Genomic DNA, 144,179 nt, shown 5'->3' with positions numbered 1-144,179 from the left:
TACACTACACAACTGATAAGAGTGTGACAACACTGTGCTTTGTGAAACTAAGCAATCCTGTACTTGTCATATCTAAAATATCTTTCTCTAACTAGATAAATCAATTTTTAAGGATATTCAAGAAAATGTTTATTTCTTGGTGATCACTTTGCCAGCAAGCCTAAAATAGAACTCTGAAATGGCTCATAATCCAACTTGTCTAAATTTAAAATGCAGATGTTATCATATTGAATTATTTTCTGCAGCTTGCTTTTGTCATTCAATATTTTGTTGTTGTTTTTTAATTTCCTCTGCTTGTCTCTAACATTCCTTGTTACATTCAAAGACTGTTGGAGAGTACACATGTGACATTTTTTGAATCATAGAAAAATAAATTCAAACTTCCATTCTGTTGTTGATCATTTTGGTTTGTTCTTATAAACAATGCTGAAATTAATATTGTTGTGTACTCTTACCTGAGTTTATGTAGAGTACACCCCAGAATGACAAATGGTGAGTTGTTAGTGTAACTTCTTCAAGTTTTCTAAATAGTAAGTTGTTGTGTTGAGTATACCAAATCATGGTATAATATAATCAGATTATATGTATTTCATGTTCCCCATGTCCTAGTCAATCTTCAATTTTTTACATTTTTTGTTTGTGCCAAAATAATGGGTATAGAATGAGTATTCATTATTTTAACTTACATTTTCTAATTATTACTGAATTTGAACTTATTATTCTGTTTTGTTTGGCTTTCACTTTTCCAATTGTGCAACTTTTTTATGCTTTTCTTTTGAGATGTTTCTCTTTCTTTCACCCATTTTTACATTTATATACTGATAGCCCAAACTGTGGCAACTTTCACAAATTCTATATAAAATTTTCTTTTAATTATAGATCAAATGCTGACATCCATTACACTTTTAATTTATTATAACATTACAAATAGATTAAGCATTCTCAATTACAGTTGTTTAACTCCCATAATTATTCTAAACCCATGTTTTGAATTGGCTATTTAGTCTTTTCTACATGTTCATAGAAAATATACATTAGATATTACTATTATTGACTATTAGATAAACTTCAACCTTACCTTTCTTTTGTTTTCCATATGTTTATTGATGCATTATATTTATACATAATAGTGGGATTGGTTATTATAAAAGTGCAGGGGCTCTCTCTTGTCCAATGAAGAGTTCCACAGTACAGGGTAGAGGAGAGTGTGGCTGTGGAGTCACTAATCAAGACCTCTGGAGACCAAGCAGGAAGCAGGTCTGATTTTATTGCACAGTTACCATGTATATATACTCAGGCAGTAGCTAGGCAGATTACAGGCAGCCACCAATGCAATTTCTGCTAACTGTCCTTGTAGTGACCAATTGAGGAGTGGGCCATGGAACAAGCACCGGGACTGCAACACATGACCTCATGCCCAGGGCTGTGTCTATGGGGTAAGGGGTCTGCCACACACACGCCTAGCATGAGGGGAGTGGCCTGCCATTCAGATGCCCTTAATGTATGCCATGTACGCAGTACTCCATGCACTTGTCCCCACATATAAGCACATATACAACAATTTGGTCAATGTTTTCCACAGTGTTTTAGTCAACTTTTTCACCACTGTGACCAAAAGACCTGACAAAAAAAAAATTTAGAGGAAGAAAAGCATATTATACACTCACAGGTTCAGCAGTCTCAGTCCATAGACAGTCGACTCCATTGCCTTGAGCCTGAGGTGAGGAATAACATCGTTGCAGAAGGGTGAGGATGATGAAAGCAGCTCAGACATGGCAACCAGGAAGTAGACAAGGCTCTCCTCACCAGGGACAAAATATATATAAAGTCACACCTGCCAATTACCTATTTCTTACAGCCATTCCCTACCTACCTATACATGCCCAGATAATCCACATCAGTTAAGGCTCTCATAACCCAATCATCTCACATCTAAACTTTCTTGCATTTTCTTACACATGAGCTTTTGGGGGAACACCTCATATCTAAACCTTAACACCCAGCATTTTCCATTTCCATCCCCTTTTTCCTCCCCTGGTTTCTTTTCTCTACTCGTGTCCCTTCCATTTTCATGAGTTTTTTTTTTCTCTTCCATTTTCATGAGCTTTTTTTTCTCTAGGTTCCACATATGAGAGAAACATATGACCCTTGACTTTCTGCATTTGGCTTATTTTGCTTAAAATAAAACTCATATTTCATCCATTTTCATCCATTTTCCTGACATATTCTTATTTATGCCTGAATAAAACTCCATTGTGTATACATAGCACATTTTCATTATCACTTCATCTGTTTTTTAAATTGGTGCTTTTTTAATATATATAATTTTTAGTTTCAGGTTAACACAATACCTTTATTTTGTTTATTTATTTTTATGTGGTACTGAGGATCGAACCCAGTGTCTCACACATGCAAAGCAAGTGCTCTACCACTGACCTACAGCCCCAGCCCTCACTTTATCTGTTGATGGACATCTAGGTTGGTTCCACAATTTGGCTATTGTGAACTGTGCTACTGTAAACATGAGTATTTGTGTTGCTTTAGGATAAATATCAAGAAATGGTCATATGGTGGTTCCATTCCTAGTCTTTTACTAGTTTTACAATCCCACCAACATTATAAAAGTTTTTCTTTTCCTCACACTGTATACAGCATTTACTGCTGTTTGGATAATTCATGGCTGCCATTCTACCTGTAATGAGATGAAATCTGAATGCAGTTTCAATTTGCATCTCTCTGATGGCTAAAGATATTGAACATTTTTGCATATATTTGTTGTATATTTGTATTTCTTCCTTTGAGAAGTATCTGTTTACTTCATTTGCCCATTTATTCACTGGGTTTTTTTTTTTTTTTGTCTTTTGGGGTTTTCTGGGGTACCAGGGATTGAACCCAGGATGATTTAACCAATGACCCACATCCACAGGCCTTTTTTGTTTTAATAGAGATAGGTCTCACTGAGTTCCTTAGGGCCTCACTAAGTTGCTGAGGCTGGCTTTGAACTCATGATCCTCCTGCCTTAGCCTCCCAAGTCACTGGGACTGCAGGCAGGTACCATCATGCCCAGCTCCAGTTGGATGTTTTTTTTTTCATTTATTTTCAATTATTGTTCTAATTAGTTATACATGATAACAGAATGCACTTCTATACATAGTACACAAATGAAGCACAATTTTTCATTTCTCTGGTTGTACACAAAGTACAACATTCACACAATCATACCTGTACATAGGGTAAATATGCCCATCTCATTCAAACAACTTTCCTACACGCATGCCCCTCCCTCCCCTTTGTCCAATCCAAAATTCCTTCATTCATCCCATGCTCCCCACCATCCCCATTATGGGTCAGTATCCACTGACCCATAATGAGGATGGTGGTTTTGGGGGATTGGTTTTTGGGGATTGGCTTACTTTGCTTAGTATGATATTCTCCATCCAATCCCATTCATTTACCTGCAAATGCTATTATTTTATTCTGTTATAGTGCAGAGTAATATTCTATTGTGTATATATACTACAGTTTATGCATTATCTATTGAAGGGCATCTAAATTAGTTCCACAGTTTAGCTATTGTGAATTGTCCTGCTATAAACATTGATGTGGCTGCATCACTGTAGTATGCTATTTTTAAGCCCTTTGGGGATAGAACTAGGAGTAGGAAAGCTGGGTCCAATGGTGGATCCATTCCAAGTTTTCTAAGAAATCTCCATAAAGATTTCCAGATTGGTTGCATGAATTTGCAATTCTACCAGAAGTGTAAGAGTGTACTTTCTCCCCCAAATGCTCTTCAACACTTACTATTGCTTGTATTCTTGATAATTGCCATTCTACTGGAGTGAGATGAAATCTTAGAGTAGTTTTTTTTTTTAATATTTAGTTTTTAGTTTTAGGTGAATACATATCTTTATTTTATTTTTATGTGGTGCTGAGGATCAAACCCAGTGCCTCACAGGTGCTAAGCGAGCACTCTACCACTTGAGCCACAACTCCAGTCCCCTTAGAGTAGTTTTGATTGGCATTTCTCTAATGACTACAGATGTTCAGCATTTTTCATATGTTTATTGATTGATTGTATATCTTCTTCAGAGAAGTGTCTGTTCAGTTCCTTAGCCCATGTATTGATTGGGCTATTTGGTTTTTGGTGTTAAGTTTTTTGAGTTATTTATATATCCTGGAGATTAGCGCTCTAGCTGATGGGCATGTGGTAAAAAATTTGCCCCCATTCTGTAGGCTCTCTCTCTCTTTTTTTAATATTTATTTTTTAGTTGTAGTTGATTCAGTTGGGGTAAAACATATTATTCTAGAAATTTGTTGAAGTCTTCAATATTTTCTATATTATTAGAGTACAAATTTTCAAAATAGTTTCTAATTATTTTCTGTATTTCTGTAGTGTCTGTCATGATATTTCCTTTTTCATCATGGGTTTTAGTAATTTTAGTTTTCTCTCTTCTTCTCTTCATTATCATGGCTAAGACTTTATCAATTATAATTTTTTTCAAAGAACCAACTTTTTGTTAATTTTTTCAATTGTTTCTTTTGTTTCAATATCATTATTTTTGACTCTGATTTTAATTATTTCTTGTCTCTACTTTGGGTATTATTTTGTTCTTCTTTTTCTAAGGTTTGGAGTTGTAACATTAGGTCATTTATTTGTTGAGTTTTTCTTCTTATACAAAATGAACTCTGTACAATGAACTTTCCTCTTAGTACTGCCTTCATAGTGTCCCAGAGATTTTGATATGTTGTATCAGTGTTCTCATTTACCTCTAAGAATTTTTTAATCTCCTCTCTAATGTCTTCTACTGCATTGATCATTCAATAGTATGTTATTTGGTCTACAGGTATTAAAGTAGCTTCTATTTTTTTATTTTAATCATTGATTTCTAATTTTATTCCATTATGATCTGATAGAATATAAGGTAGTATCTTTACTTTTTTGTATTTTCTTTGTGGAATAATATATGATCTATTTTAGAGAAAGATCCATGTGCTGCTGAGAAGAAAGTATATTCACTCATTGATAGATGAAATATTCTATATATGTCTGTTAAGTCTAGATTATTGATTATATTATTGAGTACTATAGTTTCTTTGTTTAGCTCTTCTTTGTAAGATCCATCCAGTGTTGAAAGAGGTGTCTTAAATTCACCCACTATTATTATGTTTTTTGTCTATTTGATTCTTGAAATTGAGCAGGGTTTGTTTGATAAACATAGAGGCTCCATTGTTTAGGGCATATGTATTTATAATTGTTATGTCTTGTTAACCCTTAAACAGTATGAAATATCCTTCTTTATCCCTTCTGACTTACTTTGGCCTGAAGTCTACTTTTTATGATATAAGGATGAAAACCCCTGCTTATTTATGCAGTCCATGTGAATTATGCTTTTTCCCAACAATTCACCTGCAGTCTGTGTATGTATATTCCTATGAGTCTCTTGAAGGAAGCATATTATTGTCTTTTTCTGAATCCAATCTGCCAGTCTATGTCTTTTGATTGATGAGTTTAGGCCATTAATATTGAAGGTTGTTTTTGAGACATGGTTTGTATTCCTGGTCATTTTGGTTAACTTTTGGTTTTTAACTGATCTTGGTTTCTCCTTTTATTGGCTTTTCCTTTAATGTAGTTCTGCCCTTTGTTGACTTTCATTGTTGTTTTTCATTTCCTGCTCATGGAATATTTTGCTAAATATGTTCTCTAATGCAGGCCTTCTACTTCTAAATTCTTTTAACTTTTGTTCATCATGGAAGGTTTTTATTTCATGATCAAATCTAAAGCTTAATGTTTCTGGATATAAGATTCTTGGTTGGCGTCCATTTTCTTTCAGAGCTTGGTCTGTTTTTCCAGGACCGCCTAGCTTTGCGGGCCTGGGTTGAGATATCTACAGAGATCCTAATTGGTTGCCCCCTATATGTAATCTGATTTCTTTCTCTTGTGGATTTTAAAATTCTCTCCTTATTCTGTATGTTAGGTATTTTCATTATAATATGCCTTGGTGTGGATCTGTTGTGATTTTGTACATTTGGAGTCCTGTAAGCCTCTTGCATTTGATGTTCCAATTCATTCTTCAGGTTTGGAAATTTTTCTGATATTATTTCATTGATTAGATTGTTCATTCCTTTGGTTTGTAGCTCTACACCTTTCTCTATCCCAATAATTCTTAAATTTGGTTTTTCCATGTTATCCCATAGTTCTTGGATGTTCTGTTCATGGCTTTTTGCCATCTTCACTGTGTGGTCAAGTTTATTTTCAAGATTGTACATTTTGATTCTTGTTCGTTTGCATTTCTTTCTATGTGAATTGCCTATTTAGACACTTTTCCCATTTTCTATTCATATTTTAAAAATTAATTGAAAAGATGTCCCTGTGTATTTTGTATAAATCAAACTATTAAATGTAATTATGTTGTAAATAAAATTGTGGTTTTATAAAGTTTTCTGCTATAAAGATATTTTAAGTTTTTAATTGAATAGATGATCATTTTTTTCTTTATGGTTCCTGGGTTTAGGATTATGATGAGAAGCACCATTCTATTAAAAGATTATTAAAAAGTTAAAAAAAAAAGATTGCATATTTTGTCCTCATTGTCTGATGTTCTGTCTTCCAACTGATCTAGTCTGTTGGTGATGCTCTCTATTGAGTTTTTAATTTGGTGTATTGTTTCCTTCATTTCAAGTTTTCTGGGCTGGGAATATAGCTCAGTTTGTAGAGTGCTTGCCTCACTTGCACAAGGCCCTGGGTTAAATCCCCAGCATCAAAAAAAAAAAGTAAGTTTTCTGTTTGTTTGTTTGTTTGTTTTTTCAGAATCTCCATTTTTTTATTTAGTAAATTTTAGCTTCCTGTATTTGCTTCTGTAGCGCTGTATCAAAGTGATCTTTGTTGCCTGTGTTTGCTCTCTTATATCATGCTTTACTTCACAGAACATTTTATGAACCTTCTGAACTCCTTCTCTGATATTTCTTCTGCTGTGCTGGTCATGGGTTCTAATAATGTAGTATCTTGGTTTGCTTGGGGCACTTTCTTTTCTTGTTTTTTCATGTTATTCATGTGTCTTCCCCTCTAGCATTGTGGATATGAGGTATTACAATTTTTACCCTATGGACTTATAGTGTCCCTGCAGGGTTTCAATACCTCTCTTTTAAGGGGGAGTTCAATATCAACAGATCCCAATGCAAACCATATACAGTTTTAAACCAAATAGCTTCTATTAAGACAGATACAGTTTTGTGGTAATAGAAATTGTGTGTTTGATTATTATCTACAACATAAACGGTAGGTTTGCAAATGTGTCTACAGTTTCTAATGGTGGACAAAGAGAGAATGGAGGGGGGTGTAGGATGAGATGTTAATGTGGTAGGAGGTAAGGATATAGATTTATTAGATCCTAGAAAGTGTGAAAGAGGAATTAAAAGAAGTTGGCTGGTAGCAGGAGAAGAAAGAAAGTGACTGGCAAAACAGGTAAGTGGGAAGAAAATAGAGAGGGAATACAAAAAAAACCGACAAAAAATTATTAAGAAAAAGGAAAAATGGGCTGGGGATGTGGCTCAAGTGGTAGCACGCTCGCCTGGCATGCGTGTGGCCCGGGTTCGATCCTCAGCACCACATACCAACAAAGATGTTGTGTCCGCCGAGAACTAAAAAATAAATATTAAAAATTTAAAAAAAAAAAGAAAAAGGAAAAATGTAAAAATAAAGGATAAAACAATATACAACAAAACTGTAATATACTATTCAGACATCCCATTCCTCGGTAGCCTAATAAGCATGAAAAGTACTTGGTTTCACAAATGTTGGGGATGTCAGTGTGGGAAAAGAAAGAGAAAGATGAAAATAATTCTCAAAGGAAAATTGAAGGATTTTTTCTGTTGTGGTTCAATATCTTTCCTGTTTTCCCTCTCATCTGATAAGGGGGTTTGTCTGGTGTTTGCTGGTATTTCCACCCTCAGGATGGTGAAGGTTACTAAGGTGAGAGGGTTGGTCTTGGAGGCACAACTCCTAGAAGTGAGGTATAGCACTTGCCAGTCCCCATTGGAAGACTGCACCCCAAGGATCTCCTTTGAGGCCTGCCCATGTGTTGTGGGTATCTGGTCTTAGCCCCTTATATCACCTATAGACCCTACAATTCCTGGTCTATAATTTAGTCTCTAAACTGTAGCTCCCTCACCCCTTCCCTTTCTACTTTCCAGTCAGGAACCTCTTTCTCTCTCTCTGGAGGTCCTGTGTGCTGAGTTCTAGGGGCTGTGCAATTTTCGCAGAGGGCTCTTTTGTATCAGGCAGATCAGGACCAGGCTTTGAGAACCATGGACTGACCATAGCTGCAAGCACTGTTCCTGGTTAGTGAAAGTGTGGAGGGTGGGGAGGGGGGACTAGGGGATAGGTAACTTGATATTGCTTCTAGGCCCCAGCCAGTATCACAAGATGGGAGTGCCTCAACTAAAGATGGCCATGGCAGTAGTAAGCATAATCCAAGTTGTCTATGAAGGTGTCCCAAGATGGAGTTTACCACATTCAAAGATGGGGCACCAGAAGATCGGGCCTGGCACTGGCATTGGGTGGCATGTTTGGAGATGCAGCTCTGTGGCTTGTGGTGCTGTGGTGGGTGGCTGTCTTCAGAATTGTATGGTGTCCCTAGGTGAAGTCTACCACATGGAGAGGACTATGGCAGCAGTTGCAATGTCCCAAGATGGAGGCTATGGGGGAGCCCAATGTTGGTAGATGAGAGTGCATGTAGGCACGACAGTCAGGGGTCCTTTAATTGCTCACAGATAAACAATATTCCCACTGCTTAAATTCCTGGTCATGTGCCTACAAGAAATGCAGTTTCCCTCTAGCCAGCCATCTTGAATCTCCCCTGCAATTGGGTTTTTTAATTTTTGTTGATATTGGTTTTTATATATTCTAGATATTAATTTTCTGCCAGAAAAGTAGCTAGCAAAGATTTTCTCCTATTGTATAGATTCTCTTTTTACATCTTAATCATTTCCTTGTGCAAAATTTTTTTTTAAATTTGAAGCTATTCCATTTACCAATTCTTGGTAGTATTTCCTGAATTTTAGGAGTTCTATGGAGGAACATTTTGTCTGAGATTTTAATTTCTGAGATCAGATGAGATCGGGCATGTTCAGGGTGGTATGGCCATAGAAGCTTGTGATTTTATGTTAGAGCATTTATCCTACATTTTCTATAAAAAGTTCCAAAGTTTCTACTTTAATTCCTAGGTCTTTGATTTTCTTTGACTCCTGTGCGGGGTTAGAGATATGAATATAGTCTCATTTTTTATATATGGATAACCAATTTTATTCGCATCATTTATTAAAAGGGTTATTTTTCATCCAACATATATTTGTCAAGAATCAGATAGTATTTGTCAACAACATTTGTCAAGAATCTACATGGCTTCATCTCTGTATCTTCTATTCTATCCATCTATGTGTCTGTTCTTATGCTAGTACCATGCAGTTTTGTTTCTATAACTATGAAATGTAGTTTGAGGAGTATTATTGTGATGTATCCAGCATTGCTTTTTTTAGCTTAAAATTGTTTTGATTGTTCTGGGTTTTATTTAATCTCTTGTGAACATTAGGACTATTTTTTCTAGTTGTATGAAGAATATAACACAACTAGAAAAAATAGTTGAAAAACAAGAATATCATACAACTTCAATTTTTTTCTTTCAGTGTTCTATCATTTTCATTGTAGAGGTTTTTCACTTTCTTGGTTATATTTGTTCCTAGGTATATGTATTTTTTGAGATTAGTGTGAATATGATTGTTTTCCTGGTTTCTTTCTCAGCAGACACATTATTGACATGGGAAAACAATTGATTTTTGTATGTTGATTTCATATCCTGCTACTTTGGTGAATTTGTTTATGAATGCTAGCTTCTGGTAGAGTTTTGGGGTCTTCTAACTATAGGACCATATCATTTGCAAACAATGATAATTTGACTTATTTCTTTTCTGTTTGTGTTCATTTCAATTCCTTCTCTTGCCTAATTGCTCTGGCAACAATTTCTAATGCTATACTATAAATGAATAGTGGATAATCAACATTCTTATCTTATTCACATTTTAGAGAAAATGCTTTCAAATTTTAAGCATTCACTGTGATGTTGGCTTTGCATTTGTTATACGTAGTCTTTATGATGTGAGGAAAGTTCCTTGTATATCTAGTTTGTTCCGTGTTTTATCATGAATGGTTGCTGAATTTTTCCAAAGGCTTTTTTTCTTAGTTCTGTTTATGGTGAATTACATTTATGGTTTGCATATGTTAAATCACCCTTGCATCCCTGGAATGAAACTGATTTGGCCATGATGAACAATCTTCTTAATATGTTGTTGAATATGATTTATTAATATTTTATTAAGAGTTTATGCATGTAAGTTCATCAGGGATATTGGTCTGTAGTTTTGTTTTCTTAATGTGTCCTTATCTGCTTTTGAGATGTGTATGATACTATCTTCATAGAACAAATTTGGAAATGTTCTACCTCTTTCTATTTTGCATAATAATTTGAGGAACATTGGTGCTAGTTCTTCTTTAAAGGTCTAGTAGAATTCTGCTAAGAATCCATCTGGTCCATGGCTTTTCTTTGTTGGAAGGTTTTTTATTACTGTGTCACTATATAAGTTTTCAAAATAGTCCCAAATGATCCTCTGAATTTCAGAATTGTCTATTGTAAATCTCCATTATCATCCCTAATTTTGTTGACTTGGGTTTTCTATATCTTTTTGTTGGTCTGGCTAAAGGTCTATCAGTCTTGTTCATCACTTCAAAGAACCAACTCTTCATTTCAATGATCCTTTGCATAATTTTTTAAATCAGTTTCATTAATTTTGGCTGTATTCATAATTATTTTTTTCTTCTACTGATTTTGGAATTAGTTTGTTCTTTCTTGTACAGGGGCCTTAAGATGCATCATTAGAAGCCAGAGTTAGACAGGCAGTCAATATAGATAGGTAAATCAAGTCAGGTCGGATGAAGGAGGCCAATTTTGAGTGAGTCCCGGAAGTTGGAGACTGTCCCCTAAGAGATTGAAATGTTAATTCCTTTTTTTTAATTAGTTGTTCAAAACATTACATAGCTCTTGACATATCTGAAATGTTAATTCCTTCTGAGCCCCTCCTCCACTCTTATCAAGAACTGTCCCTGCTTCAACCTGTTGCCAAGGTAACCTGTCCCAGGAATTGCCCCTCCCTACAGGGAGCTATAAGGTTGTTAATGTGTCCTTGGCTACTCCATCCTGCCCTTCCCCCTTCAGCCCACCTGTTTCCCACCTTTGGGCCATCCCTCCAAGCATTCCTGGGCCTAATCACATATGCAGAAAGGAGAAAGATGGGGGGTGGGGGAGGCAGGAGAACAAAGGAAGCCTAGGATATAAAAAGGGCAGAAGACCTCACTTATTGGGATACCAGCTATGGCCCACTTCTCCCTCCCGGGAGAAGTGTATATTACCCCTTTTTAAATAAACACTGCTTTACATATATATATTTTTAAAAAGATGCATCATTATGTTGTGTACTTGAAATCTTTTGATTTGCTTATGTAGGCACTCACAGCTATAAATTGTCCTCTTAGAATGACCCTTATACTGCCCTAGAGATTCTGATATGTTGTATCTCTATTCTTAAATTATTCTAAGAATTTTTTTATCATCTCACCTAATTTCTTCTATCACACATTCATCATTCAAAAGTTTTCAATCTCCATGTGTTTTATAGCCTCTATATTTTTTATTGGTGTTGATTTCTTGATGTGGCTGCATCGTTGTAGTATGCTGATTTTTAGTCTTTGGGGTATATGCTGAGCAGTGGGATAACTGGCTCAAATGGCAGTTCTATTCCAAGTTTTCTGAGGAATCTCCATATTGCTTTCCAGAGTGGTTGCACCAATTTTCAGTCCCACCAATAATGAATGAGTGTACCTTTTTCTTCACACCCTCACCAACATTTATTTTACTTGTATTCTTGGGGGAATGGGGTACAAGGGATTAAATTCAGGGGTACTCGACAACTGAGCCATATCCCCAGCTCTACTTTGTATTTTATTTAGAGACAAAGTCTCACTGAGTTGCTTAGCACCTTGTTTTTGCTGAGGCTGACTTTGAACTTGTGATCCTCCTGCCTCAACCTCCCAAGCCTCTGGGATTACAGGCATGTATTCTTTTTTTTAAAGAGAGAGAGGGGAGAGGGAGAGGGAGAGGGAGAGGGAGAGGAAGAGAGAGAGAGTATTTTTTAATATTTATTTTTCAGTTTTCGGTGGACACAGCATCTTTATTTTTTTTTATGTGGTGCTGAGGATCAAACCCAGCACCCTGTGCATGCCAGGCAAGTGTGTTACCACTTGAGCCACATCCCCAGCCCAACTGGTATTCTTGATAATTGCTATTCAGAGTGTAATGGAATCTCAGTGTAGTTTTAATTTGCATTTTTCTAATTGCTGGAGATGATGAACATTTTTTCATATATTTTGTGACCATTCATATTTCTTCTGTAAATTGTCTGTTTGGTTTCTTATCACATTTATTGATTGGGTTGTTTGTTTTTTAGGTGTTAAGTTTTGTGAGTTCTTTATATATTCTGGGGATTAATGCTCTATCTGAGGTACAGGTGGTAAAGGTTTTCTCCCATTCTGTAGGCTTTCTCTTCACATTCTTGATTGTTTCATTTGCTGTGAAGATTTTCAGTTTGATACCATTCCATTTATTGATTGTTGATTTTACTTCTTGTGCTTTGGGAGTCTTATTGAGTAATTTGATTCCTAAGCCAACATGATGAAGAGTTGGGCTTCCTTTTTCTTCTAGTAGATGCAGGGTCCCTGGTCTAATGCTTACGTCCTTGATCCACTTTGAGTTGTGTTTTATACAGGGTGAGAGATAAGGGTCTAATTTCATTTTGTTACATATGAATAATGGCACTTTTCAAACACAAGTTCACTGTGAAACTTCTGTACCAGCTAAGTTTAAACTGTCTTCTGCCTTTTACAGGGGTTTGTCGGCTAACTTTGTCTTCTGTTTCTCTCTTTTTTCCTTAATGCTGACAATACCTTTGAAGTGACACAGCATGGCTGCCTAAGTGACCTCATTGCCAGCACTACATTGGCTCCAATAGATTCCTTTCCCCTCTTTCCAACACCAGATTTACTGAGTCTCTGTGAGTCTTGAACTGTTTAGTATTCATTTATACTGAATTTCCTCAGACACAAGCCTCCTTAAAAAGAAGTATTCCTGGGTTGGCGTTGTAGCTTAGTGGTACAGCACTTGCCTGACACATGTGAGGCACTAGATTCAATCCTCAGCACCAAATAAAAGTAATAATAATAATAAAGGTATTGTGTCCATCTATACCTAAAAATGAAAAAAGAAGCAGTATTCCTGATTGCTTCAATTCTAAACAGCACAGCAGCTGGGAATTGCCGCCTTCATCTACTTTGCCAATTTTCCTCCTCAAATTAATATTTGTTATTCTTCGTGATTGCCATTCTAACTGGAGAAAAATGAAATCTGAATGCACTTTTGATTTACTTCTCTGATTGCTAAAGATTTTGAGCTTTTAAAATATTTATTAGCCATTTTTATTTCTTTTTTGAGAAATGTCTGTTTAGTACATTGGCCCATTTATTGACTGAGTTATGTTTACTTTTGTTAATTTTTTAATTATTTATATATTCTGCAAATTAGTCCTCTGTCAGAAGAGTAGTTGGCGAAGATTTTTTTCTCATTTATAGGCTCTCTCTTCATGCCATTAGTTATTTCTTTTGTTGTGCAGAAGCTTTTGAATTTGATGCCATCCCATTTATTAATTGTTGGTTTTGTTTTACCTCCTGAGACTTAGTGGGCATATAGAGGAAGTCAATGCCTACACTTATATGAGGAGGTTTTGACTCTGCTTTCTTCTAGCATTTGCAAATTTTCTGGTCTAATTTCTAGTTCTTTAATTCACTATGAATTGACCTCTGCACAGATTAAGAGATGTAGATGTAATTTTATTAATCTACATATGAATATCTAGTTTTCCCAGTACAATTTGTTTAAAAAGCTGAATTTTTCCCCAATAGCTTTTGTTGTCACCTTTATCAAGGATTAGATGCCTGTATTTGTGTTGTTTAGTCTCTGTGTGTTCTATGCTATTGCATTGGTCTACCTGAGTGTTTTTATGACATTATCATGCTGTTTTGTCATTATATTTCTGTAGCATAATTTGAATTAGGAATTTTGATGCCTCCAGCATTGCTCTTATTGTTCAAAATTGCTTTGGTTCTTCTGGATATTTTACTATTTCATATGAATTTTAGGACACTAGAACTGTTTTTTATAGTTCTAGGAAGAATTTCATTGATATTTTAATGGGAATTACATTAAATCTGTATATCACTTTTGGTAATATGACCATTTTGACTAACATTTTATGTAGAGAAAATCTTATGTATACAATATTTCATACATGTTTTTTACATAGAAAATATTCAAGAATCAATTAAAAGAACTTATAAGCAAAGAAGCAGGGTACAAAATCAACATTGATATTTTTCACATACACCAATAATAAATTTGATGAGAAAGTAATTAGGGATGTCATTCAATCCCACAAATACACACACACACACACACACACACACACACACACACACACACATAATTGGTGGCAAACACAACCAAGATGGTGAAAGACCTCTATAATGCAAATTGCAAAATAATAAAGAAAGAATGTGGGGCTGGGGATGTGGCTCAAGCGGGTAGCGCACTCACCTGGCATGTGTGCGGCCCAGGTTCGATCCGCAGCACCACATACAAACAAAGATGTTATGTCTGCCGAAAACTAAAAAATAAATATTAAAATTCTCTCTCTCTCTCTCTCTCTCTCTCTCTCTCTCTCTCTCTCTCTCTCTTTAAAAAAAAGAAAAAATGTGAAAAAAAAACACTAGAAGATGGGAGAATTCCCTTGGTCATGGATTCGGATATAGTTGTTAAGATGATTAAGATATTAAGATGTTGAGATATTGTTAAGATGAACATGCTACTAAAAGTAATTTACAGATTCAATGCAATCCCCACAAAAATGCCAATGACATTCCAACAGAACTGGAAAAATTCTAAAATTCACATGTAAGAACAGAAGACCTTGAGTTTCTAAAGCAATCCTAAGCAAAAAGGGGCAGTACTTCAGGTTTTGCAGAAACCCTTACATACTATTAGTGTAATGGAAATTAGTACAACCACTATAGATAACAGTATAGAGTTTTCTCAAAATATTAAAAATACAATTACTTTATGATCCAGCTATTACCACACCTGAATATTTCTCTGAAGGAAATGAAGTTAGTTTACAAAAAATAAAAACCCTGCATATCCATGTTTATTGTGTCACTATTTACAATAGCCAAGATATGATATGGAATCAGACCAATTGCCCATCAACAGATGCATGGGTAAATAAAATACGGTATGTATATACAAGAGAGCATTATTCATTCATAAATAAAAATAAAATTATGTCATTTCAAGAAAATGGATAGAACTAGAAAGCTTATTTTTAAGCACAGAAAGACAAATATTGCCATATTTCTCTCATATATTAAAACTGAAAAGGAAAAAAGATGAATTAAAGTGGAAGAGCCTATTGGAGAAGGAGGAGAGAACTGGTGGGCCAGTGTTGAAGATATGAGAGCAAGAGAGAGTAGAAGCGAGGTTAGACATGATCAAAGCATGACACATGGAAGTATGGTGATGCTGCAGTGAAACCCATTAATTGGAAAATTATTTTGTGTTGATAATTATGATAATAAAAATAAAATAAATGTGGTGAAATATCTATTTTAAGTTGTTTTGTATTTCTCATGGTTAATGATATTGAGCATTTTCATATGTTTGTATTTCTTTTGAAAAATGTCTATTCAGATTATCAGCCCATTTTGAAATTGGGTTATTTTTCTGTTATTGAGAATTTTGGTTTTGGGTGGATTTTTTGTTGTTGTTTTGCTTTGTTTTCTTTGTTTGTTTTTTACTTCCTTATATGTTCTGGATACTAATCTTCTGTTAAATGAATTATTTTTGAATATTTTTATTCTGCATGTTGTCATTTCACTTTCTTGATTTGTTGTTGTTGTTGTTGTACAATAGCTTTCTAGTTTGATACAATAATATTTTCTTTTTTGACATTGACACACTGATTTTTATTTCCATAATAAATCTATTTTAAACTAGTTATTTGTTAAATTCCCTATTTCTAACATAACAAAAATCTTCCCTAAGTTTTCATCTTGCCATTATCTTTTACATGAAATGTTGTTAATAGACATCTCTGTGATATTTTTCATGGTGATATATAGTTTAGGATGTTCATTCTGCCTTTGTGTTCTGGGTGTTTGAAACAAGAGGCAAGACTTGTATAGTTAGACCAATACAAATAAACAGAGTGATATTCAAGCCAATGTTTGAAAACTTATATTAAATTATATAAGCTCTTAAAACTGTACTGAGCACACACGTTAAATGCCCAATAAATACTAATTACTATTAAATATATTGTTTTGTGACTTCTGAGTTCCCATATTGTTAACCTATGAGATCAGAATTATCATTTTTATAACCCCAATTCACAGCATAAATCTTAACTATTATTGCTAATTGAATAAAGTAGTTGGAAGATGATGTTGCTACTTTTATTCACTCTTTTAAATTTAGATATAATAGTACTTTCTATTTGAGCTTTTGTTGCCTATGTGTTTGGGGTTTTCTGAATAGGAAAACCATTGCTACCCTGATATCTTGAAGTGTTTCCTCTAAGTGTTCCTCTAATATTTTTATGTTGTCAGGTCTTACATTGAAGTCTTTGATACATTTTGAGTTGAATTTTTATGGGGTGAAAGATGGGGTCAAGTTTTAATTTTCTGCATACGGACAATTGTTTTCACATAATTATTTATTGAATAGGCTGAACTTTCTTCAATGTATATTTTGATATTTGTTGAAAAGTAAGTTACAGTAGATGTATGGATTATATTATGAGACTCACAATTTGGTTTCATTGGTCCATGTGTCTGGGTCTGTTTTCATACCAGTACTGTGAGGTTTGAGTTATTAGAGCTGAGTGGAATGCCTTGAATCAGGTATTGTAATGCTTCCAGCTTTGGTGTTTTTCTATAAGGTTTCCTTGGCTATTGGTGATAATTTATGATTGCATATGAATTTTAGAATTGTTTTCCTAGGTTTGTGAAGAATGTCACTGCTATTTTTTTGTTGATTTTATTATTTTTTTAAATACACGACAACAGTGGAATGCATTACAATTCTTATTACACATATAGAGCACAATTTTTTGTACCTCTGTATATAAAGTATGTTCACACCAATTTATGCCATTATACATGTACTTTGTTGGGGTTTTTTTTTTTGCATTACAATTCTTTTTTTTATTATTGGTTGTTCAAAACATTACATAGTTCTTGATATATCATATTTCACATTTTGATTCGAGTGGGTTATGAACTCCCATTTTTACCCCGTATACAGATTGCAGAATCACATCAGTTACACTTCCACTGATTTACATATTGACATACTCATGTCTGTTGTATTCTGCTGCCTTTCCTATCCTCTACTATCCCCCCTCCCCTCCCCTCCCCTCCCCTCTTCTCTCTCTACTCCCTCTACTGTAATTCATTTCTCCCCCTTGTATTATTTTTCCCTTTCCCCTCACTTCCTCTTGTATGTAATTTTTGCATTAAAATTCTTAATACACATATATACCACAATTTTTCATATAATCGCATTACATCTGTAAATGGTCCCTATCGATATGGGAAGCCATTGCATGTTTTGTATCTTCTTGGGTTTCTTCCATCAGTGTTGTTTTAGCCAGCTTTTTTGCCACTGTAACAAAAAGACATGACAAAGACAATTTTAGAAGAGGAAAAGTTTATTTTAGCTCACAGTTCCAGAGGTCTCAGTCCACAGATGGCTGACTCCATTGTTCTGTGTCTGAGATGAGGCAGAACATCATGGCAGAAGGGCATGGAGGAGGAAAGCCATGGCAATCAAGATATAGCAATCAGGAAGCAGAGAGAGAATTTAAGCTCTCTCACCAGAGACAAAAATACATGCCCCAAAGGCACATCCCCTTCAATGACCCACCTCCTCCAGCCACAGCTTACCTGCCTAAAGTTACCACTCAGTTAATCCCTACCAGGGAATTAGTGCATTGATTAAAACTATCATAATCCAACCCTTTCACCTCTAAATATTCTTGCATTGTGTCACCCATGCGTTTTTGGTCGACACCTAATATCTAAACCATAACATTTACTTTTTAATTTTATTATTTCATTAATACAATATAATTAAACACAATAGTGGGATTCATTATGCCATATTCATACTTGCACATAACATAATTTGACCAACCTCATTCCTCACTACCTTCCCCTTTCCTTCCTCCTCTCTCCCCTGATCCACTTGCTCTACTCCAATATACTCTCTTCTATTGTTGTTGCTGTTATTGTCATTATCATTGTTTTAATTAGTACATTATAATTACGTATATAATTGAGATTCATCGTGGTATATTAATATATAAACAAAGCATGATTTGGTAGATTTTATTCCCCCAGTATTTCCCCACTCCGTACCTTTTCTCTTTTTCTCTCTATCCTCTTCCTCTACTCTATTGGTCTCCCTCATATTTTCATGAGACCTTTTGATTATTCCTTTTCTTTTTTACTTTCTAGATTCTACATATGAAAGAAAACATTAGACCTTTCATTTTCTGGGTCTGGTTATTTCACATATTATGATGTTCTCTAGTTGCATCCATTTAGCAGAAAATGACATAATTTTATTCTTCTGTATATCTGATATACCATATTTTCTTTATCCATTCATTCTTTGATGAGCATGTAGGCTGGTTCTATAACTTGCTTGTAGTGAATTGCACTGCTATAAATACTGGCATGCATTTATCACTGTAGTATGCTGAATTTTAGTCCTTTGGGATACATACTGAGGGGTCAGATATCTGGGTCATATGGTGGTTTCATTTCTAATCTTTGAACAATCTCCATACTGTTCTCCAAAGTGCTTTTACTAATTAACAGTCCCAATAACAACATATAAATGTACTTTTTCTCATATCCTCTTATTACTATTAGTATTCTTGATGGTTGCCATTCTGCCTTGAGTGAGGTTGTTGAACAATTTTGAATATATTTGTTAACCATTTGTACATTTCTTCTTTTGAGAAATATCTATTTAGATCTTCTCTCCATTTCTTGATTGGATTATTTCCTTTTTGATGTTAAATTTCTTTAGTTCTGTATATACTCTGGATATGAATCCTCTGTCAGAAGCATAGATCACCAAAATTTTCTCCCATTCTGTAGACTCTCCTGTCACACAGTTAATTGTTTCCTTTGCTGCATAGAAGCATTTTAACTTTTGGTCATCCTACTTATTGATTCTTGGTTTTATTTCTTGAGTTTTAGGAGTCTTATTAAGAAGGTTAGTTCATGTGCCAATATGTAGAAGTGGTTTTTTGTGTGATTCCTAGACCTTTGATTCAGTTTGAACTTATTTTGTGTGGGGTGAGAGATGTAGTTTCCTTATTCTATATGTAAATATTCAATTTTTCTAACAATATTTGTTGAAATTTTCTTCATTGTAGTTTTTGGCATCTTTATCAAAGATCAGATGGTTGTATCTATTTGGATATGTCTCTGTTTCCTATTCCATTGGCCTTCAAGTCTGTTTTATGCCAATCCTTGCTGTTTTTGTTAATATAGCTCTGTAGAAAAATTAAGATGAGGTTTTGTGATGCCTCCAGCATTACTTATATTGCTCAGGATTGTTTTGGATACCCTTGGTCTTATATTCTTCCAAATGAATTTTAGGACATTCTTTTATAATTCTGTAAAAAATGTCATTGATATTTTGATGGGGATTGCATTAAATCTGTAGATTGGTTTTGATAATATGGTCATTTTAGTATAATTAATTTTGTCTATCAAAGAACATGAGAGATATTTCTATTGTCTAGTGTCTCCTTCAAATTATTTATTCAGTAGCTTTAATTTTCATTTTAGGGGTCTTTTACCTCTTTGGTAATGTTTGGTGCAAAGTATTTTTTAGGATATTATTAATACAAATTGTTTTTCTAATTGCTTTCTCGCAGATTCATTACTGATGTATAGGAAAGCTATTGATTTATGAATGTAGACTTTGTATCCTCTTACTTTGCTGAATTTGGTTTATCAGCTCTAGAAGTCTTTTGATGGAGTGTTTTGGACTTTCTGGGTATAGAATCATGTTATACGCAAACAGACACAGTTTGACTTATTTTTTTTTTCATTTTTATCCCTTTAATTTTCTGTTCATGCCTGACTCTTCTGGCTAGAGTTCCAAGTACTATATTGCACAGGAATGGTAACAGTAGATATCCTTTGTTTGTTCTTGATTTTAGAGGACATGATTTGGGATTTTCTCCTTTCAGTGTAATGTTAGTTTGTGATATATATATATATATATATATATATATATATATATATATATATATATACACACACACACACACACACACACACACACACACACATATGTATACATTTATGATGTTGAGAAAACTTCCATTAATCCCTAGTTTTCTCCAGTGTTTTAACATAAATTGGTGCTAACTTTTAAAAATATTTTTAGTTATAAATGGACACAATACCTTTATTTTATTTGTTTAGTTTTTTATGTTGTGCTGAGGATTAAATCCAGTGCCTCAAATGTGCTAGGCAAGTGCTCTACCACTGAGCCACAGCCCCAGTCCAAGGGTGCTAAATTTTATCGAATGCTTTTTCTCCATCAATTAAAATACTCATGTGATTCTTGTCCTTAATTCTATTTATGTGATGAATTAACACCTATTGATTTGCATATGTTGAACCCACCTTGCATTCCTTGAATGAAACCAACTTGATCATGATGTAAAATCTTCTTAGTGTGTTTTTAAATGTAGATTCCTAATATTTTATTCAGAAGTTTTGCATTTAGGTTCGTTGAGAATATTGTTCTATAGTTTTCTTATCTTGATGTAATAAATGGTTTTGGTACCTGGATGAGATAGCATGATAGAATGCATTTCACAGAGATTTGGGTCATTGCCCTTTTTTATTTTTTATTTTGAGACAGGGTCTTGCTAAATTGTTTAGGGCCTCACTAGGTTTCTGAGGCTTGCCTCAAACTTGTGATTCTCCTGCCTCCTGCATTGCTGGGATTGCTGGGATTGCAGGTGTGTACCACTGTGCCTGCCCATTTCTCTCTCTTCTTGGTTGGTTTTTCTAAGAGTTTATCAATCTTAGAAATCAAACTACTCCTCATCATTTTATTGATTTTCTGTATTTTTTATTCTCTGTTTCATTAATTTTGGCTCTGATCTTAATTATTCACCATCTTCTTGTAATTTGGGCATTAGTTTGTCCCTGCTTTACTAGACTGTGAGATGTAATAGTAGATTGTTTATTTATGATCTTTCTACTTTCTTTTTTTAATATTTATTTATTTTTTTTAATTTTCGGCAGACACAACATCTTTGTATGTGGTGCTGAGGATCCAACCGGGGCCGCGTGCATGCCAGGGGAGCCAGGCGAGCGCGCTACCGCTTGAGCCACATCCCCAGCCCCGATCTTTCTACTTTCTTTTTTAAAATTTTTATTCTAATTTGTTATATATGACAGCAAAATGCATTATAATTCATATTACATATATATAGCACAATGTTTCATATCTCTGCTTGTATACAAAGTATATTTACATCATTCGTATCTTCTTCATACATGTACTTAGAGTAGTGATGTCCATCTCATTCCACCATCTTTTTTTGCTCCCTTCCCTCCCCTTCTTTGTGCCCTATTTAGAGTTTCTCTAATCTTCCCATGCTCCCCATTCCAACCCCATTATGAATCAGCCTCCTTATATCAGAGAAAACATTAGGCATTTGTTTTGGGGGGATTGGCTAACTTCACTTATTCCTACTTTCTTAGTGTGGGCATTTAAGATTATAAATTTTCTTCTTAGAAGAGCATTTGTAGTGTCTCAGAGATTTTGGTATATTATATCACTATTCTCATTTGATTCTAGGAAATATATATATATATATATATATATATATATATATATATATATATACACACACAACTAATATACATATATTAGTTGTAGATAGACAAAATACCTTTATTTTATTTTTTTATTTTTATGTGGTACTGAGGATCAAACCTGGTGCCTCACACACACTAGGCAAGTGCTCTACCACTGAGCCACAATCCCAGCCCCTAGGAATTCTTTTTATTTCTTCTCTCATTTCCTCCATGATCCATTCCCCATTCAAAAGAATATCTTTCAATCTTCATATATTTATGTATTTTCTTTAATATTTTCTGCCATTTATTTCTTTTTTAATTTGCTTTATTTGTTCTTTGTAGATACCATGACAATGGGATGTATTTTGATATATATACATACCTTATTCTAATTAGGATCCCATTCTTGTGGTTGACATGATGTGGAGTAACACTGGTCATTTATTAATATATGAACATAGGAAAGTTATGTCTGCTTCATTCTACTGTCTTTCTTATTCCTATCTCTTCTCCCTTCCCTTCATTCCCCTTTGTCTAATCCACTGATGTCAGTTCTTTCTTAAGTGTTTGATAGAATTCTTGAGTGAAAACATTCAATCCTAAGCTTTTCTTTCCACAAAGATATTCTACTATTATTTCATCATGTCATTTTTTTTAATGGTTTTCTCAGGTTTATATAGCTTTCCGGTTTAACTTGATAGGATATATGTGTCCACAAACACATCCATATCATCTAGGTTTTCCAGTTTGTTAGTATATGGTTGTTCCTTTGTTTCTCTCTGGTATCTGTAATAATATATTCTTTTTCATCTTTTATTTATTTTTGTCTTCTCACATCTTTCTTTTTTTGTGGGGGGGGGGGGGAGTGCCAGGGATTGAACCCACGGGCACTTGGCCACTGAGCCACATCTCCAGCCTTATTTTGTATTTTGGTGACAGGGTCCCACTGAGTTGCTTAGTGCCTTGCTGTTGCTGAGTCTGGCTTTGAACACACAATCCTCCTGCCTCAGCCTCATGAGTTCCTGGGATTACAGGCGTGTTCCATCACACCCAGCTTACTTCTTTCTTGACTCATTTAAATGTTGGTCAATTTTGTCTATCTTTCAGAAATAAAACAACTCACATCATTGATGTTTGTGGGTTTTTTGTCTCTATTCTTGTGTCTTTTCCCTCTGTGTTCTTTATTTCTTTTCTCCTAGTAATTCTGGTTGATTTTTTTCTTCTTTTTCAAGGTTCTTGAGATGCTTAAATTTTTTGTTTGATATATTTCTATTATTTTATGTAGATCTTTATTGCCACAAATTTTCATCTTATAGCTACTTTTACTACATACTGTAAATTTGAATATGTTATGTTTTCATCTTAATTTTTAATGAATTTCCTAATTTTCCTTTTAGTTGCTTTAGTGACTGTTCAATAACTTGTTGTTTATTCTTTATATAATTCCTAAAGTTTTATCTGTTGTTGATTATTAGTTTTACTCCATTTGTGGTTTTAAAAAATAATAAATTTTTATTGTTTTTTTATTTTATTGGTTCCTCTTTTATTAGTTATACATGATAGTAGAATCCATTTTGATATGATTATACAAGCATGGGTATATCATATTCTAATTAGGACTGCATTCTTCTGGGTGGGCATGATAGTGAGATTCATTTAGGTATTTTCATATGTGTACATAAGAAAATTATGTGAGATTTATTTCTTTGAAATTTGTTTTGTGACCCAATATATGATCTACTTTAGAGAATGTTTCATTTCCTGATGAGAAGAATATATAATATGTAGCTATTTGATGAAATCTTCTGTAGTATTTTTAGGTTCATTTGGTCTGTAATATAGTTTAACTCTTATATCTCTTTGTTGATATTTTCTCTGGATGATCTTCCCATTGATGAAAGTGGGAAACTGAGGCTTCCCACTATTGTTTTAGAATTTATCTCTGTTACAAATGTAATAATGTTTGTTTTAAAAAATTGTGTGTTTAAGCTTTATGTGTTGTGTTAGTCACTTTCTTTCTGACACTGTGACAAATACCTGAGATAATCAACTTAAAGGAGAAAAATTTTTGTTGCTCACAGTTTTGCAGGTTTCAATCAATGTTTGGTTGTCTTGTTGCTTTGGAGTTTTTGACAAAGCAGAATATCATGGCAGGAGCTTGTGATGAGGCAGTTTCTCACTTCAAGGCAATCAAAAAGTGAAAGAGAGAGAGGAGGGGGGCTTGAGCCAAATATTCCCTTTTAAGGAATATGAAACCAATGATCAAACTTCTTTTCACTAAACTACATATCCTAAAGATTCCACCACCTCCCCATTTGCCACAAATTGTTAACCAGACCTTTAATAAATGGGCATTCTCTGGGGCTGGGTTGTGGCTCAGTGGTAGAGCACTTGCCTAGCATGTGTGAGGCACTGGGTCTGACTCTCAGCACCACATATAAATAAATAAACAGAGGCCCATTGACAACTAAAATATTTAAAAGAAATGGGCATTCTGGGGACAGTTCCACATCATAATCAGTGTTTATATATTTATATTCATTATAACTTCTTGTCAATCAATACATAGTAGAGTTCTTTGTCTTTTTACATTTCTCTTTAGGTATAGTTTACTTGATACAGTTACAGCTATTTTCACTTTTGATTTCTGTTTTTGGTTTCAGAATGCAGAAAAGAAAAAATTATAAAGATTTTAAGAATTACAGATGGGCTGGGGATGTGGCTCAAGCAGTAGCACGCTCGCCTGGCGTGTGTGCGGCCCGGGTTCGATCCTCAGCACCACATACAAACAAAGATGTTGTGTCTGCCGATAAAATAAATAAATATTAAAATTCTCTCTCTCTCCTCTCTCTCTCCCTCTCTCACTCTCTCTTTAAAAAAAAAGTTTAAAAAAAAAAAAAAGAATTACAGACTCCGGGCTGGGGTTGGGGCTCGGTGGTAAAGAGCTCGCCTCACATGTGCAGGGCCCTGGGTTCAGTCACCAGCACCACATAAAAATAAATAAATAAAATAAAGGTATTGTGTCCAACTACAACTAAAAAGATATTTTTAAAAAAAAGGAATTACAGACTCCAACATTGAGTAGATAGGAAGTTTGAGCAGAGGTTTAAATACAACATAATGAACAGCATGACTCAAGATAGGACCTGCACTTCCCGCCAGAGCTGGTGATTGCTGGGAAGGAGAACCATCTTAAAACCATTATCCAGGCTTTCTGAATGGAGGATCAAAACTCTTTGCATCTGCATCTAATTAAGCTGACTGGGTTCCTTTACTTGTGGTGGCCCAGTGTGCAATGGCTGCAAACAGCAATCTCCTTGGTAGTGTATGCAGCCTGTTGCACATATGGGGACCTTGGAGACAGCACTTTGAGTATATGTTCATATTTCTGATCTCATGATGTCCCCCATGTAGGCTTCAAACAGGTATGAGGGGTGCCTTTGGGAAACCCCAGAGAACAGGGGTTTCAGGGTTCAAGTTGGCCAAGTCATCATGTCCATCCGCACCAAGCTGCAGAACAAGGAACATATGATTGAGGCCCTATGCAGGGCCAAGTTCAAGTTCCCTGGCTGCCAGAAGAACCACATCTCAAAGAAGTGGGGCTTTACTTTACCAAATTTAATGCTGGTAAATTTGAAGACATGGTGGCTGAGAAGCGGCTCATTCTTGATGGCTGTGGGGTCAAATATATCCTCAATTGTGGTCCTCTGGACAAGTGGCGAGCCCTGCATTCATGAAGGCTTCCACTGTACTGTTCCCTTCTTAATCACCCACACACCAATAAATCCTGTATTGTTAAAAAGAAGAAGAAGAAAAGAAAAATCTTTGCAGTTTTCTGTCTTCTCTCTTTTTTATTGTATCCTCTTTTTAACCTCCCCAAGACCCAATGACCTCCTTTTCATCTTTTTTCATTTGCTTGGCTTGTGTTCAGACCAAAACATCCCAAATTCAGGACTGAGCTATGGCATGAACCCACTGAGTACTCTAGAATGCAAGACTAATAGCAGGCCCCTTGAAACTGGTGGTTTAGAGCTATGCAGGCCCTTGCATGCCAACTACAGTCTAGTACAATTTAAAGGATAAGGGTCAGAGAGATAGCTACTATTAATTCCAAGTTTACAGATGCATATACACCCTCTGCACTCAAGGCAAGTTGTAGTGTGGGACTTTCAGAGTCAACTGCCAATGCAGAGAAGGCCAGGACACTTGCTTCTCCACTGCATAGTTAGTATAGGGGCCTTTTATACCCTTCCCAACTGTACCCAAAAAGTTCAGAGCATCCACTGAGGCCCCAGAGAATCAGCACATGGGGCAATCAGTTCTACTGTTGCTGTCCTGGAGAAAGGGAAAGATAATTACTATTAATTACTATTAATCCTGGAGGCATGGCTACACACAAACCCACTTCACTCAATGTGATTAATTACATGGGTCTTTCAGGGCCTCCTGATCCCCACACCCCCAGAAAAAAAGTTGAGTACCAGCTGAAGTTGTGGGGATTCCAAAGATTGGGCTTTCAGACCCATCCCAAATGCCCCAGAGAAGTACAGGTTAACATATTTGCAGTTAACCTCAAGGACACAGCATTTTACACAGAGCACAATGTTTCTCTCCCAGTCAGGGAAAACATAGGCAACAGGGCTGAAGAAATTTAGGTAATTCCACCAAACCATCCTAAGATTTTTTAGGCAGCCAGGAATGTCATTAAAACATGGAAACCACACAAGATGGTGCCAGAGGTGGGCAGGTGAGGTTGGCATGGATAGGTACAAGAACCTGAGAGTTAAAGAAGAATATGAAGAAGACAGATCTAGACAGGTCAAGAGCTAAGTATACTGCTGAGAAGGCTAGTGTGTTTTTTTGCTACCCTCATGTCCAGAATCTCTCAGAGATTATGCAATCAAGGCTTTAGTATCTACTATTCCTCCCAATATCTGGCATAATTCAAAGTAAGAATGTTCACTAAGAATTCCCTTCATCTCAGATATATCAGCAAGGAGTAACTTTAAATTCTTTATATATATATATATATATATATATATATATTTTTTTTTTTTTTTAGTTTTCGGCAGACACAACATCTTTGATTTGTTTTGTTTTGTTTTGTTTTTTGTTTTTTGTTTTTTTGTATGGTGCTGAGGATCAAACCCAGGCCGCATGCATGCCAGGTGAGCGCACTACCGCTTGAGCCACATCTCCAGCCCCAGCCCATTTCTAAACTGTGAGTGGAAGAAAATATTTTAATATATTTTTTCAGAGTTTTTAGAATGTAGTTTTTCTCAAATATTCACATTTATAGATGGTAATCAGCTCTCCTCAGAATGATGTAAGAGGTTTTCAAAACATAGTAAATATATTAAGTGATTTCTTTCACACAGTTATACCCCTTGTTCAGGACACATAATGCAGTAAAAGCAGCCTATAAAAGAGTACTCCAGACAACAGAAGAATAAAGGTCATTCCAGAAGATGGGCAGATCTCAATATAGAAGTATAGGAAAAATAACAACTGATCTGCACCAAGGCACATTATAACAAAAATACCTAGCATACAGAATAAGGATAGAATTTTAAAGGCCACAAGTGAAAAGTATCAGATTACATATAGAGGAAACCAACTTGGATCTCAGCTGATTTGTCAACCCAGACACTCAAAGCTAGGAGGTCCTGAAATCATATATATCAAGCTCTGAAAGAAAATGAATGCCAACCAAGAATTCTATATCAAGAAAAATTAAGCTTCAGATCAGAAGATGAAATAAAAACCTTCCATGATAAACAAGAGTTAAAAGAATCCACAAGTAGAAAGCCTATACAGAACATTCTCAGTAAAATATTCTATGAGGACAAGATGGGGAAAAAAGTGAAAACCAGCAAAGAGAGAAAATACACTAAAAGAAAAGTCAATCAAAGGAGAAACTAAGTCAAATTAAAAATAGGAAACCAAAATGCATGGGACTACAAATTAATCTCAGTAATAACCCTGAATGTTAATGGCCTAAACTTATTAATCAAAAGACATAGTCTGGCAGATTGGATCAAAAAACAAGACCCAACAATATGCTGTTTCCAAGAGACTTACCTCATAGACAAAGAAATTCACTGACTGAAGATGAAAGGATGGGGAAAAAAACATATTACTCACATGGATCAAGTAAACAAGCAGAGGTTTCCTCATATCAGATAAAATAGACTTTAAGCCAAAGTTAAAAAGAAAGGAAAGGGGCTGGGGATGTGGCTCAAGCGGTAGCACGCTCGCCTGGCATGCGTGCGGCCCGGGTTCGATCCTCAGCACCACATACCAACAAAGATGTTGTGTCCGCCGAGAACTAAAAAATAAATATTAAAAATTCTCTCTCTCTCTTCTCTCTCTCCTCTCTCACTCTCTCTTTAAAAAAAAGAAAGGAAAAAGAATAACATATACTACTTACAGGAAAAATATATCAACAAGACATAACAATCATAAACACTCATGCCCCAAACAATGGAGCATCTATGCACATCAAAAAACCCTTCCAATTTCAAGAACTAAATAGACCACAACACAATAATATTGGCTGATTTTTAACACACCACTCTCACTACTGGATAGATCCTCCAAACAAACGTAAACAAAGAAACTATAGAACTAAATAATACAATTAATAATTTAGACTTAATGGACATATATAGAATAATTCATTCATCAATGATTCGACACACTTTCTTCTCAGCAGCAAACAAATCCTTCCCTAAAATAGGCCATATCATATGCCACAAAGCAACTCTTAGCAAATACAGAGAGAAAGAGAGAAAGAGAGAGAGAGAGAGAGAGAGAGAGAGAGAGAGAGAGAGATATTACCCTGCATTCTATCATATTATAATGGAATAAAATTAGAAGTCAATGATAAAACAACAAATAGAAGATACTTTAACACCTGTAAACTAAATAATATGATATTGAATGATGAGTGAATAGCAGAAGAAATCAAGGAGAAATTTTTAAAAATACTTAGAGGTAAATGAGAACACTGATGCAACATACCAAAATCTCTGGGACACTATAAACGCAGTGCTAAGAGGAAAGTTTACTGCACTGAGCTCATTCATTAAAAGAATAGAAAGTCAATGAATAAATGACCGGACATTACATTTCTAATCCCTAGAAAAGAAAAATCAATACCAAAAGCAGTAGATGACAAGAATTAATTAAAATCAGAGCTGAAATTTAAAAAAATTCAAAAAAGTTTGTTATTTGAAAAAAAATAAATAAAATTGATTAAAAACTTAGCCATGGTGACAAAAAGAGAGAAAAAACTAAAATTATGAAAAACAGTAACAAAAAGAAATATTATAATGGATATCATTGAAATACAGAAGATAATCAGAAACTACTTTTGAAAACTTATACTCCAATAAAATAGAAAATCTTGAAGACATCAACAAACTTCTAAAGATGTGTGACCTACCCAAACTGAATCAAAAGGACATACATAATTTTAAACAGATCAATTTTAAACAATGAAATAGAGGATGCCAACAAAATCCTACCAATCAAAATAAGCCCAGAACCATATGGATTCTTATCCAAGTTTTACAAGACCATCAAAGAAGAATTAACACCAATACTCTTCAAATTATTCCATGAAATAGAAAAAGAGGGAACCCTTCCAAACTCATTCTATGAGGCTAATAGCACCCTGATTCCAAAATCAGACAAAGACATATCAAGGAAAGAAAACTTCAAACTAGTAACCCTGATAAACAGATGCAAAAATTCTCAATAAAATTCTGGAAAATTGCAATCAAAAACATATTAAACATGGTGCACCATGATCAAGTGCAGTTCATCACAGGGATGTAAGGTTGTTGGTTCAACATAGGGAAATCAATAATTATAATTGATCACATCAATAGACTTAAAGACAAGAATCATATGATCATCTCTATAGATGAAAAAAAAAGCATTTGACAAAATACAGCATCTCATCATGTTCAAAACACTAGAAAAACTAGGGATAATAGGAACATACTTCAATATTGTAAAAGCTATAAACACTAAACCCAAGGCCAACATCATTATAAATGGAGAAAAATTGAAAACATTCCTTCTAAAAACAAGATAATGCCCTCTTTCACCACTTCTATTCGATATCATCCTTGAAACTCTAGCCAGAGCAATTAGACATAAGAAAGACAATAAAGGGATATGAATAGGAAAATAAGAACTCAAACTATCACTATTTGCCAATGACATGACTGTATCTAGAAGATCAAAAAAAATCCCACCAGAAAACTTCTAGAACTAATAAATGAATTCAGCAAAGTAGCAGGATATAAAATCAACAAACATATATCAAACGTGTTCCTATACATCAATGATGAATCCATTGAAAGAGAAATTAAGAAAAATACCCCACTCACAATAGCCTCAAAAAAATAAAGTATTGGGAATCAGTCTATCAAAAAAAGGTGAATTATCTCTACAATGAAAACTACGAACACACACACAAAAAAAAAAAAACTGAAGAAGACCTTAGAAGATGTAACTTTCTCCATGCTCTTATATAGAAAGAATTAACATTGTCAAAATGGCCATACTATCAAAAGCATTATACACATTTAATTCAATTCTGTTGAAAATCCCAATGACATTCTTTATAGAATTATATAAAGCAATCATAAAAAAATAAGAGTCCCTGAATAGCCAAAACAATCCTTACCAAGAAGAGTGAAGGCATTGCAATACCATACCTTAACTTATACTACAAAGCCATAGTAATAAAAACAGCATGGTATTGGCACTAAAGCAGACATGCAGACAAATGGTACAGAAGACACATAGAAATACCTACATAAATACAGCTATCTCATACTAGACAAAAGCACCAAAAAATGTACATTGGAGAAAATATATCCTCTTCAACAAATGGTGCTGGGAAAACTGGAAATCCATATGTAGCAAAATGAAATCAAACTTTTATCTCTCACCCTGCAGGTAACTCAGCTAAAAGTGGATCAAATACTTAGGCACTAAACAGAAACCCTGCACCTAATAGAAGAAAAAGTTGGCCCAATCATGTTGGCTTAGGACCTGACTTCTTTTTTTTTTTTTTTTTTTTTTGAGAGAGAGAGAGAGAGAGAGAGAGAGAGAGAGAGGAAATTTTAATATTTATTTTTCAGTTTTCGGTGGACGCAACATCTTTATTTTATTTTATATGGTGCTGAGGATCGAACCCAGTGCCCCGCGCATGTAAGGCAAGCACGTTACTGCTTGAGCTACATCCCCAGCCCAGGACCTGACTTCTTTAACAAGACTCCTAAAGCACAAAAAGTAAAATCAAGAATCAATAAATGGGATGGATTCAAGCTAAAAAGTTTCTTCTCAGCAAAGAAAACAATCAATCACATGATGAGAGAGCCTACAGAATGGGGGAAAAAATCTTTACCACATGCACCTCAGATAAAGCACTAATCTCCAGGATATATATAAAGAACTCAGAAAATTTAACACCAAAAACCAAATAACCCAATCAATAAATGAGCAAAGGAAATGAACAGACACTTCATAGAAGAAGAAATACAATCAATCAACAAACATATGAAAAAATATTCATCATCTCTAGCAATCAGAGAAATGCAAATCAAAACTAAGATTTTATCTCACTCCAACCAGAATGGCAATTTTCAAGAATACAAGCAATAAGAAGTGTTGGCGAGGATGTGGGGGAGAAGTACACTCATTTGCAGCTGGTGGAACTGCAAATTGGTGCAACCACTCTGGAAAGCATTATGTAGACACCTTAGAAATCTTGGAATAAATCCACCATTTGACACAGCTATCCCACTCCTCAGTCTATACCCAAAAGACTTAAAATCAGCATACTACAATGCCACAGCCTCATCAATGTTTATAACAGCTCAATTCACAATAGCTAAACTATGGAACCAACCTAGGTGTCCTTCAAAAGATGAATGGATAAAGAAAATGTGGTATATATACAATGAAATATTACTCAGCCTTAAGGAAGAATGAAATTATAGCATTTGCATGTAAATGGATGGAACTAGAGAATACCATGCTAAGTGAAATAAGCCAATCTTCAAAAACCAAAAGCCAAATATTTTCTCTGATAAGCGGATACTGATCCATAGTATTATGGGGGGATAGGGAAGAAAGAAGGAAATTTGGTTGGTGTAGAGGGGAGTGAGGGGAGGGTTGTAGTTGTGGAGACGGTAGAAAGAGATAGACATTATTACCCTATATACATGTATGATTACACTACTGAAGTGACTGCATCATTTAGAGCCAGAGAAATGAGAAGTTGTACTCCACTGATATACAATATGTCAAAATGCATTCTACTGTCATGTATAACTAACTAGAACAAATAAATAAATAAATAAATTATGAAGAAAATAGAAGGTCATAATATTTGTGGAGAGATACTTCTTTTAAAGCAACAAAATTTCAGATGAGGACAAGTCCTTTATGCACTTAAGAAAAACATATTGTTCATTTCCTCTACTTGCATGACCAATAAGTACAGCTACAACCTGTTTTAAAACCATAAAACTTAGGCACAAAGGTGAACCTCTGGCATGTGCAACCAAAAAGTTCTTTTTAAAAAAGCTGTAGTCATGATAAAATAGACTCATTAAGACACAAACTCAATTAGCCTTTTAAAAAAAAGCATCAATAAATAGGATGGATTCAAACTAAAAAGCAAAGGAAACAACAATGGAATATTACTCAGCCATAAAGAAGAATTAAATAATGGCATTTGCCCATAAATGGACATAACTGGAGACAATCATGTTAAGTGAAATAAGCCAGTCCCCACAAACCAAAAGTTGAATGTTCTTTCTGATATATGGATGCTAACACACAATGGGGCAGGGAAGAATAGAAGTTCATTGGATTAGAAAAAGGGGAAAGAAGAGAAGGGAATGGGGGAAGGGAATAGAAAGGACAGTAGAGTGAATTGCACATTACTTTCTTATGTTCATATATGAATACACCACCCCTGAAACTCCACATAATGTACAACCACAAAAATGGGATCCTAATGAGAATACGTTATACTCCATGTATGTATGTATAATATCTCATAATATACTCTACTGTCATGTATGTCTAAAAAATACAAATAAAAACTAAAAAATAAAAATAAATAATATGATATAATGTAATATAATAGATTAATCACCTCACATGCACAAGGCCCTGGGTTCCATACCCCGCACCAAAAAGAAAAAAGATATAAGATGGAGAAAATGAGTTAAAATTTCCTCTAAGCCAAAATGCTCAGATTTGAGTGAAAGTGATATAAGTGAAAGTGGATTAATTGTAGACTATGCTAATATAATCTCTCCTGTTCTTATAAGGTTGGAATCTACCAAGTATAGGGTATAATGAGATGGGTTACACCCTGTTAAAATTCTTATCAGCTTTCGCCAAATGAGTTAGGGTGGAATATAGGCTGTGCAAGACATTTCTCACCCAACAAATTAAGGTGGAATGCATGCATTGGGATTACATATTCTTTCTAGAGGCTTTAAGTCTGTGTACCTGGGGGCATGGCAAATGTTGGAGCCCCAAACAGCCCTTCTCACTGACCACCATTGGCAGAATGTAGACTATGCTGGGTCTATGTTAGTTCTTGAGGTTTTTTTAGTCTGCACATCTAGGGGTGTGGCCAATTTGGGAACCAAAGTAAGCCCTTCTCAGACTGGGTTTTGACAGGATGTGGACTGTACCAGATGAGCATATATTCACTTTGGAGGTTCTTATTATGTGTGCTCAGGGGTATGTCAGGTATCAAAGCTGCAGCAGACCCCTGGATGTTTCTGAGGTGGGCAGAACACCTATCTGTGCTGGAGGATAGGTTATGGAAACTGAATAATCTACTATCCTTGATCCTTACACCTTCAGACCTGGCCCTCACAGGAAACCACACCTGAATTATGTTGCTTCAAGTCACAGAGGGCAGATCTTCCAGAGGGCAGTGCCCTTCGTTCCACTCCCCATTACAGCCTGCATAGAACTTCAGCATAGAACTACCTGTGGTTCTACCCTACAGCATAGAACTCTCTGTGGTTTTATTTCAAAGACATCCTCCCATTGTCTGCCCAGTGAATGTGTCAAGGGTGTCCACAGAGACCCTGTTATGTGACTGTGCCAGGTTTTCTGATCCCTAGACCATCATAGTCTCAGAAAATAAGATCTTTCTCAGGATGTTTTCTGACTACTGCACTCTGTTTGGTGAAAGATTCAGTGAATTTCTTCTCTAAAACTAGTTTGTTGTGCAAGTTTAAGTTATTTTTTTGGAGTGCAGCCTTGTATGCCATGCTGTGAGTCTTTCTCTTTTACATTTACTCCCTCAGAGGGGAGAATCCTCTGCCCCTGCCCAATGTGCTGGGTGCCAGGTGCTGAGGTACTCTGCTTCACTTGTTATTCTGCCTCATCTCTGGATTTTACCATATTTTGTTTTCTCTGCTGTCAATTTCCAGTGCTCACCCATAGCTACCTACCTCCATGTGTAGTTAAACATTTATTTATTTGGTTTTATTCCATAAAGGAGCAAGCTAGTGTTGGGTTCCTCTGCCATCTTGCCTAGAATCCATGATACTTCTTTAAAGCAACTACTTTGAATTCTTCATTAGGCAGCTTATATATCTCCATTTTCTTGGGTCTGGCTTCTGAGTAATTATTGTGCTTTTGGTAGTGTTATATATCCTTGGTTTTTTCATGTTTCTTATTGCCTATCACTGATGAATTAAGGACTTACTCTAGTCCTTGCGGACTTCCTTTGATTGGGCAGGCCATCTGTCACAATACAGTGGTGAGCGTGAATTGAGCATGAAGCCTCCCTTCACTGGAATGGACTTCAACAAGGGTGAGATTTTCAAGGATGAGCTGGAACCTGAGTATAATGAGTGTAGACTTGGAGCTTGTATCCACAGGAGGCAGCATCAAGACTGGGTCTAGATAGGCTGACCAGCTGCTAAGGCAAGCATTGAGCTTGAGTCTACAGGGGCAGACCAGGCACTCTGACACCAGAGTTAACTGAATGGGGTTGGAGCCTGAGTATACAGGAGCTAGCCTGGTGGGTGGGTTGACTTATAACTTAAAGTTACAGGGGCAGGTCTATATCTTGGAACCACAGTGGCTGGCATGGAGCTTGGGTCTGCAAAGTTGTTTCTGGAACAAAACAACTGGAGTCTAGCACTGGAATCTACGGGGATAGGCCTGGACTCTGGTCTCCTGCAGGAGACCCTGTGCTCCCTGGAGTCAAGTTCAACTAAGACTGACCTAGAACTTGGGGTCAGTCGGATGCTGTGGCCATTGCGTTCATATTGTCTGGTCTGGAGCCTAGGATTTCAAGTGCAGGTCTGGATCAAAGAGCCACTGGGATTGACCTCTCAATATTTATTTCACAACATCTGCTTTAACTACTTATTGAACAAATTATAGAATTATTTTATATTTTAATATATTAGCCATAATAATATGGAATTTTCAGATTTACTAGATACTTAGAAAAAATGTATTTATTTTTATTGTAATTCAGATGATAATGTTATCTCTTCTACATCCCTGTAAGAATCATTACACTAGAATATAATACAAAATGTACCTATAAATCTCTCTAAGGAAATTCTCTAGCAATTCATGAACTTTATTAAGATCTTCTTAAAGTTTTTATTTTTTAAATGTAGATTGACACAATACCTTCATTTTATTTTTTTATTTTTATGTGGTTCTGAGGATTGAATCCAGTGCCTCTCACGTGTTAGGCAAACACTCTACCATTGAGCATTATTAAGATCTTCACTAACCGGGCTTGGTTACACATGCCTATAATCCCAGTGGCTCAGGAGGCTGAAGCAGAAGGATTGTGAGTTCAAAGCCAGCCTCAGCAAAATCGAGGCACTAAGCAACTCAGTGAGACCCTGTCTCTAAATAAAATACAAAATAGTGCTGGGGATGTGGCTCAGTGGTCTAGTGCCACTGAGTTCAATCCCTGGTACCCCTATCCCATCCCCCCAAGAAAAGATCTTCACTAAATTTTTCTCAATATCCTTGTATTTTTTCACCATAATTTTTTATAAATGTTTTAATTAGGATAACCTATGTAATACTGAGCATTTTAGAAGGAAAGTAGAATATTAGAAAAGCAAATGAACCATCTTAACCAAGGATTTATATAACATGATACAAGCACCCTAGAAAAATTGGCAGTAAATTGAATAAAATGTACTGGGAACTTCATTCTTTTTAAGATTTTAGGCATGTCTCCCTTCATTGATATAGTCACAGTACAGTGAAGGAAAGTAGTCATTTGTAGGAAAAAGGCCAAATTTTTCCAATAATTTTGGTACTATATTATATTTGGACTTATGAAATATTTACTTAAAATTCACAACTTACTAGATTATAGTCACATATCTCTAACAGCAATGAGAGACAAAATTTATAAGGACCTTATTGGACCTGTGAAATTTTAAAGTTTACAGTAAGGACTGGGTGTCAACAAAAGAAAGCACAGGTTGGTTACTGCAAGACAATATCATGGGTGTTATCTGCTTTGATGAGTTCACATGGCCCAGGCTTCAATCTGAAAAGTCTACAACCTGATCTTACATATGTCCTAGAATTCATCCAAATTCAGGAAGTGAAATCATACTTATTACATCCTACGACTGAAATATTTTTAAACAATGCAAAAGTACAATTTATTAATTTGTAATAACAAATGCAATTATCATGCAGAACAGATATATCATTCAAGCAAGCAACACCCCACTTTCCCTTTTAAACAAGTTATATGAGAAGCAAAGTTTTAGAAGAGCTCTTGAAAAAGAGCTTGATAAAGATTTTGATTCAATGAAAATCACAGAATGCTAATAACCTGAATCTTTCTTGATATCTGATATTATATTTGACTGCAAAATGAAAATTTATCTTTTTAGGTGGATCATTGGTTGCTACCACCCTAAGCATATTTTTAGCATAAAATAGCACAATGTTTCACTTTTGTGGTTCTTGCTTTACATCATTGATCAATCAGCCCCAATATTTGCCCATGACCATTTTACACATTCTTATGTTCTTTAAAAAAAATTATACTTATTTAAACAAATAAAAAATGAGTGCAGTCAAGCTATGTATAACCTAAATAATATATATAAATGTCCTATTGCTGTGGAGAAGGAAAAAAAGTCCTATTGCCACCAAACTTTTAACATTCCTTGGTCCTCCTCTATGTCCAAGATTAAAACATAGGTATCAGGGGCTGGGGTTCTGGCTCAGTGATCCAGTGATTGCCTAGCATGTGTGAGGCACTGGATTTGATTCTCAGCACTGCATATAAATAAATAAAATAAAGATCCGTTGACAACTAAAAATTATTTTTAAAACATAAGTACCAGTTCTTTCTAGATAATTTTCAATGTATTTGAATGTAGACATATACAGTACTTACAATAACATAAAGTTTTAGACTTAGAATATGACTTAGAATATGTAATAGAAATTATATCATCAAAACCTTCTTCTCTACAATTTTACTTTACCCACATGAGAAGGTCTTAATGACTTTTCTTTATCAACATTGATTTACTAAAATACTTCAACTACCTCATAATATTACATTGTACATCAGCATAATTTATAGGATTAGTCTTCTGTTGAAGTCATTTACCATGATTGCAAATTTATTAAAAACAATGAAGTCATTAATAAGTGGTAGCATTTACATAAGCTCCACAAGTGTAATATAAGTCAAAATACACGAACATTACATTTAGAATGCTGTTAAAACACATTAAAATTTTACACTTTCATGGAGAGCACATAATTCACACTATATTTATAAATAATAGATATTCTGGAGACATTTGACTGTTGCAAATATGATGGGAAAGGAGTGAAGTAAACAAAATTGATCATTACAGGCCATGTATATTTTGTACTCTATGAACTGTATGTTCTATAATCTTTTATAATTTTTATGCTACTAGATTTGATAACAAAGCTACAATGTCACATAAATAATAAATAGCATCGGACCACATAGTACTGCAAAAGAACTTTTTTAATGTGTTTTTAAAATGACTCCAAAAAAGGAAATAATAATTGAACACATGAAAATAATTTTAAATATAAAAATATTGAGTTTATTCAGTCTTCCAAAAAGCCTATATAGGTATAAACCAATAATCCCCAAAGACACACCACACAAAAAATAACTAAAAAAGACAAAAACAACAGTCTATGAGAAAAAGAAATATGTTTCAATTTATTGGTAAAACACTCATTTCTATCATAAGAAGGCAAAGACATACAGTAAATATTGATAAATCAGCCAAGTAAAATAATTCTCAACACAGTAAAAAGATTAACTATCTTCCCCAAATAAAGTGCAGGATATAATAAAAAATGTAAGTTGTGCTACACTGTGATTGAGGGAAATGGGACAAAGAACAAAAATATCATAATGTCAAAATTAATCCTGATTTATATAAGTAAAAAGAACAAATAAAAAGAAAAACCTGCACAAATAAAAAATAAAATAAAATGCTTAGCATATTTTATGTGTTCAATGATACTTAGATGTTCTTACTTTTTATTCATACCATGAGGTTCATGGTTCCTCGTGGTCATAGCAAATCTATTCCCAGCCACAGGATCTTCCCAAACCTCTTATTATTCAAGGCTGTTGTTTAAATTTTAAAAACTTACGCAATTATTTACCTTGATATTCAGCTTTCATGCTGGCTGTACTTTTTATTCACTTTGTATAAGTATCTTACATTGTCTCTGAGCTCACAGAATGAGACCCCTTTCTCCTTTTGGTACCTAAAGATGGACAAACTCTCCCCACCTGTGCTCCACTGTTCTGTACTATACAAGAAGCCTTTGGCTGGACTCTTTTCATGGTTTGCATGTGAGGTGCTCCCGAAAATCTCATGTGTGAGACAGTGGAAGAAGGTTTAGAGATGAAATTATTAGGTTACGAGAGCCTTAACCCAGTCAGTGAATTCATCGTCTGATAGGGATTGAATGATATCTGAAGTCAGGTAGAGTGTGGCTGGAGGAGGTGGTTCATTGGGGCTGTGCCTTTGGGGTATATATATTTTGTATCTGGCGATTTTAGTCAGTTTGTGTCTGTCTGTCTGTCTCTCTCACTACACTCTTCCACCATGATGTTGAGCCTCACCTGGAACCCAGAGGAATGGAGCTAGCTGTCTATGGACTGAGACATCTGAAACCATGAGCCCCAAAATAAAGTTTTCCTCCTTAAAATTGTTCTCATCAGGTCTTTTAGTCATAGCAGTGAAAAAGTTAACTAAAACACTTCTTCCCTCACTTTCAGCTCCAAGGAATTTGCTTCTTAAAAGTTAACGGATCAGGGGCAGGGGCTGTGGCTCAGTGATAGTGCACTTGCCTAGCATATGTGAGGCACTGGATTTGATTCTCGCACCACATATAAATGAACTTTTTTTAAAAAAAGGTCTATCAACAACTAAAAAATAAATTAAAATTTTTTAAAAAAGGTAATGGATCAGGCCAGGTATATGCTTATAATCCTACTGGCTAGAGAGGCTGAGGCAGGAGGATCCTGAGTTCAAAGCCAGCCTCAGCAAAAGTGAGGCACTAAGCAACTCAGTGAGACCCTGTCTCTAAGTAAAATACAAAATAGGGCTGGGGATGTGGCTCAATCTTGGAATGCCCCTGCGTTAAATTCCCAGTACCCTCTCCCCCTAAAAAAGGTAATGAATCAGAGGAGTACAGGAAGTGGAAAGACTGCAGGAGAGAGGAGGGACAGGAAAAGAGAAATGGTGGGATAAAAACTGACCAAACTATCCTATGTACATATATGAATATATCAAAGTGAATTTAACCTTTATGTTTATCTATAAAGTACTAATTTTAAAAAAAAATACAAATAAATAGAAGGAAAACCCAGTAGAGAAAAGGGAACTGGAGAGGGAGGAGGGATGAAAGGGGGAAGTACTAGGGACTGAATTGGAGTAAATTATATTCTATGCTTGTATGAATATGTCAAAATGAACCCCAATATTTAAAAAAAAGTCATGGAAAAAAGAGCAGCTATATCACAAAAAAAGAAAAAGGAAAAAATAGTGATTGAAGTACAATATGGAAAAAAAAAAGAGAATGTGTAAGGGAAAAGAGAGAGAGCCAGAACCTGCGAAGGAAGGGTTGGGGGATGAATGCTAGAAACCTAGGTCTGTGTCCAAAGGGACCCATACCAAGAGGGGAATCCAGAGTAAATGAAAAATGAATTAGGTTTGCCCACAAACAGCCTGTTTTGCCTCCAAGGTGCCCAGGCACAGCAGGTCCACACCCTGTCTGAAGGTCCCAAGGGCGTCCAGTGACTGGTGTTTTTCAGATTACAAAGGAAAGGAGAGGAAAATTACGCTGCGGGGGGGGGGGGTAGGAAAAGGGGTGACTGTCCTTTGTGGAACCACAGTGCCATCTAGCGGAAACAGTTTCTGAAAACCCCAGGCAGAGGGACACTTGCTCCAGTAGTCAGGCGCCCAGGGTGGTGTGCAATGGGGATGTGAGAATGGAGTGAGTGTACTCCAGCCAAGGACAATCTCCCCACCAGGGGTCCAAAGTACAGGGGGAAGCCTGCCTGCCCTCGGGACCCTACCCAGGGAAAGCAGCCCTCCAGGGGCCCTAGGACCCTGCAGGCAGTAGAGCTGCACCAACCAGCACAGGGGGCGGAGCTGCCTGTGGCGCCATTTTAGGACTGGCCCAGGAGAAGTCGCTGGCCGCTGAGCTGGGTTCTGGGGTCTTAGGTCAAGAGTTGCAGGTGCTCCTGCCTGAGGTCACCACACGCTGACGCCAGGAGGCCCCTTTCCTCCCCAGGAAGATAGCAGTCTGTGGCAGCTATGGAGGGCCGCCCACTGTCAGCCTTTTCTTCCTCCCTGCTCCCTGGTGGAGGAGTCAGGGTGTCCCTTGTGCTTGGAATGAGCTGGGGCAAGTGCCAGCCAGGGCGTAACCATCCACCTTGGTTCGCGGTGGCCATGGGTTGATGGCAAGTGGCGGTGGTGGACCGCGGTCCGGTCCTGATTCCTGCACGGAGCTCGGCTGGACTGGGCTCTGGTGCCCAATCGGCTCCACTCATCAGAAACTCATTCCACTTGATGGCGGTAGAGCACTACACTTCTCAAAGTTGACGCCACCTGCCTCTCCACTCCACTCTCCTCCCGCCCTTTGCGTCTTAAAAAAAAGAATGCAGCAGTCTAAAATGTGGGAATGAGGAATGGAAAGCAAAAAAGGCTCCTATCTGATTCTTCCAGAAGATCTGACCCCCCCCCCCCAAAAAAAAAAAAAGGAAAAAAGAGCCACCGTGCCCCAACTAGACCTGCATGCCCCAACTAGACCTGCAAACTCCCAAGATCAACTGACCATGAAGCAGTAGGTTGAGATCTGTAGGAATTATAGGAATCTTGTTCCAGCATCCAGGTATTTCTGTGACTTTCTCTTTCTTGGGACCTCTTGGTTTGGTGTAACTCCACTTTTTTTTTTTTTTTTAATTGGTTCTTTTAGTTATACATGAGAGGAGAATCCTTTTTGACATAATTATGCAAGCATGGACTATATTTTGTTCTAATGCAAACTCCAGTACCTCTCCTTTTCCTTCCCTCTCCCTACCCCCTTTCTCCCTTCCTTCTATTAATCTTTCTCCCATTTACCCAGTTCATGTTTTTGGTTTATTGTTGGGGTTTTTTTTTGTTGTTGTTGTTTTAAGTTGTCGTTAGACCTTTATTTATTTTTATGTGGTGCTGAGAATCGAACCCAGTGCCTCACACATACCAGGCAAGCGCTCTACCACTGAGCCACAACCCCAGCCACTTTAGTTCAATCATTGGGTATTTTGTTTTGTTTTGTTGCTGGGGATTGAACCCAGGGCCTTGTGCTTGTGGGGCAAGCACTCTACCAACTGAGCTATATCCCCAGCCTCCAGTTCATGTTTTCTAAATTAATTTTTTGTGGATGTATACGATTGCAAGATTCACTGTGTATTCCTTTGTGTATGTTGGAAAGTTATGTCAGATTCATTCTACTGTCTTTCCTTTTCCCATTCCCCTCCCTTCCCTTCATTTCCCTTTGTCTACTCCACTGAACAAATCCCCCCCTTTTATTGTGGGTTAACTTCCACATATCAGCAAAAATATTCAACCTTTGCTTTGGGGGGATTAGCTTATTTCACTTAGCATGATAGTTTCCAGATCCACACATGTACTGTCACAAGTCAAAAGGTCATTCTTCTTTATGGCTGAGTAATATTCCATTGTGTATATGTACCACATTTCCTTTATTCATTCATCTGCTGAAGGTCACCTAGCTTAGCTATTGAGAACTGTGCTGCTATAAATATTGAGGTGGCTGTGTCACTGTAGTATGCTGATTTTAAATCCTTTGGATATATAACAAGGAGTGGGATAGCTGGGTCAAATAGTAGTTCCATTCCTAGTTTTTTGAGGAATCTCCATACTGTTTTCCAGAGTGGTTGCACCAATTTGCAGTCCCATGAGCAATATATGAGTGTACACTTTTTTCCCCACATCCTTGCCAACATTTATTATCACTTGTATTCTTGATAACATGCCATTCTGACTGGAGTGAGATGAAATCTCAGTGCAGTTTTAATTTGTACTTCTCTAATTCCTAGAGGTATTGAACATGTTTTCATATATTTGTTGACCACTCGTGTTTCTTCTTTTGAGAAGTGTCTACTTAGTTTCTTTGCCCATTTATTGATTGGATTATCGTGCGCTTTTTTTTTTGGTCTTAGGTTTTTGAGTTTTTTTTTTATATCTTGGATATTAACCACCCTATCTGATGTACGGGTGGCAAAGATTTTTATTTTACTTCTTACATTTTGGGGTCTTGTTAAGGAATTCAACTTCTGAGCTGATATATTGGAGTGTTGGGCCTACATTTTCTTCTAGCATATACAAGTTTCCTGGTCTAATTACTAGGTCTTTGGTCTACTGTGAATTGATGAGTTCTTCCAAGAAGGAAAAGGGAGCTGGGCAAAGTGGTACATGCCTGTAATCCCAGCAGAACCTAAAGGCTGAGGCAGGATCAAAGCCAGCCTCAGCAAGGCCCTAAAAAATTTTAGCAAGGCCCTAAAAAATTCAGTGAGACCTTGTGTCTAAATAAAATATTAAAAAGGGCTGGGGGGCTGGAGATGTGGCTCAAGCGGTAGTGCGCTCGCCTGGCATGCGTGCGGCCCGGGTTCGATCCTCAGCACCACATACCAACAAAGATGTTGTGTCCGCCGAGAACTAAAAAATAAATATTAAAAATTGTCTCTCTCTCTCTCTCTTTAAAAAAAAAAAAAAGGCTGGGGATGTGTCTCAGTGATTAAGCACCTTTGGGTTCAATCCCTGGTACCAAAAAATTAAGAAGGAAAAGAAAAAGGACTTGTCCTGAGGATCACTGTTACTCTACTCCAGAATTCAAATGGTAAGCTGGCTCCACATACCAAGTCCTTGTCACAGAGCTGCCAGACTCATCATTTTTTCTGAAGCCCTGGGTTTCTCGACCAAGGTCTAAGGAGAGGCCATACCACCTTCAGATGGCTCAAACAACGCAGCCAGGAAAGGCCAGGGCAGCCTGCAGTCACAGAATGAGAAGCAGGAGTTCCCTGGCAGGAGGTACCTAGCAACTCACTCCAATCTGACTCTGGGGAAGCTAGCCTGGCTTTTAACAGGGGACATGCAGAAGGCTACAAAACACATCAGAGGCTCATGGCCTCTCAGCAGAGGACTCAGTTTGTCCTTACCAACAATAGGAGAGGTTGGAGGGTTGCTGTTTAAGCAGGACTACAGACTATATTTTAACACCTGCTCCTTGGACCTGGGTGATAACTTCTTTCTTCCATTTGTCAGAAGAGGCCAGAATTGCCCCACAGTTGTTAAGTCTTGGAGCAGAGAATGGTTGACTTTTTTTGTTGTTTAGTTGTAGATGGACAAAATACCTTAATTTTATTTATTTTTATATGGTGTTGAAGATTGAACCCATGCCTCACACGTGCTAGGCAAGTACTCTACCACCGAACCACAACCCTAGCCCTTGACTGATCTTTTCTAGACACCATATAGGAGTTGGGAGTGTGTTTCTACCCTGTTGTGTGTGAGAGAGAGAGAGGTGTGTGTACCAGAAGGGGATCACACAGTACCTGGGTTTCTGTGCTCCAATGTTCCTTAGATGTGTGGGCCAGTCTGTGGAAGGGGCAGCCCATGTATTGCAGATGTATCTGTGTATGTGTGTGTGCCTGCTAGTCTGAATGGGAGCATGGATGTGGAAATTGCAGAATCTGTGTATAAGTACTCACTGACTTCCATACTGATGTGTACACAAGATTGGAGGAGAGGAAAAAGCCAAGGAGCATACTTTGAAGTAGTACCTCCTGGACTGACTGAAACTTTCAAGTTTCCATTGTGAGAAGACTCACAAAGAAAGGAAATCCTTAATGTCTGTTTCCTGGCTGTGCATCCAGATCCTATCTCATTCACAAGTAACATGTGCATGAATTTTCAAGACTAGAGGGATGCTTCTGGTGACCCTCAACCCTGCTGAATTTCAAGACAGGGAGTATCCCACATTGTCTACTCCTGGGAAGGTACATTACTCTATAACTAACAAGGAGAGGAAGGACACTTTCCTTCTTCCACAGAACACTGGCCCTGGACTGCCTAGCAGGAGGAAGTGAAAGGCAACACAAAGCAGAAGCAGTGACATGAGAGGAGGAGGACTAGGAGGAGAATGAGAACCCTCAGTCCATCTGGGGTGTTTTCAAGGATCTAGGTCAGGAACTCTACAGAAGGTGGTAACCAATACATGGAGGCAAGGTGACACAAGCAGCCTCCTTCCCAGGGAAAGAAAATACCACTGGCAATGCTTTTGTTGATGGATGTCCAGTGAGTGTACCTGTAGAACTTTCCCGGTGCAAGGAGAGAGTGACCCTCCCCAACCCCCATCTGCATCCCCCCCACACCACACACACACACACACACACACACACACACACACACACACACATCTTCCCAAGGATCAAGATAGGTGCAGAAACCAGGAACACAGTGGACACAAAATGGATAAAATCAAATGAGGCTAGGGCAACTTGATCTGTGTGCATGGTACTCAAGTCAAGAAAGAAGAGGGGATAGCTCTTCACTCCCCCAGTCCACAAGGGTCATTATGATTTCCAATGAAGTCATTTCATTCTCTGTCTGATCCTCCTGCTTCCTTTCAAGGTCCCCTTCCTGTCAGAACAACAAAGAAACAATTGAAAAACAAGAAAAGACAAGCAAAAATGGAAAGCCAGGGGAGGAACAGGTGAAAAACAAAAACAGAATTATAGTAAGGCAGAAGTCAACTAGAATACCTTAAGTAACAAATGCACAGGTGTCCCACTGAGTGGCATCCCCTATCCTCACAGGGAAGAGAGCCACCAGCCAAGGCTGTCTTCTCAGCAAAACAGGACCAGGGTGTGAACCTTGTGCAGACAGAGACCTGTTGCTCCACTGATGCTGCTGCTTCCTCCACACAGTCCCCCTGGCTGAAGTGGGAAGGCAGAAAGGAACAAGGGAGGAGGGGGATGGGGAAACACAGGGAACTGACAAGTCAGTCGAGGGCTCCAGCCCACCGAGCCTCACTGTGGGTCGCCTGAGTGTGAATGTGGGTGCATGCATGCACAGACCTGCTCCCCTCAGATTAAATGGGGATGCATGTAACTGAGGACATAGGTAAGCTCAGCTGTCCTCAGGGTGAAAAGTGAGTGCATGCAACTCAATGAGAAAAAAAGATGACCTGTGACACTGAGAGGGGGCATCTCACCACCTATGTCCACCTCCCTGCATTTCTTTCTCCTCAGCTTTTCTCTAAGCAAGTGCAGTAGGAGACCTTATGATTACTACAGAGAAGGACAAGATCCACAGTAGGTGAGAGGTGACAGGACAGTAGATAGAGGTGGCTCCTGTTCTCAGGTGCATTTGCTGCTGGCTTTTTGGGGAGTGGATGGGGGGTTCTGGGGATTACTCAACCATTGAGCCACATCCCCAGCCCTATTTTGTATTTTATTTAGAGACAGGATCTCATCAAGTTGCTTAGTGCCTCGCTGTTGCTGAGGCTGCTTTGAACTGACAATCCACCTGCCTCAGCCTCCCGAGCCACTGGGTTTACAAGTGTGCACCACTGTACCTGGCTGCTGCTGGATTTTTGTTTCTTCTCCCCATATTTAATGTTGCCCTACTTTAAGCAACATCTTAGAGTAGAAGCAAGGACCAAAGTTTGAATCCATTCTTGGAAGGACCCACAGGATACTACAGGATGCTGGGATGCTCTGAGAAGTTATATTATTTTGCCTAGAGTTTAGTGTGTTCTTACTGTAGCCTATACTTCCAGGAAGAGAAGAGACTTACAGCATATTGGAGAATGATGCACCAGGCCTACTGCTTTCCAGGCACTGAGTGTTGAGTGGAGCTTAAGAAACTCTCACAAAGTGACCAAGAATTGACTTAACCCTTCAACTGGGTCTATCTTTCTCTGTGCACACACATACACACACACACACACAGAGAGGCATACTTGCAATAACACACTCCCTCCTACCTGTTCCCACTCTGCTATCTATCACCTCCACTTCTTACTTAATTTCCAGGGTGAATAATTAGGAGTCCCTAGTGCTCAGGTAGAGAGGGAGAGATCTATGCACAGGGATAACTCATAGGCCCTAGTCTCCCCACTTTCATAGAATGCACTGTGCTTCTTGCTCTAACTTCCCACTTCTACCCCCCCCCCACAACCTCCACCCCACCCTAAGGGATAAAGCACAGAGGGGACCTAGAATCACAGAGCATGATACAGACACCTGCTCCTGATAGGACTGAAGTCTGCCATCCTGGCTATCCATGCCTAAGCTTTGGGGCACCTAGGGAACATGTAAGAATGTGTTATATTAACAAACAAAATCATGAAACCCACCACAGGGGACACAACCACCTGAGGCACAGAGGAGTGCCTGGGGTCCTATCAGGGAGGTACCCTGAGGGCAGAGGGAATCTCTTCTAACCACCCTGACCTGAGAGGTTTTGTGGCAAGTTATAATCACTTCCACACCCCTTCCTGGACTTAACAGCTTTGGCCCTAGATCCCTGTTCCTTTGGTTACAGGGAGTTTCTACCCAGGGAGAAGTGAAGTGCATACGAAAGAAAAGGAGGCCCAGGTTCCTGTACAGGTGGGACATGTAGCTTCCTAAAGGAATGTAAATGCTCACACCCCCAACACACACACACACACACACACACACACACACACACACACACACACACATCCCCCAACCACCCTGGCACCTCCAGGAGCCAGTGGAGGACATTTGGAAAATACATGGAAAAAAGGGACCCCTACCAAGGGGTGAATCCAGAGGGAAGGAAGAAGGGGGCAGCCTTGTTAAGCCCCAAATGGGCCAAACTGCAGGACATCAGCAACCCTGATGAAGGGGGAGGGGGGGCAAAGGGGGGGTGCTGTGTCTGGTGCTTTTCAAGCCACGAATGGAGGAGAGGAGCCACGATAGGAAGTAAGGTAAGTAGTGACTGTCATTTGTAGAACCACGGTACCATCTAGCAGAAATGGTTTCTGAAAAGCCCATGCACAAGGGACACTTACCTGTGCCAGCAGCCTGGCACCAAGTTGGTGTGAGATGGGAATGTGAGAGCAAGGACGGTCTGGGAAGGCTAGACTTAGGCCTAGCAAAGTCTACTTGACCAGGGGTCCAAAATATAGGGAGAAGACTGCATGCCCTCAGGACCCTACCCAGGGAAAGTAACAGGTCCAGAAGCCGTGGGACCCTGCAGACAGCAGCGCTGCACCAACCAGCCCAGGGGGCGGAGCTTCCCGCAGCGCCATTTTAGGGAGGGCCCAGGAGAAGCCGCTGGCTGCTGACTGAGCTCAGGTCTGGCCTTGGGGTCTGGGGTCTATTTGAGGAGTTGCAGGTGCCCCCGCCTGGGGTAGCTGTGACGCTGAGGCCCCTTTCCTCGTCGGGAAGACAGCAGCCTTTGGAAGCCATGGCGGGACGCCTACTGCCAGACTGTGTACCCTGGTGGAGGAGCCAGGGTTCCCTTCAACCTCGGAAGGAGCTCTAGACAAGTGCCAGCACGTAACCGTCCACCTTCACTCTGGATGACTAATGAGTGATGGCGGTGGCTATATCAGTACCTTAACTTTTGCCCACTGCTGGGCTCTAATCACCAGAAACATATTCCGCTTGATAGCGGTATGACTCCATGAATCTCATATATAACTCTATCCTTCCCTCCCACACTACCCCGCCCTTTGTGTCTTAAAAAAAAAAAGAAGCCTAAAACCTAGGAACAGAAATACTCATCAAGAAATGGGCCAACAAGCCCCATCCTGAACCTCCGATTTCAGACTAACTACTGACCATGAACCAGAGAGGTGGAAACCCTGAAGGAATTATTTTCCAGCAGCTTGGCAGCCACTTGCATTTCCCCCTTTCTTGGGAGGAGAGTATTTGGTTTAACTCCTGCTGTTGCAAGAAGGAAAAGGGCAGGGACACATCCTGGGACTCACTGTGACTCCACTCCAGGATCAAATGGTAGGCTGGCTCCCACATTGCCAGATGTTTGTCTTGGTGTCCTGGGCAAAGGGCAGATAGCTGATTATCAAAGAAAAGGAAATGGGTCGATTGTGCTTCCCATCAACCAGTTGCTAACACCTCCAGGGGATAGGAAGGATCATATTTCCCAACAGGAGCAATTACCCCCTGAGTAGCTCTTTTGGGGCAGTGTGCTGAAAAGAGAGGGTGGGGGTCTATAAGAAGACAAGACTCCCCCACTCCTGGGGGCACCAGCTCTGGGTCCTGGCTTCTTTCCAGAGAAGTCTTCTGTTCTCTCTATTAAATAAAACTTGCTTTCTATGCTTACCTCCACATTTCTCAGGTTTTTAATCATCAAGGGGGTGTGGGGGGCAACACTACTGGACAATAGTGCTACCTGGCTTATGGTTTTGCTGTAGCTCTGCAATTCTGAATTTTTTTCACCAAGACCTGGGGCTTAAGAGGTGTCCACACCACCTTGGGCTAGCCCAGCCAAAGCATCCATAAAAGACCACTGCAAACCTCTAGGTACATGGTGAGAGATAGGAGTTACCCTGGGAGCAGGCAGCTAGCAACTTACTCCAGTCTGACTCCTGTAAAGTTGGCCTGACTTTCACCAGGGGACCTGCATTAGGCTAGGGAACTAGGGAACAGAGGCTAATGAAGAGGATTCTTTCTGTCCTTGCTACATGTGGGAGAGGTTGGGGGTGGGCTGTTTACCCAGGACTACAGAGTAAGCCCCCCTTTCACACCTTCTCCTCAGGCCTGGGTGATAACTTCATTTGTACTAGGAAAACAGAGTAGCTCCATAAATGACATATGTTAGAAATAATGAGGTACCATAAGAAAACAAACACATGATCAAAAGTGGGTAGATCAGGCAAAGTGATTTCTGCAGAATGATGCGCTCTCAAAGGGAATCCTGCAAGCAAGCACACCTGGGTGGGCAGTCCACTAACATTTATCCCCAATCAGGTACTGCCTCTCAATCCTGATAGGAAGAACTCAAAGGTACAATCTACTTGATTAGCTAATAATAGAATTAGGGCAGACAAAAGGGAAGTCTACAATTGAATCCAATTTAGGCTAAATAGTACATTTAGAAAATGAACCACCAGACTATTTCTCACAAATCCCGTTTTTCTTTTTATACCTTTTGGTTTCATTTTCATTGCACCAAAAGTATTGTCATCTATCCTGGACATAAACTTTTAGAGTTGGAAATCACACCTGGTAATAAGTTTTCCCCTTTTTAGCAGTTCAGATAGCCATCCCAGTGATCAGGAGCACTTGGTAAGGTCCTTTCCAGCTTGATTGCAGACTATCTCTTCTCCAGGTCTTGATTAAAATCAAGTTGTCAACTCCATGTATGTATGATATGTCAAAATACACTCTACAGTTATGTATATCTAAAAAGAACAAATAAAAAATAAATATTAAGTCACCAGGATGGAAGTGAGGAACTGCAAATTTGAGAAAGGAAGTCTGAGAAGTAGTTTATAACAATCAGAGGAGGTTAGGAAGACTTTCTTAAACTGAGTCAGAATAAACACATCCATCAGGCATTCCTGTATAAAAAAAAAAAAAAAAACTTTCTTTATATCTTCCAGGTTTACTTACTCTTGGGAGGTCTGACATAAATGTACATCTCCAGTTACATTAAAAGAATTATTGCCCTTTATTAAATATTTGTTCTTAAGTTTTAGGTGGACACAATATCTTTATTTTACATTTATGTAGTGCTGAGGATGGAACCCAGTGCGTCGTCCATGCTAGGTGAGCATTCTACCACTGAACCACAAACCCAGCCCCATGCCCTTTCTTTTAAATGTCCATGTAGGACTGTAATTTTGGTTATATTGTCCTACCACATATTTAAAATCAAATTGGTCAAAACAGACCTTGTTCCTATCTACTGTTAAGAGTCAGCTAAGATTTCTTAAAGATCAATCTCGGGAATGTGTGCAAAGCCTCTTGATTTCTTTTGTCTTCCTCTACCAGCTGTGCCATCTGCTAGGATGGATCAGAGTCCTACTGACCATGTGTGACTTCCCCTGGAAGGATTAGAGACATTTCCCTATCCAATTACCCTCCTTTTTTCAGAATGTGCACTGGTTGGCTTCCTGTTCTCTAGGGTCCTCTCCATCTCTCTGATCCACAGATTGAGTGACTCACCAGAGTTGCAGGGCCCAAAGAGGGCCCATCATTCTCTGGGTCCTGACTGACCTTAGAGGGCAAGGCCCAAAATGTTGGCTGCTTTTTCCTTGGCCCTAGTTTTTGTTTCAGTCTTAAAGTTGGAGTCCTATTTGTGATGACTTATTTCAAAATATACTTTTTTTTTAATATTTTTTTTTTTTTTATTTTTTAGTTCTCGGCAGACACAACATCTTTGTTGGTATGTGGTACTGAGGATCGAACCCGGGCCGCACGCATGCCAGGCGAGCGCGCTACCGCTTGAGCCACATCCCCAGCCCCTCAAAATATACTTTAAATATATACTTTTGGGCTGGGGATGTGGCTCAAGCGGTAGCGCGCTCGCCTGGCATGCGTGCGGCCCGGGTTCGATCCTCAGCACCACATACCAACAAAGATGTTGTGTCCGCCGAGAACTAAAAAATAAATATTAAAAATTCTCTCTCTCCTCTCTCACTCTCTCTTTAAAAAAAAAAAAAAAAAAATATATATATATATATATATATATATATATATATATACACTTTTAAAATATACTTTTTAAAAACACTAACAGGAAAAAGTTATAAAGTTCTACAAGGAAAATACAAAATGAAATTAACAAAAACATTCAGTTTATATAATAGCTTTGAACAAAGAAAGATAATTTTATTTATTTATTTTTTAAAATATTTTTTTTGTTATTGATGGACCTTTATTTTATTTCTTTGTATGTGGTACTGAGACTTAAACCTGGTGCCTCACACATGTGAGGCAAGCGCTCTTCCACTGAGCTACAACCCCAGCCCAAGAAACACAATTTTATAGTAACACTAATATAGATCTTTGGTATCTATTTTGCCTCCACAAATATCCATAAATTTCTCAACTCAATTACATGAGATGAAATGCATTCTGCTGTAGTGTATAACTAATTAGAACAAATTTTAAAAATTACTTAGACCCCCTACAAATTTTACTTTTAAAAAATCTCTTACAGGTCTGGAGATATAGCTCAGTTGACAAGAGTGCTTGCCTTGCCTGCACAAGGCCCTGGGTTCTGATCCCCAGCACCACAAAGACAAATAAACAAAAAAAAAAAAATCTCTTATAATGTTATAGTCTTTTATAATTTACAAAAACCTTTATGTAGCTTTGCATTATATCTCCAGGTTATTTTGAGATCATAGTAATGTTACAATAAAAATCCATCTTTTGTACCCAACTTTAAATAAGCTTAAATTTGGCCTACTTTAGAGCCACCCTAACATTGAGTAGTGTGAGAGGCGAACTTATCTCAAGTAAGATGGGGCTCTTGACACAATAAAGATTATATCTGAAACATGGATCAAACAAAAACTAGAGCTTTTATCTTTCTTTTTGTGAAAAAAAAATTTAAAAGTGGCAAAATGTTTTCATGTTCCATATTGTTAACCTTTAAATTAATTAGGCTCTCCTTTTTGCCCTCCAAAAATACATTTAAATTTTCATCCCAGTGTAAAGAGAAACACAAAATTTTATATATCACTTATTGATGACAGGTCATTTTTATTCAATTACAACATATTAAATAACATAAATAAGTCCTCAATTAAATTTGTTATTTCTATATATGGCTGATATAGACAGTTTTAGTTTGGAGAACACCAGTGTAACAGTGGTTCACTTTATGCTTTGTCCCTTGCAGCTCTGTCACTGCAACTTATTTTCAAAACAGACATTTTTCTTTCTCTTTCTCTTTCTCTCTTCCTGCTCCTCCCTAATCTCTCCCCCTCTCTAATCTCAAGGGAAACAGGATTACCTTTCTTCCTCATTTTAGGCAGATTTATCTGTCCTTGACTACAGACCCACCTTTAGAACAAAGTAATCCAGACTTTGGGGATGGTAAGAGAAGATCTCAGAAATGACTAATTCCCAAATTAATAAGTGAATTACAACTCCAACAAAGAACACATAGAGTGTAGCCTTTGAATCATCTCTTTAAAAGCTCGGGGTCCCACTGGGCATGGAAGGCTGAGGCAGGAGTATCATAAATTTAAAGCTAGCCTCAGCAAAAGTGAGGCGCTAAGCAACTCAGTAAGACCCTGTCTCTAAATCAAATTCAAAAGGGCTGGAGATGTGGGTCAGTGGTGAGTGCCCCTGAGCTCAGTCCCCAGTACCACACACACACAAAAAAAAATTTTCCTGCTGATGGGCAGAATCACAGCCTCTGGATAGGAGTCCTCTGTGTTTCTCCTTTGCTAGCAAAGCAATAAAACTTCTTTTCTTTTTTCTCAAAACTATGTTCTCATTCTTGGATTGGCATCAGGGACAAAAGTGACAAGCTTTCAATAATACTATCACAGATTTTCACAGTATGACCCAGACATGAAAAAGGACTATGAAGTTGGTAACATTAGAAGTAGAATCTGCCAGCCATGGTGGACACAGAAATCAAAGGTTCAGGTGGCTATTCTTCCTTCATAGGGCAGATTTACTCCCATTATCATTGTTATGGGAAACAGACCAGTTTAGATGCAGCAAGCAGCATTCACTCAAAGAGAAGAACTCCAAACTTTATTTTATACTGGCAGGCCCAGAGAACAAACTCCAAATTCTGAGCCCTGATCCACAGTTTCTCACAACATTTATAGTTTATTTGGTGTCATCTTAGACCTGTCCTATCATTTTTGTTGTTGTTGTTTATTTGTTTAAATTCCTAATCTAAGTGACTGAAGACCTTGTGTGGGATCTCTAACATAAAGCATGCTTACAGAAACAGATAAGAAGAAAAGTCTCTTTTTACAGGCTTCTGTTAAATCTCTAACCTTCCAGAGGAGTGTTTATATTTCAAGTATGTAGTCAGACTCCCAGAGATGGTTATTTACAATCCAAAAGGCAGGTTTGCTGAAGAAAGGAGACTGACAGGGAGGGGAACTAACCCTTTCCCTGGGGATAACACTCTTGTAATTTCATTTTACATCTGGGTCTAGCTTTGCCATCTCATCACCACTGTTTATTTCCTTGGTCAAATTTCATATTAAAGGAAAAGATTTGTACATATGGGCTCTTTCTGTAAGAGTGGTCCACTTCACCTTTTGAACATAGCACTTCCTGCTTATTTTATTATTTTTTTTTAAAGAGAGTGAGAGAGGAGAGAGAGAGAGAGAGAAAATTTTTAATATTTATTTATTTTTTTAGTTCTCGGCGGACACAACATCTTTGTTGGTATGTGGTGCTGAGGATCGAACCCAGGCCGCATGCATGCCAGGCGAGCGCGCTACCGCTTGAGCCACATCCCCAGCCCCCTTCCTGCTTATTTTAAAAGGGACAAGATTTTTCTTTTTCTCTTCTCCCTTACCCCCTCCCTAACCTGGAGGCTGAACCAATTGCTAAAGTAACCTGTCCCAGGAATTGTCCCTCCTAGCCAGGGAGTTGTTTTAAAAATTGTTAATTAATGCCTCCTGGGCTGCTGCAGGGAACAAGATTACCTTGAGTTATCTGTCCTCCACAAGAAGGAGATATCAGATTAACAAGTAAATTTCAACACACCATCTGGACATCTGGAACACCCCCAACCCCCACCTTCTCACCCCCCCCCATATCACACCCGTCACTCCACCCCCCACCTGGAATGTAGCCTTTGGATAGCTTCTTTAAAAGTCCTGTTTTCCCTGATGGTCAGAACCACAGCCTCTGAGACTGGAGTCCCCTGTGTTTCTCCTTTGCTAGCAAAGCAATAAACCTTTTTTTTCCAAAACCATGTCTTCATTATTAAAATTGACATGAATTAACATCAGCAGGGACAAGGTGATGAACCCAGCCTAATTCCACCTTAAGATTGGGAGCCATCTCATCACAAAGTCATGAAAAGTTAATTTCTGTTTTACTATAAATTACTGAAATTTCTAAATTTGTTTGGAATTCCTGCCCGTGCCTTGAACTCACCCATGCCTGGCTATCCCTGCCCAGATAACAACCCTCTCTAATAACTTAGTGGTGCCTCATAAATCCTGGCTCCCCCTGACCCTCTCTGAAACTTCAGTGGCACCTCATAAATTCTGATGTTGGGATCTAAATTCCCTACCTTGAAATGTTAAGCCATGTAGATCATTAACCTACTATCTGCCTTTGTATTATGCTTTTCAAAATTATGTTATCTGTAAGTTCTCCAGTCCCTTTGCAAATTTTTGTGCTATAAAACTATGCTCCTAGAGAGCTGGGGTACTGTTCTCTAGCCCAGGGTTTTTGGGAGTGACAGTGCTGGGCACAATTACAAGCTTGCTTTAATTTAATTTAAAATTGGAGTCGGTGGTCTTTTCTTTCTGTCTTGGTTTAACACAAGGACTGAGCTTTCAGTAACAATTCCATTGTTCTTAACCATCCCTAGCCCTAGAATTTTTATTCCCCATTTTTAGTAGTTCCCTATAATTGAATTTTCCCTTGTGTATTTAATTCCCCCCCCCACACACACACACACCCTGTATTCAATCCCTGTTTTGGAGGATTTCTTGCACACACTGGGGCTTTACCATATGTCCTACCCCCCTTTTGGGGGGATTTATTGCATATCTTAGGTCCCTGTATGCTCAATTCCATTAATAGGGATTTCTTACATACCCCATCCAGTTTTCCTAGCCCTAGTGAAGCAAGAATTAAAGACAGGCAGTTAGTGTAGATAGGTAATTGGGTCAGATGGAGGCTGAACCCGTTGCTAAGGTAACCTGTCCCAGGAATTGTCCCTCCTTGCCAGGGAGTTGTTGTAAAAATTGTTAATTAATGCCTCCTGGGCTGCTGCCTGCATCAATCACTCCATTTGGCCCTTCCCCCTGCCCACCTGCTTCTCACATTTTGGCCATTCCACTGGCATCCCCTGGGCCTAGTCAGGTACATTAGGAGAGAGATAAGGGGGAAGAGAGCAGGAGAACAAATAAAACCTAAAATGTATAAAAGGGGCAGGATGTTCCTACTTCTTAGGATACCAGGACACCAGCTATGGCCCCCTTCTCCCTCCTGAGAGAAGTCTGTATTGCTATTTTTAAAATAAAACCTGCTTTCTACACTTGCCTTGGTGTACTTCTCCAATGTTCAAACTTCAACATTTGAGGAAGCAGAACTCATCACTGATAACCAGTGGTATCACTTGGGATGGCCCAACCAGCCAAAGTAGTACTTCTTCCTCAAGCCAGAGAATAGATTTTCCTACCTCGGACTGTGCATAGTGTTTCCCTGGTTGCCTTGGTATTTGCCTGGGCCCTTTGCCTGCATTTAGTGGCCTTGCCTGCAAGGCCACTAAAACAAGTTAATGGTGCTAGGAGCCACAAGCAAATATACGATGTATGGCACCTTTGGTTGTAAAGTGACGCCAGCTAGCCATTGAGATGATTATGTTAAGATTTACATTCATATGGAAATTGGACTCCCGCTGTTCACCTTGGCCTGCTACCGGATTCATGTTACGGGACTCATGGAGAGTTCCCATTGGTTGGGGAAAGATAGTAGGAGGGAATTCCGGGGGAGGTCCGGGGGACCCCCGGTTCCGGGGAACGCGCGGTTCCGGTGGAGGCCCGCGTGGGAGGACCGGGTTTGGCTTGCCAGCGCCTACAGAGTATTGGCGGCTTTTTCAAAATAAAGTTTTGTTCCTGCTTGAGTGGCTCGTGATTCTGTGCCCAGCTAAGACTGCGGCATTCATTAGCCCAATGTTTCCCTCTATGGCATCGTGGGCAAATACCCGGTATTCTATTCCTTTGATACCCAGCTTTGTTAAACCCTCCTCTTATGGGGCAACTCCTTTTAAAATGTCCTGTTTGATTACAATTATAGCATGTTTTTGGCCTGGCATCTAAAGCCTGTTGTACTGCTGCTAAGACTTGCCCTTGTTCATTAATGTCTCTACATAATTTAATATATGTGTTTAAATCTTCATGTCTCCATGGTCTAATGACCTCTCTGCAGCAACGATTTGCTTGGTCATAAGCCAGTTGTTTTATAAATGGCATTACCTGTTCTGTATTACCAAATATCCTAGAGGCTGACTGAATAAGTCTATCTACAAATTCAGCGTAAGGTTCATTAGTTCCTTGTATTACCTTAGATAATTGACCTTGTAAGTCTCCATGCCCCTGTAAAGTTTTCCATGCCCTAACTGCATCTACAGCAATTTGTGCGTATACGCCAGGGTCATATTCAATTTGCTGTCTTTGACCCTCATAAGGTCCCTTTCCCAATAGCATCTCTATATTTCTTTGAGGGTAACCAGCTTCTGCATTTTGCTTAGCTGTCTCCATGCAAAATTCCTCATTGGCAACCTTCCATAACAAATATTGTCCTCCGTTTAGCACAGATCGACACATGTTAGCCCAATCTGCTGGTGTCATGTCCAAGTTGGTAACAGATTCGACCATGCTTATTGTGAAGGGAGCTTGCGGCCCATAGGTTGTTACAGCCTCCTTTAATTGCTTTATTGTTTTGAAATCTAAAGTACGGTGAATTCGTTGCCCTCCTGCCTGCTCAAGTACAGGGCATACTAATCTTTGGGGTTCTGTCTCAGAATTCCGTCCATCAACTACGGGAGTTGAGGGCCGCTCAGCGGTAGATGGAGCTGTTGGTTGAATTACGCCCTCTGGTGATAGAACGGAGTTAGTAGCAACCTCCTGTTGTAATTCTCCACCTGATGGCTGCTTTTCCTCTAAGCTTGCTTTCTTTAAATTTTCCTCTGTCTGACTAGCTTGAGAGACCTTCTCTTTTGCTTGACCTAGCGTTTTTTCTACCATAGTCTGGACCTCTAACAATTTACTTAACAGTTTTTCGGTTTGTTTTTTACTGGATTCTAATCTACTATAAAGGTAACGTAACCCAATAAGATAGGATAAAACAAAGCCGAAACAGAATGAAACAAAAACGGAGCAGAGAATGGTTGTATCGATTTTCTCTTTCTCAGGGCCGAATAACTTCAAACCTTGAGCCAACCATTTTTCCCAGTTCGGCTGAGAAAATTCTAGGGCTAGGGAGCTCGAAATAAAAACAAAATAAATCAAAACAAGAACACACTGTTTTTTGAGATGGGCACCCATCCTGTCGCCTTCCCTCAGGGGCGAGCAATTTTACTCACCTCTAAGCTTCAGGCGTTCCCCGCACGGGCCGCCAAATGCCGCAGTCTTAGCTGGGCACAGAATCACGAGCCACTCAAGCAGGAACAAAACTTTATTTTGAAAAAGCCGCCAATACTCTGTAGGCGCTGGCAAGCCAAACCCGGTCCTCCCACGCGGGCCTCCACCGGAACCGCGCGTTCCCCGGAACCGGGGGTCCCCCGGACCTCCCCCGGAATTCCCTCCTACTATCCTTCCCCAACCAATGGGAACTCTCCATGAGTCCCGTAACATGAATCCGGTAGCAGGCCAAGGTGAACAGCGGGAGTCCAATTTCCATATGAATGTAAATCTTAACATAATCATCTCAGTGGCTAGCTGGCGTCACTTTACAACCAAAGGTGCCATACATCGTATATTTGCTTGTGGCTCCTAGCAAATGGGACATGTCTCCTCTGAGGGGGAGGGTCCCTGTGATCCCTAAGTGACATGGAGCCCCACAATGGGCACCAAAATTGTTAGATACAATGAGGTGAAGCAAGAAATCCAACACATGCTCCAAAATAGGTGGGCAAAGCAAATCTTTACTTCTGCAGAAGGATATGCTCCCAAAGTGAATCCTGTGAGCAAGCATACCTGGGTGGGCAGTCCTCCAACATTTATCCCTAAAGAGGGGTACACAGGGGTATAATCTATGTGATTATCTAATATTAGAATTAATATGGGCAAAAGGGAAGTGTTGTAATTGAATCCAATTATGGCTGAATAGTAGATTTTGAAAATTAACCACCTGACTTTCTATTTCTCACACAAGTTGTTAAGGTTGGAGCAGAGAATGGTAACCTGACTTTTTCTCAGAAAACTAATGAGATGGATGTGTATGTCTATTCCTGGGGGTGGGAGATAGGTATACAAGAGCAGGAGATGATCTACATCTTAGGCTTCAGTACTCCAGTGTGTTTTTGGGTATGTGCACCACTGCAGATGCTCAAGTCTATAGGAGCATGATTGTGTGGGGGTATATCAGGGGATGTGTGTGTCTAGGTGCCTGCCTGTGTGAATGGGAGTGTTCCTGGACATGGCAGAGGTGGAGTTACTTTGAAGAGAGAGACATTTGTGCCCTTTTCCACAGACCAGATGCCAGAAGATAAGAATAATTCTTCCTAACTATAAAACCTGTAAAAATGATTAAGAATCCAACTAGAACCAGTCAGCATGGGCCAAGGTAACACAGAGTTGGCATGGCAATGAGAACTTGAAAGTCTGCCATCCTGCTGTCAGTCAAGTCAATAGGTAGACCTAGGTCCCTCTTCTCTCTGAGAGAACCCACCGACCCTCTCCTTTAAGAGTATCCCTTTTGGGGGCTGGGGTTGTGGCTCAGTGATAGAGCATTTGCCTAGCATGTGTGAGGCACTGGGTTCGATCCTCAGCACCACATATAATAAAAAAATAAAGGTACATCCACAACTAATATATATATATATATATATATATAAAAGGAGTATCCCTTCTTCCTTTCCCTACCCCTTCAATAAACTTATCCTTGTTACTCTGAGCATCATGTCTAAAATCTTCCGACTTGGTCACAAGAATTGGGATTTGAAGAGGGGGTCTTCACATTGCCTCAGTTTCGCAGAAGTCCCGGCTCTGTAACACCACCTTCTCCCAAGTCCCTATCCTAAGGTTCCTATCAGAACCCAATCTCCACAAAGCAACAATTGGAAAACCAGAAGTGATAGTAAGGGAAAGCCAAGGGGAGAAATAGGTGGAAAATAAAGGGAGAATTGTAGTGAAGCAGAAGGTAGTCTCGAGTGGACAAGTGTCCCATGGAGTCGCATCCCCTGTCCTCATAGGGGAAGAGCACCACCAGCCAGGACAGCATTGTTAGCCCTCTTGGGGCTACAGTATAAACCTTGTTCAGACACAGGCCTCTTGTGCAATTATGCTGCTGCCTCCTCCTTGCAGTCCCCCAGGCTGAAGTGGGAAAATACCTCCACTTCTCACTTAATTTCCAGGGAGAATAATCAGTAGGCCCCAAAGCTGGGTTTCTGAGGGGAGATGTCTATGTAATGGGAATAACTCATAGACCTTCTGTCCCCACAGCATCTCTAAATTGCACATGGCTTCCTGTATCCAACCTCTCACCTCCCCTCCTCCACATCCTACACCCTGCCTGAAAGGATAAAACACAGAGGGGTCCTAGAACCACTGAGTGTGATATAGGTACCTGCTTCTGGTGCCTGAATCCTTCTAGCCTGGCTACTACTGTCTGTATCCAGAGATACCATAATTCTAACAATAAGCCAATGCATTGTCCTGAGCACACCAATGCCCTTACATGTAGAACCACCTGTGAAACCCATTTCGGGGGCCCAACCATCTGGAGCACAGAGGAGTACAGTGGGTTCCTGTGACAGAGGTAACCAAAGGCAGAGGGAGTCCCACCTCATCTCCCTGTCTGTATCTGAGAGCTTTGTATCCAGTGGGTCACCCCTTGGCCACAAGAGAGTTAGACCAGAGACAAAATGAAATTTATACAAACAGAAGGGTCAGGTTACTGTTCAGAGGGACATACACCTTCCCAGAGGAATGTGTGTATCCATTCTGTCTGCCTCCCATAGCCCCAGAGGACCTACAGAGGGGCATTTGAAGAAGGCTCACAGGACAGGCCAGCACAGCAAAAGGGGTATTAGGTAACACACTAAGACAGGAAGACTATTTCCATAAGTACCCAATGGGTGCATCCCAAAGAAAGGAGAGCCTGATTTCCCTCCCAAACTGGCCAAGTGCACTTTCATGCCCTATGTTTGGTGTTTATCACTCCACAAACAGAGAGAAATGAATGTAAGGGGGGCAGGGAAAGGGGTGCTCGTCATTTGTGGAACCAGAATGCCATCTAGCGGAAAGAGTTTCTGAAAACCCCAGGCAGAGGGACACTTGCTCCAGTAGTCAGGCGCCCAGGGTGGTGTGCAATGGGGATGAGAGAATGGAGTGAGTGTACTCCAGCCAAGGACAATCTCCCCACCAGGGGTCCAAAGTACAGGGGGCAGCCTGCCTGCCCTCGGGACCCTACCCAGAGAAAACAGCCCTCCAGGGGGCCCTAGGACCCTCCAGGCAGTAGAGCTACCAGTGGCGCCATTTTAGGACTGGCCCTGGAGAAGCCACTGGCCACTGACTGAGCTGGGTTCTGGCCTTGGTGTCTGGGGTCTTAGGTCTAGAGTTGCAGGTGCTCCCTCTGTCTCCCTGCCTGAGGTCACCACACGCTGAGGCCAGGAGGCCCCTTTCCTCGCCTGGAAGACAGCAGTCTGTGGCAGCTATGGAGGGCCGCCCACTGTCAACCTTTTCTTCCTCCCTGCTCCCTGGTGGAGGAGTGAGGGTGTCCCTTGTGCTTGGAAAGAGCTGGGGCAAATGCCAGCCAGGGCGTAACCATCCACCTTGGTTCCCTGTGGCCATGGCGGTGGTGGATCACAGCCCTGTTCCTGCACGGAGCTCCGCTGGACTGGGCTCTGGTGCCCAATGGGCTCCACTCATCAGAAACTCATTCCACTTGATGGCGGTAGAGCACTACACTTCTCAAAGTTGACGCCACCTGCCTCTCCACTCCACTCTCCCCCCGCCTTTTGCATCTTAAAAAAAGCAGTCTAAAACCTCAGAATGAAAAGGAAAAAACAAGAAAGAATCACTGTACCCCAACCTGGATCTGCAAACCTACTAGAGCAACTGACCAAGAACCAAGGAGATGCAGAAGCTACAGAAATCCTGAGCCAGCAGTCAGGCAGCCCTGTTTTCCCCCCTTTCTTGGGACCTCTCCATTTGCCTTAACTCCTGTGCTTGCAAGAAGGAAAAGGGAAGTGACACCTTCTGGGGTTCACTGTGACTCCACTCCAGGATTCAAATGCTTGCTGGCTTCCAGCAGTACCAGGTGCAGGTCAGTGCTGCCTGGCTCATATTCATATATATATATATTTTTTTTTTGAGATTCCAGGTTTTGTTTATTTAGTTTTCCCCAGTGGTAACATCTCACAAAATTGCAGTTCAATATCACAGTTAAGCTACTGACATTAAAGTAGTGGAGCCCATCTGTAATCCCAGTGGCTCTGGAGGCTGAGACAGGAGGCCCCAAGCAACTTAGTGAGACCCTGTCTCCAAATAAAATGTAAAAAAAAATGGGGGGGGGGGGCTGGGTATGTGGCTCACTGGTTAAGCACCCCTGTACACAGTACCCTGTACCAAAAAGAAAAAGAAAGAATTGACATTAATAAAATCAAGATATAAAATAAAGAACATCACCATAGAGATCCCACCAATTGCCTTTATTTATTTATTTATTTTTTGATGGTGGTGGTGGTGGTGGTGGTTGGGGTACTGGTGATTAAACTCAGGGGCACTCAACCACTGAGCCACATCCCCAGCTCTATTTTGCATTTTTCTGGCTCATATTTTTAACAAAACCCTGGTTTATTTTATTTTTTATTTTTTTTTTTCACCAAGACTTGGAAATTGAGGTATTGACCACTCTGTCTTAGGGTGGTCCAGCCAATGCAACCAGGAAAGGCCAAGTACAACCTACAGCCACAGGTTGGGAGGCAGGAGCTTCCATGGGAGGAGTATCTAGCAATTCACCCCAGTCTGACTGGACAGGCTGGCCTGGCTTTCACTAGAATTCACTATGGGACCAGCAGAAGAGGCCCTTTCAAGAGAGAACTCCCTCTGTCTCTACAGCCATTAGGAGCAGTTGGAGGGTAGCTGGTTAAGCAGGACTACTGAGTACACTTCCCTTTCACTCCAGCTCCTTGAGCCTAGGTGTAGTAAGAGGAGGCCAGAGTTGTCCCATGACTTACATTGTTGCCAAGACTTGGTGCACAAAATGGTGGCTTCACCATTTTTCAGATACCAGCTGGGTCATGGGAGTGTGTGTGTGTGAGACCAGGCGAACCAGGCCCTGGATTTCTGGGCTTCTGTGCAACTTTGGGTACGTGTGCCAGTGGGGACAGTCGAGTCTATGGGAGGGTAAGTCCATATGTGAGCAAGTTTGTCCATGCATGTCTGTGTCTGTATGGGCCTGCCTAGCAGAATGTAGGAAAATGGCAGTTCATGTGGAAAATGGCAGAGACACCATGCAGGTACAAACTGAATTCCTTACTGTTATATGCATAGGATTGGACTGGAGGCAAAGGCCACAGTACACCCCCTGAAGTGGAGTGGTGAATCCTGGCCAAACTTTGCAACTTTCCAGCTTCCACAAGAAGACTTGCAAGGAGAGCAAAGCCTTGAGGTCTTTGCTGGCAGGGTGTCCAGGGTCCTCTATCATTCACATGTAACATATGGGCGGATTTTTCTTTGCAAGACAAGAGGGATGCCTCTTGTATCCTTCAACCCTGCTCAATTTCAAGACAAGGTGGAGTGTACCACATGGGCTAGGATGGTGCATCCCTCCATATCCAACAAGCACAGAATGGACACTTGCCTTTTTCCACTGAACACTGGTCTGGGCCTGGCTAGCAATAAAACACATCACCTGCAATGCTGTTGTCCATGAGATGTCCCATGGGTGTGCATGTAGGAACTTTGCAAAGACACAGTGGGAACCATGAGCTGGCTAAGTCATCAGCACATTCCAGCTGCCCAATACACCAAAGAGTGACCCTCTTAACTGCACCTGCATCTTCCAAAGGGCAAGGACATGGTTATACTCAGGAATACAAGAGGGCATGAAGTGGGGACAAACTGGACACAAGGGGTACAAGATCCTCCTGGAGGGTAATCAAGGGCAGCTAGAAGGGAGGAGGGCCCTCCCTCCACCATTCCACAAGGGTCATCGTAATTTCCACAGAAGTCATTCAATTCTCTATCTGGATCCTTTCTCCCATGGCCTCTTCCTGCCAGAACCCAATCTCTACAAAGCAAGAATTGGAAAATCAGAAGTGACAGGAAGGAAAAGCCTGGGGAGGAACAGGTGAAAAATGGAGAATAGTAGTGAAGCAGAAGGCAGGAGAATGACCTGGAATACCTTGAGTCATAAGTGGACAGGTGGTACTCCTAGGGGCATCCAGTGGCTTCCCAGTTGAACTTTGTCCATACAAGGGCCTGTTGTGCTATGATGATGATGCCTCCTTCTTGAAGTTTTCCAGGCTGAAGTGGGAAAGGCAGCCAGTGGCAAGGGAGGGTACAACAGATGCAACAGGTACACAGAATGTCTGGCCCACCGAGCCTTGCTTGTGGATCACATGTGAGTGCACAGGCCTGCACATCTCTACTTAAACAGGGATGTGTGTAACTGAGGCCATACACAAACTTGACTGTGCCCAAGGGTGAGAAGTGAGTGCAGCTCCATGTGAAACAAACACCTGGGACCCAGAGAGGGGGTATCCCATCACTGGTAATCAAGGTTAGTGCATTTCTCTCTCCCCAGCTTTTCTCTAAACAGGTGTGACTGGCAGCCTTCTGATTACTACAGAACAGGACAAGGTCCTCAGTAGTTGAGAGCTGACAGAACCTTGTATAAATGTGGCTGCTGTTCTCAGGCGTGTTTGCTGCAGGCTTTTTGGTTCTTTTCCCATATAAAAATGTTACTATAGTTCCAGCAGCATCCTACAGTAGAAGCATGGAGAAAAGTTTGAATATACACTTGGAAGTGTCTGCAGGATATGCCGGGCACTCTGATGTTTTGGGATGTCAAGCTTACTTTGTTGAGAGATCACTACTTTCCCACTGTGACTTACACTTCCAGGAAGAGAGCAGATCCTTGGCACACTGGGGAATGATGAGCATTGAAGTTAGTTGAAGAAACTCTGAGAACAAGGTGACCAGGGTCTGTCATTCAAACCAGCCCTTCGTTCAGTTCCTATGCTTGAGCTGGCCTGTCTACACGAAAATCGTTGAACTGGTCATCTAACTTCTCTACAGAAACACACAAGTAGTACACAGAGGTACACAGGCACACTTGCACAAAGATAACTCACCCTATTCCCACCCTCTTGCCACTTTCACTTCTCACTTAACTTACATGTTGAATAATCAGCAGTCCTCACATCTCAGGTTCAAAGGGGAGAGGACTGTTTGTTGGGGTAATTCACAGGCCTCCTGCCTACCACACTTTCACTTGAGGTACCCTGTTCCCTGTATCCAGCCTCCTATCTCCCCTTTTTACAACTTGCATCCCACCCCAGAGTTACATCACTGAGTAATCCTAGAACCTAGAAGGTGGGTAAAGGGAAGGCCTCCTAACCTCTGCCCTACCAGGTTTTGCCACATGGTGTGACCATTTCAGCAGTCCTTGGATCTGAAAGTTTTCTTCCCAGACCCATAGCCCCCTTGGCTGCAAGGGAGTTTACTACTCAAGGACAACTGAAGTGCATACAAATGGGAGGACCAGGTTCCTGTGCAGGAAGGACAAGCAGCTTTCCTGGGGAATGTGTATGTCCTCTCACCCTGACCTCTACATCCTGCAGAACCTGGGGGTGGGTGGGGGAGGTGATGCATACAGGCAGGAGAGAGCAGAAGAGTTGGGGCAGGGGTGATACACACGGGGATAGATGGTCAAGTGTTCATAGGTACCCTTACTAAAAGATGAATTCAGAGAGAGGAAGAAGGAGAGGACAGGCAAGCAGCCTGAGAGAAAGCCTGGACTGGGGGAAGGGAAAGGAGTAACTGTCATTTGTGGAACCACAGTGCCATCTAGCGGAAACAGTTTCTGAAAACCCCAGGCAGAGGGACACTTGCTCCAGTAGTCAGGCGCCCAGGGTGGTGTGCAATGGGGATGTGAGAATGGAGTGAGTGTACTCCAGCCAAGGACAATCTCCCCACCAGGGGTCCAAAGTACAGGGGGAAGCCTGCCTGCCCTCGGGACCCTACCCAGGGAAAGCAGCCCTCCAGGGGCCCTAGGACCCTGCAGGCAGTAGAGCTGCACCAACCAGCACAGGGGGCGGAGCTGCCTGTGGCGCCATTTTAGGACTGGCCCAGGAGAAGTCGCTGGCCGCTGAGCTGGGTTCTGGGGTCTTAGGTCAAGAGTTGCAGGTGCTCCTGCCTGAGGTCACCACACGCTGACGCCAGGAGGCCCCTTTCCTCCCCAGGAAGATAGCAGTCTGTGGCAGCTATGGAGGGCCGCCCACTGTCAGCCTTTTCTTCCTCCCTGCTCCCTGGTGGAGGAGTCAGGGTGTCCCTTGTGCTTGGAATGAGCTGGGGCAAGTGCCAGCCAGGGCGTAACCATCCACCTTGGTTCGCGGTGGCCATGGGTTGATGGCAAGTGGCGGTGGTGGACCGCGGTCCGGTCCTGATTCCTGCACGGAGCTCGGCTGGACTGGGCTCTGGTGCCCAATCGGCTCCACTCATCAGAAACTCATTCCACTTGATGGCGGTAGAGCACTACACTTCTCAAAGTTGACGCCACCTACCTCTCCACTCCACTCTTCCCCCGCCTTTTGCATCTTAAAAAAAGCAGTCTAAAACCTTGGAATGAAAAGGAAAAAACAAGAAAGAATCACTGTACCCCAACCTGGATCTGCAAACTTACTAGAGCAACTGACCAAGAACCAAGGAGATGCAGAAGCTACAGAAATCCTGAGCCAGCAGTCAGGCAGCCCTGTTTTCCCCCCTTTCTTGGGACCTCTCCATTTGCCTTAACTCCTGTGCTTGCAAGAAGGAAAAGGGAAGTGACACCTTCTGGGGTTCACTGTGACTCCACTCCAGGATTCAAATGCTTGCTGGCTTCCAGCAGTACCAGGTGCAGGTCAGTGCTGCCTGGCTCATATTCATATATATATATTTTTTTTTTTTTTTGAGATTCCAGGTTTTGTTTATTTAGTTTTCCCCAGTGGTAACATCTCACAAAATTGCAGTTCAATATCACAGTTAAGCTACTGACATTAAAGTAGTGGAGCCCATCTGTAATCCCAGTGGCTCTGGAGGCTGAGACAGGAGGCCCCAAGCAACTTAGTGAGACCCTGTCTCCAAATAAAATGTAAAAAAAAAATGGGGGGGGGGGGCTGGGTATGTGGCTCACTGGTTAAGCACCCCTGTACACAGTACCCTGTACCAAAAAGAAAAAGAAAGAATTGACATTAATAAAATCAAGATATAAAATAAAGAACATCACCATAGAGATCCCACCAATTGCCTTTATTTATTTATTTATTTTTTGATGGTGGTGGTGGTGGTGGTGGTTGGGGTACTGGTGATTAAACTCAGGGGCACTCAACCACTGAGCCACATCCCCAGCTCTATTTTGCATTTTTCTGGCTCATATTTTTAACAAAACCCTGGTTTATTTTATTTTTTATTTTTTTTTTTTCACCAAGACTTGGAAATTGAGGTATTGATCACTCTGTCTTAGGGTGGTCCAGCCAATGCAACCAGGAAAGGCCAAGTACAACCTACAGCCACAGGTTGGGAGGTAGGAGCTTCCATGGGAGGAGTATCTAGCAATTCACCCCAGTCTGACTGGACAGGCTGGCCTGGCTTTCACTAGAATTCACTTTGGGACCAGCAGAAGAGGCCCTTTCAAGAGAGAACTCCCTCTGTCTCTACAGCCATTAGGAGCAGTTGGAGGGTAGCTGGTTAAGCAGGACTACTGAGTACACTTCCCTTTCACTCCAGCTCCTTGAGCCTAGGTGTAGTAAGAGGAGGCCAGAGTTGTCCCATGACTTACATTGTTGCCAAGACTTGGTGCACAAAATGGTGGCTTCACCATTTTTCAGATACCAGCTGGGTCATGGGAGTGTGTGTGTGTGTGTGTGTGTGTGTGTGTGTGTGAGAGAGAGAGAGAGAGAGAGAGAGAGAGACTAGGCGAACCAGGCCCTGGATTTCTGGGCTTCTGTGCAACTTTGGGTACGTGTGCCAGTGGGGACAGTCGAGTCTATGGGAGGGTAAGTCCATATGTGAGCAAGTTTGTCCATGCGTGTCTGTGTCTGTATGGGCCTGCCTAGCAGAATGTAGGAAAATGGCAGTTCATGTGGAAAATGGCAGAGACACCATGCAGGTACAAACTGAATTCCTTACTGTTATATGCATAGGATTGGACTGGAGGCAAAGGCCACAGTGCACCCCCTGAAGTGGAGTGGTGAGTCCTGGCCAGACTTTGCAACTTTCCAGCTTCCACAAGAAGACTTGCAAGGAGAGCAAAGCCTTGAGGTCTTTGCTGGCAGGGTGTCCAGGGTCCTCTATCATTCACATGTAACATATGGGCGGATTTTTCTTTGCAAGACAAGAGGGATGCCTCTTGTATCCTTCAACCCTGCTCAATTTCAAGACAAGGTGGAGTGTACCACATGGGCTAGGATGGTGCATCCCTCCATATCCAACAAGCACAGAATGGACACTTGCCTTTTTCCACTGAACACTGGTCTGGGCCTGGCTAGCAATAAAACACATCACCTGCAATGCTGTTGTCCATGAGATGTCCCATGAGTGTGCATGTAGGAACTTTGCAAAGACACAGTGGGAACCATGAGCTGGCTAAGTCATCAGCACATTCCAGCTGCCCAATACACCAAAGAGTGACCCTCTTAACTGCACCTGCATCTTCCAAAGGGCAAGGACATGGTTATACTCAGGAATACAAGAGGGCATGAAGTGGGGACAAACTGGACACAAGGGGTACAAGATCCTCCTGGAGGGTAATCAAGGGCAGCTAGAAGGGAGGAGGGCCCTCCCTCCACCATTCCACAAGGGTCATCGTAATTTCCACAGAAGTCATTCAATTCTCTATCTGGATCCTTTCTCCCATGGCCTCTTCCTGCCAGAACCCAATCTCTACAAAGCAAGAATTGGAAAATCAGAAGTGACAGGAAGGAAAAGCCTGGGGAGGAACAGGTGAAAAATGGAGAATAGTAGTGAAGCAGAAGGCAGGAGAATGACCTGGAATACCTTGAGTCATAAGTGGACAGGTGGTACTCCTAGGGGCATCCAGTGGCTTCCCAGTTGAACTTTGTCCATACAAGGGCCTGTTGTGCTATGATGATGATGCCTCCTTCTTGAAGTTTTCCAGGCTGAAGTGGGAAAGGCAGCCAGTGGCAAGGGAGGGTACAACAGATGCAACAGGTACACAGAATGTCTGGCCCACCGAGCCTTGCTTGTGGATCACATGTGAGTGCACAGGCCTGCACATCTCTACTTAAACAGGGATGTGTGTAACTGAGGCCATACACAAACTTGACTGTGCCCAAGGGTGAGAAGTGAGTGCAGCTCCATGTGAAACAAACACCTGGGACCCAGAGAGGGGGTATCCCATCACTGGTAATCAAGGTTAGTGCATTTCTCTCTCCCCAGCTTTTCTCTAAACAGGTGTGACTGGCAGCCTTCTGATTACTACAGAACAGGACAAGGTCCTCAGTAGTTGAGAGCTGACAGAACCTTGTATAAATGTGGCTGCTGTTCTCAGGCGTGTTTGCTGCAGGCTTTTTGGTTCTTTTCCCATATAAAAATGTTACTATAGTTCCAGCAGCATCCTACAGTAGAAGCATGGAGAAAAGTTTGAATATACACTTGGAAGTGTCTGCAGGATATGCCGGGCACTCTGATGTTTTGGGATGTCAAGCTTACTTTGTTGAGAGATCACTACTTTCCCACTGTGACTTACACTTCCAGGAAGAGAGCAGATCCTTGGCACACTGGGGAATGATGAGCACTGAAGTTAGTTGAAGAAACTCAGGACAAGGTGACTAGGGTCTGTTATTCAAACCAGCCCTTCATTCAGGTCCTATGCTTGAGCTGGCCTGTCTAACTTCTCTACTCAAACACACAAGTAGTACACAGAGGTACACAGGCACACTTGCACAAAGATAACTCACCCTATTCCCACCCTCTTGCCACTTTCACTTCTCACTTAACTTACATGTTGAATAATCAGCAGTCCTCACATCTCAGGTTCAAAGGGGAGAGGACTGTTTGTTAGGGTAATTCACAGGCCTCCTGCCTACCACACTTTCACTTGAGGTACCCTGTTCCCTGTATCCAGCCTCCTATCTCCCCTTTTTTACAACTTGCATCCCACCCCAGAGTTACATCACTGAGTAATCCTAGAACCTAGAAGGTGGGTAAAGGGAAGGCCTCCTAACCTCTGCCCTACCAGGTTTTGCCACATGGTGTGACCATTTCAGCAGTCCTTGGATCTGAAAGTTTTCTTCCCAGACCCATAGCCCCCTTGGCTGCAAGGGAGTTTACTACTCAAGGACAACTGAAGTGCATACAAATGGGAGGACCAGGTTCCTGTGCAGGAAGGACAAGCAGCTTTCCTGGGGAATGTGTATATCCTCTCACCCTGACCTCTACATCCTGCAGAACCTGGGGGTGGGTTGGGGAGGTGATGCATACAGGCAGGAGAGAGCAGAAGAGTTGGGGCAGGGGTGATACACACGGGGATAGATGGTCAAGTGTTCATAGGTACTCTTACTAAAAGGTGAATTCAGAGAGAGGAAGAAGGGGAGAGCCTCCTTTGCCCACAAAGTGGCTTCAACAGGAGAGCAGCCTGAATGAAAATGACGTTACAAAAAGAGTGAGAGGAAGCCTAGATGGGGGCAGGGAAAGGAGTAACTGTCATTTGTGGTACCACAGTGCCATCTAGCGGAAACAGTTTCTGAAAACCCCAGGCAGAAGGGACACTTGCTCCAGTAGTCAGGTTCCCAGGGTGGTGTGCAATGGGGATGTGAAAACAAGGACTAGAGTAAACATACTCTGGCGAAACAAGGGTCTCCCTACCAGGGGTGCAAAGCACCTGATGGGGGGTGTGGGGGATGGCCTGAGAAGCTACAGGCAGCAGAGCTGCACCAGCCAGCCCAGGCGGTGGAGCTGCCATTTTATGTCGCCATTTTAAGGCGCCATTTTAGGGCCGGCCCAGGAGAACCTGCTGGCTGCTGACTGAGCTCGGTTCTGGCCTTGGGGTCTGACATCTGAGGAGCTCAGGTGCCCCTGCCTTGGGTAGCCACTTTCCTTACTGAGAACATAGCAACCTGAAGTTTTTGGGGACCGGACCGTGTGGTTTAGGCTAAACTGTAAACCTGTCCACTGCCTGTAGGAGCCATGGTGGGTCTTCCACTGCCAGCCTTTTCTTCCTGTGTGTTCCCTGGCAGAGGAATCAGGGCGCCTTGGATGGGTCCAGGGCAAGTGCTGGCCAGAGAATAACTGTCCACATTCGGCTCCTAGTCTCCTGCATGTTGGGTGTGTGGACCCAGCTCTGCTGCCCTGGTGGACTCCAAGCTCTAGAAACATTCTGCTTGATGGTGGTATGGCTCCACAAATCTGAAATAAAATGCTCCCCCCGCCCTTTGGGTCTTAAAAAAAGAAATCTAAAGCCTGTGAAGGAGAAAGAGAAAGCAGGAAACTGGCCAATGAGCTCTACCCCTATCTCCAAATTGGAACCAGGGGGCTGGAAATCCTGAGAGAATCCTGTTCCAGCAGTCTCCTCTACCCTCTACACATACACACCCCTGTCTGAGGCAACCCTGCCTTTCCCCCTTCCTTGGGACCTCTTCATTTGCCTTAACTCCTATGCTTGCAAGAAAGGAAGGGACAGTGACACATCCTGGGGCTCACTGTGACTCCACTCCAGGATTCAAATGCCAAGCTGGCTCCCACAGTGCCAAGTGCTGGTCACAGTGCTATCTGGCTCATGTTTTTAGAGCAACCCTGTTTTGTTTTTCCACCAAGGCCTGAGGAGGATTCAGGTGGAGGCCATACCACTTTGTATGTTGAGAGAGAAAGAGAAAGAGAGATGTGTGTGCAGGGAAGGGGGTGCCCCAGGCTCTGGGCTTCTGTGCTACAGTGTGTCTTTGGGTCTGTTCACCTGTGGAGATTGTGGAGTCTGTGGGAGGGGAAGCCAGTATGAGTACAGGTATATCTATGGGTGTCTGTGTTTGTGGGTGCCTGCCTGTCTGAGTGGGAATGTTCATATGAAAATAGCAGAAACAGTGTGCAGATGCAAAGTGAATTCCATGTTGTTGTATATGCAGGATTGGAAGGAAGAAAAGGCCTCGGGGCACACTTTGAAGTGGTGCCTCCTAGCTGGGCTTTGCAATTTTCCAGCTTTCCTGGGGAGGAGACTTGAAAGAAAAATAAAGCCCTGAGGTCTTTTGCTGGCCCTGTGTGCAGGGAACTGCTTTGTTTAATAAAAGTACCATGGAAGCAATGTTTTTGGCAGGGTAGGAGGATCTCTACTGGTGACTCTTAACCCTGCTCCATTTCAAGAAAGGGTCCAGTGTCGCAGTCATGCTATGATGGTGCATCTTCCATAAGCAACAAGCAGAGGGGGCCAAGATGTGAACCTTGTCCAGTTAAAGGCCAGTTGTGCCATTATGCTGCTGCCTCCTCCTTGCAGTCCCCAAGGCTGAACTGGGAAAACAGGCAGACAGTGGCAAGTGAGGGAGCAGTCAAATTGAGTGGTCCAGCCCACTGAGCCCTGGCTTGTGGAATGCCTGTATGTGAATGAGGGCGTATGGGTGCACAGACCTGCTCACCTCAGCTTAAATGAGGATGTGTGTAAATGAGGACATGGACAAGTTCAGCTATCTCCAAGTGTGAGAAGTGAATGCAGCTCAGTGTGGAAAAAAAAAAAAAAAAAGATGACCTGTGACATAGAGAGGGAGAATTCTACCACCTGCATGTCCACCTCCCTGCATTTCTTTCTCCATAGCTTTTCTCTATAAACAGGTGCTATAGGTGACCTTGACCTTGTGATTACTACAGAGCAGGACAGATCCACAGTAGGACAAAGGATGGAGGTGGCTCCTGTTCACAAGTGTGTATGCTGCTGGCTTTTTGTTTCTTTTCCCACATTTAAATGTTGCTTTAGGTCCAGTAAAGTAGTAGTAGTATGCATGGACAGAAGTTTGAATTCACAATTGGTAGTGTTTTCAGGGTATTCTTGGGTGCTGCGATGTTCTGTGAAGTCAAGGTGACTTTACTCATGAATCTGTGAGTTCCCACTATTAGCTATACTTCCAAAAAGAGGAAATATTTGGCATAACGGATAATGATACACCAGGCTGCTCTTCAAGCACTGAACATTGAGAGGAGCCTAAGGAACCCTCACAACAAGGTAGCCAGAGCTTAACTTCAAACAGACCATGCATAAAGGCTATACTACTGGAGCTGTCCTGTCTGCACAGAAACCCTTCTACTGGTGGTCTAACTTCACACACACACACACACACACACAGGAACAGAGATACACTTGCACCAAAACACACCCCTGCTGCTCATTCCTACCCTGCTCAATTTCAAGGCAGAGTAATCTGTAAGCTCAGAGATCTAGTTCAGAGAGAAGGTCCATGTATGGGTAGAGACCTATTGTGCCGTTATGCTGCTGTCTCCTCCTTGCAGTCCCCCAGGTTGAAGTGGACAAACAGTAGGCAGTGGCAAGTGACGGGGGGCAATGGAGGGAAAAGGCAAATCAAGTGGTTATGAGGGATAACTCATAGGCCTTCTGACCCCCCACCTATGTTCACTGAAGATAACTGAGTCCCTGCAGCCATCCTCCCACCTCTACTCCCCCACAACCTCTAACCCATCTAAAGGATAAAACACAGGGGACCTAGAAACACTGAGCATGATACAGCATGATATAGGCACCTTCTCAAGTGTGAAACTGGAACCTGCTATTGGGGCTTCCCATTCCTATGACCAGGGCCATGTAGATCCTAAACATTGAGACAATGCATTCTACTGATCACACTAGTGGACTTCCAAGGAAAGTCACAAAGAAAACTCATCTCTGGAGGTGGAAGGAAATGGTGACTTACAAAATTCTCAGGGAAAAAGGGAGCTCAGAAATCTGACCTGTTGCAATCTCCCTTATCTGTCAAAATCCCCCTGCCCACTGAAAGTAAGCCCACCAAAACTAACTGACCTACTCCTCCCATGACTTGGCCCTATAAAACTCAGACCCTTCTTACAGCATGTTGCCATTTTCCCCTTGAAAATGTGCTCCTCCATTGCTTAACAAAGTACCACTGATCCGTTGAGGTCTGTCTCCTTCTCTCTTTCTTTTTGTATTCTCTTTTTTTTTAAGAGAGAGAGAGAGAGAGAGAGAGAGAGAGAGAATTTTTAATATTTATTTTTTAGTTCTCGGCGGACACAACATCTTTGTTGGTATGTGGTGCTGAGGATCGAACCCGGGCCGCACGCATGCCAGGCGAGCGTGCTACCACTTGAGCCACATCCCCAGCCCTTGAGCCACATCCCCAGCCCTGTATTCTCTTTCATATGCTTTCATTTGGTACTGAAGCCCAGGTCGGGGTTTGGAGCTCTCTACCCCTCCCTGCCCTAACAAATTTCTACTATCTTTTCTCTTCTCATCTCCCTTCCATTTCTTTCCATGTTTCCTCTTGATAGAAGGAGGCCCTGCATGCTCTCCAAGTTCACTATTGTGCAATGGTGACCAGTACACAACCCAAAATTGATCTCAGTCCTGGGCTAGATTCTTGCTGCCTTATCATCATATAGATGGAGCAAGGCTCTGTATCAGGTCCTTTATTGATATTGGAGGCATCCTCCTTCTAACTCTATCATCTCTGATTCCCTCCTTCACTTATGTATTCAGACCTCTGGATCAGAAGCTACTTTCTGCCATTTTGTTCCCTCATGGAACATGGGCATTCTCATTCTTCAGAAAGGTAAGATCCCTTCCAGTCCCTCGCAGAAGCACCCTGCCTGAGACCCTCATCTTTTAGTGTATTCAGACCCCAAGGGTCCTCCATTGTTGAGATTGAAGAAGGGGACACCCTCTCATTCTCCAGTTGAATTCTGTCCAATGATGGGAGACATCAAGGAATGCTTTTTGATCTTGACCATCACCCTGGTCAAACCTCCCCAATATGGGACTAACCAGTTTGTCCCACAGGAATGCCCTTATGTTATCTCATTAAAAATTTCAAAATCCTCCACCTCCAACCTGACCTCAAATCAAATACCTTATTGGGCTGAGTACCCAGATCTTGCTGCAATCTAAATTATACAACCTAAGTCAATTGCCTGAATTTGGAATTTAGGACCTTTGACACCCAAACCCTCCAAGACTTAGACACTGTTTCCTCCAAAGAAATGTCAAATGCCCTTAGGTTCCTTACCTCCAAGTTTTCTTTTACCTTCACTCAAAGCCCTCATGCCAACCTTGCTCTGCTATACAATTTATTCTCGCTGACTATAAACACCCTGAATCAGGCCCTGACCCTCAGCCCTCTTCTTTATTTACTGCCCCTGAAATAGCAGGTGAACCCCCACTAAAAGTAAGTAAACCTGGAGGTTATAAAGGAAAGTTTCATAGAAGGGAATGCCTGATAATTATCAAAGGAGACTGTCAGAGTCACAAGCTTTTTTCTGAGTCAGTTTGAGACCTAAAAATCTTCCTAACCTCCTAAATAGTCAGGCTTTATCTATGTCTCTGTGTTTGCTAGTACAATTATCTAGCCCCAATATTTATTCCTCATATTGGTCTAAAACATGTAATGTGGCACATAAAAGTCCTAACAAACTTAGGAAAGTCCTAACTAACTTAACTAAGAAAGCCCTAACTGACACAGATAAAGGGATCTCTACTTAATGTCAAAGGTAAAGTATTTTACAAAAATCAAATGGCATTAACATCGTAACTACAGCTCTTGAGGATATTTGTGACATTATAAAAGCTAAATGTTGTGTATAATCATTCTATCAAATGGGCCCACTGTGCTGACTCCCACAGCCTTTTCAAGAAGCTTTTCCAAGAAGCAATTTACCTGCAGTCCTGCCTGGCCTCTGTGTATATATGTCACATTCCTTAGCAAACTACTTGTTCACTGCAGAAGAAATGCAGGCCTAAAGAAGAACCCAAGTTTCCCTGAAGGAGGAGAGCTTTGTGACCAGATCCTAAAACTCTGGGAGATAAAGCCTGTAAGAATGTATGGTTAGAAATCCAATTAGAACTGGCCAGCATAGGCCAAGGTGACTTAGAGTTGCCATGACAGTGGGGACTTGAAAATCTTATGTCACCCTGCTGTCAGTCAAAAGTCAAGAGGTATGTTAGATCCCCCTTCATCCAGGTATTGGGAATGTCAGTCCTGACTTGCTTCAGTTCCTTTTCTGTATGAGAATGCATGGGATGGAGGAAGGCTTGAGACAATTGAAGGCAGTTGGCTGGGGCCACTCTCTGGTACTGCATGAAGGTCTCATGTCCTGAACCTAATCTGACAGCCCTTAGGGGTACCAAATATCAACCTCTGTCTCTCTGTTTCTGACTGACTTGACCCAGTGGTGGAGTGCACCTCGCTCAATAAATTTTGGATCCTTAGATAAAATCTTGGTCTGATTTGAGGTCTTTGGGAAAGAGGTAACCCATTTATCTCCAGAATATGAGCCAAGCAATCTCTTCCTCTTCAGAAATGCTTCTACCTGGGCTAGGGTTGTGGCTCAGTGGTAGAGCACTTGCCTAGCATATACGAGGACCTGGGTTTGATCCTCAGCACCACATAAAAATAAATAAATAAAATAAATCCAATTACAACTAAAAAATAAATATTAAAAAAAGGAAATGCTTCTACACAATTCTGTCCATACTGTCTGCCTCTTAAACAGATTCTCAAGATAGAGCTCCCGTAGCTTTAAAATCAGACTACCTTCTCTAGACTCTCATAAGACACATTTTGTTCTGAACTCCCCTTATCTGGCAAGAAAAGGACCAGAAAATTTGTCACCATTAGTTAAAAGTTAAACTACCCCTCACCTGTCCTAGTTCAGGAGTCCAAATTATTTATTTTCTCTAGTGGAGACATCACCAAGATTACTAACAGGCTTGCCTCGCACTTCAAATTGAGGAGCATAATATGAAATCATAATCCTGTAAGTATGAGGGTCCAAAAGGACAAAGGGAGCATGTAAGAAATTTTAAGGGTACAACTAGCTGGCAAATATGCTCCCTTAAATTAAAATAGTTATCAAGAAGTTGGTATTCTCCATTCTGAGTGAGGCTCCAGCCAAAAGTCATGGAAGAAAAAACAGAAATTGCTGACCCCTAGAGGCTCAAGGATCGGGGAGATGTCCCCTACCCAAAGAGACAGTATTCTAGGCACAGGCACCCATGTTCTATTTTATTTTATTTGTCCTCAAAAGTAATAGCAGGGGTTGACCTAATCACAGATGAGATAAAGGAGATGCCTAAAAATTTTCTGCATCCAATCTGGTCTGATTACCAACTGAGGATATTAAAAAGGATCTCTGGAGGAAACATAAATTATAGGACCACACCCTAAGAGACTAATTTTACAAAAGAAAAAATGGTTAAAATGCCCTATGTATGAAGTTTTGCCTCTCTAGTTCAAGACAGCAGCTTCTCTTACTTCTTAGCTTCTGCCAGATCTCTATCTCCCCAAGGCTTACAAAGCTTGCAGATTGCCCAAAACTAGTTTGACACCAAAAGAAAATAAAGTGTCACTTTTAAATGCAAGCCTAAATGGCTGGCTATCTTATCTACTCTTGTATTCTATCACCTGCTTTCTTAACAAGTTACTCCCTAAACACTAGAGCAGGGAGGGAAAATGGAATGATCAAGTCTGCTTTGAGAATCTTTATTTTTTTTTAATATTTTTTTAGTTGTCAATGGACCTTTATTATATTTATTGATACATGGTGCTGAGAATCGAACCCAATGCCTCACAAATGCTAGGCAAATGCTCTGCAACTGAGCCACAACCCCAGCCCTACTTTGAGAATATTTACCTAAGAATTTCAGGGCTTTCTCATTCTTTCAATTCTAAACTGACTATAATCTGACCCAAAAGTGCATTCTGATCTGATAAAGATGTTCTGCATGCTCCTTTACTAATTACAGCCATGTTGTTTTGTTTATTTATTTATTTATTTATTTATTTATTAGATTCCTGGTTTTTTTTAATGCTATATTTTTGAGCTCATGTTTTTATGGTGATTTCACATTTGATCCTGTGTGCCTAAATTAATATCTTTTCTGATCAGTCTTATTTTCTCTAACTATAGAGGTTTTTACACTCTGTTTTTGTTCAGAGGCCAATTTTCAAGGGTTAGCTTTCAAACATGTTGAGAAAATTTCCTCTTATAAAAATCCTATTAAAAGCTACAAGATCTTTCTTTCTTGTCTGTTTTGTGTATTTGTGTACCCTTGTGTACCGTATTGTTATGTCTACATATGTGCTTGTGTCCATATATCATGTACGTGATATGAAAATTGGCAGATATAAATGAGCACTCATGAATTAAAATTTAAATGAGAAATACATCCAAATACCTTTTTGTTCACATGACTTAAAAAGTTCAATTTAAATTAGGTAAACAGATGAGAGTAAAGATATCTTTAAATTACTAACTCACAAGTTTTTCTAGGTGGTCAGACAATTAACAGAGTATTAGTTTCCATAAAATGTCTAGAAGTATCCATTGTTTCTAGGATTTTTCTTCAACAGGGAAGAGATAGCTAGTACTGTTTACTGTGCTAGTATCTTGGTTTTTACAGGTAAAAATGAGTAAATTAGATTTAACATAAACATCAATGGGATTAATCATAAATGTGTTTGTTAGAGGAGACATGATTAATTTACAAAGTTAAAATGCTAAACATCGACTGATTCTTAAATTCCATAAGGTGATATATTTAAACATTAATGTGTGTTTGTAGATTGATAAATTAAAAAAAAAAGTCAAAGATTGCTTTGTTTCTGGGTCTTCACTAAAGCAAGGCTACTAAGAGTTAAAGTTCTAACAGGTGTAATTCTATATGCAAAGAATCCAAAAGTTTCAGCTGTGTTTCAATTAAAGTACTAAAATAGCATAAAATAGTTCATCTTATTAAGAAGAGTAATTGGAAAAATTCAGAAATTTCATAGAATTGTTGCAGAATGTGAATTTTAAAAGTGAACAACGGCTAGAAAAGAGATGTTCTAGGTATGGAAATATGTTTTAGTATGAAAATAGAAAGAAAAAGAAAAAGTTGTAGAATGTCTAAGTAAGCTACAGAAAGTTTGTGGAAGGTAAATTTCGATAAGTTTGTTTGTAACTAAATTAGTTATGTATAATTAGCACAATCAGTTAAAATTATTCAAGGTTTTTCCCTAAGGTCAAATATTAATGTACTGATAGAAACCAAAGTTTAATACTCTATGGATTGAATAACAAGTATTTCTTAAAACAATAATCTGTTCTTATCTATCAAGATAATTTCTTCTGTCAAGTTTTATTCCTTAGAGACTAGTTTTAAAGGAATTAGGTTTTGTACAATTCTGGTTAAACAACAACTGTTATTTTATAGTAATTACACTTCATTAAAAATTCTGAACTTCATCAGTGTAATCATGGGACTGTCACTGGCTTCTTTCTCATATCCTCCAAGTATATAAGTCTTTAAAGTATAAAGTTTAGAAGAACATTTTATCAAGCTGATGTTTTTCAAACTAAAGTTTAAAGTAAAGGTTTGGGATTATAAAAATTATGTTTCTTGGTTCTTAGCTATTATACAAACCAAGTATGTTTTTATTCTTGTTAATTTAATTTTGTATTTTCCTTGTAAACCTTAACTGTTATCTGTTAGTGCCTTACAGAAGTATAACTTCTAATCTAACAACCTAAGTTAATTTTAGATAATAGGCCATAACCTACAGGATTATGTAAGGCTAACTTCCAGTACTGATACTGACCCTAATTAAATAGAAGGGGTAAATATCTATAAAGCTATAAACATTAAAGTTAAAAACCAGTACTCTTACTTTAAGACTGGTGAAACTGGCTTATTGGATGTTTAGGACCAAAGCTTAGATGTTGTGAGCAGTAAATAAATCATTTCTTTGAACTATATAAGCCGGGACATTGAGACACTGCTTCTGGGAAATTTTCCATGCAAGAGTGCCTAGGGGAACACCCATTTGCAAGGTGACTCCTGTTGATAGGGAGAATTCCATGCTTATCCAGTTCAAAAGCCTTGAACTCAAATCCCAGCTGCCTGGAGGTAAAAAAGATAGTCATAAACTGATAAGCCCCCAAACAAGATGCTTTGTTCAACTTCATCCTGTTTACCTCAAGAAGAAGCCCTTTTCACGGTGAAGCCTGTTCACAGTGGGTCCCTTTGATGTTCATACCTATATAAATAAACACACAGACTCTCATTCATTGTTAGAGCTACCCCATCAGAGTTGGTTCACCCACTGAGTCTTGTTTTCACTTTGTCTTTCTATAATTTATAATTTTCTCAATCCGATTCACAGCCTGCATTCAGTGAACTGTTCATTCGCTGCATGGGCCATGGCAGACACTTAGAAACTAAAGTTAAGGAAATAAAAGGGCCAAAAAAGAGAAAATAGCCAATATTTGGCTTTTGCCCTCTAAGTCAGCTTGAACCCAGGGAACAAGGAAACTTCTCTAAGGGCTTTGCAACTCTGGACCACATGACCTCCCAATCAGGGAAATCAATGAGACCCTGAAGAACAAAAAGCCAACCAGTGCACATGCTTCAAAGAGGAGGGTCATTGGAGAAGGAAACATCCCTGATGCTTCCAAAGGAAGCCACATGGTCAAGAAGACCCTAACCCATTCTGACAGATGGCACTCAAGGAGCTAAGAGGCTTCTCTCAAGTTCCCAAAAGTGGTCCCCTGAGGAAACTCAGCTGACTTTTAGCAATAAATAGGAACAAGGTCAATTTGACCAGCTCGGTTTTAAACACCTAGCAAAAAAGTTATAACTAAAGTACAACCATACTTGAGCATTTAAAAGAAAAGAGAATAGTTTTTTTGATGGAACTTAAGACGTACACTTGTATCAGCCACATAGTCCTGGTGCCCCCTAAAATTCTGAGGCATTTTCCTTTGCAAGGCTCATATTTACCCCTGTCTACCAAAAAAAATTGGACTGGTCACTCTACCTTGGTCTTCTGTACTCCTCAAACTGATGTTTTTCCTAACAACCAAAGTTTGCCTATCCCAATAATGGTGTGTACTAAATGCAAGGGAGCCCTTCACAGTGCTAGAGATATCCGCCAGGATGGGCACAAGAGCAGTGATATTAGAAATCTCTATTCACTACTATAAAAAAAATTGTCAGAGTTGGGCACGGTGGTGTATTCCTGTAATCCCAGTGGCTTGGGAGGCTGAGACAGGAGGGTCTTGAGTTCAAAGTCAGCCTCAGCAAAAGCAAGGTGCTAAGCAACTCAATGATACCCTGTCTCTAAATAAAATACCAAGTAGGGCTAGGGATGTGGTTCAGTGGTCAAGTGCCCCTGAGTTCAATCCCCGGTACAAAAAAAAAAAAAAAAAAAAAATTGTCAGTACAGGTTACTGAAAATATCCAATAGGTCACTGATTCAGTACTGACTTTACAAAATCAATTGGATTCCCTGGTATCTGTCATCCTGCAAAATCATCAGGGTCTAGATATCCTTACTGCAGAATGAGGTGGCCTCTGTCTCTTCCTCAGGGAAGAATGTTGCTACTCTGTTAATAAGTCAGGAATAGTAAGGGATAAGATGAGCAAGCTAAAGGAATAAGCCACTAACCTAGCAACCATTTCCTCCACCCCTGGGTGGTGGGGAGGACTCCCTACCTGGATTTGGCCCTTTTGACCCCCATCCTCCTGATTATCTTATTTCTCTCTCCTCTTCCATGTTTCACTAATCTTTTTTTTTTGAGAGAGAGAGAGAAATTTTTTAATATTTAGTTTTCGGTGGACACAACATCTTTATTTTAGTTTTTTATGTGGTGCTGAGGATCGAACTCAGCGCCCCGCACATGCCAGGCGAGCACACTACCGCTTGAGCCACATCCCCAGCCCATGTTTCACTAATCTTTTCAGAGGTTTCTAACAGAATGTGTCTCTGTCATCTCCAAGGCCACCACCCAAGAACATGTGAAAGCTCTGTTCTTCCTTCAGACTCCAAAACATGTCCCAGTGATGCCCCTTCTCAGCAGGAAGTAGCAGATATGATGATGTCACCCAACTCATTATACCCATTTGAGAGTCTGGAATAAAGGAAATAGAGATTTACAAAACCCTCAGGGGAAAAGGGAGCTCAGGAATCTGACCTGTAGCAATCTCCTTTAACTGCCCGAATCCCCCTGCCCATGGAAAGTAAGCCCACCAAGGATAACTAACCAACTCCTCCCATGACCTGGCCCTGCTAAACCCTATAAAACTCAGACCAGGGGCTGGGGTTATGGCTCAGCGGCACAGCACTCGCCTCACCCGTGCAAAGCCCTGGGTTTGATCCTCAGCACCACATAAAAATAAATTAAGAAAGATAGAAAGTTGTTGTGTCCGACTACAACTACAAAAAATAAATACTAAAAAAGATCATATTTTTAGCCAGTTGCCATATTCCCCTTGAAAATATGTCCCTCCATTGCTTAATAAAGCATTGTTGAGCCACTGAGGTCTGTCTCCCTTTCTTTTTCTTTTTGTATTCTTTCATTTGCTTTCAGGGTTCTAACCACCAAGGGTACAGAGGAGTTCTTGGGGTCATGTGAAGGAGAAGGCCTGAGGTGGCGGTGATAGGGGACAGATGAATGTGAATGGTGAGAGCATAAGGTTTAGGGAATAATTCAATAAAATGGGCCCATTATGCTGATCCCCACATGCTTCCTTTGCCAAGAAACAATTTAACTGAAGTCCTACCTGGCTTAAGTGGACAGGATATGTCATATTCCTTGGCAAACTACCTGCTATCTGCCAGAGAAATGCAGGCCCAAAATAATGTTCATAAGTGGAATCTAAATTACCTCAAAGGGGGAGACTTTTGTGACCCTTTTCACAGACCAGACCCCAAAACTCAGGGAGATAAGGATAATTCCTCCTAACCATAAAATCTGTAAGAATTTGTGGTTAAGAATCCAATTAGAACCAGTCAGCATGAGCCAAAATGACATACAGAATTGTCATGGCAGTGGGGACTTAACAGTGTGATATCCTACCAGTTGAAAATCAAGAGATGGATGGAACTGGGTGAGACTCTGGAAACTTTTCTGGTATTTCCCCAATAAAATTGGAGTGCAGGAGAGACATACTCATTCTCTCCCTTGAGAACATTCCTTTTACCATCCCTTCTAATAAACTGATGCCTGTTACTCTGAGCAACATGTCTGATATCTTTCTGATTTGATTGCAAGAATTGAGATTTGAAGGAGGGGTGTCTTCAGACTGTCTCAGTTTCCCAGAAGGCCCCAGTCCTGGGAGCCCCTCCTGACCTCCCTGTCTGCTAGATTCTGTAGCATGGTGTAACCATGTCAGCATCCCTTCTTAGACCTGACAGCTTTGTCCCCAATTCTTTGGTCCTTTGTCCACAAGGAAGTCTGCTACCCAAAGAGAAGTGAAGTTGCACACAAATGGCTGGGCCCTGGTCGCTGTCCAGACAGGACATGCACCTTCCTTGGGCAATACCCTTATTCACCCTACCACCCCAACCCAGGCACCAGGAGTATGGTTTGGCAATGTACAAGAAAAAGGACAGTCCCAGTCCACAGGGACCCCTAACAAGATGTAACTTAAAAGGGAAGGAAGAACAAGAGAACCTGGTTTCCCTCCAAACTGGTTTCCTAAGGTAAGTCAGTAGTCTGGCCTAAAAGAACCTGAGTGTTTTTCAGATAACAAAGGGAGGGAGAGGAATGACTGTCATTTGTGGAAAGACAGTGCCATCTAGGGGAAATCAGTTCTGAAAAGCGCAAGAAGCATAGACAGGCCAGAAGCCATCAGCCTGGTACTCCACAGTGTGGGAGGGGATGTGACAGTAAGGACAGACAGAGCCTAGAGCACACAGGTCAAGCCAGGGTCCCCCGCCCCCCCCCCAATCCCCAGAGTTCCAAACAACCGGGGAAAGCCTGCCAGCTCTCAGAACCTTGCAGGCAGCAACCCTGTGCCAACCAATCCAGGGGGCGGAGCTACCCTTGGCGACATTTTGGGGCGGGCCCAGTGCTGGAAGTTGACTAATCTCAGGTCTGCCATTGGGTTCTGGTGACCTGCATGAGGAGTTGCTGAGGAGTTGCGGGTGCCTTTGCCTGGGGTAGCCAAAATGCTGAGGCCGAGGCTGAGAGACCCCTTTAGTCACGGGGAGCACAGTAACCTGGAAGTTCTGGAGATGGCACGGTATACTCTAAGCTTTCCCTGGCCACTTCCTGTAGCAGCAATGGCGGGCCTTCACTGCTAGCCTTTTCTTCCAGTTGTGTTCCCAGGCAGAGGAGCCAGGGCTCCTTGGATGAGCCCAGGGCAAGTGCCAGCCAGGGCATAACCATCCCGTTCACTCTGGGTGGCGATAGGTCAGCTCCTGATGGACTGCACTCTCTTTTTTTTTTTTAATTAATTTATTTATTTTTTATTGGACTGCACTCTCCAGAAATACATTCCTTCTCCTGCGCAGTGCTGATTATAACCTTACTCTAGTTTAAGTGGTTCCACTCACCAGAAAGAAATATTCCGCTAGGTGGCGGTATGGCTCCACAAATTTCAAATATGATGCTCCCCCGCCCTTTCCGTCTTAAAAAAAATTCTGAAATGTGGGGAAAAGAGAGAGAAAGCAAGAAACTGGCCACCAACCTCTCCCCCCAGTCTCCAAATTTGCCAGGAACCAAGGAGCTGAAGACCCTGCAGGAATCCTATTCCAGCAGCCTGACAGCAGCCTGCCTTTCCCCGTTTTTTGGGGACCTCTCAGTTTGCCTTAACTCCTGTGCTTGCAAGAAGGAAAAGGGACTGTAATTCCACTCAAGAATTCAAATGCTAGGCGGCTTCCACAGTGCCAAGTGCTGGTAACAGTGCTGCTTGGCTCATGTTTTTACAGCAACCCTGGGTTTTTTCACTAAGGCTTGGAAATTGAGATATAGACCACACTATCTTGGGCTGGCCCAGCCTGCAACAAGGAAAAGCCAAGTGCAACCTGCAGCCACTGGTTGAGAGGTAGGAGCTTCCCTGGGAGGAGGTATCTAGGAAATTACTCCAATCTGATTCTGGGCAGGCTGGCCTGGCTTTCACCAGGGGACCTGCATTAGGCCACTGAAAACATCAGGGGCTCACAGCCCCTTACTGCATGTTGGAGGAATTGTGGTGGGGTGGTGGGTCTTTACTCAAGGACCACACAATACACTCCATTTTCACAACTTGAAAGTAGGAGAGAAATTCCTTTTCATTTATGAGAGAACAGAATTTCCCCATGAGTGACCTGGTTGTTAAAGCCTGAACTCTTCTAAGACACCAGATAGGAAATGGACGTGTAAGTCTACTTTAGTGTGTGCATGAAGGGTGAGAGTGGGGGATTGAGATGTTTAAAGGTGTATGGATGACCTAGGCCCTGGGCTTCTGTGCTCCAGTGTGTCTTTGGGTGTGTACACCAGTGGGGATGATGAAGTCTGTGGGAGAGGGAGGAGGAGTATGTGCAAATGTACCTGTCGGTGTCTGTGTCTCTGGATGTCTACCTGTGTGCATTGAAGTGTTCATGTGAAAAAGGACAGAAAAGCATGGGTGCACTGAATTCCATGCTGTTGTAGTTGGAGGAAAGACCACAGGGAACACACTGAAGTGTTGCCTTCTGCCCAGAATTTCCAACTTTCCAGCTTTCATATGGAGAAGACTTGCAAGGAGTCAAAAAATTTGAACTCCATTGCTGGCAATATGTCCAGGATCTATTTGTTCACAGGAACCTCGTGGATAGATATTTTTTTGCAGGATGAGAGTAATTCTACTATTGACCTTAACCCTGATCCATTTCAAGAAAGGGTCCAGTGTTTCTCATGGCCTTGGGCTGTTGAGAGCTACAGCCGAAGGGTGTGCATCTACCCATTAACAATAAGGATGGTGCATCTACCCATTAACAATAAGCAGAGGAAAGATACTTTCCTTATTCCACAGAACACTGTCCCTGGCCAGGCTAGCAGAAGAAAGTGAAGGGTAAAGAAAAGTTTTACCATGAGAGGAGGAGGAGGAAGAGACTAAGTACTCTCATTCCAACCCAGGTACTCAAAGATCTAGCTCAGGAACTCTACACAGACTGGTACTTAACACACAGAGTGGCAGGGTGACACAAGTAGCTTACATCCCAGGGAAAGAATACACCACCCAGAATGCTAATGTCCATGGGATGCCAAATGAATGTGTAGAACCTTTCATTGGCAAAGACAGAGTGTGAACCATGAGCTGGCTAAGTCATCAGCACATTCCAGCTGCCCGATAGATCAGAGAGTGAACTTCTTCACTGCACCTGCATCTTCCGCAGGACAAGAACATGGTTATACTCAGGAACACAAGAAGGCATGAAGTGGGGACAAACTGGACACAAGGGGTACAAGATCCTCCTGGAGGGTAATTAAGGGGAGATAGAATGGGGAAGCCCCTACCTCCCCCATTCCACAAGGGTCATCGTAATTTCCACAGAAGTCATTCAATTCTCTATCTGGATCCTTTCTCCCATGGCCTCTTCCTGCCAGAACCCAATCTCTACAAAGCAAGAATTGGAAAATCAGAAGTGACAGAAAGGAAAAGCCTGGGGAGGAACAGGTGAAAAATGGAGAATAGTAGTGAAGCAGAAGGCAGGAGAATGACCTGGAATACCTTGAGTCATAAGTGGACAGGTGGTACTCCTAGGGGCATCCAGTGGCTTCCCAGTTGAACTTTGTCCATACAAGGGCCTGTTGTGCTATGATGATGATGCCTCCTTCTTGAAGTTTTCCAGGCTGAAGTGGGAAAGGCAGCCAGTGGCAAGGGAGGGTACAACAGATGCAACAGGTACACAGAATGTCTGGCCCACCGAGCCTTGCTTGTGGATCACATGTGAGTGCACAGGCCTGCACATCTCTACTTAAACAGGGATGTGTGTAACTGAGGCCATACACAAACTTGACTGTGCCCAAGGGTGAGAAGTGAGTGCAGCTCCATGTGAAACAAACACCTGGGACCCAGAGAGGGGGTATCCCATCACTGGTAATCAAGGTTAGTGCATTTCTCTCTCCCCAGCTTTTCTCGAAGCAGGTGTGAGAGGCAGCCTTCTAATTACTACAGAACAGGACAAGGTCCTCAGTAGTTGAGAGCTGACAGAACCTTGTATAAATGTGGCTGCTGTTCTCAGGCGTGTTTGCTGTGGGCTTTTTGGTTCTTTTCCCATATATAAATGTTGCTATAGTTCCAGCAGCATCCTACAGTAGAAGCATGGACAAAAATTTGAATACATGGGCTGGGGATGTGGCTCAAGCAGTAGCATGCTCACCTGGAATGCATTTGGCCCGGGTTCGATCCCCAGCACCACATACAAACAAAGATGTTGTGTCCACCGAAACACTGAAAATAAATATTAAAATATTCTCTCTCTCTCTCTTTAAAAAAAAAATTTTTTTGAATACACACTTGGAAGTGTCTGCAGGATATCCCAGGCACTCTGATGTTTAGGGATGTCAAGCTTACTTTGTTGAGAGATCACTACTTTCCCACTGTGACTTACACTTCCAGGAAGAGAGCAGATCCTTGGCACACTGGGGAATGATGAGCATTGAAGTTAGTTGAAGAAACTCTGAGAACAAGGTGACCAGGGTCTGTCATTCAAACCAGCCCTTCGTTCAGTTCCTATGCTTGAGCTGGCCTGTCTACACGAAAATCGTTGAACTGGTCATCTAACTTCTCTACAGAAACACACAAGTAGTACACAGAGGTACACAGGCACACTTGCACAAAGATAACTCACCCTATTCCCACCCTCTTGCCACTTTCACTTCTCACTTAACTTACATGTTGAATAATCAGCAGTCCTCACATCTCAGGTTCAAAGGGGAGAGGACTGTTTGTTGGGGTAATTCACAGGCCTCCTGCCTACCACACTTTCACTTGAGGTACCCTGTTCCCTGTATCCAGCCTCCTATCTCCCCTTTTTACAACTTGCATCCCACCCCAGAGTTACATCACTGAGTAATCCTAGAACCTAGAAGGTGGGTAAAGGGAAGGCCTCCTAACCTCTGCCCTACCAGGTTTTGCCACATGGTGTGACCATTTCAGCAGTCCTTGGATCTGAAAGTTTTCTTCCCAGACCCATAGCCCCCTTGGCTGCAAGGGAGTTTACTACTCAAGGACAACTGAAGTGCATACAAATGGGAGGACCAGGTTCCTGTGCAGGAAGGACAAGCAGCTTTCCTGGGGAATGTGTATGTCCTCTCACCCTGACCTCTACATCCTGCAGAACCTGGGGGTGGGTGGGGGAGGTGATGCATACAGGCAGGAGAGAGCAGAAGAGTTGGGGCAGGGGTGATACACACGGGGATAGATGGTCAAGTGTTCATAGGTACCCTTACTAAAAGATGAATTCAGAGAGAGGAAGAAGGAGAGGACAGGCAAGCAGCCTGAGAGAAAGCCTGGACTGGGGGAAGGGAAAGGAGTAACTGTCATTTGTGGAACCACAGTGCCATCTAGCGGAAACAGTTTCTGAAAACCCCAGGCAGAGGGACACTTGCTCCAGTAGTCAGGCGCCCAGGGTGGTGTGCAATGGGGATGTGAGAATGGAGTGAGTGTACTCCAGCCAAGGACAATCTCCCCACCAGGGGTCCAAAGTACAGGGGGAAGCCTGCCTGCCCTCGGGACCCTACCCAGGGAAAGCAGCCCTCCAGGGGCCCTAGGACCCTGCAGGCAGTAGAGCTGCACCAACCAGCACAGGGGGCGGAGCTGCCTGTGGCGCCATTTTAGGACTGGCCCAGGAGAAGTCGCTGGCCGCTGAGCTGGGTTCTGGGGTCTTAGGTCAAGAGTTGCAGGTGCTCCTGCCTGAGGTCACCACACGCTGACGCCAGGAGGCCCCTTTCCTCCCCAGGAAGATAGCAGTCTGTGGCAGCTATGGAGGGCCGCCCACTGTCAGCCTTTTCTTCCTCCCTGCTCCCTGGTGGAGGAGTCAGGGTGTCCCTTGTGCTTGGAATGAGCTGGGGCAAGTGCCAGCCAGGGCGTAACCATCCACCTTGGTTCGCGGTGGCCATGGGTTGATGGCAAGTGGCGGTGGTGGACCGCGGTCCGGTCCTGATTCCTGCACGGAGCTCGGCTGGACTGGGCTCTGGTGCCCAATCGGCTCCACTCATCAGAAACTCATTCCACTTGATGGCGGTAGAGCACTACACTTCTCAAAGTTGACGCCACCTACCTCTCCACTCCACTCTTCCCCCGCCTTTTGCATCTTAAAAAAAGCAGTCTAAAACCTTGGAATGAAAAGGAAAAAACAAGAAAGAATCACTGTACCCCAACCTGGATCTGCAAACTTACTAGAGCAACTGACCAAGAACCAAGGAGATGCAGAAGCTACAGAAATCCTGAGCCAGCAGTCAGGCAGCCCTGTTTTCCCCCCTTTCTTGGGACCTCTCCATTTGCCTTAACTCCTGTGCTTGCAAGAAGGAAAAGGGAAGTGACACCTTCTGGGGTTCACTGTGACTCCACTCCAGGATTCAAATGCTTGCTGGCTTCCAGCAGTACCAGGTGCAGGTCAGTGCTGCCTGGCTCATATTCATATATATATATTTTTTTTTTTTTTTGAGATTCCAGGTTTTGTTTATTTAGTTTTCCCCAGTGGTAACATCTCACAAAATTGCAGTTCAATATCACAGTTAAGCTACTGACATTAAAGTAGTGGAGCCCATCTGTAATCCCAGTGGCTCTGGAGGCTGAGACAGGAGGCCCCAAGCAACTTAGTGAGACCCTGTCTCCAAATAAAATGTAAAAAAAAAATGGGGGGGGGGGGCTGGGTATGTGGCTCACTGGTTAAGCACCCCTGTACACAGTACCCTGTACCAAAAAGAAAAAGAAAGAATTGACATTAATAAAATCAAGATATAAAATAAAGAACATCACCATAGAGATCCCACCAATTGCCTTTATTTATTTATTTATTTTTTGATGGTGGTGGTGGTGGTGGTGGTTGGGGTACTGGTGATTAAACTCAGGGGCACTCAACCACTGAGCCACATCCCCAGCTCTATTTTGCATTTTTCTGGCTCATATTTTTAACAAAACCCTGGTTTATTTTATTTTTTATTTTTTTTTTTTCACCAAGACTTGGAAATTGAGGTATTGATCACTCTGTCTTAGGGTGGTCCAGCCAATGCAACCAGGAAAGGCCAAGTACAACCTACAGCCACAGGTTGGGAGGTAGGAGCTTCCATGGGAGGAGTATCTAGCAATTCACCCCAGTCTGACTGGACAGGCTGGCCTGGCTTTCACTAGAATTCACTTTGGGACCAGCAGAAGAGGCCCTTTCAAGAGAGAACTCCCTCTGTCTCTACAGCCATTAGGAGCAGTTGGAGGGTAGCTGGTTAAGCAGGACTACTGAGTACACTTCCCTTTCACTCCAGCTCCTTGAGCCTAGGTGTAGTAAGAGGAGGCCAGAGTTGTCCCATGACTTACATTGTTGCCAAGACTTGGTGCACAAAATGGTGGCTTCACCATTTTTCAGATACCAGCTGGGTCATGGGAGTGTGTGTGTGTGTGTGTGTGTGTGTGTGTGTGTGAGAGAGAGAGAGAGAGAGAGAGAGAGAGACTAGGCGAACCAGGCCCTGGATTTCTGGGCTTCTGTGCAACTTTGGGTACGTGTGCCAGTGGGGACAGTCGAGTCTATGGGAGGGTAAGTCCATATGTGAGCAAGTTTGTCCATGCGTGTCTGTGTCTGTATGGGCCTGCCTAGCAGAATGTAGGAAAATGGCAGTTCATGTGGAAAATGGCAGAGACACCATGCAGGTACAAACTGAATTCCTTACTGTTATATGCATAGGATTGGACTGGAGGCAAAGGCCACAGTGCACCCCCTGAAGTGGAGTGGTGAGTCCTGGCCAGACTTTGCAACTTTCCAGCTTCCACAAGAAGACTTGCAAGGAGAGCAAAGCCTTGAGGTCTTTGCTGGCAGGGTGTCCAGGGTCCTCTATCATTCACATGTAACATATGGGCGGATTTTTCTTTGCAAGACAAGAGGGATGCCTCTTGTATCCTTCAACCCTGCTCAATTTCAAGACAAGGTGGAGTGTACCACATGGGCTAGGATGGTGCATCCCTCCATATCCAACAAGCACAGAATGGACACTTGCCTTTTTCCACTGAACACTGGTCTGGGCCTGGCTAGCAATAAAACACATCACCTGCAATGCTGTTGTCCATGAGATGTCCCATGAGTGTGCATGTAGGAACTTTGCAAAGACACAGTGGGAACCATGAGCTGGCTAAGTCATCAGCACATTCCAGCTGCCCAATACACCAAAGAGTGACCCTCTTAACTGCACCTGCATCTTCCACAGGGCAAGAACATGGTTATACTCAGGAATACAAGAGGGCATGAAGTGGGGACAAACTGGACACAAGGGGTACAAGATCCTAATTTCCATCGTAATTTCCACAGAAGTCATTCAATTCTCTATCTGGATCCTTTCTCCCATGGCCTCTTCCTGCCAGAACCCAATCTCTACAAAGCAAGAATTGGAAAATCAGAAGTGACAGGAAGGAAAAGCCTGGGGAGAAACAAGTGGAAAATGGAGAGAATATAGTTAAGCAGAAGGCAGCAAAATGACCTGGAATACCTTGAGTCATAAGTGGACAGGTGGTACTCTTAGGGGCTTGCAGTGGCTTCACAGGTGAAGAAAGCCACTAGACAGGGCTGAGTAGTCAGCCCTGGGTTTGCCAGGGTATGAACCCTGTCCAGATAGAGGCCTGTTGTCCCATGATGTTGTTGTCTACTCTACATATTTCCCCAAATTGAAGTAGAAAACAAGCAGTCAGTGGCAAGTAAGGGCAGCAATAGAAGGAACAGACAAGTCAAGTGGTCCATTGGTGAATATCCTATGATTGAGTATGGGAGCATGGGTACATGGACCTGCTCTCCTCAGCTTAAACGTGCATGCATAAAGAGAGGACATAGACATGCTTAGCTGTCCCCAAGGGTGAGAAGTGCAGCTCAATGTGAAACAAAGACCTGTGACCCTGAGAGGGGGTATCCCATCACTGCTGTGTTTAGGTTCCTGCATTTCCCTCTCCCCAGCTTTTCTCTAAGCAGGTTTGAGAGGCAGCCTTCTGATTATTATAGAACAGGACAAGGTCCGCAGTAGTTGAGAGCTGACAGAACCTTGTTTAAATGTGGCTGCTGTTTCAGATGTGTTTGCTGCTGGCTTTTTGGTTCTTTTCCTATATATAAATGTTGCTATAGTTCCAGCAGCATCTTAGAGTAGAAGCATTGTCAAAAATTTGAATACACACTTGGAAGTGTTTGCAGGATATGCCGGGTACTCTAATGTTCTGGGATGTCTAGCTTACTTTGTTGAGATCACTGCCTTCCCTCTGTGGTCTACACCTCTAAGAATAGAGCACATATTTGGCATGCTGGGGAATGATGCACCAGGCTCACTTATCTTCAGGAACTGAGCATTGATGTTAGTTGAAGGAACTCTCAGAACAAGATGATCAGGGCCTGTCATTCAAACCAGCCCTTCATACATGTCCTACTACTTGAGGTGGCCTATCTATATGAAAATCTTTGAACTAGTGGTCTGACTTCCTCTACACACACACACACACACACACACACACACACACACACAGAGGCATACAGGCATAGTTGCATAAACACACCCACCCACTCTCTTCCCTACTCTATTATCTACCACCTTCTCTTTTCATTTAATTTACAGGGTGAATAATCAGCAGGCCCTACATCTCAGGTTCAAAGAGAAGAGGTCTGTGTAATGGGGATAACTCACAGGCCTCTAGAACACCACTACTTCTAAAGACACAGGGCTTCTTGTATCTAGCCTACCACCCTACCTCTTCCACCACCTACATCTTACCCCAAAGATAAATCAGAGTAGATCTAGAACCACTGAGCACAAATCAAGTATCTGCTCCTGGTGTGGAATTAAAGCAGGCCAGCATGGCTACCCATGCCTGTGTCCAGGGATGCTTTTATCCCAGCCAGTTAAAGAATGCATTGTACTGAGCATACCTGTAGCCTTCCATGAAGTGCCACCCATCCCAGGAGTCCAACCTCCCCAGGAGTACAAAGGAGTGCCTGGGGTCCTATGAGGGAGGTGAATTGAGGCACAGGGAGAGTGCCCCTTCTGACCTTCTTGTCCCATCAGGTTCCCTGGCATGGTGTATTCATTCTTGGCAGCCCTTCTTGCACCTGACAGCCTTGGCTTAAGGCTCACCGTCCCTGGACCAAAATGAGTTTCCTACCCAGAAGGGAAATGCAACACAAACAAGATGCTCTGGTTCCTGTACAGGAGGGACATGCAGCTTCCTAGGGGAATGTGTAGGTCTATTTTCTCTTACCTCCACATCTTGCAGAACCAGTGGAGGGGGTTTGGTGCATGCAGGTAGGACAGATCAGGCCAATGGAAGAGGTGTTTGGCCATGCACACAAACTCCACCAAGACTACATACCAAGCTACTGGTGAATCCAAAGTTAACAAAGAGGAAAGGCTGGTTTACTCCCAAAATAGCCTAGAGTGACAGGCCGAAAGCCTGGCTGAAAGTGACCTTAGTCCCATGTTTGGTGTTCTTCAGGCTACAAAGGTAGAAAGATGAAGGTAAGGTGGGGTATGGAAAGGTGAGACTTAGTTGTGTTAATACAGTACCATTTCTGGGAAATAGTTTCTGAAAAGCCCAGGCACAAAGGACACTTGCCTTGTGCCAACAGCCTGGCACCTGAATGGTGTGGATAGGGCATTTAGAGCCAGGACGGGAGCGAGCATACTCTGGCTAAGCAAGGGTCTCCCCACCAGGGGTCCAAAACAGGGGGAAGCCTGCCTGCCCTCAGGGCTGTAGCCAGGAAAAGCAGCAGGTCCAGGGGCCCTGGGACCCTGCAGGCAGCAGCGCTGCACCAACCAGCCCAGGGGGCGGAGCTTCCCGCAGCGCCATTTTAGGGCAGGCCCAGGAGAAGCTGCTGGCTGCTGTGCGAGCTTGAGTCTGGCCGTGGGCTCTGGCGTCTGAGGAGTTGCAGGTGCGCCTGCACTGACTTCAGGAAGCCCCTTTCCTTGCTGGGTACACAGCAACCTGGAGGTTTTGGGGACCCCGTGGTTTACGCTAAGCTGTCCCTGGTCACTGCCTGTAGCAGCCATGGTGGGCCTTCCACTGCCAGCCTTTTCTTCCTGTGTGTTCCTTGGCAGAGGAGCCAGGGCGCCCTTACTCCTGGGAATGAGCACAGAGCAAGTTCTCCCTCGGTGGAGGTGGGTCAGCTCTTGGTCTCCTGCGTGTTGCTGGTGTCCATCCAGCTTTAGTGTTCCTGGTAGCTCCCTTTCCAGAAACACATTCCGCTTGATGGCAGTATGGCTCCACAAATTTCAAATATTATGCTCCCCCGCCCTTTCTATCTCAAAAAAAAAAGTAGTCTAAAACCCCGGGAAGGAGAAAGAAAAAACTGGCCACCAAGCTCTCCCACCCATTTCCCAAATTCAGAACCAAAACCAACTCACCACAAACCAGATGCTGGAGACACCGCAGGAATCCGCGTTCCAGCAGCTTTCCCCACCCTCCCCTCCCCCCCACCTTTCCATCTTCCTTAAATCCTGTGCTTGCAAGGAAAAGAGAATTAACACATCCTGGGGCTCACTGTGACTCCACTCCAGGATTCAAATGCTAGGCCGGCTCCCACTGTTCCGGTCACAGTGCTGCCTGGCTCAAGGTTTCCCTACTGTTCTGGATTCCTTGATAAGGTCTGAAGGCAACTTGAGCTGGCTAGGTCAATGCAGGCAGGAAAGGCCACTGCAACCTGAAGCCACAGGTTGTAAGGGAGGAACTTCCTTAGGATGAGGAAACTAACAACTGAATCCAGTCTGACTGGGCAGGCTGACCTGAGCTGGAGATAGTCACATCAAAGCAACAGGGCCGGGCTGGGGATGTGGCTCAAGCTGTAGTGCGCTCGCCTGGCTTGCGTGCGGCCGGGGTTCGATCCTCAGCACCACATACCAACAAAGATGTTGTGTCCACCGAGAACTGGGAGATGAATATTAAAAATTCTCTCTCTCTCCTCTCTCTCTCTTAAAAAAAAAAAAGCAACAGGGCCTCAGCAAAGGACTCCTTAGGGTCCTTACTGGAGGTGGGGGGGGGAGTGCTGTTTAACTTTTTACCTTTTCCACCTGTTCTTTAGGCCTAGTTGATAACTTCCTTTTTTTCATTTGTAAGAAGAGACCAAGAGTTGCCACATGGTAGCCCAGGGTTCAACTAGAAAATGGTTGCCTGACCTTTTCTCAGACACCAAATGGGTGATGGGAGTGTCTAGATATATAAGCAGGGGTAAGGGGTGTTCCAGGCCATGCCCCAGTGTGTCTTTAGGTGTGCCAGTAGGGATGGTTTAGTTTGTGGGAGGGGAAACCCATGTGCGTACAGGTGTATCTGTGGGTGAGTGTCTGGGAGCGTTCATGTGGAAATGACAAGAGTTCATGAGGAAATGGCAGAGACAGTATGCAGGTACACACAATTTCAAACTGTTGTGTGCACAGGATTGGAAGACAAGAAAAGGATACAGGGCACACCTGGCAGGAATTTGAAAGCCTTCAGGTCTTTTGCTGGTAGTATGTCCAGGGACCTTCTACATTTGAAAGTAACATGGATGAATTTTTTGTAGGAAAAAAGTAGTCTCTACTGGTGACTCTTAACTCTGCTTTATTTCAAGAAAGGGTGGAGTGTCCCCATCATGCTAGCATGGTGCATTTTCCCAAAAGAAACAAGCAGAGAAAGGATACTTGCTTTCTTCAACAGAACAGGAGCCATGAACTGGCTAACAGTAGGAAGTGAGAGGCAAAGCAAAAAGGAGAGTGTATGCGAGGAAGAGAAGGAGGACTAGGAGAATATATATCCTCACTCCACTTGGGCTGCTTTCAAGGATCTAGTGCAGGAATCCTTCACAGGGTGGTAACCAACACTTGGAGTTGCAGGGCAACACAAGCAGCCTCCTTCTCAGAGAAAGAACACACCACCCACAAAGCTCTTGTTGATGGGATGCCCCCCAGAGTGTGCCTGTAGGACCTACCCATAAGAAAGGGAAATTGTGAACCATGATCCTGCTATTATGTGCACACTTCCAATTATGAAAAAAAGATATCCACATTCCCATGTACAACCACTGTGGTAAAAATTCAAAAATGGCCAGGTGTGGTGGCTTACGCTTATAATCCCAATGGGAGGCTGAGACAGGAGGATCATGAGTTCAAACCCAGCCTTAGCAATGGTGAGGCACTAAGCAACTCAGTGAAAACCTGTCTCTAAATAAAATACAAAATAGGGCTGGGGATGTGACTCAGTGGTCGAGTACCCCTGAGTTCAATCCCCAGTACTACAAAGAAAAAAAAGCAGAAATGAAGAAACAAACCTACAATGTTCTATGAGCATTCTACTTCTCTTTCACATCCACAATTAGCAAGTTGGAATTAGGGTATTATTATTATTTGCATCCACCATTTTGTTACTTTCTCTGTGGAAACAGGTACAAATAATATGCACAGAAGTACCAAAGAGGAAGCTATTCTAGAATCAGAGGATGATATCAAGGTATAATTTCCTGAAAGTATAATAGAGGAGGAGGACTAAATAATTATGTGCATTTGGTATACTTGTGGGTAAAGATGTGAGGCACTGGTATCTCTATGAATAAATGAGCATGAAATAAGAATAACTTCAATATATCCTCAGAGGCACTCATATTAAAAAGCTTACATACATTTGGGATGGAATTTGAGCTGTGCCACGAAGAATTTTTTCAGGTATACTAAGACTTTTTCATAGAAAACAGGAAATCTTCAGGCTGGGGTTGTGGCTCAGCAGTAGAGCACTTGCCTAGCACATGCGAGGCCCTGGGTTCGATCCTCAGCACCACATAAAAATAAATAAATAAAATAAAGGTATTGTGTCTGACTATAACTAAAAAATAAAAAAAATATTTAAAAAAAGAAAACAGGAAATCTTCAAAGTATTTTAAGTAGGAATATTATAGGGTTAGATATTTATTTTAAAGAATTCATTCTAGAGGTGGTACCAAGAGTCAATAGGCAGTAGTATAGGCAGGAAAGCAATTAACAAATTATTATTCACATTTAGGAAGAAATGGTGAGGGTCTAATCCAGTATTTGGGAAATGGAATAGAAATGTCAAATTCATGAGAAAGTTTGAGGGAATACTCATTATAACCTGATGACAGATTAAATGGTGGCAGTAAGAGCAGAAACATGATATGTGTCCTAGTATCATGAATAAGGAAGAGGTGTATAGTCCTGCTGGTATGGTGAAGAGTTCACTGTTGTCCACGTTCCATTGAGGTGCTGAGGAAGCATGTACAGAGTTTGCAATTTACATGAGTCTGAAGCTTGGTGTAAAGTCTTGTGTTAGAGATACAAATTTGGGGATTATCTGCATAAATACATTTAATTTAACTCAAGACAGTGGGTGATGCTGCCAAGCAGAAGTAAGTATTAAAACAGGGAGATTCAGGATCCACAAATCCAAGGATCCAAGCAGAGAATTATTATTTAGGAAAGAAAATTGAGAAACAATGGCCAAATATGTAAAGAGAGAGCTTAGAAGAGAAGGACGTTATAGAAAAGAGAAGAGAATTTTTAATGTTACAAAAGGGTTGATTGCGATTAGGACTGAAATGTATTTGGTGGGTTTGAGAATTAGTTACTGCAACCTCTAACACAAAGCCTGATATATAAGCCATTCTCATAAATCTCTGCATTTCTACTTAAAACTTACCAGAATTTTCATTCATTCTTTTGTCTGGGCCAATGTTTTTCAATCCCATCTCACTCCCTTTTTCAAATATTTTAATGTCTATTTTACTGTACTAAAGTAAAACTCAAAAAATAATTTAAAAATCTATATTTATAAAATGAAAAAGACATACAATTTATAATGAGATAAAATGTATTTCAATATATAAATTCAATGTCTGTAAAATGTGGCAGCTACAAATGCTGACTGATGTAGATGTATTGTTATTAATGTCTTAAATATCCAAGAGCAGCATTTTGGGTAGATTTTCAAAATGATCAACATTCTTGGTAAGATACTGAACAAAACAAAGTAAGATCTTATTTTGGTTTATATTATAGTTGCACTCCTGGAAAAGTCAGTGTATATTAAAAATGTTTGTAGATAAGATGACATTCAATTCAAGGCCTAATTTAATATAAATAGGATTTTCACCTACGTGAACATCAAACAGGATATTCAAAGGTTTTATGGGATGTAGAAAAATCTTTGTACAGGCTCTCTTGCATATTGCAGGCCATTTAGCAATCTGATCCTACCCACAATATGCCAGAAAGCCTTCCAATCATTATGATGATCTTGAACACCTTTCACAAACTTTCAAACCATCCTCTCAGGATTATACCACCTTCATTCATTAAGAACAATTACTCTAATCTCATCCAAAGAAAAAATTAAGTTCTTCTCTTGTAACTGCATCTCCCTCTAACAACCAGGCCTATTTCTTCTTTCTCAGTTTTGAATAGTTTTCTCTTGTATCATCACTCTCTTCCTCTTATTACTTTCAGCTAAAAAACCTGAGCAAGTTTCTACCATTATTTTTAATATTCTCTTAATTATTTTAGTTATAATTCATATTTTAAAAAAATTTTTAAATAGATACAAGACTTTTTTTATAACTTTATTTATTCATTTTTATGTGGTGCCAAGGATCAAACCCAGTGCCTCACACAGGCTAGGCAAGTGCTCTACTTCTGAGCCAGAACCACAGCCCCAATTCACTTTTTAAATCTCATCCAATTTTTATTTTTCCTTCTCCTCTAAATATTCTCCGAAGAGTGATCTACACCACCTAGCCTCAATTTGGCACCTCCTAATAATTCTTCAACCCACTGCAACTTGGCTTCTGTTCTCACAACAGCACTGAAATTATTCATGCTTAATTCACCAATGAATTTAACTTACAAATTAATGAATATTCTTCAATACTGATTATCTACCATTTACAACACTGTTATTCATTTTTTTTTAAATTCAGGCAGCAAACTTTCCCAGGTTCTCCCATTATCCTACTTCTCCTTTATCTATTCATCTTTTTCTATATAATTTTTTGGGGGTACCAGGGACTGACCAAGGGGCACTTAATGACTGAGTCACATTTTTTTTTTTGTTTATTTACAGACATGGTATCCCTAAGTTGCTGAGGCTGGCCTCAAACTTGTGATCCTCTTGCCTCTGCCTCCTGAGCCACTGGGATTACAGGTGTGTACCACCAAGCCCACCTTCTATATATAATTTTTAAATGGTGGTGGTCACCAGAATTTTCTCCATAACTCATAATTTTGTTCTATATGCATATATCTTCTTTTAGAGTATCTAATTTACACTTCTGGTTTTAACTTTCATCTTTATACTGACTGCTTCTTAGCCTATTTATATGATCAAAACTCTTGATCTTTTACCTTTCTTGTGACCTTTTACCTGCCTGCCAGGAATTTCGACCTAGCTATCTTACCGACCATATTGAAAACCTGCTCCTTCTATTCTATTCTGTATTTCAGATAGTGATTTCAATTGATACTGATGCCAGAAACCTGAGAATCATTCCAGGTTTTGGCATGTCAATCTGGCTTGGCTAGAGTTCTCAGTTATTCAATCAAACTGATCTAGGTGTTGCTGTGAAGGTATTTTGTAGATGTGATTAACATCTATATCAGTTGACTCAAATGAGATTCTCCCAGATAACCGAGGTGGATCTGATTCAATCAGTTGGTAAGCTTTAAGAACAGAGTTAAAGACTTCCCTGAAAAAGAAGAAATTCCATTTGTGAACTTCAGTTTCAGCCTTCACCTGAGTTCAGCCTGGGCCCTTCCTGAGAGCCTACTCTATGGATTTCAAACTCACCTAACCAAAGCCCAGAAGTCAATACATTGCAGGAAACTACATAACTAGTAGATTTAACTACCATCACCTCTACCAACCCTCCCCCACCAAAAGAACAGGTTATCTTTTTTTTTTTTAAAGAGAGAGTGAGAGAGGAGAGAGAGTGAGAGAGAATTTTTTTAATATTTATTTTTTAGTTCTCGGCGGACACAACATCTTTGTTGGTATGTGGTGCTGAGGATCGAACCCGGGCCACACGCATGCCACCGCTTGAGCCACATCCCCAGCCCAAGAACAGGTTATCTTGAGCTCTCTATATTTGGTCATTATATTCTCACCACTTAAAGTTCTATTAAAGTTCTATTTGCCCCTTTACCATTACTTATCCTTATTTAATACTTAGACCCCTTTCTTAGACTCAGCTGAGAAACTGATCTACACAAGAGGCTATCCTGGATACTTCTAATCTAGGTGGTATGGCCCTGTACACACTCTTATTGTTATGCTAATCTCTATCTGCAGAACTTAAGCGAACCATTTATGGACTTCTTGGGAGAATTAAATACATTATTTTTGGAACCTTGGCACCTATAACAATGCCTGAAATTTAAGAGATACTCAATTTAATAGATGTTCTTTCATATTTTTTGTTGATTAAATGAAAGAATGGATGGCTCAAACACTGGGTGTTAGGTTATGGCTAGCTGCTATAATGGAATCCATGGTAGACAGAATACTGGCTACCCAAAGATGTCCACACCATAATTCCCAGAAACTATGACTATGTTGTTTTAAGAGGGAAAAGCAACTTTGTTGATGTGATTAGGTTAAGGATTTTTTTTAGAGATTATTCTAGATTATATAGGTGGTGTGATCTAATTCCATGGGTACAAATGACCTTTTCCTACCTGAGTCAGAGACAGATGATGAAAGAAGAAAATGGAGAAAGTCTAAGCGTGAGAGGGACTCAACCTGTTATAGTTGGCTTTGAAGATGGTGAAAAGGGTCCATAAACCAAGGAATGCAGGTGGCCTCTAGAAGACAGGAACAGCCCTCAGCTGACAACCAGCAAAGAAACAGCATCCGGATCTATAGTTGCAAGGAACTGGGATCTGCCAACAACTGAATAGGCAGGATACAGATTCTCCCCTAGAGCTTCCAGAAAGGAACACAGCTGGTCAACACCTTGACTTCATTCTGATTAAACTTACACCAGACTTCTCACCTATATATAAATTTGTGATAAACTTGATATAATAGCAATAGAAAACTAATACAGAATACATACAAGAAAATATGGGAGGAATTAAAATGATATGCCAGCAGGTCAAAGAAGCAAGATTACTAGGAAAGGAACTTGATCATACTTGCCTCTTAAAAATTATCAACCTATGGGCTAGAGATATAGCTCAGTAAATAGAGTGCTTACCTTGCCTGCACAAGGTCCTGGGTTCGATCCCCAGCACCACAGGAAAAAAAAAAATAGTATAAGTAGATTAGAAAATCATGAGTTCAAAGCCAGCCTCAGAAACTCAGTGAGGCCCTAAGCAACTCAGTGAAACCCTGTCTCTAAATAAAATATTAAAAAGGACTGGGGATGTGGCTTAGTGGTTAAGCACCCCTGGGTTCAATCCCCAGAATAAAAAAAAAAAAAAGAAATGTTTAAATTGATGTTGTGGTAACAAATCAATCAGACAAGTTCATATTGTGGACATTTATAGGACAACCGCCTGGACTCATCAGAAATGCCAATATCATGAAAAATTAAAAGCAAAACGTTGAAGAATGCTATTCTAGATTTAAAAAGACTCAACAATCACAATAACTAAACAAAATGTATGATCCTTGACTAGACCAGAACAAATGAAAGCTATAAAAATATTACTAGGAAAATTTGGTGTGGACAATGTATTAGATAGTAGCATTGTATCAGTGTTAAATTTCTTCAGGTGCAATAACAGAAATGCATGTTTTTATAAGAGACATGATGAAGTATTTAGGGATAAGTGTCATGATAACTGCAAGTTACTTCCAAAGGGTTCAGCAAAAAAGTGTGTGTGTGTATTCAGAAAGAGAAAACCCATACAGCAAAAAGCAAGTAACTGATGAATCTACATTGATGATATCTTTCCACTTTTCCATTGGGTTGAAATTTTATAAAGTAAAAAATTAGTGAAGAAAAGTATTATTTGGATACATAAACTTAACCTTAATGATAATTATAAATCTTACTAGTAAATTTAGAAACAAAGCAATGCATTGACATTTTTGGCAGAACATTTTCTGAAAAATACAAGAAAGACAAAAAGTAAGTAAGAGAACTGAAAAAGAAGCAACCAATCAAAGGAAAGCTGGTGAAAGTATATTAGTAGCAAACAAACTGGATTTTAAATGCAAGAAGATAAAAGCATCACTTAAAAATAAATATTTGTCTATTCTAGACTTGTATGCACATAACAACAAAGCCTTAATTCCACAAAACAAAAATTGACAGAACTACAAGAAGTTGACAAATTCACAATCACAGTGGGAGATTTTAAATCTACCTCTCTTGATAACTGATAGATTTAGCACAAAAAATTAGTAGAGATATAGATTTAAACAACACAATTAACAAGTTTAATGAATATTTATATAACCCTACATGTAACAGTTAGAATATACAAAATATTTTCAGGTACACATGAAACAACTGATCATGTTCTCAAGGACATAAGGCAAACATTTCAACAAATACTAAATAATGTTTGTACTCAGCGAAATTAAAATGAGAAACAATAACAAAATGTTAAGATAAAAAGATCCATATACCCATGCCTCAGTTTCTAAATACCATCTCTTAGTACCAGAGTCCCATAGAGAAATGGTCAATGGAGTAGAAAATACAAGATGAGCCTGAAAGTAAGGAAGAAAAGAAATGTTAAAGTAAGTTAAAATATCTATGAAATGATAGGACATGTCAAAAGGACAGAGGAAACAATTTGAATGGGCAGTCAATGACTTAATTTGGGCAATTGAGCATTAAAGTAAATAATGATAGCAACATCCTATATGAGAAATAAACTAAATATCTGTGCTCAAAGAAATGAATAAATACATGGAGAAAAAAGCTCTTCCTTGAAGTAGTATTTAAACTAGTAATGTAGTAAAAAAGATGGAGTTTGAAAATTATCATTTTTGTAGTCATCTTGGTAATAACTAATTCAGTCAAGAATTAGCAATGGATGCAAAAGCTAGTGGAAAATAGTTTGATGAGGAACAGGATATTCACACAGTCTCAAAGTATTCCCAGCAAAATTACTAACTACAAAAAGAAAAATGGCAACTTTAGAGTGGATTAATCTGGAAAACACCCAACACCTTAAATAATCAAAGTTAATATTACTCCTAAGGGGTCACACCAGCATCATATGCCACCAATATGATGGCCTGAGAACAACACAATATTACTTCTGTAGTACTCCTTCCAACAATGATTATTATCATATTATTAATATTACTATATTAAATAGATTACATATTAAATATTATGTCTATATTATTCATCTACCACTGATCTACATCCTCAGATCTCTCACAAGTTTTTAAACTGTTAAATTCAATCAAAAAGTTTAAAACATAAGAATCAAAATCAGCAATAATGCCATCAATAAATACCATACCCATGCTTTTTCTATGTACTTAAGGAAAATAAGAGTTATATATTAACAAATTATATTGGGATAAGAAGCCAGATATAATAATATGTAACAAACTTAAATTGAAGAACATTCTACCAAATGATTGTCCTGTATTTTAAAAATTGCCAGTATCATGAAAGAAAAAAAAATTGAAGGACTATTCCAGATTAAGAACTGGAAAGATAAAAACTAAATACGATATTATCATCCTAGATTGCAACTTCTACCAAGAAAGGAAAATAGTTATAAAAGACATTTTTTGAATAATTGTAAAATTAAAGTATGACATAGATAATAACACTGGAACAATGTAAAATTTCTTGTTTTTGACACATGTACCAAGGTTACATATAAGAAAGTCATCATTCTGAGAAAACACATAATGAAGTACTAACAGGTAAAGGGGAAGGATATCTGCAACTTACTATGAAAATGGGAGAGGGAATGAGGGAGAAAAAAATAATGATAAAGCAAATGTGGCAAAATGTTAATTGGTGAACCTGGGTAAAGGGTATCTATGGGAGTTCTTTGGAATATTCTCTTGAACCCAGGGGCTCTTTACCACTGAGCTATATCCCCAGTCCTCCTTATTTTTTTTGTTTTAAGACAAGGTCTCACTAAGTTTGCTGAGAGTCTCACTAAACTGATAAGACCAGTTTTAAACTTGAAACCGTCCTGCTTTAGCCTTCCCAGTTGATGGGATTCTAAGTATGTGCCACCATACCCAGCCTCTGTAATATTCTCAGAGGCTTTATTTATTTTTATTTTTTTGCTGGGCTAGGGATTGAATTTAGAGCCTCACACATGTTACACAAGCACTCTACCACTGAGCTACATTCTCAGCCCTCTCATAGTTTTTAAAGTGTGGAATTAAATCAAAATAAAAAGTTTAAAACACAAGCATCAAAATCAGCAATAATGCCATTAGTAAATATCATGCCCATGCTTTTTCTATGTACTTAATGAAAATAAAAGTTATATACTGACAAATTCTATTGGATAAGCAGCCAGTGTATACTTTGTTATTGTAATCAACATTAAAAAAAACATTTTAAAACACAAAAAATTGAGTTTAATGATTTCTTTAAATCATTAATAAAATTTATTAAAAAGGAGCCTATGTTTAGAAATTTTTTAAAAAATACCTCATAGGTCAAAGAAGAAATCATTAGAGAACGTAGAAGGTAACAAATATTGAATGATTAAAAATACTACACATAGTTAACATGAAATTCTTCTAAAGTGGTAGACGAAAATTTAAAGTCCTAACTTCTTATTTTAGAAATTAAGAGAAAATTAATGAGCTATAGGTCAAACTTTTTAAATTAAAGAACAAATAAAACGAAACTAGAAGAGAAATACAAAAAGCAAAAATTATTAAAATAGAAAACAAAATACTCAATGGTGAGTATTGTTTTAACCAAAAGCAGGAAATACATGAGAAAATTGATTATTGTAATTTATCACATTATTACATGATCACAATGATGGAGGAAAAAACATAATTATGGAAGTAGATACAGACAAAGCACATGGCTAAAAACTCCATAACCATTCATAATTAAAACTCTTAGTAAGCTAGGAATAGAAACTTTCTTTACACAAAAAAGAAAATCTACTGAAAAGGGTGAAACTTTCATAAAATTCTCAAGACCAAGGCAACAAAACTCTACACTGCTTTTATTTTTCCTTGTATTAAAGATCCTGGCTAGCATAGTAAATCAAGCTAAAAAAAAATGGAATGGAAGAAACTGCCGTTATTCACATTATAGTTAAAAGATAATCTAAAAATCTATAAATAATTAGTATAAATACAACTCAGAAAAGCTTCAGCATATAAAATCAATATATGAAAATATCAATCATGTTCCCATTTATAACAAATTTTAAAATATGGTTAAAATATTCATTTTGCAGCAACAACAGAAACTATAATTAGGAGTAAAACTAAAAGAAAAAAACCCTTGCAGACTACATTATTATTATTAGGTGTATATCGCTTCATATAATGTAGAAAACGGTTTAAATTTTATCACTGGAGCCAGCTTTTTGGTTTTCACTTGGCTGGTTTTCATTTTTTAGTACTGGGGATTGAACCCAGGGGCACCTAACCACTGAACCACATCCCCAGCCCCTTTTTATATTTTATTTAGAGACAGGGTCTCACTAAGTTGCTTAGGGCCTTGCTGAGTTGCTGAGGCTTACTTTGAATTTTCAATCCTCCTGCCTCAGCCTTCCAAACCACCGAGATTACAAGTGTGTGCCACACCCAGGTGGGTAGTTATTTTTAATGTGTCAAAATCAACTCTTTTTCCTCCTTAATAAATTTTTAGTAAAGAGATTACCTTAAAAATCACAACTGCCAGGTGCAGAACATCAGAAAAATCAGGGTAGCAGTGTAAATAATCTTCATTGTCTTCATTGGGTGAACTATTTTACGAATGCACCGAGGAAATGGAGTCATACTGCAATCCTTCAAAGACTGAAAAATAGTAAAATTACGGTGAAATCACTTCAATTACTGTCCACCTCTTTTTTTCTGTAGCCTCCGCGATTCTTAAGTTTCATTGTGGCCACATTTCAATGATATATTCCTACAAAACAGTCTCTCTGCTGAGTATCAGAAGGCATATATTGCACTGCAGTTTAGGGCACAGACTAACCAAACATTCTGAGTTCAAATCCCAGCTCAGCTACTTAGTGCTATATAACTTCTGGCAAGTTACAAACTTCCTTTGACCTATACAAATCTCCTTAGTGGAGTTCTTGTGATTAAACAAATTAAAATATGCAAAGCCCTTATTTATGGCCCATTAAAAACTTCAGCAAATACTATTATTATAATTTTCAATAATTTGAATCACTAAGGAGAAATTATGTAGCTCCTGCACTTCTTGTCTACACATCTTCCTCTGTTTTCTAGCTGAGCACTGCTCTCCCTATAGCCTATTCTATGGTACCTCATTACCCCTCTGGACTGAGGTGAAAATGAGGGAAGTAAAACTCTATGGAATGACATCATATGCTGTCAAAAGTGAAACAGAGCTCATTCTTTTCTATGCTGTACAACCACACCTCATGTCTAGAGCCTCCATGGTTGTCAGTTATCCCCTTATTCATTGACTTATTTACTCAAATTTATCTTGTTTCACTCCAGCTATGCACCAGCCATTATGCCTTGGTCATCCATCCTCTTAAAATTCCCAGCACAGCGCTGGGGTTGTGGCTCAGCGGTACAGTGTTTGTTGCGCACGCAGGGACCCTGGGTTCGATCCTCAGCACCACGTAAAAAAATAAATGAGTGAAATAAAGGTATTGTGTCCAACTATAAAATAAATAATAAATAAATAAATTCCCAGCACAATACCTATGCAATGCAAATGTTCCACAAAGGTTTACTGTATAGATGAGGAATGATACCTCTCTCCTTTGGATTATAAGGACCTCTGAGACTTGGGTCAAAATTGGTTTTATATTTTGTATTCTACAAAACTCATTTAAATAGGAGACTGCTTTTCTGATAGTAAGAACTAAATTCCTAAAATACAAATTATAACACTTTCTTGAAAATATTCTGTGGTTTCCACTGTTTATGGAATAAACATACTTATTTCCTTAGCATGCTAGTTCTTCTTAGAGTCACAATTACAGCCAAGCTGTTCCCAGAACAAGCATACCTTGAGGCTTTTGTTCTGGAAACCCTAGGCCTAAAACGCATTCTATCTCCCTTCACATGGCAGATGTCACTCACCCTTTAAGGCCCACCCAAAGCTCACCCTTCCTTTTTGATGGCTCACTATTACTACCAGAAAGATTGACTTGACCCATCCTCCATACTTCCTGAATATCTTGAACAAGCAAACATTATGGCACTTGGGTTTGTACATCATATTGTGACTTTTTTTTTCCTTATTAAACTCTCTCACCTTACACACAGAAAGACATACTTCTGAAGGCTCACCTTATAATCCCCTCTTTTTAGCACAGTGCTGGGCATAGGCATTAGGCCTTCAATACAGTCTTGTTATTTTATTTTGAACTAGGTTCTTTTTAAACGGAAAATTTTGAAAAAACATACATAAGCAGAGACAACAGTATAATAAATCCCCACATAGACATCATCCTGCTTAATTTATCAACTCACGAAAATTTTGTTCATCCTCCTCCCCCACACCTTAACCCCACTGAATTACTTTCAAGCAAATCAAAATATTCAAGTCTATTTCTTTAAAACATTACAATTATCACATCTAAAATATTAAAAATAGGACTGGGGTTGTAGTTCAATGGTAGAGCGCTTGCCTCGCAAGCGTGAGGCCGTGGGTTCGATCCTCAGCACCACATTAAAAATAAATAAATAAAGTTAAACATGTTGTGTCCATCTAAAACTTAAATAAATAAATAAAATATTAAAAATATCTACTAAATGCCATCAAATATCCATCACTTCATACAAACATATCTTGTGAAAGGGCTTTTTAGTGCCTGCATGTTCTTTCTTCTATTTTGAAATTGCGGAAAGAACATGGAAATACGTAATTAAGCTTCGGAGAGCCTGGGTGACCCAGATGAAAACGAAAGACTCTGACCTGGTTTCGGGTGGGAAATGTATATCTCACTACTTCTCCGGAGGAAGAGGGTGCGACTTCAGGCCGGCAGACGCGGGAGGAGGAGCGGAGGGAAGATCGGTACTACCGCCGTTGGGAGTTCCTTCCGGATAATCCCACCGCGGAGCGAGAAGGCAGCGCTTTTTGGGAGGCTTGGCTTCCCGCGTGTTCCCGGGTGGGAGTGTGGATCTCCCGGAGGCACAAGGTTGGTCCCCCATAAGTGTTATAGGACCCGAGCGACAGTTTTCTCCGATGGGCCCAGGCAAAGCTGAGAGACCTGAGATGGCGGCGGATCCCCTTCAGGAACCAGCTGGCTTCCTCCCGGTTTTTCCTCTTACCGTATTTCCTGTATCCTGAGACGTATATCCCTTCTCCGCCTCCGCACCTCCACCCCGCTACGTACCCCACCCCACTTTAACGTTTCTACCAGGAAGAGACTTAAAAAACTGCGTATTTTTTAATATAATGTTTTACCCTAGCGCCTCCAGATGTAACTATACAATCTATGCGAGAAGCTCAAATTTGCCTCTAAGTGGAAAATTCTGCATGGTTTATCGATGTCTGTGTGTGGGAGCTTCACGCAGATTTACTTTAGAGCTTTACAATCCAGCTGCGGATGCACATCACAGAGCCATAAAATTACAACCATTTAAAAAGCAGTGTACATACATGTTGACTGGTTGACTAGAGTGCAAAACAGCACATTGATCATGGAAAATGGATATATAAAATAAAGTCACCATATCACAGAATCCAAAATCGCTTTTTCTTTATATTTTAACAAATGTGTAATCTTTGAAGGCTTACTATATTGTTTTCCACGTTACAATATCTGGGAACTCTCTTGAGACTTGACAATTGATAGCATTCCATACTTTAATTGGCAATATTTTTTCTTTCTTAAAGCCATGGAAAATAATGACTGTCTTACTATAGGTGGTATGCCATATATATGATAAGTCTTAACTAAAAGAAGGTACAGTGTGTCTTAAAAGAAAAGGCTTTTGGACTTAGACCTCATCATTCATATAATAGCCCAGTTCCGAGTCCACTTTTTTAGACCATACTTTTCCAGCACCACCTTTGATGTTTTGTTTTTTTTTTTTTTTTTAAAGAGAGAGGAGAGGGAGAGAGAGAGAGAAAGAGAGAGAATTTATTTATTTATTTTTTATATTAGTTCTCGGCGGACACAACATCTTTGTTTGTATGTGGTGCTGAGGTTCGAACCTGGGCCGCACGCATGCCAGGCGAGCGCGCTACCGCTTGAGCCACATCCCCAGCCCCACCTTTGATGTTTTTTAATGACAGATTTCAATACTCAATATCAAAAGAGAACTGAAAATGAAATTGTGCCATTTACAAGCTCTGTGTTCTTTAAGTAATCAATTAAATTCTTCAAGTTTTGGTTTTTAGAGCATAATATTCTCTTCTTGCAAATCTGTTGCCATAATTAGGGATGATACATTAAAATCACTCACTATCATAACTACCTCCCATTTCCATCATTACTACCTTCATCTGAGTACCCACCACAGCCCTTTACACAACTTAGGTACTCAGTAAATGTTTGGGAAATAATTAACCCTATTGTTTTGTATCAGATGCTACTAATAAAGACACGAAAATCAGGTATAGCAGTAGCCTAATGAAAAGATGTGAAGGAATACTGAGATAGTGATTGCTAGAAGAATAGTTGGTACAACACATAATGTTATGGGAGTCAGCAATGTAGAGGTGGTAGTTGAAGTCATGGTTATGGATGATATCCCTAAGAGAAAAGAGAAATGGGCTAAAAACAGAATCCTTTTTTCCAAAAATTTTATTGACACTTTTTAGTTATACATAACATTAGGATTCATTTTGATATAATTATCAAAGCATAGAATATAATTTGCTCTAATTCAGTCCTTAGTACTTCCCCTTTCCTTCTCTTCCTCCCCCCACCTGTTCCCTTTCTTCCACTCTACTGATCTTTCTGCTATTTATGTTGTTTTTAAAGTAGTGCCTTGTGAATATACACAATGGGGAAATTCACTGTGGTATATTCATATATGTACACAGGAAAGTTAGGTCAGATTCATTCCACTGTTCTTCCCTTATCCCATCCCTCACCCCCCAACCTCAAACCCCTTCCTCTACTCCACTGGTCTTCTATTTTGATGAAACTTTCCATCCCCCTTTCTTTTCATTTATTTGAAAAACAGAATCTTTTTTTTTTAAAGAGAGAGATAATTTTTTTTATTGGTTGTTCACAACATTACAAAGCTCTTGACATCATATTTCATACATTAGATTGAAGTGGGTTATGAACTCCCAATTTTACACCAAATGCAGATTGCAGAATCTTGAATAGCTAATGACAGACAGAAGAAGAGAAGGCTGTAGCAAAGGTTGAGTAAGAGTGGCCAAAGTTAGAGAAAAGAACTCAAATCCAGGAATTCTCAACCTTGGTGCTATTGACATTTGAGAATAGATCATTCTTTCTAATGGTGACCTGTCCAGTACATTGTAAGATGGTTAGCAGTATCCTAAACCAAGGCTCTACCCATACCATATGCTAGTTTCTTTCCCTACACCTCCCAGTTGTGATGACCAAAAGTATCTTCAGAAGTTAGCAAATTTCTTCTGGAAGGACAAGCCCCACCTTGGGAATAATTGGTCTATCTCTAATCCTCCACATCTGTTCCTTTTCTAATTCTCATCTCAGGAAATTTGATGCTCTCCACTTAGTTGTATTTGTAAAAATGAAATTATGTAGTCTTCATTTTTTGAAGAACATTTTCACAATATTTTTGCATCGATCTCTAAATATGCAAAACCAATGATATTAAAAGTTGAAATTAAGGGCTGGGGATGTGGCTCAAGCGGTAGCGCGCTCGCCTCGCATGCGTGCGGCCCGGGTTCGAGCCTCAGCACCACATACCAACAAAGATGTTGTGTCCGCCGAGAACTAAAAAATAAATATTAAAAAAAAAATTCTCTCTCTCTCCCCTCTCTCTCCTCTCTCACTCTCTCTTTAAAAAAAAAAAAAGTTGAAATTAAGTTGTTCTACAGCTATGGTTTTAGTAAATTAAGAGACATGTGCTCTCTGTGGGAAGTGACTGGAATTAAAGTTTATATCAAATCCACTGGGTCTGATTTATGATAAACATTTGACTTGAGGTAAAAATGGTCTCAAATCTGTTCTGAATATACAGGTTAGTAATGTTATGTACATTCATATGATTGTATGATCAATCTCCAGAACTTTTTCATACTTTTTTTTAAAGAGATTGAGAGAGGAGAGAGAGAGTTTTTTATATTTATTCATTTTTTTAGTTCTCAGCGGACACAACATCTTTGTTGGTATGTGGTGCTGAGGATCGAACCTGGAACCTGGGCCGCACGCATGCCAGGTGGGGCGCGCTACCGCTTGAGCCACATCCCCAGCCCGACTTTTTCATACTTATTAAACTCAAGTCTTCATCCCACCCAGCTTCTGGTAATAATCATCATACTCACAACTATTTTTTTTTAATTTTTTAGTTGCAGTTGGACACAATACCTTTATTTTATTTATTTTTATGTGATGCTGAGGATCAAACCCAGGGCCTCACATGTGCTAGGCCGAGTGTTCTACCGCTGAGCCACAACTCCAGCCCCCACTCACAACTATTTTTTAATTTGTTTCTTTCTGTTATATTAGAAAGGTCTACTAAAGGGCTGGGGCAGCACGAAAGAAAGAGAGAGAGAGAGAGAGAGAGAGAGAGGGAGGGAGGGAGGGAGGGAGGGAGGGAGGAAGATATTGCCTCCATCTGCAACTATTTTTTTTTTTTTTTAAAAAAAAAGAAAGTTGAGGGCTGGGATTATGGCTTAGAAGTAGAGCGCTGGCCTAGCATGTGCGGGGCCCTGGGTTCGATCCTTAGCACCACATATAAAGAAATTAATGGAATAAAGGTATTGTGTCCAACTACAACTAAAAAAATAAATATTAAAAAAAGAAAGGTGAACTAAAGCCTTTTCCTTCCACATTTCAAAATGAATATTTTCCCATCATCTTCTCCAAGTTAAGCTTTCTTCCAACATCAGTGAACAGATGAATGTGAATCTTGGGACCAGAAGAGGCACTGTTAGATTGAAGAACTGTCAAGCCAGATGTGAGAAATGGTATGGACCCAAATTCCTTTCATAATTTATGGTGCTCAAAGGATGACAACAAAGAGCAAAACTAGGGGCTGGGGATGTGGCTCAAGCGGTAGCGCGCTCGCCTGGCATGCGTGTGACCCGGGTTCGATCCTCAGCACCACATACCAACAAAGATGTTGTGTCCACCGAGAACTAGAAAATAAATATTTAAAAAAATTCTCTCTCACTCTCTCTTTAAAAAAAAAAACAAAGAGCAAAACTAAACTCACTTCTGGGTAATAGTCACCTTTTTTCATTTAGTATTTTTTAAAATGATAAATTGGCTAATTCACTATGATTTCTTTTGAAAATTAGCTTTTTATTTCAAGTGAATGGAGTTTTCTCTTATATATAAAAGATTTCTGTTTCTGTTCATTGATTTTAAGTACAAATTTAAGGACAAGAATCATCAAGTGGGGCTGGGGATGTGGCTCAAGCGGTAGCGCGCTCGCCTGGCATGCGTGCGGCCCGGGTTCAATCCTCAGCACCACATACCAACAAAGATGTTGTGTCCGCCAAGAACTAAAAAATAAATGTTAAAAAAATTCTCTCTCTCTCTCCTCTCTCACTCTCTCTTTAAAAAAAAAAAAAAAAAAAGAATCATCAAGTTCCTGTAAAATTTTTCTAAAATGAAAAATAAGATGCCACATTTTTTTTATCCATTCATCTATTGAAGGGCATCTGGGTTGGTTCCACAGTCTAGCTATTGTGAATTGTGCTGCTATGAACATCGATGTGGCAGTGTCCCTGTAGCATGCTCTTTTAAGGTCTTCAGGGAATAGTCGGAGAAGGGCAATAGCAGGGTCAAATGGTGGTTCCATTCCCAGCTTTCCCAGGAATCTCCAAACTGCTTTCCAAATTGGCCGCACCAATTTGCAGTCCCACCAGCAATGTACAAGTGTACCCTTTTCTCCACATCCTCGCCAGCACTTGTTGTTGTTGGACTTCATAGTGGCTGCCAATCTTACTGGAGTGAGATGGTATCTTAGGGTGGTTTTGATTTGCATTTCTCTGACTGCTAGAGATGGAGAGCATTTTTTCATGTACTTGTTGATTGATTGTATGTCCTCCTCTGAGAAGTGTCTGTTCAGGTCCTTGGCCCATTTGTTGATTGGGTTATTTGTTATCTTATTGTCTAATTTTTTGAGTTCTTTGTATACTCTGGATATTAGGGCTCTATCTGAAGTGTGAGGAGTAAAAATTTGTTCCCAGGATGTAGGCTCCCTATTTACCTCTCTTATTGTTTCTTTTGCTGAGAAAAAACTTTTAAGTTTAATTAAGTCCCATTTGTTGATTCTAGTTGTTAACTCTTGTGCTATGGGTGTCCTATTAAGGAATTTGGAGCCCGACCCCACAATCTGTAGATCGGAGCCAACTTTATCTTCTATCAGGCGCAGAGTTTCTGATTTGATATCAAGCTCCTTGATCCATTTTGAGTTAACTTTTGTGCATGGCGAGAGAAAGGGATTCAGTTTCATTTTGTTGCATATGGATTTCCAGTTTTCCCAACACCATTTGTTGAAGATGCTATCCTTCCTCCATTGCATGCTTATAGCCCCTTTATCAAATATAAGATAGTTGTAGCTTTGTGGATTAGTCTCTGTGTCCTCTATTTTATACCATTGATCCACCCGCCTGTTTTGGTACCAGTACCATGCTGTTTTTGTTAATATTGCTCTGTAATATAGTTTGAAATCTGGTATCGCTATACCGCCTGATTCACACTTTCTGCTTAGAATTGCTTTTGCTATTCTGGGTCTTTTATTTTTCCATATGAATTTCAAAAAAAAAAAAAAAAGAAAAATAAGAATGCTTTGGAGGAAGACTGTATATAATTTTTGTTTTATTTTATTAAACCAAATTTCACTAGGAATATTTGAGAATATAAAGATATACAAAGAAGATAACAAAAGGCCCATGTTTCTCTGCCTGGATAACCTCTAAAAACATTCAAGAAAATAAATAAATAAAAGATATAAGGTTAGGAAAAAATAAATCTCTAAAGCTGCACATGCACACTAATGTGAACTTCATCTACCTGTATATGTATTGCTTTTTATTTCTCAAATCATAACAAATGTTGTTTTTAACTTAATGAAATAGCTTGGCATTTTTTCCTCACTTCTTTTTTTTTTTTTAAAGAGAGAGGGAGAGAGGGAGAGAGAGAGAATTTTTTTTTAATATTTATTTTTTAGTTCTCGGTGGACACAACATCTTTCTTTGTATGTGGTGCTGAGGATCGAACCCGGGCCGCACGCATGCCAGGCGAGCGCGCTACCGCTTGAGCTACATCCCCAGCCCTCCTCACTTCTCAATATTTCTTTAATGGCTATATATGATCCCATTGTGTGAATTTATCATATTTTTAAATTTAATTTTCCATGGACATCTGTGGACATTTACGTTATTTCCAGGTTTTTTTTTTTTACTGAAAATCAATTCATGTACCATAAATTTCATCTTTATTATAGTATACAACTGAGTATTTTATTTATTTTTCATTTGTTTGAATATTTTCTTTTTAAAATTTTTAACTGTTGCATATTGATTATACAGAATAGTGGGTTTCATTGTGACATATTCAATTCATACATGAAACATCATTTGATCAATTTAACTCTCCAATACCTCCCCTTGCCCATCCCTCCCCCAACCTCCTTATTTACCCTATTGAGGATCTAATTTCATGGGCTCCCATTTTCCCCTTTTTTTCTGTCTAGCTTCCACATATGAAAGAAAACATGGCACTTATCTTTCTGAGTGACTTATTTCACTGAACATAATTCCATCCAAATTTTCCTGAAAATGACATAATTTTATCCTTCTTTATGGCTGAGTAAAACTCCGTTGTGTATATACACCACATTTTCCTTATTCATATCTGCTGATGAACACCTACCCTTGTTCCATAACTTGGCTATTATGAATTGTACTATTGTAAATGTGGGAGTGCATGTATCTCCAAAGCATGCTGTCTCTAATTCTTTTGGGTAGATGCTCAGGATGGTATAACTGTATCACGTGATAGTTCCATTTATAGTTGGTTTGTGGTTGTTGTTTTGTCTCTGGTACTGGAAACTGAACAAAGGGTCACTTTAGTACTGAGCTCAATCCCCAGCCCCCGCCCCTTTTTTTTGTGTGGTGCTGGGGATTGAACTCAGAGCATTGTGCATGTGAGGCAAGCACTCTACCAACTGAGCTAATATCCCCAGATCCCCAGTATCTTTTATTTTGATACAGAGTCTCATAAGGTGTTTAGTGAGTCTCACAAAGTTGCTGAGTCTGGCCTCAAACTTGAGGTTCTCCTGCCCAGTCACTGGGATTACAGGCATGTACCACCAGCCATTTTTTAGGTGGGGTTTTTGTTGTTTTGTGTATTTGTGTATATGTGTGTATTGATACCAAGAATTGAACCCAGGGGCACTTAACCACTGAGCCACATCCCCAGCCCTTTTTAAAAAATATTTTTCAGTTGTGGATGGGCACAATACCTTTATTTATTTATTTTTATTCGGTGCTGATGATCAAATTCAGTGCCTCACACACGTGAGGCAAGAGCTCTACCACTGAGCCACAACCCCAGCTCACATCCCCAGTCCATTTATTTATTTATAGATAGACAGCATGCCTTTATTTTGTTTATTTTTTATGCTGTGCTGAGAATTAAACCCAGTGCCTCACACATACAAGGCAAGCACTCTGCCTCTGAGCTGTGCATGCAAGGCAAGCACTCTACCAACTGAGCTATATCCCCACCCTGATACCTTGTTTTAAATTAGAGCTTTTCAGTTATACATAAAGTTGGGTTCATCCCAACAAGCACACACCAGCCCTTTTTATATTTTATTTTGAGACAGGGTCTCACTAAGTTGCTTAGAGACTTGCTAAATTGTGGAGGCTGACTGTGAGCTCCCAATCCTCCTGCCTCAGGCTCTCAAGCTTCTGGGATCACAGGCAATGCACTACCCTACCATTTTTAAGTTTTTTGAGTAACCTCTGTACTGATTGCCATAGGGGCTGTACTAATTTATATTACTACCAGCACTGTACAAAGGTTCCCTTTCCCTCACATCCTGAACAACTGAGCATTTTAAAGTATATTTACTAGTTTGTGTATCCCTCACCACTATTTAATCCTAGAGAATCCTCGTCACCACCAATAAAGAAAAAAAAGGCGATTGCCAAAAAAATTACTATGTAATCAACCACTCACAATACCCCAAGAGACCCAGGCCCTGGCAATACTAATAGGCTTGCTTTCTCTATGGATTTGTCCACTCTGGATTTTTCATATAAATAGAATCACACAATATATGGTCTAATATAATATATACAAGGCTCATGATGTTATGAAGATCCAGATATCATGATGTATCAGCACTTCATTCCTTTTTGTTTTATTTTACTGTGGTGGAATACACATTATACAATTTACCATCTTAACTGTTTTCAAGTGTACATTTCACTAGTATCTACACAGTTGTGCATCCATGTCCAGAACTTCTTTTAGTGCTTGGATTTGAATACAGGGCCTCATGAATAGTAAGCAGGCACTGTATGCATGAGCTATGACCCTAGTCTCTGAACTTTTAATCTTGTAAAACGGAAACTTTATGCCCATTAAGTGCATACTCCTCATTCTTGTCTCCATCCCTTCTTCCCAGGCCTGAGCAACCACCATTCTACTGAGCAGTCAAAAAGTTTGACTGCTGTGCTAGGGATTTGTTTCAGTGGTTGAGTGCTTGCCTAGTATGTTGCAAGGTGCTGGGTTCAGTCCCCTGTGCCACACAAAGAAAGTTGACTTTTGTAGGTAATCCATATTAGTAGAATCATAATGGTATTTGTCTTTTCATGTCTGGGCTATTTCCGTTAGCATAATATCCTCAAGATTCATTCATTATTTGTATCATATCTCAGAATTTCCTTCCTTTTCAAAACCAAATATAATACAGAAGAAGGAAATGGAGAGACAGAATGGAGGGATGGGTAAGGGGAGGCAATGCAGAATTATTTCTTTTTAAAATCATGTTATGTGCATATATAAATATATCACAGGGAATTTCACCTTTGTGCATAAGTAAAAAGAACTAATCAAATATAAATAAATAGATGAGTGAAAGGAAGTCTAGTAGAGTACAGGAAGAAGAATGGAAGAGGAGAGAGAGGGACAGAAAATGGAGGGATCATGAAATAAGATCAAATTCCATGCAGGTGTGTGCTTGTTGGGATGAACCCAACTTGTATGTATAATTGAAAAGCTCTATTTTTTTTTTAAAAAAGGTATCAGGGTGGGGATATAGCTCAGTTGGTAGAGTGCTTGCCTTGCATGCACAAGGCCCTGGGTTCAATCCCCAGCACCTCACACACACACAAAAAAAAAGATATCAAGGAAAAAGTCAGCATAATGAAAAAAATAAATAAATAAAAGGGAGAACAATATACTAAAGAAAAAACTAAATATATAATCACATTTTGTTTATTTCTTCATCCATTTGAAAATACTGTGTTGCTTCTACCTTTGGCTATTATGAATAATGCTATAATGCTGCAGTGAACATAGGTGCACAAATATTGACAGGATCTCTCTGAGTTGCTTAGGGCCTCACCTCCTAGCCACTGGGATTACAGGCTTGCATCACGGAGCCTGCTTATGCAAGAGTTTATGTCTGGATTTTCTAATCTATTGGTCTGTATATCTGTCTTATTGCCAGTATCACACTGTTTTGATTACTTAGCCTTGTAATAAGCTTTGAAATCAGGAAGTAGAGATGTCTAATTTTGTTCTTTTTCAAGATTGTTTTGGTTATTTGGAGTCCCATATGAATTATACAATGGATTAATCTATTTCTACAAAAACTGCCCCTGGGATTTTAATAGGATTGCATTGAATCTGTAGATCACTTTTGATATTATTGACAGCTTAATGATATTAAGTTTTTAAAGACATGAGCGTAGGATCTCTTTCTATTTGTGTCTTTAATTTGTTTCAGCAACATTTTGTAGTTTTCAAGAGTACAGCTTGTTTAAGTTAATTTCTTTTTTTTTTTTAAAGAGAGAGTGAGAGAGGAGAGAGAGAGAGAGAGAGAGAATTTTTAATATTTATTTTTTAGTTTTTGGCAGACACAACATCTTTGTTGGTATGTGGTGCTGAGGATCGAACCCGGGTCGCACGCATACCTGGCGAGCGCGCTACCGCTTGAGCCACATCCCCAGCCCCTTAAGTTAATTTCTAAGGGGTTTTTTTGCTGCTTTTTTATGAGTGGTAAGAGTAGAATTTAGGTGCTGGGGTTGTGGCTCAGTGGTAGAGCACTTGCCTTGCACACATGAGGCACTGGGTTCAATCCTCAGCACCCCATAAAAATAAATAAAATAAAGATATTGTGTCCATCCACAAATAAAAATATATTTTTAAAAAAAGAGTAGAATTCATTGAAAAATAAAACAAGAACAGAACTCTCACCGTGAGGAGAACCGATAGCAGGTTTTCCCTTTTTGATGATATTTTAAATAGAATTATTTTGCTCATTTTTAAATTATTCAGTGTGTGGAAATACAATTGATTTTTGCATAATTTTGTTCCCTGAAATTTTGCTGATTTCTTACTTCTTTTTAAAATTGGTGCCTTATAATTATACATAATAGTGGAATTTGTTGAGATATATTTATATATGCAGGTAACATAATCTGGATTGTTTCACTTAGCTTGTTGTTCTCTAGTTCTGTTCACGTTCCTGCAAATGATGTAATTTTGTTTTTTAAAACCATAATATTGCTAACACTATCTCTCAGAAATCTATTTGACTGACAGAAGTTTCAAGTTCAGAGAGACGTGGCTATCACAACATTCCACTTCTTTTTTGAAAAATCCTCATTTTATTATTTATTTGTTTTTGCAGTACTGGGGATTGAAACTAGGGGAGCTCTACCACTGAGTTACATTTCAGGACCTTTTTATCTTTTATTTTGAGACCAGGTCTGTCTAAATTGCTGAAGCTGGCCTTGAATTTGGGATCCCCCTTCCTCAGCCTTCTGAGTAGCTGAGATTTAAAAAGTGTATGCTACTACATCTGGCTGAAAAAGTCACATTTTATTTCAAAGACTAAATTAGAAGATAAAAAGAGAAATTGCTTCTGAAATGAAATAATTTATTTTACAGATTTTCATACAGGATAATAGGTTCATTCTTTACTTGGACTATGTAGACAATCTGAAGAAAATTAATTTAGGTTTTGGGAATTAAATAACCTGCCTTTCTTGACTCCAGCATTTAAAAAATTTAATACAGTTCCTTGTAGATAACATGTTTTTTTTTTTCCCCCTCAACCATCTTCATTGATCTGTTCTTTCTGCCTGGAATACACTTCCTGCTTTTCTTCTACTAATTCTTATTTATTTGGTAAAATTGTTTAGTCACATCCTCCAGCAACCCTGCAGGAGTCCCTGATGGCCTAGGGGGTCTTTCCTTTGTGTCCTTTCAACACTGTATGCTTAGTTATTTCCATGACACTTAACATTTTATATTCGTTTTTTCTCCTGGACTGAAGAGTAAGTCTTAAGAATGAAAAATGTGTTTAATTTATTTCTTTATCCTCAGCATTTAATATTATCTTGCACACAGGACACTTAGTAAATTATTTATTTGAACAATAGAGACCATTTGAGTTATTATCACAATAAAATTGTTAATCATACCTATACATCCAATTTTATAATCCAGCCAACGCTTTAGTAAAAAAAAATACATTCAGGTAATTTGCATGTGCTAAATGTTTATTTGTTTTGCTGGAACCAAGAAAATGATGAGCAAAAATTCTCTTTTACCTCCAAATTCGACTCCTTTAACATCACCACCAGGGTTATCTTATTCTCTCTCCTTTGCTTTCTCCCCAAACTGCAGAATGAAGAGCTTGCCGTTTTCTATCTGGGAGGCGGGCAGCGGAGGGAACCGAGTTTGTCACAGAAGGGGAGGAGGGTCTACAGCCTTGCTAGTATTAAAAGGGAAAACTCTGCTCAAGCGCCGAAACACACAGCCAGAGAAAGGAAGGCGAGCAGGAAGTCATTTCACAAGCAGAGCTGAGCTGGCAAGGCAGCAAGACACACAGGGACTGAGACTGCTTAAGAATATCGCAGATACTAGAGATTCAAGGTAACTACTCCATTGATCTCCTTGTTTTTCCTTTCCAGTAAACTGCTTCTGGAATTCAGGAGCTTCTGCATTTGAGCTGGGGATGCGCATGTCTCTGTTTGTCCTTTCTCTGTACGGAGAGAGGACTGCATGTTAAACCTGCTGATTGGAAAGCAGGCTACAGATCCAAAAATAGGGGAGGCTCTTTCTGCAGGGCAATTCTGAAAACTCAGATTGCCTTTTATCATTTGGTTAATTGAAAAGTAAAATTTTTGTTTGTTTTTAAGCACCTGGGTACTGGCATTTCATTTTTATGAGCGGGCTAAAAGCCATAAGTATAAACTAATTGGAAAAGGAAGGGAATGCTACTGAGGATTTTTTCCTGCAAGTAGAAGAAAAACTATTTCTTATTTCTTAAAGTTGTTTTCTCCTTTTGTTTACACTTCCAGTTCAGCTGTTATCTTCTCTGATTTTGTGTATCTCTTAATTGGAGCATCAGAAAAGGTGGGAACCACATATAAAATTGGTGGATTCATTTTATAAGTGAGTGTGTATTTCAGACAAACTGGTCAGAGAGGGGAGAGAGAGAGGAACGGAGGGCAAAGAAGGAAGAGGAGGGAGAGGAGAAAAAAGGGAGAGAGGGGGAAGAGATTAGGACAGAAGGATTTCAGATTTAATAAAATTGGAAGTTGGTCATTTATAAATTTTCTGATTTCCTTAGAAAACTCTTTACATTTTCAGGAAGAAATCAGGCATCTTAAGAAGAGATAATACTATAGTTTGTTTTCATATATTTGACTTTTTTTTCCTTTAGAAACAGTGGATCTTGGTTATAAGTACTACAATTAAGAAGATTATTTGTAGAAAGGGAAGGATGAACTTGCTACTTTCCTCAGTGCCTTTGAAACATTGAAGTGTAAAGCTAAGTTCTTCTGGGCTTGCAGTATACAGCTGGGTTTAAAGACTTTTTTTTTTTCATCTGGTTTAAATCATTACTTTACACATTGTCTCATTTACTTCCTCCTTTACAGAGACTTTTATTTCTTTGATTTGCTGAGGCAAATAACCACAAATCCTTATCAACCTCTGATTTATACACAAGACAATAAATGAGACATTTCAAGATTCCTTAAAAAGCATTTGCCAAGCAAGCATTTCAAAAACTGATGGATGGTTAGATTTGAATGAATTGATTTTTGCTTCCTTGGGAGCAAAACCAGTTGAACAGAAAATACTAAGAAAGGAAAAGGAAGAATATTAAAAGATTTTTATATGCAAATTGCAAATACATGCAAATAATAATAATAATCTTTCTATTTGGGAAGTATACCCTTCTTGACTTCATGTTATGATAATATTCCAGGGGCTCTTTCGAATTAGACTTTTTTCCATTAGTGAGGGAACCACCTCCATTTTTATTTCTTTTTTTTTTTTAATATTTATTATTTTTATTTTTTACTTCTCGGCGGACACAACATCTTTGTTGGTATGTGGTGCTGAGGATCGAACCCGGGCCGCACGCATGCGAGGTGAGCGCGCTACCGCTTGAGCCACATCCCCAGCCCCCCATTTTTATTTCTTAAAAAAAAAAAACTCTTCTCAGATTCTAGCTTTCAGTGTAAAATTTCTCAGAGAAAAATTATATTTGTGTTTAAAAACATATTTGTGATTGTACCAAAGAGAGGAAGCAGTTAAAAGCTCTAGGCTTAACTTTTCTTCTTCTGACTTCTTCCTCCAGAAACAAAGGCTGGGTCGTTAGAATTCAGCTAAAAATTCTGTACTTAATGTAAGAGGCAAAATCTAATACCCAGCTTGACTCCTCAAATTGAATGTGACTCTCACTTATAGGATTTTAAACTACTAGTTGACCTGGGCAGAAGTCTCTTCAAAGCAACAAGAAAGAAAGGCAAATAATAAATTTTCACTACTGTTTTTCAAATGCTTATTTGTGCTATAAAATGATCTGTTTTATTGTATAATGGGGAAAAGCATTTGGGACTTTTGTCATTGTTTTTGCAAGAAATAAATAAGACCTCTTTTATATTCAGAAACCTGCAAAATCTAATATATGTACACTTCTTGTTCTTAAATGTGTATTCAAAATGAATTTCTATAAATGGATTTCCTTTTTTTTTTTTGATACTGAGGATTGAACCCAGGGGTGCTTAACCACTGAGCCACATCCCCAGCCCTTTTTTAATATTTTTTTAGAGACAGGTTCTCACTGAGTTGCTAAGTGCCTCGCTAAGTTGCTAAGGCTGACTTTGAACTTGTGATCCTCCTGCCTCAGCCTCCTGAGCTGCTGGGATTATAGGCATGCACCACCACACACCAGCTTCTAAATGGAATTCTACTCAGATACTGTGGGACTGTGAAAATAATGTCACATTTTAGTGTGATTTAGTGTTACATTTGTTTGTTGGTGATTTACTCATCATTCATTAATTATTTACCACAGGCTTGCTAATCACCAGACTCAGTGCTGGGGATGCGGAAGTTTAAATTAAGATTACTTTGTGGGGCTGGGGTTGTGGCTCCGTGGTAGAGTGCTCGCCTAGCATGCATGAGGCACTGGGTTCAATCCTCAGCACCACATAAATGTAAAATAAAGATATTATGTCCACCTAAAACTTAAAAATAAATTTTAAAAATGTGCCCAGTTGCTTCTGACAATTAAGGTCTCTAGGATTACCAACATCTTTAAAAAAAAAAAAAAAGATCACTTTGTGGGCTGGGGCTATACAGCACTTGCCTAGCATGCATGAGGCATTGGGTTCCATCCTCAGCACCACATAAAAATAAAATAAAAGGTATTGTGTCCACCTACAACTAAAAAATAAATCTTTTAAAAGAGATTACTTTGTTGCCTTAGGCCCAAACAGATAAATAAATAAATAGTTCTAGTTCTAGTATGGGCTGATAAATTCTCCAATAGAGATACTTATAAACTGCAGTGATAATGAATATAAAAGAATGGGATGAAAAGTTAGGATATTTCATTTTAGCAGGATTTCAGTGGATCACTATGAGACTTCTTTTGCCATAATCAATTCAGTGAAAAGCAATCTTTTATTGCTTTTCCTGAGACAAGCTAAGGAAACTAATATAACCTACCATCTGTTAAGCATTTATGATATGCCAGGTGGTGTGTTAAGTACTTTATTTGCCTTAAATATAATTTTCTCATCTTATTAATTAGGGTATTTTATTGTATCCATTTTCTGGAAAGGAAATTGAGGCTCAGAGAAAAAAATAGTTTGCCTAAAATTACTCAGCTAGGGGCTGGGGATATATGAGTGCTTGCCTCACATGCACAAGGCCCTGGGTTCAATCCTCACCCCCCCACACACACAAAAATATTACTCAGCTAGTAAGTAGCAGACCTGGGATTCAATTCAGAACTGCCCAAAGCCACTATATTATATTATTTCACAAGGAGGGACCAGGAGCTTGGGGTGGTTAGAGTAAAACAAGACATTTCAAGCAGAAGGAATCATAAGTTTGGGGCATGTGAACATGAAAAAGTGGATGAGTTTGTGGAACTGACCTCATTGCATTGTTACAAATAATTAATTGAGTGATCACATGAAAAGGGATTAGAAGAGAACTGGTATATAGTAAGGCTTCGTAAATGTTAGCTATTTTTAGTACAGCTCATATATTAGTACTATTACTGTTATGTTAATGAGTAAAAAGCCATATGAGTTTTTTTTTTTAATCCAAGATTTTCAAGTTTAATAAAGAAATAGGAGGAGGTTGACCTTATTTGGGACTTGAATTGGTCTTTGAAGTACAGGTGGATGTCAAGGAGAAGGAATAAGGTTTTACAGGGGTGGGGGAGATGTGAATAAAGACAAAAGACAAAATGAAAAACTCACAACCCCCCCAAATTTAAAGCAAACATCATTGACAATGATCAATGACCTTTATCTTTTTATTTTCTATGTGTAAAAAAGTCTTAGCAGATAATGATCAAAAGGGAGCAGTATAGCATAGTACTTAATAACATGGACACAGGTGTGCTATTGCTTGAATTTGGACATCAGCAAAACTACTTATGAGACATATGTTGGACAAGGTTTTTTTTTTTTTTTTTTTTTTAAATCAGGGATGAACTCATCAGCTAAGAACGATACCTAGCGCATAGTAAGTCCTATATAGTATTAGGAATTCTTGTAGATAGCTTTAAATTCCAAGGTAAGGGGTTTGAATTTGATGTATAGGCAAAATGGAACCACCAGATATTGTTAAACAGATATGACATGATAACAACTAATCTGATAGCAAAATTTTAAATATCTTGGTTTGGCTGTGTGTTAGCAGGAGAGAATAAATATGACTGGGTATCAACCAGAGATGGACAGACCAAACTGTAGATTCTTATATGAGTGAAGAATAAGAATAGGAAGTAGCAATAATAAACTGTATGCAAGAGATATCATAAAGAAATAATTTCTACGTTAGTGAGAAATATGGATGAGAAGAATGAATAAATCAATAGCATGTCTGAGGTTTCTGAATTTCAAATTCAGACTACTGAAAAAATTGTGGTACTACTGATGGGAGGAAAAGTCAGAAAATTTGACCTGTTTGGGCTGGAAACATGAAGAGAAATAATTAATAATAACTTACTTTTTAAAAAACACTTTGATGTACATGAGTGATTTTGAACACGCTGAATTCAAGGTGCTGCCAGGGCAGTCAGAAAATGTTGCTAATATAGAACTGAAGTTTAGGAAAGAGGTCAGGATTTGGAAATCATAGAGAACGTGTACAAGGGTGTACATTACATCAGGAAGTTGAAAGTAATCTGGGTTTTCAATCACTGGGAGGGTGAATGGTAAAATGTGGTGGGTGCACATTAGAAGCAGGTGCCACAATTAGAAACAGGGGATTAGATACAATCATAGAAACAAAAAGAGATCTGAGTAATATGGTGCTGATAATGAAAAAAAAAGAACAGAATATATAATACAGTAATATATATATCTAAAACCATAAAATCCATTTTGCAAGAATGCATACAAACAAAAAGATATATACTAAACTTATCAGAATGGTTGCCTGTGTTGGGGGCAGTGACAAAAATGGAAATAGAGTAAGAGAATAAAGTAAAAGAATTAAATGAGCATCATTGAGAGGGGGCCTTGCATGAACTGTGATAACCTGCCATCATGAAATGAGGAATTATTATTGTCTGAAACATGTGCATTTATAAGGACATTAGGAATCATTGCAAAGCTAATTCATGCACTATTTTTTCTATGTTGTCATCCTCAAGCTTAGTTAATTAGTAAAAGGTCATGCTATTGCTTGAGTTTCTTGATATGTACAATGTGTATGTGTGGAAAAATTTTTGCTTATAAGCAGAATAGGGACATCCTGTAAATCCTTACTTAAAACCAATTTGTTTTGCTTTTGTAGGTCAATATGGCCATGCCAGAAAAATCCAGTTGTACCAAACCAAGTGAGGATTTCAGTCATTTCCCTCAGATTATTGAACTCAATGTCGGTGGTCAAGTGTACATCACTCGCTATCCTACTTTGATCAGCATTCCTGGTTCCCTGCTCTGGGAAATGTTCAGTGAAAAGAATCTTTGTTCCCTGACCCGGGACAACAAAGGGAGGTTTTTCATAGATCGAGATGGTTTTCTCTTTCGTTATGTGCTAGACTACATGAGGGACCGGCAAGTAGTGCTTCCTGACCACTTTCCAGAGCACGGTCGGCTTCAGAGAGAAGCAGAATACTTCAGGTTGCCAGAACTGGTCAAGATGTTGGCTCCTAAAATGAATAAGCTCAACTCAGTTGGCAATGACCTATGCCAAAATGACCTAGAAGAGCTATCTCCCAGCATTGACACCATGTTTAATCCCTCTTCAAGTAGTATTGTCCATATTAGTGGCCCTGATAACCCTCTAGCTCTGACAACAGGTGCTGGTTCTCATCTCAAGAAGGCAGGCTTCATCACTATCGGCTATCGAGGCTCTTATACTCTGGGTCGGGACAGCCAAACAGATGCCAAATTCCGCCGTGTGGCCCGAATCATGGTGTGTGGTAAGATCTCCTTGGCCAAAGAAGTGTTTGGAGATACTCTGAATGAAAGCAGAGACCCTGACCGTCCTCCTGAGAGATACACTTCTCGATACTATCTCAAATTCACTTTTCTGGAACAAGCCTTTGACAGACTAGCTGATGCTGGCTTCCACATGGTAGCATGCAACTCCACTGGCACCTGCACTGTCACACATGACCAAACAGATGACAAGATCTGGACCTCTTACACTGAATATGTTTTCTACCGTGAGTGACACTAAAAAAACAAAAAAATCACCTGGAAAATACAAACCGAAAAGTCAACCCTCTTTCCTTTCTCTGTTCCATTGTCAACTATCTCCTTTAGAAATAGACACATTACTCTTAGGCCTTGAGTCCTCTGTCTAATCATGGACAATGTCACTCCCGTCACTGTAACCAGTTGAACCTTATTTGGCATTTTCTTCTTACACATCATGCCATTTTATCTGGCTTCCAACCTGCCTTGGGTTGTATTTTTGGATACCTCCTGAGGGAAAGTATTAAATGTGAATAGGCATGTCTATTCACATCGATATAGATAGTAGAAATGAATTTGTTGGGTGAATACAGATAGAGCCACAAAATTTAGTTAGTTGAGAAATGCTGAGCCATGGTTTCCAAACTTTCTTAGCACTCCACCAAAGTGTGGACATGCTTACATGACTTATTATCTGTATTCACCTAGATAAAGCCCTGTATTTTCCATTCTGAGCTAGAGATTGCTATAGTAATTATTAATATGCTATTTTTTCTTTTTGCAGTAGTGGGATCGAATTCAGATCTTGCATCCATGCTAGGCAAGGCTTTTACCACTGAGCTACATCACCAGCCCAGGAATATGCTTTTTAAAAAGTAAACACACACACACACACACACACACACACACACACACACACACGGTTGCTATTATTTTACCAGGCTCAGTGGAAGAAGTTGACAAGGGTCCTCCAAAAGGTTCATAGAAAGATCAACCAATTCTCAAACTATCAATTGCTCTTAACAGAATGTGGGTGAAAAGAACCAGGTGTGGTAGCACATGCCTATAATTTCAGCTACTCAGGAGACTAAGGCAGGAGGATTACAGTTTTGAGAATATCCTGGACAACTTATCAAGGCCCTGTCTAAAAAGGCCTGAGGATGTAGCTCAGTGCTTACCTAGCATGTGTAAGGACCTGGGTTAAAAAAAAAGGTGGGTGAAGAAAACAATTTCTTAAGTGATTATTTTCAAGAATAAAAGGCTTGGCACCGAAATTCATTTTACCTGAGAAAAATAGGATGAGTACCATGGCTATTACACAGGTATAAGCAGATATGCCATTTTAAAACACTGCCCCCAAATACCTGTCTTATTCATTAGCATTGTAGATATGGGAAGGGTAAGAAAAGTATGTAGATAAGGGAAGGGTAAGAAAAGAATTGTTTTATGTAAATATATATATATATATATATATATATATATATATATATATATATCTGTGTTAATTTGGTTTTCACTGGTCAAATAGTTGGATGTATATGTCAGCTGTTAACTTGTTTTTTTCTTGACTAGCTGAAGTGAATATGTATGTTTTTATCTGGGAGTGGGAATGGGAGAAGGTAGAAGATAAAGAGGAAAAAAGAGAACTAAAAAAACCAATAAATCAAAATTCATCTTCTGAAGCCTCTACTGATAACTTTTTATTATACAGGTTGAAAGTAAACACCCTCATACAAAAACATCAGGGAATTGAGACAAATGATTGGCTTGCTGGAGATGATGAGACAAGTAAAGAAAAAGAAACTTTGAGGGCCCACTTTAGAAGATCTTTATCACTATTTTGAATAGCTTTATAACACCCCAGTGATCAAATATCCTTCTCTTCCTTTATTCTTTGCTTTTTTGTCCCAACATCAGCCTCTATTTGTGCTTGTTACCTTTCGAATGATTTTCTAGTCAGGTTTCTTGGATTGCAAGGAACTAAAACCCATTTAAAAGTGCATGCGGGCTGGGGATGTGGCTCAAGCGGTAGCATGCGTGCGGCCCGGGTTCGATCCTCAGCACCACATACCAACAAAGATGTTGTGTCCGCCAAGAACTAAAAAATAAATATTAAAAATTCTCTCTCTCTCTCTCTCTCTCTCTCTCTCTCTCCCCTCTCACTCTCTCTTTAAAAAAATAAATAAATAAAAGTGCATGCATGCATCAGGGGTGTGATTGGGTGGGCATTTTAAAGATCTGTTTGCCTTATAGAGACCAATAATAGGAAATTAAGTCCAATTGAGTTTCAAAGGCCTGGGAAGGTGTTAAGAACTGTTCTCTCTTGTCTTTCAGAAGCTACATAGCTCTTCTTTCATCATATCCAGAATCTATTAGTTCCATATTTCTCCTTCCACACAGATCACCTTCTTTTCCTCAGCTTGTACCTGGCTTAAACAGTCATGTCAGCTCTTATGTGAACAGGAATTATTAGCCATTGTTTCCATAGTTAACTTTATTGTTGTTGTTGTTTTTTTCTGGTACCAGGGATTGAATCCAGGAGTGCTTCACTGCAGAGCCACATTCCCAGCCCCATCATTTTCATTTTTAAAAACAGGAAGCAGGCTTCTAAAATATAAGATTATGGAAATGGAGGAAAGGCATTCAAGTGCTGGTTGGCCCTAAACATGGCAAAGGTCTGAGACTCAGAAGAAAGTCAATTGAAGTGGAAAAAGTGTTAAATGTGTTAAATCATCCATGTGGGGAAAACTTGCAATATCATCAATGTTAGCTTATGAAACTTATTTTATATATCAATTTTTAAAAAAAATATTATCATTGGTTCTATATCTTCAAAGTAGTTTTAGGAATTTGCATTAGTTTGAAGAAAAAAAAACACCAAAAACCCAGGTGACATTATTATGTGTTACTTCACCAAAGTAGCAGTTATCTTTTTAACATAAATTTTCTATAACTTATTTTTTAAGGTAGTGGAGTTCAAACTTTGGCTAATGAAAATTTAAAAAGAAAAAATTCTTACTGGGATTTCTGTTATATTAAACAAATAAAAGTAATGAACAGGCCACTCAGCTAATATCCAATGTCTTATATTTATCTGGGAATCATAAAGTTCTATGGTTCAAACCATAAGCATGGTTTAAGAACTAATTGTTTTGAAGTCAAACAGATTAGTGCTCTAAGAGGGCAGAGGTGAGGAATTTTAGACAATGTACAGAATCAGCTTAATGAGGAACTTGTGAAAACCCCTAATTTTAATTTCCCTCAATGGAAGAGAACTTGGCTATTGAAGAAGTTGTTAGTGTTTCAAGGAGAAAATTGACTTTACAACCATTAATTTGACCTAATATCTAATTTTTAGTTAATACCAATTTATACATGGCAGACATAGTCTTGGGTATTTACTTGTGTTAATTTTTTTTAGAGAGAGAGAGAGAGAGGGAGAGAATTTTTTAATATTTATTTTTTAGTTTTCGGCGGACACAACATCTTTGTATGTGGTGCAACCCGGGCCGCACGCATGCCAGGGGAGAGCGATACCACTTGAGCCACATCCCCAGCCCAATTTGTGTTATTTAATTCCTAAAACTTATCCTGAGAAATTGGTACCAGTTAGTTTGAGAAAAACTTTTTTTTGGTACGGGGGATTGAACCCAGGTACACTTAACCACTGAGTAACATTCCCAGCCCATTTTATTTTTTTATTATGAGACTGCGCCTTGCTAAATTGCTTAAAGCCTTGTTAATTTGCTGAGGCTGACCTTGAACTTGCAATCCTCCTGTCTCAGCCTCCTGAACTGCTGGAATTATAGGTGTGAGCCACTAAGCCTGGCAATGTGTATATTTTATTTTTTTTTTTTTTAAAGAGAGAGTGAGAGAGAGGGGGACAGAGAGAGAGAGAGAATTTTTTTAATATTTATTTATTTTTTCTTAGTTCTCGGCGGACACAACATCTTTGTTTGTATGTGGTGCTGAGGATCGAACCCGGGCTGCACGCATGCCAGGCGAGAGCGCTACCGCTTGAGCCACATCCCCAGCCCCAGTAGCAGTCTCTTAATTCAGGTTCTTTTGTAGAACCTGAATCTAAGGGAGCTATAATTAATCATGTAATTAATCATTTATCTACTGTTTCAAAAAAAAATCCATCAAGTACCTAACAACCCACCCTCTAGAGCAGACCTCCTGATCTACTCCTAAAACTTCTAGTACTTTTTGTTAATAAGGTGAACCAGTTAGTAATGACCTGTTTTTGAAATATGATTAAAGTTTCTCTCTCCCACAGACTATAGGCCCCACATCTTGCATATCATTTTACCTCTAATGCCTGGCACATGATAGGTGATCAAAGTATATTTGTTTCATAAATGAATAATTGATCACCTTCCTAATGAATGAGAGTTATGCATCAGGACTGGGGGTTATGTGGTAAGAAAGGCAAAACATTAAATACATGGTACACACTGATGATATCCTATGCTTAGTAATACCTGATTCTGGATCTAAACTGATGTAGGGATCAATATGGTTTGAATACCTTTCTCTGTGCTGAAAATAAATTAAGATAGAAGGTACACAAACCATGCACTAATCAAACATAGGGTGTGGAATTTCTCTAACAGTAAAACACAACCCAAAAATAAAAACTACTAGAAACTTTAGGGACAAGGTGAGAACCAAATACAAATTTGTATGTAACAATTATGTGGAGAATCTTAAATCTGATCTCACTATGGCTTATATACTTCTATTTTTAAAGAATAGTTAAATTAATTTGTGGCTCAGATTAGTTTTCAGTTGTTGAGATTTTAAAAGAAGGCATGTGGGGGCTGGGGCTGAGGATCAGAGTTAAAGCACTTGACAAGCATGAGGCACTGGGTTTGATCCTCAGCATCACATAAATATAAAATATATTGTGTCCACCTAAAGCTAAAAAATAAATATTAAAAAAGAAGGCATGTGGCAAAGTTAGGGTGTCACTAAGAAAATCTGGCAGGCTGCTAAGTTACCTTGGTGAATTCCTTACAGTTAAGATCTGGCCCTGAGCCTAGTTAGCTCAGAAACATGTTTATTCACAGTAGACAAGCTCACAAGGGGCTGATTTTACCCATTATTCTACCTGTGAAAACCTCTGTGCATTAAATTATTAATTTATAATAATATATAACTTGTCAGACCATAGGATTGTATTCAACAAAGAGTGCATTGTGTCATTTAGTCATATATATATATATATATATATATATATATATATATATATATGTAAAACAAGATTATAATGGTTGTTTATATATTACTTTTTGCAGTAGTTTTTAAATTTTAAGAAAATTAGAACTTTTCTGTAATAAAATTTGCAAATATTTTCCCTGAAAAAAACAAAAAGATTATAATACCAAGATTGCTTGGTTAGCCTAGAATCAGAACTTGGAGTCAGGGATTGCTGTGACTTAGAAGTTACTATATCTTTAAACTGACTGTGTATAGCTCTGATCTGACCACTGTGTGTGAATCTCATAACATCTCTTAGAGGGCCCTCTTATTTCCTACTCTATACATAGTCTGATTCCCAGAGGCTAATTCTTAATCAACACACAATTCTGGATGTGCAATCCTGGAATTGTGAGAGTCCTGTGAATGCTATAGGTAGGCAAGATTGTTTCTGCAACTCATTTTATAGGGTACAAAGTGATTATGGAAGTGACATATGTGAGAATGAAAAGAATACCTAGGCTGGTTCACAGCATTGTCAAATATCTGCCCAACTTGCCTTTCCAGTGTAATGCCAGATTCGTGGGACCCCAATAGACCTCCAGGAGCCGAATCCAATGCAATCACACAAGAGTCTTTATTGCAAGCTTGAGCCTGGACTCACAACCATTCCCAATGCAGTGGTCCCAGGGAGTGAGTCCCGGTCCTTTGTTCAGTGAGATCATTCCATACTTCGGGAAAATCAAACATTCCATTGTTAGACCAGGACGCAAGAAAAGACCACTGACTCCAATTAAAATCAAATTAAAGCAAGCTTATTATTTCCACTGGCCAGGCTGCCTCTCCCCCCCAAAACTGCGGGAACAAGACAGCAGCCACAGCTTTCCTGCAGCCCAGCTTTATAGCCCAGAAAGTTACACAAAAGGGGGTTACAGATAACAGAACTCTGACGAGCATCACACGAATGGTAGTTTACATTTTTTTGCTGGCCCCAACATCAGAATTTATGAGGATCATTAGAGCCTCAGAGAGGGTCGTCGTCTGGCCAGGGAAGGCCAAGATTTGTGAGGCGTCACTAAAGTTTCAGAGAGGGCTGCTATCTGGTCAGAGAGCCAGGCATGGGTGAGTTCAAGGCACGGGCAGGCATTCCAAGCAGGTTCAGAATTTGCAGTAATTTATAGTAAAGCCGAAATTATCTTTTCATGGCTTTGTGGCAAGATGGCTCCCAATTTTAAGAAAAGATCAGTTTGGGTCTATCATCCATACCGCGGGAAATCATTCCATACCTTGGGAAAATTAAACAACAACTCTTAACATTGATTAGCACATTCAATGGTGGGAACAAGTTGGGTAGGGGTGATTGGTTAGTACAAGAGGGGGATTCATTTGAACTGATTGTTTTAGGCCACGAGGGGTGTACATGCTAAACTACATGGTTTCCCAACATGTTATCAACCACCATAAACTACTTGGGGGTCATCTGGCATTCCGGGTATTTTCCCTTGGAGATTACTAGGGGCGTTGTTATGGGTCCTCACCTAGCCTAACTGAGTCAGGGAACCTGGTGCCACAGACCTCTCCTGTTATTTACAGACAAACAACTCAGCAGGGTGGCTATGTGCTTAGGAGTGCTCTGTGGGTTTTTCCAAGGACAAGGGTCAAGCCCCCCCTTCCTTAGGACAGGCCTTGAGGTAGAAGCTGCTATTATTCATTTATTTTTAAAAATGGAATCACATCAGTTTCTCACTAAGAGATAGGAAGGCAGGTTTAGTACAAATGGGTCAAAGACTTTCTTGAATGGATAAGATTCTTCCATCATAGTTTCTAAAGTTCAGCCTGAGGATGGATTTGAAACATGAAGAAAGGAAGGAAGGAAGGAAAATAGGGAGCAAGGACATAATTTGAATTTGTATTGTATTTTAGACACTGCTAAATGATTTTAAGAGATTACTCAACTTAATCTCTATAATAAAGTTTTGTGGTAGGTATTATTTTATTTTTATGGGTAAGGAAATGAACATCCTGAGAGGTTAAATAAAGTAATCATACAGTTAGTATTCATGTTGCCAAAAGCTCAGTCCTTGTCCCTGATACCAACCTAATAACAAGGACACAGTGTTGAGAAAAAGGAAAAAGGTTTATTGGTTTGCTAGTAAAGGAAAAACACTGGGAACTCCTGTCCCAAAGGCTGTCTATGATTCTGCCCATAAGCAGGAACAGGGGGTTTTTAAAGAGCTAATTTAGGGCTGGGGATGTGGCTCAGGTGGTAGCGTGCTCGCCTAGCATGCAGTGAGGCACTGGGTTCGATTCTCAGCACCACATAAAAATAAAATAAAGATATTGTGTCCACCTAAAACTAAAAAAATAAATATTTAAGAAAAGTAAATAAAGGGGTGACTCAGAGAAAATGAGATCAGGAAGGAGAAGATCAGGGAGAAGTTTAGGGAAAAGAAGATTGGAGAAAAGAAAAGAAAAAAAAACATGTAAGTTTCAAAGCCACGAGGGATATAGTCAAAGCATCAAGTGAACCCCTGTTACATTCATATAATTAGGATTCAATCCCAAGCCCTTCCAACCTCAGAATACACATTTTTCATATTATACTTGAATATATTGGGTAGACACTAAAAGGAAGGGAGTTGAAGCCCAGATATAAACATAGTTCAAAGTTTGTTTCAGTCTGTAACTGAGTATGAGATTTATAGTATGGCTTAACTCTGTGTCCCTCTGGTTGAGTTTTGACTCATGGACTGGATTATTTAGGGCTTACCAGTAATTTCTTTTTTTTTTATTTTTTCATTTATTTTTTACATACATGACCATAGTGGAGTGCATTACATTCATAATTATCCATTCACAGTACAATTTTTTGTAACTCTGAAAATCTCTTATTTGGGAGGAAACTTGGACTGGATAGGAGGCAATATGTACCATATCAGAGTCAAATCTTGGTGTGAAGGAATCTCAGAACATTGTGATAAATTTAAGCCCCACTGCCAAATACTCAAAATCTCTTATACAATCACCCTCTGGTAATAAAGATGGAATAGTACTATCTTGGGAAAAATGTAAGAATTTGTAAGAAAAACCACAATTATAGTTGGAAGTGAACTTAGAGAGGATCTCACCCAAGTCCCTTAATTCACTGGGGGAAAAATGATTCCCAGGAAGGAGAGAGTTAAGGAAGATAGTAGTAAAGTTGGATCTAGAATCTAGATTTTGAGCTCACCCAGTTCTATCCTAACTTTCCATTATATTGCAAACCCTATTCAAAATTGTAGGAAGAATGACAAAGCATAGAATAATGAAATGACAGACTACTCTTCCTTGGAAAATACATTTATATTTTTACAGATACAACTAATTTTCTTCACACACATTAGTATTCCAATAATTGGAACTGTTTAAAAAATGGAATGGACTATCTGTAAGGTGGTGTAAATTATATTATTAGAAATGTTGGGCTGGGGTTGTGGCTCAGTGGTGGAGTACTTGCCTAGCATGTGTGAGGCCCTGGGTTTGATTCTCAGCACCACATAAAGATAAATAAATAAAATAAAGGTCCATTGACAACTAAAAAAATATTTTAAAACAAGGAAATGTTAAGAATATATTAGATTACCAGTTGCTGAGAGTAATTAAAGAGAATTCAAGTAGAGTAGAGGGAAGGGAAGGTGTGGGGAGGGAGGAGAAGGAAAGGGGAGGGACCAGGAACTGAGTGAGAGGAAATTATATCCCATGATTTTTTTATGCAAAATGAATCCTAATGTTATGTATAAATAAAAAGAACAAATAAAAAATCTAGTTGGTTAGGTATAAAACAATCTATTATGACCTTCCTGATCTTTAAATATAGCTTTTGGGAGTGGGATTAATTTTCAGGTTCACAGAAAAACTCAATGGAAAGTACAATTCCCATGCATCCCTTCCCTCCACACACATAGCTTCTTCCACCATCAATGTCCTACACCAGAATGGTTTGTACCAGCGTTGACTCATCATTATCAGTTGAAGTCCATTGTCTACATTAGGGTTAATGTACTTTTATGGATTGTCAAATGTTTAGTGACGTGCATCCACACTGTAGTGTCATACAGAATAGTTTCACTGCCCTAAAAATTCCCCTGGGCTTGGGGCTGGGGATGTGGCTCAGGGGCTGGGGATGTGGCTCAAGTGGTAACGTGCTCGCCTGGCATGCGCAGGGTGCTGGGTTCCATCCTCAGCACCACATAAAAATAAAATAAAGATGTTATGTCCACTGAAAACTGAAAAATAAATATTAAAAATTCTCTCTATCTCTTCTTTCTTTCTCTCTCTCTCTTAAAAAAAAAATTCCCCCGTGCTTCACATATTCATCCATCATCCCTTAAGCCTTTGGAAACCACCAATCTTTTAAACATCAACATCTCCATGTTTTTGCTTTTTATGAATGTCAGAGTTGGGCTCATACAGCATAAATTTTTTTCAGGTTGGTTTCTTTACTAATATGCACTTATTGTTCCTCCATGTCTTTTCATGGCTTGATAGTTAATTTCTTTTTAATCTTTCCAATGTTGAGACAAGGATCCTTAATAATTGTAGGACTCCACCAATAGAAAATTTCTGCCCTACCCTTTTCTACATCTATAGTCCTACATTTTGAATTGTTTATAGAATATCTACTTGATCTACCAATACCTCAAACTCAACATATTCAAATCCAAACTTAAAATCTTTGTACTACAATCCTCTCTCCTACCCCCAAGTGAGGATTTTTTACTTTCAATTTACTATACCAGTTATTGACATAAATCTCCTGAAGTTCTTTTTTATTTCTTTCTCTTCCCTTGCCATCTGCAGCTAACAAATCAGCAATTTTTGCTGATTCTATTTGTGGAAAGCCTCTTTTTATTTCTTTCTTTCCATGATCATTGCCAATATTTCTAGTTCAGAGATTTTGGTGTGGATTGTTATTACAGCACTGTTACCTCTCTCTCTCTCTCTCTCTCTCTCTCTCTTTTTTTTTACTGTCTCCTGCTTCTCTCCTAACCCTCACCCTTTAATTCTCCCTTCAGACTGCACTAAGAATAGTCTTCCTAAAATCTCACTTTTGTATGTGATCTTCCTAATCTCCAAATATTTAGTACATAATTTCTTAAAGTTGTTTTATATTATCCTATGGACTATAGACCCACATTTTGTTTGTTTATATTCTTGCTGCTGTACGATCTCCATTATATTGCTATTTCTATCCTGACTCTCTCTTTTTAAATTCAGTAGTTGTATTTATTATAACTGGATAATCAAAATTTTGGGAAACATTTATATCTCAGCAACATTTTTGTGCCTGACACACAGCAGGCCATAAAATGGTTCAAGTTTGTAGTTTCCTGTTCCCCAGATCAAGGCAACAGTCAAGGAAGGAAGAAACCATCATCACTTAGCATAGCCTGATTTTTTAATTATACTAAAATATTCCTAGCATAATATTTATTGTATTAACCATTCATAAGCATATAATTCAATGGCAAATACTTTCACAATGGTGTGTATCCATCACCACTCTCTATATCTGTGTTAGCTTTCTGTCCCTTTGACAAAATACTTGAGAGAACCATCTTAAATGAGGAAAGATTTATTTAAGTTTTGAAATGGCTCAGAGGTTTCAGTCCATGGTCACTTTATTCTGTCAGTTTGAACCCATGGTGAGGTAGAACATCATGACAGGGGACATATGATGAAGCAAGTTTCTCACCTTATGGTGTCCAGAAGGGAGGACCCCAGTGACCCATGTCTTCCAACTAGGCCTCATCTACTAATAGCACCACTAGCTGGAAGCCAAGCCTTCAACACATGAGCCTTTGGGGGACATTGCATATCCATACTATAATAGTACCTGACACTTTTCATCATCCTTAACAGAAACTCTGCCTGTTAGACAATCAATCTTCTTTCTTTTCTTTCCTCCCTCCATGGTAACCTAATAGCGTTCTATTCATTTGTATCTAATTCAATTTGCTTATTCTAGGTACATCATATAAGTGCAATCATACAACATTTTTATTGGATTATTTCACTAAGCATAATATTTTCAATGTTGTAGTATATATAAAATTTCATTCACTTTTATGCCTTTTATTCCCATTTATAACATTTTGTTTCATATATATGGCATATTCTGTCTACCCATTCTGTTGATGGGTAGAGTTATTTTCTTCATTTTTTGTTATTATTCGTAATGATACTATAAACATTGGAACATTGCTGTACAGATGTTTGAGTTCCTGCTCTCAGTTCATTTGGATATGTACCTTAGAGTGGAATTTATGGGTCATATGGTAGTTCTATGTTTCACCTTTTCAGAAGCAGCCAAACTGTTTTCCAAAGTGACTGCACTATTTTGTATTCTTACCAACAATGCACAAGACTCCAATTTCTCCATGTTCCCCTTACACTCATTATTTTCTTCTTTAAATTTATTTTTATTATAATATACATCCTATTAGGTTTGAAGTAATATTTTGGTTTTGATTTGCATTTCCTAAAGGATTAAAGATGCTGAGCATTTTTTTCATTTGCTTATTGCCTATTTGTATATTATCTTTTTTTAAAAAGAAAATGATTTTTATAGTCCATTTTGTAGTACATTTATTATGCCCAGAATTCATAGGGAATAGGTTCCAGCAGCTCAGGCTCTTCTCCATTTGTTCTCACAAAATGTGCTTCTCTGGGTGGGGTAGACTGGTGTTTCAGCTGAACCCAGGTAACTTTCTCTTTGGATTCCTTCTTTTTCTGATGATTTTCCTTCACACATTTCAGGAAACTGTCTCAGCTCTTAGAGTGCTTAATATGTTCAATACACACATTAATTCTCTTGGCAAGAATCTTGACCTTGGGCTGGGGATGTGGCTCAAGTGGTAGCGCGCTCGCCTGGCATGCGTGCGGCCCGGGTTCGATCCTCAGCACCACATACCAACAAAGATGTTGTGTCTGCCGAGAACTAAAAAATAAATATTAAAAATTCTCTCTCTCTCACTCTCTCTCCTCTCTCACTCTCTCTTTAAAAAAAAAAAAAGACTCCAAGAATCTTGACCTTAACTTGCTTATTCATAACAATGCCTAAAGCATGCTGGGTAACATTGTAGATTCTCCCAGTTTTGCCATGATAACACTTGTGGGGCATTCCTTTTTGAATAGTACCCATTCCCTTGATGTCTACAATATCACCCTTCTTGTAGATTTGCATATACAGAACAAAGGAACAACTCCATGTTTTCTAAAAGGCCTAGAGGACATATATTGGGTTCCTTTTCTCTTTCCCTTTGTGTCATCTTGGTGAATTACTAGAAAATGGTGGTTCCAACCGAAAAGAAGGCCATTTGTATTTTCTTTAGAGAAATTTCTATTCACCCCTTGCCCATTTTTTAGTTGAGTTGTTTGCTTGTTGCTTTTAAGTTATAGGTGTCCTTTATATGTGCTGGACATTAAGCTCTTATCAGACATGTGATTAGCAAACATTTTCTCCCATTAGCATGTTGTTTTTTCTTACCTTTTCATTTTCTTTTTTTCTGGTACTGGGGATTGAACCCAGTGTGCATAACAACTGAGACATAGCCCCAGGTCTTTTTTTTTTTTTTTTTTTTTTTTTTTTTTGAGACAGGGTCTCACTAAGATGCTTAGGATCTCACTAAATTGCTGAGACTGGCCTCGAGTTTGCAATCCTCCTGTTTCAGTCTCCTGAGTCACTAGGATTACAGTATTATGCCACCACCCCAGCTTCTTTTTATTTTCTTTCCTTTTTTTTTGTACCAGGGATTGAACCAAGGGGGTGCTTAACCATTCAGCCACATCACCAGTTCTTTTTAATATTTTATTTAGAGACAGGGTCTCCCTGAGTTACTTAAGGCCTCACTAAATTGCTGAAGTTGGCTTTGAATTCACAATCCTCCTGCCTCAGCCTCTGAGCTGCTGGAATTACAGGTGTGTGCCATCACCAGGCTCTTTTTGCTTTCTCTCTCTCTCTCTCTCTCTCTCTCTCTTTTTACAATATCTTTATTTTATTTATTTTTATTGGTGCTGAGGATCGAACCCAGTCCCTCGCACGTGCTAGGTGAGCGCTCTACCTCTGAGCCACAGCCTCAGCCCCTCTTTTTGCTTTCTTGATAGTAGTCTTTGATGCACAAAATATCTTAATTTTGATAAAATCTAATTTTATCTAGTTTTTACATTTTTTTCTTGTGCTTTTTGTATGTCAGTTTAAATTTTTGTTGTTGTTGTTATCATCTTCCCTTTCTTTGTATGCTTAAAATAGTTTGGTTTGGCTCCAGAGACCTAAGGAAGGATAAAGGTCAGACCTTATTATTGTATGTTGAAGTGGCACTTCCTGGAGTCAAAAAACACTGGAACTAAAAATAGAGGAGAAAACCACTGAAACAGAATGCTAGAAATTCAGATCCAAGAGCTGTGAAGGCCCTCAGGAGATCACTATCTTACCCTTTAACCTATAAATGAGTGCAAACCATCATTGTACTAATTTATGGATAAAATTACCAATGGGTGTAGAGGGTCATTTCAATTCTGTAAACATCCTTTGAATTTTACCTATCTTTAGCATATAATTCTTTAGGCAATGAGTTAAATGAATCGCATATGGCTATTGTTCCAGAAGATCAGGAAATTGTTTGAAAACCTCTGACAATTTTCCAGGAAAGTTTTAGTAATAGATCCTAGTGTTACAAGGTCCTTGCTTAGCATCTGAATGGCCATTTTAAGTGACAGTCATTTTAAGGAAAAGTTTTGCTTTCCCACCCAAGGGTGTTTCTGAGAAAGGCTCACCACTCCCTCATACCAACCCAACCCTTAACTGCCCGCATTAGAACTCTCGGCCTCTGATTCCTGAGCCTCCCCCATAAAAGTCCCAGAACTTAAGCCTGTTTTGCCTCTCTCTCCTAGAGAGAGGTGGCCTTATTTGTCAGCTCTAATGAATAAACTCTGGTGTGTCTCTCTGCCTGGTCTCCATCTTTCATTTCACTTACCCATCTGTCATTCCTCACTTTCCCTTCATTTTGATGCCAAAACCTGGGATCAGTTCCCTGATGTGCCTGCTCCCCTCTTCGAGGGTCACTGAGCATCCCTGGGCCCAGATCCAGATTCCATCATGGGACCAGGCCCTCCATTCTGCCGAATGCCCTCTCTGCACCCACCACCAGACATTTCAGGTAAGATGCCTGCCTCTTATTTACCTAAACAACCTACAGGTTCTGGGACATGACTGTTGATCATCTGGCACTCCAGGGGTTACCATGTGATTGGGGGCACCCCCAGCCACATCTTTCACAGCTTATGGCTGATTCCTACTGTCAACCAAGTCTACAGGTAGTCTTTTATTTGGGTGTTTGGTTTTGAGAAAAAAAAAAAAAAACACCAAGGATGATTGGGAATTGCTCCTGGTGAGACTACCTCTTGGCCTTGGGTTAATCTCTATGGGTTTTTGCCCCTTCTACAGGCTTCTGCCTCTACTATGTAGTCCCGGCTGGGTGCCCAAGTGTCTCTACAGGCTCCATCCCTGACACTTACCCAGCTGTGGTGATGACCCCCTGAGTGTAACTTTCCTCTAGACTAGGTGATACTAGAGATGGGGGCATGCCTCACCTCTAAATTTACCTCCTATGTCTCACCATGAATGGCTCCTTATCCATTCTCACCCCCCCCCCCATAATTCCCTAGGCTGCCTCCTGGATAACCTAGGGTCTCTCTCACCTCAGACCTAAACCCTCCAAAACTTACCCACTTTTGCAATCAGATCTGGCCTCAATATCCTTTGGATAATGACTCTAAATGGCCACTTAACGGTACTATAGATCCCAATATCAGGGATCTTATCAACTATTGTGAGCATTTAGGAAAATGGAAAGAGATATCATATGTTCAGGCCTTAAACCCAACCTGGTATCAGGTCCACCATTGTCCCTCTCTCTGCAATGCTTGCTCTCCTGCACAAGTCCTCTTAGCTCTCACTGCTGCTATGCCTACTTCCAAAGAGACATAAGATCCTACCCAGGACTCTTCCTCTTTTGACCCACAAGCCCCCACCATACCACAATTTTTTCTAATGAAGCCTCCACAGCAACTGTCCCCTCGGCCCCTGTCTTCTGCCACATGTTCATGGGCTGCCCCTGCCCAACCTGTATCTCTGTGTCCTCTACATGAGGTGGCTGAGGTAGGTGGTGTAATCCGGGTTCATGTTCCTTTCTCTTTGTCAGATCTTTCACAGAGAAAAGAGGCTTGGGGGGCTGGGATTGTGGCTCAGCAGTAGAGCACTCACCTAGCATAGGTGGGGCCCAGGTTTGATCCTCAGCACCACATAAAAATAAAGGTATTGAGTTCTGTCCATCTACACCTAAGAAAGAAAGAAAGAAAGAAAGAAAGAAAGAAAGAAAGAAAGAAAGAAAAGAGGATTGGGTCCTATACTTCAAGTCTCACCACATAGATCAAAGAGTTTCAATATCTGACTCAATCATATAATTTGACCTTCCACAATGTCCATATGGTCTTATATAACACCCTCTTGCCTGAGGAGCACAGGCAAGTTTGGGAGCAAGCTAGAAATTATGCTGATAAGGTACATCAGACCTCCTCTGCCCATCCGATTGGCACTGAAGCAGTCCCTGATCAAGACCCCAACTGGGATTATAATTCACCTAGAGTAGTAACTAGCAGAAACAAATTCATTGCTTGACTCATGGCAAGACTTAGAAGGGCAGCCCATAAGACTATCAATTATGAAAGGCTCCAGGAAATCTTCCAAGATAAGAATGAGAACCCTTCAACATTTTTAGACTGCCCGACCAAGGCTTTATTACAATATATTATCTGGACCCTGAAACTCCTTCAGGCCTCAAAGCTTCCCACATCTATTGGAATCTCACATTGTAAATCCCATCAGACACCTCCTTTGTGACACTTGGCAACAATAAGGCAGACTCTGAGGTGAGGGCCACCACCCTCCAACAACCTACTCCACCTGCAGTCCTCTGCTTGCTAGTCCCCCGATGGACTCTTCCCCACCTGACACTCAACAGATGCTTAACTTCCTTCATAATCTCTTTCACCCTAACACCACATCTTTAAAACAATTTCTCAAGTCCCACCTTAAACTCTCTCCAGAGTACCTACAATTTCTCTCTACCCTCTCTGCCTCCTGTGAAATCTGCCAAAAAATAAATCCCACCTCCAGTCTCCACCCACTTGCCTTCCCTTTACACCAGGCAAGAGGACATCTCCCTTGCTCTGATTGGCAGTTGGATTTCACCCATATGCCTCCAGTCAAGTGGTACAATTTTCTCTTGGTACTTGTTGACACCTTCTCAGGATATAGTCGAGGCTTTTCCTACCACCAATAAATGTGCCCCCATGGTGCCAACATCCTCGTTGAATACATTCTTCCCCGATTCAGCCTCCCTTCCTCACTTCAGTCTGATAATGATCCTGAATTTACTTCCCATGTTTCATGATCTGCAGCACTCAACATCTCCTGGCATTTTCATATCCCCTACCATCCCCAGTCCTCTGGCAAGGTAGAAAGTACCAACCGGACCTTGAAGAACATTCTCGCTACACTATCCCATTAATTACATTTAAATTGGACTAAACTCCTTCCCAAGGCTCTTCTTAGGTTATGAGCCCTCCAAACTAGTCACTCAGCATTTCCCCTTTTGAGCTTCTATATGGACAGCTTATCTCCCTGCTCAGCTCACCACCCTCTGATTCTTTACTACCCCTTGCTCATCATTTTTTCTGGCCTCTTCTTGCATACATTAGGAACCTTCTTTGGCAATATGGTAATGGTGTTCAAGCAAAGCCTAGTTCTGCCTCTTCCCCTTCTCCCACTCTGTCTCCTGGCCACTTGGAAATTTTTAACACCGCCCCCCACGTCCTCTCAACTGTCTGCAAAATGGACTGGACCCTATTGGATCATTCTTACCACTTCCTCAGTGGCCCACCTTGAGGGCACACCATATTTGTTTCATGACTCCCATTTAAAATGGTTTTCTCCACCTTTTTATACAGTGACACCCACAGGGCCTCTCAAGCTGCATTTCTCCAAGGACAGAACCCCCAATCTTCCTTCAGTCTCTGAGGACCATGAGGATACTGCAGAACTGTGAGTATAATCCTTCCTTTTTTCATTTTTTGCACTCCTCCCTTATTCTGCACTCACCTCCCAGGGGTACCATTACTAGGAATTACCATTCCAATTTCTAAGAGATTTACAGCAACTTGCTCAAACCATACTAACCATACAATACCGACTTGATTTTGTAGCTGCCGTGGTTCTCCAGAATCGAAGGGGCCTTGATCTTTTCTTTAATGTTTATTTTTTAGTTGTAGTTGGATGCAATACCTTTATTTCTATTTATTTTTGTGGGGTGCTGAGGGTCTAATCCAGGCCCTCACATGAGTTAGGTGAGTGCTCTACCACTGAGCCACAACCCCAGCCCTAGGGCCTTGATCTTGCCTAAAACAGTGGACTCTGTCTGTACCTACAGGAGGAATGCTATTTTCATGTCAATTAACCTGGTATGGTAAAGGACAAGATAAAACAACTCCAGCAGGACCTT

The 144,179-nt window shown here is 40.0% G+C and overlaps 2 protein-coding genes and 1 long non-coding RNA gene across 4 annotated transcripts in view; 2 read left to right on the top strand and 1 right to left on the bottom strand.

The window, feature by feature from the left end:
* Positions 1 to 45,159: 45,159 nt before the first annotated feature.
* On the bottom strand, positions 45,160 to 108,547 carry NBDY (negative regulator of P-body association). Of its 2 annotated transcripts, XM_081276585.1 has the most exons (5): positions 108,019 to 108,547; positions 105,775 to 105,911; positions 49,989 to 50,167; positions 45,531 to 45,704; positions 45,160 to 45,408 (listed from the first exon to the last, which is right to left on the bottom strand). In XM_081276585.1, the coding sequence occupies exon 1, from the start codon at positions 108,252 to 108,254 to the stop codon at positions 108,048 to 108,050; it is 207 nt and encodes a 68-aa protein (XP_081132711.1). In that variant the 5' UTR covers positions 108,255 to 108,547; the 3' UTR covers positions 45,160 to 45,408; positions 45,531 to 45,704; positions 49,989 to 50,167; positions 105,775 to 105,911; positions 108,019 to 108,047. The 2 variants fall into 2 exon arrangements, with proteins under 2 accessions (XP_081132711.1, XP_081132712.1); XM_081276586.1 differs by lacking the exons at positions 45,160 to 45,408; positions 45,531 to 45,704; positions 49,989 to 50,167 and adding an exon at positions 102,009 to 102,644.
* An 11,642-nt stretch (positions 108,548 to 120,189) lies between these two features.
* LOC308639895 (BTB/POZ domain-containing protein KCTD16-like) lies at positions 120,190 to 127,784 on the top strand. The gene is made up of 2 exons (XM_081278279.1): positions 120,190 to 120,346; positions 125,750 to 127,784. Exon 2 carries the CDS (start codon positions 125,756 to 125,758, stop codon positions 126,632 to 126,634), a length of 879 nt encoding a protein of 292 aa, XP_081134405.1. The 5' UTR covers positions 120,190 to 120,346; positions 125,750 to 125,755; the 3' UTR covers positions 126,635 to 127,784.
* A 10,874-nt stretch (positions 127,785 to 138,658) lies between these two features.
* LOC308638793 overlaps positions 138,659 to 144,179 on the top strand; it is a 9,421-nt gene continuing 3,900 nt past the window's right edge. The window contains exons 1-3 of the long non-coding RNA XR_014019921.1: positions 138,659 to 140,777; positions 143,629 to 143,722; positions 144,108 to 144,179. The exon at positions 144,108 to 144,179 is cut by the window's right edge and continues 3,900 nt beyond it. This is a non-coding gene — a long non-coding RNA (uncharacterized lncRNA). The remainder of the gene's footprint in view (positions 140,778 to 143,628; positions 143,723 to 144,107) is intronic.

The sequence above is a fragment of the Spermophilus citellus genome (genome assembly GCF_964194105.1).
Source record: "Spermophilus citellus genome assembly, chromosome: X".
In the NCBI taxonomy this organism is placed as follows: domain Eukaryota; kingdom Metazoa; phylum Chordata; class Mammalia; order Rodentia; family Sciuridae; genus Spermophilus; species Spermophilus citellus.
This window is presented reverse-complemented; position numbering and strand designations above follow the sequence as displayed.

Excerpts from the sequence above, each read along its gene's own strand:
- NBDY (XM_081276585.1), bottom strand. The coding sequence starts at position 108,254 with ATGGGGGACCAACCTTGTGCCTCCGGGAGATCCACACTCCCACCCGGG.
- LOC308639895 (XM_081278279.1), top strand. The coding sequence starts at position 125,756 with ATGGCCATGCCAGAAAAATCCAGTTGTACCAAACCAAGTGAGGATTTC.